Consider the following 110,591-nt stretch of genomic DNA (forward strand, 5'->3'; position numbering starts at 1 on the left):
CTAAGTTTACCTTTGTACAGTAGTTTCTATGCACTCACAAATCTTTCTCCATCTTCCATCCAGAGAAGGAAGAGGAATTAGGAAAGTTCAGTGACACATTTGAGACAGGCAAAAATAATTGGGGTGTGAAGCAGTGCCAGGGGAGAGGGTATGGCTGGGGGTGTGTTTCAAAGTCCAGGGAGATAGCATTCGGCCCCTTGGCCTGAGATTCCCCAGCTTGCTAGGCCCTATAATGTTATATAGATGTTACCAAGGAAAATACTCAGAAGATGCCAAGCCACTTTCTTAGGAAGGGATAAAAGGAAGTCTCAAGCAGATGTGGAAATATTTTCAGCCTCACAAGGTTGAGGCATGAGGTATTTCCTAAACAGACTGTTTTACCAACACCGAAAGGATGACATTATGCAACAGAGTGGAGGAAAACTTGAGGGGAACTTAAAGGCCTCAGCAGCAGCCTTTTGAGGCAGGGGTAGTCAGATGGTAGAGTAGAATCTACTAGTAGATCTCTGGTGATGATTGGCAGTTAGCTCATAAATGGTTTGTGCTTGCAAAGGAGCATCACTATCAACCAAAAGTCTTTTTCTCCTCTTAAACTAGCTAGCTCAAATCAAGAAAGCCTGGGAAGACTGAAGATTTGTCTTTTTTAAAAAGGGGGGGGGGTCCTAGATCTGGTAAGGAAAATAAATTTAAACTGAGTATGTGCTGAAGGCTGTTATGCTATTCTACATCTGCCTTCCTGAGCCACTATTTTGCATCTGGCTCTGTTTGAAAGTTCAAAATTGAATTCTGCCCACTTGTGTCTTAAGACATCAATAAGTTAGCTCCAATTTTGCTATGACTTTATTTTCCTGGTTAGATGGAGAAAAGCAGACAGGGGCCTTACATACACATTCAATAATTGCCATTTTTTTCCTTCTACTAACATTTTTATTCAACTTTTAGCTCTCTAGATAATACATTTATTATCCATCTACATTACGTATCAACGCAATCAAAAGTAAAGCAGCAACATTAACCAAAAAAAGGCTCGTACATGGAAGTTATTTCCCCTCCCTCCAAGTCTTTTCTCTACCTTCCCACCCTACATGGCTCCCTCCTAAATCATATTACAACATTGCTTTCCCTTCATGTAAAACACTGCCCTCCTACCCAAACTAGGTAAAGTTGGTTTAGTTATCCTGTCTAAAACAAACACACAAAATCAAGGGGGGGGGGTAGGACTTATGGGAAAGTGTGGTGTTTTTGAAAGAAACCGGTTCCTGTCACTTATGCTATCACTAAATCATTCCAAAATAGTTTTATATTTCACCATCTTGTTGCTAGTGCCCATAACTGCTAGATACAGGAACTGCCATCACAGACTTCTCACTTTTCTCAGGACGTGTGCTGCTTCTAATGTCCAAAATGAAGGTATAATGTCAAATATGGTATTCATGAATGGGAAAATACTTACTACAATGATAACTAAGTTGGCATACCGAAATATTTCAACCCAAGAAGCAGTAACAGGTAATGTTGCTCCTTTCACCTGCTGAAGAAAGCCTGCTTCAGGGATTTCTCTTTTCACTAGCCTTAGTAAGAGGCTTTGTTTCTTCTCCTAAGGCAGAGATCTTATGAGGTTGCTCTAATGAGTCCAAAAATGGTTTTTCATTCGTTTGGAAAAACAGAATGCCCTAAGATTCACATATCACAAGAGATCCAACATAGGAATGTTTAAGTGTTGAACGCCACCCTAGTGTCCTTATGCAGATAAGTTATCTGCACCATGTTACATACTAGTATGGCAGTAAAAAATGAGCCACATCCCACCCCTAGCATTCAAAAATGTTAGATGTGCGTGAAGAGAGAAAGACTGCTTTTTATTGTTGTGAGCCAATTAGTAAGAGAGTGATGATAAAAATAATATTTGTGTTAGTTCTACTTAGAAGACTTTCTATCCCTTGCTGCCAATACTGCCAACACAGTTATGGCCTTTCGGGCTTCACTATAGGCAATATATCACAAGAGCAACTTAAAAACTTTGTCCTTTTGAGACACATTTACAAAAAATGTGTACTGAATTACAGTGTTTAACAGAAAACTGAAAGGTTGGGAACTTAGAATGAAAAGCAGCTACCATCTATAAGGCAGTAATGTAAGCAGATCTCATTTTGTCAAAAAAGATAATAATGAAACAAAAAAAGTTTCAAGATTTCTCAAGTCTATATTTTCAAACATAAGATAACACTGTTCATCAATTTACAATTAAGACAGAAATTTGCCTGTTAAACGGAAATTTAAGATGCCTATCATTTTAACAGGTTACAAACTTTTACTTAAGAAATGTGTAGTAAAAACAAAATAGCATTAAGAAAACACAAATAACTCCAGAGACTTGTTGGCAAGACAGACGCATCACGTATTTTCAACATGATTTTATATAAGACCATATTTTTAAAAAACTACAGACATGTTTCACAACACCAAAACTAGAGCTATTTAAATAATAGAAGCAATGAAGTTGACTGTCTGTGCATCCTGACTTAAGTTTTTCATTCAGTTTCAGTGCAATTAAGTTGCATTGCAGAGCTACAACTACAACTGGGATTCAGAGTTTAGGAGCTTTGTTTATTCAAATCACCTGTCACCTACAACATTGTACGTTTAGCAATTTAATCTAGAGGGCATTTTGAAGTAAATCTAGACAGTCCAGAGGGTCCTTAAAATACTCAAGAGGAATGGAAAATGTTACCCAGTTCACCACCACGTTGTTATTGATCAGTCTTATTACAGTATTGAAGTTGCTAGTCACACTTACTGTAAGAATAACTGTCCACGTTAGAAGACTATTAATGTGTGACTGAGGGACCATACAGTTCCTGTTTAAACAGCACAAGAAGGGCCCTTATTAAAATCAAAAAGCGATGACTGAAATAAGCACTTCTATACTATTAAACACACAATAATTCATTGAATTGTTCCCAGAACACAATTATACTATAGAGTGAATTAGCAAGCAATGTTTCATTCGTTTTTCTTCTCCTTTTGCTTCAGGAGTTTGTTGACCTCCCTTTTTGCCATTCCAGCATATTTTGAAATTATTCCGTGCTTGTTTAACCCAGGAAACAACAAGAAGCAGCTCACTAGGGGAGTAAAGAAGAAGTTATCACCAACTATGTTCATTTGCAAATTCATCCCCCATACCGACTCATCTAATTTATGTTGCAATCGCTTCATTACAGGCACCCCAACTACAAATATCTCCCCCATTCTCTATTGTGGAAAAACACAGCAATATATTATTCTGCACCACTTACCAATAAGGTAGGTGAGGAAGAGGTTATGAACTTGCTGTCCTATCCAAGCAATCACAGCTAAGGAACAGAGCATTGTCATGAAGTACTAGAAGAGAAATAAGAATGGTAGTAGTCCTTAAAAGTAAGTTATGAAGGCATGATAGTTACCTCTCCAAGTACTTTCCCTGCTGCTATTAAAAGCAGCATTATTGATTTAGCATGGATTCTGAATGAGTGAACAAACAAACACACTTAGCAGTATATCTCATTCACTTCAGTAGAAATTTATTTCAAGCAAGTAGGTTTTAGGAGCTTAGCTTAGATTGTTATTGGCTTGCTGGATGCATTAGGACGATGTTATAAATTGCAGACAGGAATATATTCGCATACCACTACAATAACTGTCCTAGAGACTATGAAGCAAAAAACAACCACAAAGTGCCTGAAACAAAAGTGGGGGAGGGAGAGAGAGTCAAATACTCAAATCAAGATACCATAAAAAGCTCTGATCAGATGGTGTGTGCACTTACTAAAGCATTTTAGGTAAGAAAAAGGGATTTTCATTTAAAAAATAAATATACATGCCAGTCACCAAAAGCATTTGTTTTTGTATATGTAAGGCAGAATGGATTTATAAAGCAACATCCAATTTGCAATAAGGATGAAACATTTTCAGAGAAGCACATATATTACCATTTTAGGCTTTTCCTCCTTAAATGTGAAAAGACGTTTCCACCAACCAACAATTCCGCGCCGTGTTTTTACCAGGTTGCTACAAATTTCATGGAACCGCTGCTGTTGTTCAGTAGTCCTTTAAAGAAATTATTTTGAACAAAACTCTTGATATTATGGTCTCGCCTCCACTTTAGAAACTGCACATGAGCAACCATTATCATCTCGACCTCCCGCCACCCAGTTCAAAATTTGATGCCATTTTAATGTCCCGTTCATATATGTACAATATATATTTCTTAGATTCTCTACTATAACTATTCACTGTTAGGGTGATCAACAAATCCAAGAATGAGAAGATCATATATATTTTAATGGACTAAAACTTGCATTAATTTGCAGTTGACATGTGTTCTGAATGACCAGATATTATGAAGAATTTACCATTAACTGCAAATCTGTGTCCTATTCAGCAAATCACCATTTCCAGCAAAGAGGTTCTTCAGCTGTCTCAAAACTTTCAGTTAGATGGCAACATCTTTATATATATTTACACCCCAAGAATCCATGACAGCCAGTTGTTTAAAGGCTACAGCTCTGTTTTTAGTCTACTATCAATGTGCATGGTGCTGTAGAGAGTAACATAAGGGGGACGGGAACAGGAGGAAAAGATAGGTTCCTGCCTCAATGACCTTGCAGTCTAAACATAATTATACAAGCAAAGGTATCAAACAGAAAAAAGAGACAACTGAGCCTTTAATATACAGAGATATTGTTGTTCTAGGTCAGGCATAGGCAAACGGTCCTCCAGATGTTTTGGGACTACAACTCTCATCATCCCTAGCAAAAAGGACCAGTGGTCAGGGATGATGGGAACTGTAGTCCCAAAACATCTGGAGGGCCGAGTTTGCCTATGCCTGCTCTAGGTAGTAGAACAACACTAGGTATGTCAGAACACTAGGTAGAACGATTTTTGTTCAGGACTGATGCACATAGTTAACACTGAATATATGTTGGTTCAATTCTATGCTTGCTAAATGTTATATTTAAGGGACTGTCAAACAACATACCATTTACTGGAGCCAAAAATTCTAGGAGCAAGAGCAGGTACAAGGTAGTCAGCCAAACAAAGCAGCATAACAAAGCAAGAAACACCTGAAAGAACAGATGGGTCCAAGTAGTAGATCATCCTGTTGGGGCAAGAAAAATGTTGTTATCTAGCGGCAAAACATTTAACAATGTGATTAAAGGAGGTGTGGAGAAGAAGTAGCCTCCAAATTTTATTTTGAAGTACCCAACTCCCATCAGCCCCAGCCAACATAGCCAGTGGTTGAGAAATAATGCTTCAGTTTAGTTTCTGCAATGGCATAATCACCAATGGGAGAGTAGGTTGGAAGGAGAGAGAAAATGAAGTTTGGAAGGAATAAAAAGTTGTTACTCTTCCCTATCTTTTCCAATTAATAGGCCCTTCTATGAAATAAAATGACTAGGAATGCCCTCAAGTTTGAACATATATTTGGTTTTTTTATAGCAGCATTGTTTTTCCAGCTGCATAAAACTTCCCATGTACTTTTTACAGCAGAGCAGTACTGAGAACTTCAGAAAAGTAACTACTAGCTTAACTGTCTTTAGCATTATTATTTTTTGTAACATTCTCTCCAATAACTTACAGAAAGATGAAGGAAACTACAGCAATCATAGCAGGTGGAAACCATGGTTTTTCCCAACGAAGGATTTTGTCTGTCACCAGAATCACTTCACCCCATCCTTGCAACTGCTCTTCTAAGCTAGCTGTCTCTGCAGCCTGTGAATAAAAGCATTTTAACATATGTAATTGCCCCAGGCAGAAAAATGCTTCATTGGACATGTAGGCTATCTTATCTTTATCCTTACTTTGCTTTACAGAATATAACTCAAGTTTTTTATGTCTGCATCCTCTTAACTGGTTCTTTTAATTTGAAGCCATATGTCTATCATGCAACAAAATATCTGGTTACTCCCAACTAGGAGAACAGTGCCATATTCATAGGATATATTTCTACATACTGAAACTTCAATCCAGAGTTCCCATGAGCAGAACAGGATGCTCTGGCTAGAGCAAAAGGGTTGTGGATGCAATTTACACCAATTCTTCCTTCCTCCTTTAGCCAATGAAAAGCTGCTCTAGAGGTTTGGGGATTCATTAAGGTCAGAGGGGAAAGGGGAAATTGGCAGAAATTGTCTTTCCCACATTCCTCAAGCGGGAACCTCTTCTAGAACCACAATGACAACTCTAGATCTGGTAGTTAAGATTTTTCATAACAAAGAGCTATTCTACCTGCCATTTATTGTTATGGCACCATTTTGTAAAAACTGTGCTCCAGGACCTTATTTTGAGACTTGTTCTGATTCCAGCTTTGATATTAGGATAAAATTTATCTGGCTTATGGAGAACCCAAATCTTATGATCATGAACTTGGGCAGCATGAGAAAGTAACTAAATATGAACAAAATATTTGAAATTAAACTGTTTTTACATTATTTATTATCCTAACAGTGTTAAATGCTATGCAAGGTTCTGTGTGCAAAACTGGATTCACCAATATTTTAATTCACTCTGAATAACTGTTACTTTCGACATCCTACATAGCTGTGTTTTGTACTGATTGCTGTCTCAGCCCAGGACCATAAACTGAAGACTTGTGAATAGTACGTAGGTGAAACTTTCATAATGAACTATGAAGGGGGGAGGGGGAGAGACCTGCCACGGAGGTCTACACACTGTATAAAACTCCTGCTAGTCTAGCATGTTTAATGCTTCCTTATTTTGAATTCTAATTTCTGTTCTTCAGTTTCTGTCCATTTCCTAACACAGCCTTCTAGATCAGCAAAATATAGGGGGTTCTAGCCAATAAATTTTGTTTCTAAACATTTCTCTCTTCCCCTGACGCTTAGATCTGTCAATATTTCATCACACACACACATACCCTTAACTTGTGTCTTTGAAATGATTCAGTCACAAGACAAACTAAACTGTTGTTCTGCCTGGGTTAAAATCTCTCCTTGCCCATCAAGTTCACTCAGTTATATTGGCCCATTTATGCGCACACAGCCTCAGTGGCTGCACAGGGCCGTTATAAAACAGGGGGAAACTCATGTGCACTGTCTTCAACTCAAAAAGTAGGGTATACCAAGCATATGACATAGTGAGAACTGTAGCAGATAACACTGTGGATACAAGTGATCTGCATTTCAAACTCAAAGAAAAGGCACACACAGTATCTGCACTCCTCTGTTCATCAACCATAATGCTCAATGCTGTGCATCTGACTTTCAACCACCTATCCCTGAAGCGCTGCAGCTCCTTTGACAGCCTAAACAAAGCACCCTGCTTATTTCTGCTCTTATTAGCATAAGCAGGCTGGCCAGGTGTGTCTCTAATACTACAAAGGAAGATGACATAGCAGAGTCCTACTGGAGAAACAGGAAAATGAAACCTGATCTTTTTCAAGATGGCTTGCCTAGAATATTTTTTTATGTATTATTTGGTGGGAAGAAAAGCCTGCATCCCTACCCATTTGTAAGAAGGCTATTTTGCCTTTCAGCTCTGCAATTCTGATCCCATGTTCCTACAAAACACTACTACTGCCTCGGCCAGCTTCTAAAACCTTGTACATCAGCAAAATATAATGGGTTCTCTCCTGATTTTGGATCCTTCCACAGCTTTCAAAAGGCAAAATTTGAGGTGAAATATTTACCTTGGAATAAACCCAATTTACTCAGGCCTTCATTCTGAGTAAACATGACTAGACCGTGGGGTGTTATTTAAGTTCCAGAAGGACAGTTTCATACAGCCAACACACAAACAACCTTGGGGCACCTTTAAGGCTTATGGTGGCAGAAGCTTCACAGGCTAAAACCCCATTAATCAAACGCACAAAATGTTATTATCCATCCATATGTGTGTGTATATATAAACACACACACACATATCTATTTACACACAGGTGAGTGTTAATACAAATATACACATACTGATAGGTAACAACGTGTGTGTGAAAGAAGACATTCATACGCACACCATCAAACAACCACTTCGTGCATCCGACGAAGCAGCCTTCAGTCCACAAAAGCTTCTGCCATCAAAAATCTGCGGGTCTTAGAATCGCAGAATTGTGGCGTCGGAAGGGGTCCGAGGGTCATCCAGCCCAACCCCCTGCATTGCAGTAAGCTAAGTCTTGAAAAGCGCCATAAGATTATTTGGTGTGCCTGTTATACTTTCGAAGTTTCCTCACTTCGCCCCTTGAAGCCCCCTCTACTCTATGAAGCAGTTCGCAGCCTCCACCCCTCAAAGAAAGAGTTGCACAAATGGCACAAACCTCCCACTCCCCCCACTTTAAAATAACGCCGAATAGGAATGGCGGGGCTGGGAGAGGGGGTGAAGAGGCCGCTATGGCAGCCTCGCAAGACGTGCATGGAGACAGAAGAGCCAGCCCCTCCCTCTTCCTGCGTAAAAACAAGCGCCCCTCCGCAAATGCTCCTCGCAGGATACAGCCCAAGGAAGCACCCCCGCTTCCTTCCTTCTCACTTCTTGAGGGAAGTGAGGGCCTCAACTCGCCCCCCGCCCACCCAATGTGCTTCGCCTCAGCGCTCACCCACCAGCTGGTTGGTGCTCCTATTGTCGCCCTCCGCCATTTTGTGTGGCCCAGACAGCTGCTTTCTTCTCTCCCACCCCTCGCAAACCGTCACGGCTTAAGCCCCGCCTCCTCCGCCTAGCCTTCCAGGCCACGCCCCCTTCCGAAGCAACACCTCCTTTCTGCTTCCCCGTCGGCCTCGCGAGCAAGAACCCTTCGCCGCCTCTCCCACCTTATGAGCTCGGCGGCCCCGCCCATCCCGCCTCCCCGACGCTTTCCATTGGATAAAGACCATCTCACTCCCCTAACCAGCGCCCTCTCATTTGCCCCTCTGCCCGTTCGCCTTTGAATTTGGACCAATCAGCTCCCTCCTCCTGCTCGTCATGACTTCGGGCGCGTGAGGGGGAGAAACGTCGCGTTGTTCCCTTGACGTCCCGCAGCAGAAACCGTTTAACGGGTTTTTGGAGGGGGATTCCGGAGTGGGGTGGGGGTGGGGAAGGACTGCTTAGCGCCTTTCCAAGTAGAAGCAAACTGGCCCCTTATGGGGGGGGGGTTGTGGGAGTTGTTCCCACAGGTTTTCCCAGCTGGATAAATGAGTCTTTGCCATGAGTGTCTATTTTATGCATTACTTATTACATTTCTTATTTTTCCTCAAAGGAGCTCAAGGTGGCCTATGTGGGTTCTCCCTCTCCCTATTTACAACAACCCTGTGAGGTAGGCTAGGCGAAGAACCAGGGACTGGCCTGAGGTCACCCAGTGAGTTCCACAGCTGAGCAAGTCCGAGCAGAGCCAGGGCCTGAGGTGTTGGTGCTGAGCAGGCCCTCTGGAAGTACCTGTATGAGTCAAACTAAAGGAAGTACCTTTATGAATCAAAATATGAATCAAACGAGGCTTGCAGTTTGGAAGTGACAGGAGAGTGAGTGAGAAGGGATGTGGAAAGGGCTGGTAGTCTTTACCTCTCGAGGCAAGAGAGAAGGAAGTGCTGGAGAGAGATCCAGGTGACAGCTGGGAGGGAAGGGTCCCACAAATGGTGTGGCAACCATCCAGTGCTTGCAATTGTGGTGAGCCTCTAGAATGCCTTTCAAAGAATATTCTCTTTCTCTCACACACATATTTTATATACTACCATTTGTTTCTGTGTTGGTTATTAGTTTGATCCTAAACCTATGCTTTCCCCATTTCTGTAACCTACTATATGTTGGTAAACTGAATTGCTATACTTAAAAAAAGAAAAGGAAAAAAAGACCAGGAATAATATAGTACATTCAACTTGTTTGATTCAAAAGCCCTACATTTTCTGGATAAAAGGGGCAAGACTGAACAACAGCAGGAGACAGACTGCAAAGTCTGGGTGGATTTGTCTGGGAGTCCAACTAATGCAAAAACCTGCATCCTAACAAAGGTGATTTTAAACTCATTTCTCCCCCAACAGCTTCCAACACTCCTCTGAATAACTCACTGAAGTTTCAAATATAGTGAAGGCTGAAGATGAAAAGGGGCAGGTTCTGATGTTCCCATTTGGAGGGGGGGGGGAGCAGCAGAGAGGAGCAAATCTTGTGTGGTTAGGAATTCCTAAGTCCAATGAATCAATGTGAACTATCACAATAATGTCCAATTAGATTCTGCAGGATGTTGCAGTTCTTAATTCTCCGTGCATCCCCTTGAAGAGCTCATGCTCGAAATGCATCAAAGTATATATAAAAAATGTTTCATTACACACAGAACCAACCTACTAAAATATATTCCCTGCCTGATTCAGTCAAAGCAAACCATGGGAAGCCCCTGCTTTGGTATGCACTTCATTTTTTCCACTCTGTGCTGTCAGTGATTTGCTGCCGATAACATGGTGCCCTCCAGATGTTGCACAATGGTTGCTTAAATGTGCAACAATAACTTTTGCTTTAGACACATTTGTGTGGATTATATGCATGACAGGCAACTAGCTGCAGCTTTCAAATCTATTCCTTGTGCTGATTCCCCTCTGTGAAAGAGGTGGTAACCTTTCCCACAATTGCAGAGGTTACACATGCTTGGTACCATGATCACTGCACACTGCAAGTTAGAGATCTAGAACTTTGAATGTTACTGCAGTAAAGAAAAGAATGCCACACAGGGAATGAAGAATACAAATAGATTTTTGAGCTTTATTACATTATGCAGTAAAGACCCCCGTCTCCATACACATTTCTGGATAGTGTGGTATAATAATACATGAATCACAAGCGCAGCAGCCTGCCCTGACCCCTGGTTCCCAAAGAAAAGAAAAACATGTTACCATCTTATCCCAATCGTATTTGGATACAGACTGCTCGTTAAGGATGTTTCGTACAAGGAAAATAAAGGTACACTCACCAAATGCTTGGATTTTGCCTTAACTGAATTTTACTGAAAAGCAAACCTCTCACTCTTGCAATGCTAAGAGCGAAGTTCCAGAGTACTGAGTTTGAATGCATTTACTTACAAGCATTAGTAAATAGGCAGTGCACATGACATGTCTAGGGCAGGTAATTAAAAGGTGAGATAGCTAGCGCCTATGTGGAAGACTGATACCAGTATCAAGTCACTTCTGTATCAGATATTCTGAGGAAGTCAAAACAATTTTTCCACATTATAAAAATGCTGGAATAATTAGCTTCTTCTTGTGCTGGACCTTAATATATATTTGATAGCAACTCTTCAAAACAAAGGCCAAAGCTCAAACTCCGATAAATAGGCTGCATCAATTTAAAAAATTAACTGTTGGAAAGGTTTTTAAAATCCTTAAGAGACTAAAGAGGAAGTGATGGGAACTTTTGATTTGTCCTCATTTAACGGCTTTCAAAGCAAATTAAATAAGTTCACATAGCCCCACATGTTCAATTTGGAAGTTCAGATTCAAGTGGTGCCTATCAAAACATGACACCGATTAGTGATAACTGAGTTAAGAAGCAGCCTGTTCTTTCCTAAAGCAAAGTTAAAACAAGCTCCTAAGGTAATGATTTTAGTGAGCAGGCAAGTAAAACACTGAGGACATATGGAAACAGACTGATTTAAAGTGCCGTTTTAATAGCAACTTTTGTCACACCCATAGTTCAAAAGTGCAAGGTAGGTTTAGGAAAACTTGCTGAGAAATCCACAACTGAACACCACCTATTGGAAGTCATATGGAAATGTAACTTCACACAAATCTTTATACAATTTCGCTTGAACAAAAAAAGAGATAGTCCACTTTAGCTTTGTATTTATGTCTATCTTTAAATTCCCAGATTGAACTGAAACACTATACATTTACAAGTGTAAATCAAAATTTGAAATGAATCAAACAGCATAAAACTACCTCCACTAGAACTTGACTTTATTGATTTTCTGTCATCAACAATGTAAAAGAGTCTACTTAGATATTCTAATCATTTTTAAGGTAAAGATTACATTGGAGTACCTACGTTTACAAAAGAAACTACAGCAAAATCACAGTAGAATGTGTTTTGGAGGAAAAGGTTTGAACTACAAAAAGGAGTGTACACTGCAAGCAGAGGGAGGTGCACATGAAAACCAAATGCCTGTTAGATTCATTACTTTGAAATGCACAGTGAATTTGGGGAAACTGTACATGATAGAATCACAAAAAATCACTTTAAAAGAACCAAAACTCCAACCATTTGCGTTTGATCAGCCAACACAAAAGATTTGCTTAAATGTTCAGCGTTCCCTGTGCTTTTGGAAAATTTGGTTTGCAAAAAACGAAGAAATGATTAATTTGACTGAACAGTGAAATTACAAGGATTGAAATAAAAACATATTAGAAATACATCTAAAGAACAAGAATAAACCAGAAGTGGGAAAGAACTTAAAAAAAAGACACAAAGGCTCTCTCTTCTCAAAGAGGTTCTTCCAACACAGCTGACATGCAGCTCTTTGCATTTTCAGTCCATTTCTGAAGTTCATTCTCATGTAGCATTTATTTATTCATTTTTTGCACAAACTGGTCAACTCAACCAGCACTGTTGCCAAGCAACAAGAGCGACTCAAGAAACTCAATCTCTCAAATCTTCCTTTGCTGCGATTTCTTCACGGCCCCCTTTTTTCGGTTTCGGTTTCTCCTGGATTGTTCACAGGGTCAGGTGGAACTGGGTTCCAAATCACTCTGCGGTATGTAGCATCCCCAATTTCCTTTCTGCAGCTATGTTTCCCCCCGACACGATTGCAGTTCTTCTGTAGCAGAAAGACAGCCGTGTTGTTCAGGCGGTGAGCTTTCACCCTTGACCCTGGGGGTTCCAGGCCATTGTGTTTAGCGTATCCCTGAGTGCAGCTACTCTGCAGGACTCACTTCCCAGTGCACCGAGATTGCCTAGGTTTCCTCACATTAAGCCCCAGAAAGGCATCACCACCGACTGTGGTGCTGCTATGGATGCCTGAGGCCGAGTTGATTCTGCTGGATGTCTGACCTCGCTGAACCAGACTGACCTGCTATCTTCCTGTTCATACCCAGGCTGTCCAACCTTCATACAGCTGAGCCAAGTTATCTAGATTAGTTGCTTCCTTAATCACATAGTCAACCTAAGAAATTGCAATGTAAAATAAGTTAGGGCTTTGGATTTTGTACATTCAGAGAACTTCAAGACCACCTTTATTAGCATGTTCAGCAGCAAGTTTGTCCACCATTACTTATCAACAGTTTACGTTCGAGTTTTAGGAAGACCATGGTTTACTCCTTTAACATTTATAGTCCATGTACACAGCAGACACTACTAAAAACTGTAAGTGGCCAGGTTCAGACCTAGGACACAACCATGTGATGTTTACATGAATGAGCTGGCAAGAGCCTCAGGACCTAGGATAGCTCAGTGGGTAGAGCATATGACCCTTAATCTCAGGGTTGTGAGCTCAAGCCCCACCTTGGGCAAAATATTCCTGCATTGCAGGGGGGGTTGGACTAGATGACCCTTGGGGTCCCTTCCAACTGTACGATTCTATTATTGTGCATGTGCAAAGGAATAAGATTTAAGGCTGCCATTATTGTGCCTGAACTCGGCAAGTGGTAGTTTGTTAAAACTATAGGTTTTTGTTTAACAAGCCAGAATATCCAACCTGGATCCCAGCTTGATATCCTGCCTTGTTAGACTGATTTGAACAAAACACACATACCTCATTTGGATACAACCAGCTATGGTTAAAATATGTAACAACCAACCATTTTTACATGTCTAAAACAAGCCAGCAAGTTTCCATAGGTTATGAAAAATTCCCATTATTTGTGCAAGCCAAAAGACAGTTTAGCAATGAAATGTTTAATGTACTGCCAGCCATGACATGACTTGCATATGGTTGTCTTCAAATGGCATGGACTAAGCAGAAAGGAAGCAAGAGGGCACACTAGTCTGCCAAGTAATTTAAGGTATGTAGGAGTGAAGTTTCAAGGAAAAATGATGCTTATACGAATAAACTTTTCCCACTGAACATCCAGCAACATATTAGAGCACATTTAAAAATATTCTCATTCTCTCTCACACACACCCACACACTCCATAAACTTAAATGTTAAAATCATCTGAAGGGAAGGGAACAAGTTTTGCTCCTCAAATTACCTGTTCAGCAACGGACATTCTCCTGTTGGGATCCAAGTCCCGGCCCTCTAACTTGGCTTTGACACGTTTCCACACACTTACTGCATATGAATTCCGCTCTTGCACAGCTTCAAAAACAAAAACAAAAACACCAAGTCCATGCAAATCTTAATGTGTTGCTCATTACAAAGCCTATTTTTCTACATAAATTTAATATTGCTATTTACCTTTTCCTGTTTTGGGGTCCCTGATGGCTTTTTTAGGACTAGAAACAACACTCTTTCCAGTGCCTGTAATTACCCCCGGTGGAGTATCTGCTGATGGTGCAAGGGTTTTCTGAATTAACTTTCTTGTATTCTGCGACATGACCTCTGGCTGAGTTTTCTGCCCCGTATTGCTGCGGACCGCTGTCAACAAATGAAAATAAAATATTGAAAATGCTATAAAAAGGAACCAAGTAAATTTTATTCATAATCAAAAAGAAGAATGTTTTGTTTTACAACAAAACCAAACATGCCCACAAAACATATAATGCACTGGCAAAAGACACTGATTTCAGGCCTCCTGCCCACACAGTGATTGTGTGCACAGGCAAAGTTAAGCCAAAGATTGGCTTAATAAGATTTGCATGACCTATGTGTGGGTCCATGGAGCTCCTTTATGCACTAAACCTGCAACTTATGCACATTTAACTTGTGCATATTCACCCTTACATGCAGAGCAAAAAAATTAAAAGGGGACAGGGTTCCGGGGGAAATTATTTTGGCAATACTGCCCACCACTGAGCCCAATGGGTTTTGACTATATGTGATTTTGGCTTTAGGTGAGTTCCCTGGAACGTAGCTCCCACATGAGTTGCAAGCTTACTGTAGTAGTTTACCTGCTCCCTTTACATGAATGGCAGAACAAGTCAGAATTCAGCACCAAAAGCTATGATTTATGGCTTCAAAATGAAGTCAATATATGATGCCATGGTTTGATTTCATTTCAAACAACTGTAGACCACTTTTCCATTGTGTGGTCAAAATGTTGTTGCCAACACAAAAAATAAAACACAATTAAAATGATCTTAGATTCAACAACAACAACAGTATAGTACAAAACAAAACTGCAATCCACAGCAGGGTTAACCAAGTCCACCATAAGCTTGGATTAACAAGTTGTTGTAAGCAGGTGACAGAAGCTGAAAAACATGGTCATCTGTGCTTCTAGGATAGTGAAGGGGAACCATCGGCCTGCAAGCCAAATTAGGCCCACCAAGCCTCAGAGGCTGGCCCACCAGGCTATTTTGGCCTAACCACACCCATCCTTCCTGAGCCTGATGTCACATGACCATGCAAAACTGTGGCCAGGCTAAGGGAAGGGACAAAGCGCAACGGCCGAATAGATACAAAAAGGTTAAAGGTTCCATCCCTAGTATCTCCAGTTAGTGATAGGAAAGACCCCATATCCAGAAGTCCTGGAGAGCCATGGCCAGCCACTGATTGGGGGCAAAATGGAACTGCACAGGGCCCTGAATCTCAGCTACCTCGAGGATGAGCAGAAGTCACCCAATGCTACTCTCTGGACACTGCCTGCAGGTATGAGCAGAACCACTGTATCACCATGGCCCCAATCCACCAAACAATTCCAAGAGGATACAATAATTGATGGTATCAAAAGCCAGCGATTAAAAAGAACCAACAAGGTTGGACCTGCCCTGTCTCTCTTCCATCAACCAAAGCAGTCTAATGCTGAAGCCTGACTAAAATGGATCAAGATAATTCAAATAGGGTTTTTTTAAATAAAAAAAGCCTTTCAACAGGTAAAGCAAGCTGCATGAAGAATTCAGTTTTTACGTTTCCATTCCTTGCTGAAATGAGAGTATGTATGTCACTCATATGTACTGTAGTTCTTAACAACCTAAGCTGCAGTGGAACCTACATCGCCACATCTTTCTTGAGATTTGAACCCTAACAAGGTTGGGATACCAGGTGTCCCCCTTTATGCAAGATGTGTCATTTCAGAGATGCTCAGCAAACCAAAATGTTTATGGAGAGCCATCTCTTTCTTGACAAGTATCCATATGGTACCTGAATATGGATGGAAGTCCTGTAAACAGAGTTTTAGAATTTGCTACAGCATCTTTGCATTGGGTATCAATTTGTTTTTTATCTTTATTTTAATGCTAATTTATATACCTTACCAATAAAATTCACTTGTTGGTTAGATGCCTTAAGCTAGTAAAATTCTATAAGAGCCTTATATGGAAAACATATTAATAGTATAAATATTACTTCTGCTCATGGGTGGGTAGTTCCTAGTAGACTTGGAAGGTCTTCAACTAGCAAGTAGGAGGCAGTCATTAAGTCATTTCCCCAAGGATTCCCTATCTCAGAATAATGAATGCTAACGGAAATGAGTAGTACTCTTTGGTAAGCAGAGTTTAGTCAGGTTCTCTGGTAAGTCTGCATGAAGACAGGTGGTTTAACTCCTTGACATTTGTCTTTTTGAAGATAATGAAGAAATTTAGCAAGTAGACTGCTCTACTACATCTAGAAGGAGAACGATGACAACATCTACATTCAAGCTCAGTGACAGAGAAATTAGATTCAATGTATTCCATCTTTTACCTGCAGCAAATGTTGGTTGACATGTAGCAACAGATGTTGGACTTGAGCATTCATTTGGCGTATCCGTGATTAAGGGAGATGCAAAACTCACTAGATTATTGTAGACACTAGGAAAAATAAGGAAAATGATCAATATTAATCTTGACACATGACCTATCTGGAAATCAAAAAACAGAAAGCCTGTGTAAGAATGTTAGATAATTCAAAAGTATTTTGGCACAGTTTGAGAAAGTTTAGATGTTCAGACTCTGTAGATGATGCATTACAATATTACGGGATCCTGTCAGTTTTTGTGAGGCTAAAAAAAAAAATTAGTAGGTTTTCAAGAATAAGAAAATACATAAGCTGAGGAAGTTATGTGTTGAATAAAGTATGCTGATACAACTGTATCACACTATTATACTTTCCTCAGCCAGCAAACAAGCATACACAGAACCACATAACAAATAAACAAACTGACTGAAACGTAACTAAATCCCTCCCTCCTAACAATAGACCCTTTGATTCCAAGTGTCATAAGATGTCATTTCTGTGCTTCTAATAACTATAATCTATCCATTATATCAGGCATAGGCAAACTCGGCCCTCCAAATGTTTTGGGACTACAACTCCCACCATCCCTGACCACTGGTCCTGTTAGCTAGGGATGATTGGAATTGTAGAGCCAAAACATCTGGAGGGCTGAGTTTACCTATGCCTGCATTATATTCTTTCTTTTTAGCCAAATGTGCAAATTTACAAGAATTCAGAGAATGTCTGCTTACCTTTGACTCTGGGTTCTCAGTTCTTTCAGGGTGGGAGTAATTTCTTGCAGCATTTCAGTATGTTCTTGACTGCGAACCTGACCCATGGCCTGAACTAATGTAAACAGAACTGTCTGAATATTGTCTTGCCATAACTTATATTCACCCAAGAACTGTCTAACACTATTCTCATAGGGAACATCTTCACCATCTGCCAGCGCTGCTTCTTCATCCTGTAATAAAGTAACATTTATTATGACTTCACTATTGGAAACAGAAGCTTGGAAAAATGATAGTTTTTATCCACTATTTATCCGCCTCCCCATAGATAGATAAACTTTATTTGCAATAGCCAACGGCCGTAGCAAGCAATATATACAATTAAAAAACAACAACAATGGATAAAAAGGACCATCAAATGACCAAGCCCATCGTTCAAATAGTGGCCATTAATCTCATTGCACCCTCGATAAACCTAGCAACCTTTGCTGTTGTCTGATCATTCTGATCTGACAACAGGAAGAACAATGTGGCCTCAGATGGGTGGCCTGGGATGTTAAGTAGGAGTGGGGTGATGATCTCATAACTCAGGTCTTTATAAAGGGGGCAAGACAGGAGGACATGAGCCACTGTTTCCAGATTGCCATCTCCACAGGGGCAGAGTTGCTTCTCAATTAGAATCCTTTGGTATCTGCCCTCAAGTATGGCAGAGGGCATCACATCCAATCTGGCCAATGTGAAGGCACGTCTGTATTTTGGGATGGTTAATTTATACAAATATGGTGCCAGGGAGTCAAACTGGGGGGGGGGGAGGCATACCAAGGGCAGTGTAACTCCCCATAACTTCAGAAAGTATTCCATGAACATCAAAATGTTTTCTGTTCTATTCCCCCACCAATGAATAATTGGACATTACCTTTGCCATGGCTTTCAACAAGTGCTTGACATCCCCAAGTTGCCTGTTGTGTCCAGTGAGCACAGTTTTAATACTATCAACCAGATTCTGAATGGTTTCGCACACAGTTTCTATTTGTTGCTCTCTCTCTATTTGCACGGTCCTCTGGGTAGACGTGTCCTGCGTCAGTTGCTTATGAGCCAAAAGAAGCCATTCTGCACTACCAATAGGATGGTCGAGATTGGTGCCCTGTAACAAAACAAGTTTCCAAATGCCAGTCAAGCTACTGAAACTCATCTCCAAGCGAGGCCAGATCAGTTCCCCATTGAGCTATGAAACTTAGAGGCTTTGAGCAAATTACTGCTTGCCAATCTAAACTCTCTGTTCTTCTGAAGCTAAGAAAGATAATTTAGTGCATAGTACCCTGATCCTCTTTGCTTAATGAGGCAAATAAAATCAATACATGTATTAAAGTCAGATTGCAAGACACTTGCTGCCAACCCCCATCCCAATTATAATCTTAAATGAGCACAGGCATTTTGAGGTGTGTGTTGTTACTATAATTTGCAATGGCTCAGTTCAGACTTCAAAGCAAACAGTGACTAAAATAATGCCATGATTTATCATGAAAGCTGAATTGATACATTGGCTGGCAAGTCAGCACCAGAAACTATTTACAAATCAAGGTGTGCAACAAGTTTAGCATGGTATCTGTACTGACAAGCTATAGTAAAAGTATTTGCTTCACTCCCAGAGATCACTGTGCCTAGAGATGGGAGTGATGAGCAGACAGAAAACGAACACCACTGAGCAGTAAACAACCATTGTTTGCCTGTAAATCTGCAAGCTCAAGACCATGATCTGTATTCTACACACAACATGGTTTGGCATGTCAGAGTTGAGACAGATGATCCTGTTAACACACATTAGTCCAACCACTTTTTTAATACTCATGCACTCCCTCCTTGCTTTCCTCATACAGGCAATTTGATGGTGGTTTTTGCAACAAAACTATGTTTTGTGAGAAGTCAGAATTTTCCAGTTCTCATTTGGAAGGAAGCTATGGCTTTCATAAACCACAGTTTGCCTGAACTAGGAAATGAGAGGGAGAATCAGAACCCTCAAAGAGAAGGGGGAGAGTGACAGTGTACAGTTCTTACAACCTAACATGATTTGGTATTATATGTAAAAGAAGTCAATGCACTTTTTCCTGCCCACTGCACCCCACCCATTGTGTGTGTGTGCGTCTTACACTCACCACTCTGTGAAGTAAACGAAGCTCCAGTTCAGAAACTGAGCTGTTAAACTGTGAAGCAAAGGAACACATTTGCTGGCAACGTTTGGCAAGTTCAAACAAGGCAGTGTCTAGGTTTAAGGCTTCCGCTGTTCTGGTACGCAAGCTTTCAAAATGAATGATATTGCTACAGAGGAAAGTAACCTGAAAGACAAGGCACAGAGAGAAAAGGCTCATAACATTCACACACAGCTTAAGCTTCTAGATTTTATTTTCAAAAAATGCATTGAAAGGCCGCCAGAGAGGAAACTGACTACTTTATTTAAAACATATTCTAGTGCTTTTCTGCAGTCACACCCAATTAAATATATATATGTACCTGGAGAATTAAATTTTTTGTTGAATTATTCAAAATTTAGCCCACCAGGACCAACAAAATATTCTGAGGTCTGAAACTTGATTTCCACTTTGAAGTAGCAATTTAAAATCTAGGTTTTAAGCTGTCTTGTATAATTTTTATATTATTACAATGGGCCGAGAAATTATGGAACCAAAGATTAAATAAAGCCTAAACTGAAATGATCAAGAATCACTATGGAGTTATGATATATATTATACTATCAAGAGATGTAGCTACAAATTAAGGTCAAAGCCAAATAACTAAGATAATGATGTCAAATGTGATTAAAATGCAACTCCATTCAAAGTATCACAAAGAAATGTGACAATATGTACTGCTAGATAGTTATGACACACACAAATAACTAAATCCCAAACAGCCCTTTGTATTTTGGGACCTCGTTAGTATTCACTCCAAAATAGCTCCCCACATATGGCAAATGCTTTTCTCCTTAAGCCTGATCCCATCTGATAAAAGTTTTTTGCTCTCTTATACACAGTTTGTTAGTGAAAATCAACTCAAACTCATCACATCATGCTATTTGTAGTACCTGGCTGGCTCTCTGACTTTCCTTAAGGACAAGATTTCTTCTTTCAGATATTGTGGCATCAAAATCTTGAAGAACTGGTGCTAATGCTGGATTAGCGCCTCCTGCCCACTTCAAACGCTGCTCAATACTTGCTTCAAGTGCTGCCAGCTTTTCCTGAGATTGTTGATAGAATGAAAATCAAAAGCATTAAATCTTACAATTTCTGCTTATACCTGGGGCCTGAACAGATGCAATTACTTAACTACTATTATAACAAGGGCAAGGAATCCAACACATTCAGTTCTGGCAACCAGCAGGGCAAACTAGGACGGTATATATCCCAACCAACAAAATTATCTTTTCAAAATGTGCCTCTATGCAGTATCAGTATCCATGTATTGAAGAGAGAAGGCTTGTGACACACACATTTCCACATACCCAGCCACTAGCTGACTGGATGACACTGCAACCTGGGACAACAAAAATATACAAAATTCTGGAGACTCTCCAAAAGCGGTACATTAGATACTGATTTGATAAGAGTCAACCTAAGACACTCGTGCACTGCACCCCTGCCACAGGTCCCTAGATTCAGCTATCAAATCTAGGGTACACATTGCAGGATGATATTGGCTCAGATTCTTATGACCAGCTTCCAAAGTGATCAAACTGTGGAGGGCTATTAAAAATTACATCACCAGTCACTACAGATTTTTAGCTTAATATAAGTCTAAATAGTTCAATCTTGTAAAAACTGTTATTAAAGATTTGACTTTAATTCAAAACCCTGGACATGCCCCACAGTAAAGTAGGATCAAACACTGTTATAATTGGGGGAATTTGTATGACTTGAAAACAAGGCACTTCAAACATCCATTACCATTCTTGCAGTTTCAGTATATTTATTGTAACAATGGAGCTGGAAGACCAACATTCCCAAATACTGATGAAAGACCAGTTATTTTGCTTCCATATTTTTCCTCAACAGTCCTCCACTGCTTCCCCCATGGAGCAGTGAAGAAACTTACCTGAACTGCTGCAATTGAAGCTTCAATCTGGCCAAGAGTATGAAGTTTCTTTTTCATACTGGCTAAGATTGCGGACCGAGGTGGAGGAGAGACTGTCATGGCTTGTGGGCGATTGATGAGGAGATCTTCATGCTGCCACTTTTGAAAGGCAAGAGAAAAAGATGTTTCTATTCAACGTTATGATAATGCTATATAAATGGTAAGACTGAGAAGTTCAGTGAGATACGGCCCCAAGAGCCTAATCAAGATGCCTAAGTCAATAACCATGAACATTTACAGCGCAATAAGCAACGAACATAACCAACATAAAGAGTGTTTATGTTCACACTGCCTGTAAATGTCAAGTGACAGCTCTTTTGAAAAATTGCAGCTATCCTGCTTCTAAAATCCTTAAGTACACCAAAGGTTCTGATTGTCATTCCCCTTCGCTTTGCTTTTTTTTAAAAGGAAATTTGTCAGAATTCTGACTCTGCTTTGCAGAAAATCCAAATATTATGATGATGTCATTTAATAATTTTGCTCCACACCAGCATGACAATTCAGCTGTACCCAACAGCTACAATAGTAGCTATAAACTTCATGACTAACAAAGATAAGAGGGTTTCTGCCTGGAAAAAAGGAAATTCAAAGTGCCCTCAGAACCAGAGCATAGGATCTGCTTCAATGTATTGTCAAGAGGCCTGCAGGAAATCCACCCTGCAGGCTTTCAAGAAGAGAGGTTTCAAAGGGCAAATGGACAAAGTTGGTGAAATAAGGACTCTCAAATCCTCATGCAGCCATGAAGTTCACCTCACATGACGAAGAAGGCTGCTCCACAGATCAATAACGTGGAAAACAGTATGAAGCAACTTCTAAATGTACGATACTGTTTAAAATTTGAAGAGGTAACTTCTCTCCACAACTCGGGTATGGCGCCAAAGACAATTAGTTTATTATGCAACTTTCCACATCTGCAGCAAATATTCTGAAATGAAATACAAGTTTGAAGACTTACCTGGAACATAGCAATGTGTAGTTGCACTCTCTGAAGGCTAGTCTTACAAGAAGAAATACTGGTTTCAAGTCTCCGCACCAGATCGTGCTTCTTCCATGCAGTGTCGTATGAACTGGCCAGCACTGTTGCTCTGTTCATAACCAACTGTGAATATTTGCCAATTTGGATATTGTGTTCTACAGCTTTCTTACACAAGTCATCCACTGAGACTTTGCTTTCAGCCCCAAAATCCTTTGCTTCTACTTGAGCAATTATATCTACACCCAGAGCACTAATAAAACTGCACAATGTAAGTCCCAAGGCTTGATTGGGAAGGCCGATTAAAAGCTGCCGGACAAAGTCAGCTGTGAAGGCTTTGATTGGTTTGGCCATTTGGTCTTCACTAAAGCAAGAATTCCGATACAAGGTTTTCACGTTTACCATTGGCACTGGTCCATTCATAGAGCTTTGATCTTCAATTGAACTTACACCTTACAAAAAAAGGGGAAAAAAGAAACAGTCATTGAACAAATACCTACCAACCAGCAATCTAGATTGAATTTCTGCTCTAGAGAGCTGACAACATAAATTAACTGCAGCCAAGATTACAATGACACTCTTATGAAATGCAAATGGGCAAGGTCCAAGCTGACTGAGATAAATATAAACCCCATTTTAACAGGCTGGTACATGCTTTAAGGCACACTGATTTGGCTAACTCCACAACAGCATTCCTGAATTAATTAAAAATGTTCTTGGTTCTTTTCTAGGGGAAAATGAAAACATGGAAGCAAACATCTATTCCATTTTGCTGCCTCCCAAATAATGCCAAAATAATCCAACAGTCAATACATTCAGTAATATGTACTGGTTCAATAATAAAGCAAGTGTTGAAACATCACAGAGGAAACATGAAAACTCTAGGTTTGCTCTTCACAAAGAAAGCTTGAGCAAGCATGGAAATAAATTTCCTGTGCTTACTGGCTGTCTTCTGCACCTTTTAACTAGTTGTTTTTTGTTTTGTTTTGTGTAACAGCTTATTACTTATGGTACTGCTAGAAGTTGTTCATGGCACAGTATAACCCATGTATTTTGAGAATGCTGCTACTGTAGTCATTACATCACAGCTTTAAAACTTGCAGGTAATACAAGATGAGAATCTGCTGAGCCCAATGTTTTATTTCGTTTAACACACAGATACCGTTATTTGTAATTTCATTTTAAGATTCAAGGCAGACAACAGTGCTTAACTTTACCTACTGAGACGTAAACTAGGAATGTTGTATGCACTTACCTGAAAGAGTTTTAGAAAAAGTGCCACAGAGTCTGAAAAAATCCTTTATTGTCTGCAGTCGTTTTAAAAAGAAAATCTCTTCTAACACCTGCCGGTTGTTATCATCATCAAAAAAGTTAGTTTGGGTGCTGCGAGCTTCCCTGATGATGTCAATCTTACGCCAGGCAACAGGTATTTCCATCTTGTTTAACTGAAGGAAAATAAGAAAAATGTTAGGTCACCTGCCAAATACAAAGACCAAATGATGTGTGCATGCGCACATCACAGCAAACTGGAAGTGGCTGGAAAAGTGGGCAGGGTGGACTTAAGTGAGCTTTGCATGGCACGCAATGACTCAGGACGCAACCCCCGTGTGAACTGGGAGTTGCCTGGACCTTATTTCCAAAGTTAGCTTTAGTAAGCAATCTTTTTAGTAGTAACCTTACCTTTTCAACTAATAAGCCAAATGCTGTTTCCACTTGGGCAAACATTCCATCAAATGCTACCAACAGCATCTGGCCTGCTGACATTTTGGGTGTTTCGTCAACCGAGCCATTCCTTGGCTGAATCAGTTCACCATACTGGGCGTGAAGCATCCTAAAGAAAGAAGCAAACAGGGTAGTTAGGACCTGAATATCCAAATAGTTTTAAGGACAAACACTATAGCAGGACTATCATTTGGTTAAAGAAATGTCAAATAACTGACTAATCCTTCAACACATTTCAGATCACGCTAAGCTGTAGCTTTTTTTAAACCATGGCTAAATTGTGAATGTGGGTGTCTTGTGGGTGTCACACAGGGCAGAAACAAGCCACCATATGGCATGTTGTCTTATGACCCATGACTGTGGGCTGTTTCATGCTAACTCTTAAAGCAAGCATTTGCACCAGATACAACGAACCCAATGATTTACCTTGCAACATCAATACAATGAGTATGGGTTTCTTCTTCAAGCCCCATTGCTGCGTTTCTTAGGTAAGCTTGAAGAGACTCAACCAGCGTTTGCAAAGGAACATCAGTAACTTGTTCGATCAGGTTATCCAGCTCATTAAGCATGCTCTCCAAAGTATATTCTCCTTTCATTAAGCACCTAAGTGCTTCTGGGAAAATAATCTGACGGAAATTTGAATTCAGCTCCTGGCGGAACAACAACAAATGCATGAAAACAAGAAGATAACAGCAAAGTATCTAAGAGTTTTCGAAGTATAATGTGTTGCTGGTTAATAAGGAGAAAAAATGTAAGTGTTTAGAATGTGCTCTCAATTTAAACAATGCATGTATACTCAGAAGTCAATCCCCTATTCTTAGTGGGTCTTACTCCCAGATAAACCTATTTAGGATTGTAGATTTATTCCAATTTATTCCAACTTTACTCCAACTTACTACTGCTCACTACAAAGGGGTTTGTACATTAACATGAGCTGCTACAAACACACGTTGTAGATATATTTCACCTGAAGTGAGATGTAAACTCCATTAGCTAGGTGAATAGCTTCTGATGCTTCAACTGGATTAGGAATATCTAAATCCTGTGGGACCAGATGACACTGCTTCAGTAACTGCACAAGACAAGTAACGTTCCCACTCATGCTACACAGCTCCTCCAAGAACCAGGCTCCATCTCTTGAAGTCAGGTCCACCAGCTGTTCTCCAGCGCTGGATGCAGCACCTTCCATCATTAGATTACGTCTAAATGAAAAAGATAGTTTGTAAATAAATAAATAGAAGTTTTTGTTGCAATTTATGTATCTTAATCTTTTAAAACCCATTAAAAAGAATACTATTGCATTTCCTCCTGTATAACACGACCCCATGTATAAGACAACCCCTATTTTTGGGAGCCCAAAATTAAGAAATTTAATAATTTAGAAAGTTGTTGAGCTGTTTTTCAACAATCCCCCGCTGTGGCTGACGGAACTGGTGCCATAACTACCACTGGGGCTCCAGCCCTCGCTTACTTACCGTATTAACCCATGTATAAGACAACCCCCAATTTATCACTATTTTTTTCCAGAAAAAAAGATTGTCTTATACATGGAAAAATGTGGTATATTCTATTTCTAGAGAAAGCATTTTCATGAATTATGGTTAAGCAAATTTGATACATATGAAATTAAAGGAATTTAAATCCTTGGGAAATGTATTTTTGAAGGAGGGGTCAAAAAACAAAACAAAAAACCCACCACCTCTTGTCAAATTTTGCAAGCATCTCACCTGGTAAGAGTGCAGAGAGCTGAGATGATAACACTTGCTAAGCTCAATGAACCCTCTTCTCCATTTTCATGAAGAAAGACCTTAATGCAACGCTCAATTTCTTTTAGCTGTTCCTCACACACAGGAACAGTGACTGCTTCTTGCTTCAAACGCTCCACTTGTCGGATAAGCCTGCTGTTGATGTCTGCTGCATATCGCTGCAAAGTCATTTCTGTAGTAGTTATGAACTGGCAGGCAGATGGAGGCGGCTGAGGAGCATACTGAATTTCATACCTGACAAACAATAAAATTACAAATATTTATTTAAATATATATATATTCTTTCATGCATATTGTAATGTGATGCCTAGCATCATCTGTGCTCTACCCTTAAACACTACCATTTTCTGTTGAGATACATGAGGCAGAGAAATACTTAACGTTTTACATGTTGACACATACACAACACTTAACTGAGCTCAACTTTGTAGAAATTAGTATGGTGTATTCTGAGAATTTATTTTCCCGCAGAAATTTAACTACCAAAGACTTGAAATAATTTAACCCTCCCACTTTCTGTGGGTGCAAACAACTGACAACTTACTTCCGGTAAAGATCCTGACAGCGTTCTATTGTCATGTTAACAATCAGTTCTTCCATCCAGGTCTTCCACTGCTCAATGCGGTGTTTCTGAAACACTGTTTTGGGGTACTGAAGAGCTACAGTAGCATAGTTGTGTAGCTGTTCAAGACATCCACGCAGAACAGATCGCCTCTGCTGAAGGAAAGCACCAACCTCACCCTCTAGCTGCTCACACTGGCTGATCAAGTGTGCTTGTCCAGCATTCTGAAGGAAGGTAGTTGCAGGGACATAACTTGGGGGACCTTCAAAATGAACCATTAAAAAAGGAAAGATGTTAAAACCTAACTACAGGGGAGGAAAATGTTCAGGGGCAAAACATGTTCAGCAACAACCTTGCACATATTTTAGACCATAACTTCCATCAGTCCCGGTCAGCAAGGCCACAGATCAGAGGAGATAGGAGTGGTAGTCAACAACATCTGGTAGTCTACAATATCTGGAGGGCACCATGTTGACTACCCTTGTTGAAGCTAAAGGAATATGCACACAGTATGGTTGGGACTATGGGTTAAACCACAGAGCCTAGGGCTTGCCGATCAGAAGGTCGGCAGTTCGAATCCCCGTGACGGGGTGAGCTCCCATTGCTCGGTCCCTGCTCCTGCCAACCTAGCAGTTCGGAAGCATGTCAAATTGCAAGTAGATAAATAGGGACCACTCTGGCGGGAAGGTAAATGGCGTTTCCGTGCGCTGCTCTGGTTTGCCAGAAGCGGCTTAGCCATGCTGGCCACATGACCTGGAAGCTGTACGCCGGATCCCTCGGCCAATAAAGCAAGATGAGCGCCGCAACCCCAGAGTCGTCTGCGACTGGACCTAATGGTCAGGGGTCCCTTTACCTTTACCTATGGTTGGCCTAGAATAACCTGATATCCACTGCATACCAATGCAATGCATTCCAAAGGCAGCAGACATTCAGCAGCTGACTGCCCAGTACAGTATTGTAACAAAGAAGTATCCTGAACATATAAAAATGTTAACCCCTTGTAGTAAAAACAAAAACACCCCCAACACCATTTTACTTGCCCTAACCTGCCACCTTGCTCTCCCTCACAATATGGACAATGGGGTGGGGGTGGGGGGAGGACCACCTAATTTGTTCATTACCAAGATCCATTTGGGTACTGATTTCCTGAAGAAGACTTGCGAGCTGAGTTGCTTCCAGATTATTGAAAGCAGCTTGGTAATGAGATATCCACTGCTCAAATTCATTCAGTTTCACCTGGATTGCTTCTTGTACTGCTCTCTGCTGAGATTGCAGCTGAGTGTGTTCAGAATATCTGTGTTAAAAAGGAAGAAGCCACATTAAGTGATTTTTTTCCCAACTCCAGATTCTAGAGAAACATGCAGTTTTGAATTTCCATAAAGCATTTGACTATCTAAAGTAAAGTGAGATTTCTCGTACCTGTTCTGCAGTGTGTGACATGGGTGATCCGCGGCTTCTGCTCCTTCCAGGTAGGCACTCTCTTCTAGTAATTTCCCTTGCAATTTTTCAACATCGGTCAACTGCTCTTGCAAATTTAAATATTCCCCTAAACTGCCATCCAGCTTAGGAAGCACAGCCAGCATCTCATCCCTGTTCTTAAACCAGTTGACCTGTAGACAAGATTTATGTTACTTACTTATGAATAACACTTGCTACCACTTTTCACTACCAGTATCACAAGTGGAGTGAAACTGGTATTGTTATCACTAAATTAGACTGAGTATTAAACAAATAAAAAGGTGCACAAGTCACACATTTTAAAACTTCAGAGCAAAATTAATGTTTGAATGACAGGATGGCAAAAACTGGGTCTCCAGCATGGTCTCATGGTCACCACAGCATCTTCAAACAACCACCTAACCACCCATCAAGGCCTCCTGCTTCCATTTCATTTTAAAACTGATGTTTTATTGGGAAGGTTGCCTACTTTGATTTGCCTACTTTCTTGCCTGTTATGTTTTGATGGCATGTTTTGCCTGTTTTTGTTTGTTTTTGGGGTTCTGACTATTATCAGTCTTTCCTTCGGTGAAATGTGTATTTTGTATTATCAATCAATTTCTCAGATTACCAAAAGTTCCCCTGGACTAGGACTGCCACATGTCCGGATTTTCCCAGACATTGGGTTTTCAAAGGTGAGATTGACTTCTGGGGGGAATTTCCAGAAGGCAGCGCTTTGTCCTGGATCTTAGGCAAGTCAATCGAAAAATCACATTTTTGTAAGAATTTTTTTTTTTAAAGTACTCATGTTGTGAGTGTATTTCTAAAGTTACAGCATAAACAGATTCACTAAGATGGAAGCGTGCTTGAAATACTGTAATCTAAAACCTGTTTTGAGTTAATTCCTGCAAGCAATTTTGCACACTGTTCCTGAAATCTAAAGTAACAAGCAGATACATATAAAACGAATTTTTGAAAGGACTGAACATACCTTTATTTCAGCAACTCTGGAAGAGAAGAGGCTACGTGTGATGTCTCTTTCCATCTCTCTCTTGCTTTGCTTGTTTTCAGCTTGCTGCCCACCTCCACCATACACTGCTCCAGCAAACCCTGCCTCTCCCCCTGCAGTCCAGTCCACAAGTGGGTCATAAACAAAAGCTTCCAATAATGTCAGAAGGGTTTCTCGTCCTCGCCGCATGATGTGCAGAACCTGTTTAAAGCATATTACATGTATCTTTTAAAATGCGCACTTGCAGTTAGCTGCCAAGCCCAAATCCAGTGTTAGGGAGGTTCAACCCAACTTCTGAAAGCATTAGTGGCAAGACTCGGCAGGCCTTCCTGGGGAGGGCATTCCACACTTAAGTCCACTACTGAAAAGGCCCCCCATAAAGCAAAAGCTTTGTTCACAGAAATTCAAGACTTCCTTAAAGCCCAATATCCCATAGCCTACCTGTTCACAAGAAAGCCTGAAAACGCCTTCCACTCCTGTTACTCCAAATGCTGTTTCAATATTTTGTGTCATCCGGAATGGAACTTTCTCAGGCACTCGAAGGCTTTTCCCTTTCTCAAAGCAAACATTATAATCTATGTGAACAACTTCTCCAGTAGTCATGTCTATAAGAACGTTGTCCAGATGTCTGTCTCCGAGGCCGATAATGTAGCCAACCATGGACATAACTGCAGTGGATCTTGCATAAGACTGGGAAGGGGGGGGGAGGAAGTATCATCGTTATAAATCTCTTTTCCCCACCATTTAAAAAAGTGTACTCTAAATAAAAAACTACTAAAAGGTTTTTTTTGGGGGGGCATTATATAGCTTAACTATAAGCCACATATTCCTTTATCCACACAAAGGCTAATTATGCTCAAGGAGAAGCACCAGGCCAGGGAGAAGAATGAACACAGACACATTCCTATTTCTACTGTCCGACTAACAGATGTGATATAAGAAGCAAATGAGGGATAGGTACCTATTGCTCTCCAGGTGCTGTTGGACTACAACTCCCATAATTCCCTGTCCACTGGCCATGCTGGTTGGGGCTGATGTTAACAATTCCAACAGCATGTGAATGATCACAGGTGTCTTTCCTGAAGCTATGTATGTATGTATGTATGTATGTATGTATGTATACATGTGATCCTCAACAAGTTGTGCCTCTCCCTGACCCCAAAACAGACCGCTACCTAGTGGGAAAGCACATCTGCCAATTTTACTTTCGAAATTAAGTGGCATCCACAGCAATAATACAAGATGGTCTGTTCTTCCATTAAAATTATTCTGAAATAACTCTTCAGAAAAACCACTCGGGATTTTTACAAGAATCCACCAAATTTAGATGAAAAGCATGGTTGTTTGTGTACATAAGGCAAGGAGATATTAGACTAAACCTACTCAAACATTAAGATTCTATTAGGAAAGGTCTCTACATACCTGTGTGACTCTCCACCACTCATCAGGTGTAGTGCATGATGACCAAAGTTCTTTAGCAAGAAGATTGGGAGGTGTTACTTCCATTAACTCTTCCAAAACAGACTTCATTACATTTAGAGGCCAGTCTCGACGGGATACATCCAAGCTAAGCCCAACTGCCTTCAAAGCTGGTCCAATCTTACTGTAGTACAGTTCACTAGGTCTAGGTACTATTCCAGGATTCTGAGGAGTCTGGTATGAATCTTGGGCCTAAAAAAGTTTTTGCACAGTTCAACTACTATTCCATTATATCTTGGGACGGAATCAACATATCATATATTTAAACCCTGGTTGGGAGATTGTTTGAAACAGATGAATAAATCTTTGTGTTTGCATTTAATATATAGGGTGCTCATTGCTACTGACCCTTTCGCAGTTCCAAGCTAAATCAATTTAAGAAGAATTAGCTGGGGGAGGGTGTCTCATATTGCTTCCCAGTTTCCCACTCTGCTTTCCAAGATCTCCTGTTGCATTAAGTGCTGTTGCTCCAACTATTATTTCCCATGGCTGCTATATCTGTGCTGCACATGGACAGCAAGACAGAAGACGGGATTCTTATGGCATCTAGGCTCTGGTATGCACCATCCCTTTCCTGCTCCAAGAATATGCACTCTCCTATAGCCAGCATTGCTTAACTTAATGAAAGCAGTAATGCTCATGTTTTCCATATAGGCAGTACTGGAATCAGGAGCAAATCGTCCCAAGGACCAAAGTACATGTAGAATTTCTGCCTCTTTCAGATTTCTGCATCTGGGGCAGCAGGAGGACTGGGAGGTGCCTCTAACTCCAGACTCAGCAAATGCTTTCTTCAAAAGAGCACCTCAATATCTGCATAAGCTACATAAGATAAGAGACACTGCACAGAGCAGGTCTGAACTTGTGCATACAACAACACACGCACGTTTTAAAGACATGAGTTTCTATGATCTACTATCACACTAGAGCAGAGTTCATAGATGTCCTCAGTCCAAAACCCAGCCTTCCAAGTTACAGCTCTGCAGGCTGAGAAAAGGACACATACACACCGTTCAACACACAAACAACATTTCTCTCTCTCTCTCTCTCTCTCTCTCTCTCTCTCTCTCTCTCTCTCTCTTTCTCTCTCTCTCTCTCTCTCACACACACACACTTCATTATTATGATCAGGTGCTCTAATTAATCTCTGCACCTCAAACTAATTTTAAAATAACCCTTATATGACACCACATTTCAGCATATACTTAGAATTTTAATCAGAATTTTGATTCTGTCTCAGTAACCGTTAATATTTCCATGAATTATAATGTAAAATTACAGAGTTTACTTCACAGCTGGTGCCAGCATGTATAATGTAGTCATTACCTTTTGTGCTTGTAAAGCTGCTTCTCGCTGCTGCCACCTTTTATAAAGTCCAAATAAAGGAGTGGCTCCATCCACCCATTGAATTAGGCCTGATCGTGTTCCTAGTGGCGTAACAGAGTAATGCCTGGCATGGAAACGGGGTGTCTCTTGGCGATTTATGGTCGCAAACATTGTATTAACAATGGATAAGAACTGCATGATCCGTTCATCAAGATGCAGGTCTTCCAGTCCTGCAGTGAAAAATAGACGCAAACCAGACAGTATGTAACGTAACTGGAAAAGGGAATGCAATATATCCTCCATTAAAATTTTTCTGCTTAGGACAAGGAGAAGTTACAGAATGTTCTCACCTTTGAAAAGGTATGGGTAGTTTTTCCCATCTGAGCCCAGAAACAGGAGCTTCTTGGGCTTGGTTTTAGTAGGCAGAATTGTTATGGTGCTTCCTACACTATGAATTGTGACTGTGTCTCTGGCAGACACTTCTCCAGGGAGAGCTATTTCAGTGTTAGTCATGGCAGCCAGCCAGGGGCTTATTTCCTCGAGGCGCAGAATGTAACTGGCCCGCTTCTGGGCTCTCTGTTGAAGACTGAGCATTACCTATTTTTTAAAAGACACAAGGTTGAAGAAGGTGAGGTCCAGACCCTTGCATGGTTCCAGTCTATCAAAATACTGGGTTGTAGTCAGTGCTAATCCTACTCAGAGTAGACCTTCTGAAAATAATGGACATGACTACATTAGAGCCATAAATTTCAATGAGCCTCCTCCCAACAGAGCTTAACTGGATGCAACCCACTAATTCCAAAGGAATTCACAAAACTGAAGACATCTTAGAAGGTGCCTGTTTGGTTTTTATTAGCTACTGCAGAAAGGTGTTGGGGGCTGCATCCCAAAAGTAGCCACACAGCATTCCCTGCCCGCCCCCTCCTTGCTCCTCAGCTGATCCATGAAAAGCAGCTGAGATGTGTAAGGGATGAGTTATTTTAACCCTCAACATGGGAAGTGGGAAAGGCAGAGCCTCCCACCCAGACCTGCGATGTGATGAAAATTGTTCCCTCCCCACTTTTCATATGGCCAATCTGAGCAACATGAATGAGAAACTTAAACCTCTCCATATAGCCATGTACCACATTGGCAGAGGAAACTGTTGGTCTGACTGGGCCAATTTTTTCCAGTGGGGGAGAGAAAAAAACATATAGATTGAAGTGGCAATGGCAGTTTGCAAATTTGCCCATGGGCCAAAAAAGAAAGCAACCTCTAGTGTAGCATATTTAAGAACTAATTATATTTCTAGTCCATTTTTCTATTGCTTTTTCTCAATTCTCTAAAACCTAAACCTTGTCATTACCCACAAAACCATTAATATTCTAAATTACAACAGCAGCACCCTTTTTTTTTTATATTCTTCCACAGCAGAGAAAAATATTCCAAGTTATTGTATTCTTGGCAAGAGAGACGTACTATACCTCTTTAAAAGGAATCCAGCTGCTTCCAGGCTTTGCAGGATTAGATGGGTTCTTTAGTTTTTCTAGGGCATTTTCAATTGCATCTCCATAGTTGTCCTGAAACCACTTCTCATGCGGCGTTTCAGCAGGAGCCGCAGTGATGCTCCTCACGTGTTCCAAAGCAAATACAATGGGCTTCATTAGGGCAGTGTGCTTTTCACGCATGATGGCTATTTTTTCCTCTCTTGAAAAAAAAAAGAGATAAAGGTTTTGGCAAAAGTGTCACTTGCATTTCAAGTATGCTGAAATTTCTAGATATTGTTACCAAAAACAATGAAAGGAACTTTGTTATTTTAAAGCCAACCATGAAAAAGAATGTAAATAAATGCATTAAACACACACACCCTAGATTATCTAGAATCAGAATTTACACTACAAGATATTCTGTCTCCAGAGTTCTCCAAAACCTTGAACAGTAAGAAACAAAAGGAACTGAGTATAATTTGCTGAACATCCAAAAAACCCTTTCCACATCAGTACGGACACTTTCTACTACTCCCTTTGTGGCACTTTAGTATCTTAAGTAGAGGTGAATTAATATTATGGGGCTGTTTTCATTATGTGATTGTTCTTCAGGCTACAAAAATCACGACGTGATTAAAAAAATAGCCATTAAAAAAATAGCACCATTAATTATCAGGAGGAAAGGCTGCCCATTTGCAACACATATCCATATACACTTTGTTGGAAACATACTTGCGCAGAGTGTTGTTGTTCTGGACTCTCTTTACTTCATCTTCCAGCTGCTGAATCCGTCTAAGGACATACATGTGCTGTTGCAAAAGCACTCCAAGCCAAAGTTCATCCCAAAGAACAGTAACTCTGCGCAATTCTGCTACGAGCATCTGAACCTGGATTGATAACAAAAAAAATTGTGCATGTTTAATTGTGCAGTTGCACTTCTAAAAGTCTCAAAATGTAATTCCCAGAGTAAATATAATGGATTTCTTCCTGCGTAAGTACACAACACATAAAGCACTCGATTCGACTCCAAACACAAATATCCCTGAATTCTGGCTGAACTGCAATTATACCTGCAACACCATTGTTGGATTTGCAGCTGACAACTTCTCTACAATCTTGCTGTAGCAGTCTTGCATCATCGCCTGGTCTTCATTTAGGCCCATTTTTGGCTCATCCTTTATGCTCTCTTGAGAAGCAGGGGGACTTCCCTCATCACACTCACTACCCAACAACTCTTCACCCTGGATGTTACCCAGAAAGGTAGGTATTGCTGATGGGAATTTGCTCCCTAGGTTTTAAAGAGAAAATATTAGGTCAACAGGTTAGGTCAAAACACAAAGGCCAGCTGGATGCTGTAAAACTGTATCTTTGACCAGCATTATAACGATTTGCCTTTGACTACAACATCTATAAACTCTGTGTGCTCATGCAAAAGGAAACTCTCAAAATACTGTAAGAGTTTTTAAGTAATACCAGTCACACTCAGCTGCGTGACAAGACAGGAAAGCTATGCTGAATTGAGGTCTGGCAACTCTAGATTTTGTAAAACCAGTTAATCTATTGAAGTTAAATCCAGGTATTGGCAACAGTGGAAGTGCACATCTGTAAGATAGCTCAGCTACAGCTACTAGAAATTTTTAACTGTAAAGATGTTAAAGAAAGCTAAATTAAATGAGGGTTGGAGGATCTTCTGAAATGGTATGTGACATGAAGGATGGAATTGGGATGAGCAAATATAAATATGACTACCAAAACATACCTGAAGCTTGAGATTCGCTGCTAAGTGAAATAGTACCCACAATTGCAGGGTATAATATAAGGTGAGGAGAATCTTGCGCTACCCGACAAAGAAGATTACAAATGCTCTGACGAACATATACTTCAGGATGATTTAGACGTGAGAAGAGTTGAGGAATAATACCTTTATGAAGATAAAAGCACAGAAATAAGCTTACCACAGAACACATTTGCCTCTCTCTCTCTCTCTCTTTTTTTCATTTTTAAAGGGCAACATAATTTTACTCCATTTACAAGTAACTGGAATAAATGTTATTCTGCTACCAAACAGTGGAGACGGAGGCAGCCCCTAACTTGTGGGGTTCCTTCTCAAAAGAGCCTGAGATCTTCCATACCTCGCCATGGAGCTGTCGGAGTGGTTTCCAGCCCATGTTCCAGATACTGCCGGAGTTCTCCAGCATGTTTCACAAGCAGCCTCAGCAGCCTTAAGGTTGCCATTACAATCACATCATCAGTACTCTGTTCTGAAATGTTTCTTAGATGCAGTCTGGGATCATCTTCATCCAGAGGAACCTACACATGAAAACAAACAACCTCACTGAACATACAGCTCTCCCACAAGCCCCAAAAACTTTAAAAACAAAACATAAACAAAACAACCTTGCTTACATCACTAGTCAAAACATACGGCATACCTGACCAGCATTGAGTTTAAGGAAAGTAAAATAGGCACTGCATGAGAGTTTATAAAGACTGAAGATTCTGTCTACAACTTTTCTCCACACTTTGATTAGGCCCTCAGTTGAATTTTCATCAAGGTCTGAAAGCCAAGGACAGCTCGTCAACAACTGCCGCCAGATGACATCAACCATATCATCTTCTTCATTATCTTCATTCTCTGAAATCTGAAGAGTTATGTCTTCGTCCTAAATTAAAGTTAAACAAAAATAAACAATTTTACCCATCACATACACACTTACAAATAATGGTACTAGTCACTCCTCTTCATGTATACATAAATCATTTGTCAAGTTTTTGCTTTGAAGCGGTGTCTCACATTTAAATAACCAACCTGTTATAAAAGGTGGCTTGTTTTTTTCCAAAGCTCGAAAAACTAATATGCTATCTAGCCTATTTATGCTGGTCTTATTAGTAGCATTTGCCAATCATATTAAACATAATCAGTTCTAATCACTGAAAATACTGGCTGGGGCTCATGCAATTTGTAGTCTACAGCATCTGGAAAGCACCATGTTAGCTACCCCTGACAAATGAAATGCTTCTGAAAGTTAATTTATACTAACCTGAATCCCAGCTGGCCGGCACACTGCCTGTCCAAGGATGCCATAGATTTTCTCTCTGTCTTCTTCTGTAACGTTTTCTGGAAGTAGGCTGTGAACTTCAGATTTCTCTCTTGGCAGTAGACGAACACCTCCCTGACTGTATAACACCACATATTTTATCAACTTTGAAAGTAAGGAATAAGCATGGTGCTAACACATCTTTGCTACACTGTGCATTGACTTCTAATACTCTAGCATTTAAATTACTTGCTGCTTTAGGTTAAAACATCATCTCTGCACAAAGGCTTGCAACTGTAAATTGCAATTCAGTGCTGCAGAGTCATCAGCAACAACTGTAGTTACTTCCAAGCTATGACTGCATTCAGACACAATACCAAGTCAGAAAATATGGTCTGTTTAACTATCAGGCTCTTCTCAGTGCAAGAGAAGAAAAGGCAAGCAACTGCAAAGTTCTTTAGAGGAATGGAAGGGCAAAGTAAGTGATTTTATCTGGAATGGAAAGGGAGTATAGACCAAGGTGCAGAATCTTGGCCCGTGAGGCTGTTTTCCCCAAACCATCCCCACCTGTCCAACACCTGACATCATAAGCAACAGCAGGAAGAGGACTCTGCTCCTAATGCACAACTGGAAGCCTTTAAAGTGTGCTCCCTAATGTGCATTGGCAAGGGACAGTATGCTTCAGCTCTGTCGCCCATCATCTGGCAGGTGGAAAAGCCAAAGGCTGCTGGACAGGCTGAATTGGATTTCCTGATGCCTACAGAAAGCAAGCTTTGGCTGTGAGCTAATTGCTGCACAGGGCTTGCAAAGAACTTTGCACAGCGGTTTCCACCAAACAGCCAGCTTTAAAGAGAGCCTTTAGTTTATTATTTGTTATAAATCCGAGGAATTCAAATTCTAGCATCCAATGGCTCATCAGAAGAACAAAATGACCCACTGTGCTCTCGGTCACTGCCATACTGTAAGCCGCATATCTATACCTCCTGGGTTTTCAGTAATGGGAATATCTTACTCAGCCAGCAAGGTTCATACATTAGCAAGCCATCTCGTTTGACAGGAGAGCACAATGTTAACCAGGCAAGTTTCATAGTGGTAGGAAAATCACTTAATGTGAAACATGTTCAGAGTCCATTTTGGTTTTAAAAAGTAAGATTTACCTGGCATTATCAACTACCTTTCGTCCCCATCTATAAGCCCAGCTAGCAAGTGCTGCCCATGATTTGGCTACTTCAGGTGCTTGTGCCGAAGACAAGCGATAGAGCTGTCCCAAGATGAAGTCAGGTTCTCCAACACCAATGTTTACTGCAATGAAAGAACAAAGCATGAAGTGGATGCGTCAAAAAGGTACAATGGTATCATGATCCTCTGGGCACATGATTAAACTTCAGGCTTGCAAGATTTGCTTTGCTTTTTACTAGAATACTGAGGTCTACCAAGCAGAAACAATGAAAAGTAGTGGCCAAGTCACATATAGCCTAATGCAAAATGGTACCTCAGGAGCACAGCCAACTACCCAAAGAGCCAATCTCCTGCATATTTATGTTCAAAACTACATCAAAGTTATGAAAAATACAGCTCTAACAGTCCAATGGGGAGGGGGGGTGTTGTTGCTTGCCAGAAACCATTGCCAATCTGCTGCAAACCATCTAACAATCTACCAGCGGATCCTATGTTTTGCTCACTCCAATTCCAGAGAAATTTCCAGTTTTTGACAGTCTACACTTGGGAGGTTAGCTTTAGCTGGACCAAATAGTCCAACACTTCAAATACTTAATTTGAATTAGCATGATGAATAAAGAATGCCTAGATCTCAGCCCTGTAAAGCACTTGTGCAATGATTTTTGACATATAGATCTTGATGGCTCGATTGATTAACTGCCCTCCCCCTTCGAATGGAAGAAACTGAATTGCTGCCCAGTAGAGTGGGCAGATAATAACTTGGTTGTATCCAGGTGGGGTTTCCATGAAAGCTTTTCATCCTAGTAATCCTAGGTATTTAAACCTATGTGGTACTTGCTCAAGGGTATGACCATCTAATGGGCCAATCTGTAAGGGCTGCATGGTTGTGGCAGAAACCACAACTGACAGGATCACCCCATTCTCTCCACACCCCACCCCACCCGAATGGGACAGGTAACTCTTGCCAGAGGACTTTCAAAACTAGGCAAAGGGCTGCAAAAAACTAGGCAGAGGCCACATTTCTGCCAAGGGCCACAGGCTGTTCACATCTGGCCTATAATTAATGTTGCCTCTTACTGAACAGCATGGAACCACCATATCAAACATGTATGCAGACAAAGCAGAAAACTAACAGAGGAACTTTTATACCTGTGGATTCACTTTCAATCCTAGGATAGTCCTCTTCAATGGTGTTAGCAGATGGCAGGTCAATCAAACTATAGATGTTTTTAGATAATGTGGAGAGGCCAGCAAGATTTTGTTGCTGCCGTGCTCTGTAGACTTGCTTCAGCTGCCCTGAAATCTCTTTCCATTCGGCTTGGATCCATTTGGCTAGTGTAAGAATAGACTTGGCTACAGCATATTCAGCTTTGGCAGATTTGCAAAAGCAGATGGCACATGAGCTCAGCATTTCCATTGCATGGGTTGACTGGCCTGAAAAAAATAGTAAAATTAATATCATTTTAGTTGCATAATCAGTTTTTATTTTGCATGCTTCAGAGAACACCGCTGATTTTTTACTGCCAACTAAGTTATATGTGGAGAATTAATTAATGGCAAGAGCCAAGAACCCACACATTACTAGACCCATCACCCCAAAGCGGTCTGGATCTGCATTTCTCAAAAAAGAAAAGAAGATGGTCTTCCCCATCCTGGCCATCCATAGCAAGTCACTTTCGAAAACTGAAGAGTTTGCGAAATAGTTCGAAGAATGGCACGTGGGCTTACAATGTCAAAAAAACCACTTGTTACACAAGGTTGGAGCCTTCTTTTACTCAGAGTAGATCCACTGAAATTAATAGACCTAAATTAGCCATGTCTATTAATTTCAGTCTCAGTGGGACTAACACTAGATACATAGACCCTTTGATAAACCTACATAACTTTTTATTCTGATCTAATACCCCCATAGTAAACCTTAGCATGTACCCAGACATTTAAAAAGGCAGATTTAGTTTTTTTATCTAAACATTTAAATTAAAGTTTGACTGAATTTCACAGTGATTTGCAATACAAACATGTAAATGAGACTTACCTGCTGTGTATAACAATTTAGTTTTTTCAATTTCAAGTTCAGGACCCCATTTCTCATCCATCTGAATTGGTGTTGAGAGTTTTTTAAAGTGCTGGACTAAATCTTGAGCCATTGTGGTTTTTCCAAGCTGAACTTCACTGCATTGAGCAAGCAACCGTGTTGCTAAAGCAACATTCCCACGTTTTCTAGCAAATCTTGCAGCAGTCAGTCCCAGTTCCATTAAATGACTTCTGACTGGAATACTTTGCTCTGAAAGTACATATAAAGCCAGAAATGTCCTCTGAATCAAATAAACTGTTTAAACTTATATACTGATTACTGTATGGGCTTTGTACGTAATTGATATTTATTGTGAATGAAATGTCGTCAATCTTATATGTTGTGATGGGATGATGAGCTGCTTGTGCGTAAAATCCTAATCCCTCAGAGTTTGGCTAAGTCCCCAAACCTCTGTCTGTGATGGAGCTCCTTAAACATGACTCCATCAATCGCTCGTTGAATCGGACAGTGGGCGTTTACGGAACTTCTTCCAGCATAAAAGCTCCTTAACGGAAACGCGTCTTCTGGACTCTCGGCGTGACAGTTTCCGCCGAGGAGTGGGTGTCCCTACAGGAGGTCCTGAAATCTCCCCGCTGCTCCCGCTAGAAGTGTCTCTGAGCCCTCCCTCCGACTCACTTTCCCTTGGAACTCCACTTCTCCCCCTGCTGGTCCCCTCCTCCGCTGAATGGTCTCTCTCACCCTCCATGAGCCCTTTCACCTCCTTAGTCTCAGATGGCAGTTCCCTGACATATGTATATTTTGTATGAGTTTTGAAGCTGCTTTCGTAAATTCTGCTACACAGCTGTACATTAAGATGGTGCACTGGTGTGGAATGATGATGATGATGATGATGATGGTAAGCCAAAAGTGTCCAGAAAAGTCTTTTTAAAGTTCCTTATCTTTAAATAGTATTGCTATAGACTTTTTTTTTTTACATTTTACATAAATGTGAAAAGATCTGAAATCTTTTGCTAATATAATCCCAAAAGTAGTTCTGATGAAACCTATTATTCTGAATAAGTTGATAGTTCACTGTAGTCAGAGGAACATGCACATACTGAAATTGGCAGGTAAGTCAAAACAGGTAATATCATAGGCAATGAGCAATAACACAAATTGGAGGCAAATTAACCCTACAGAACACAGATGCTTCTACTTTAATGTCTATACCTTTAAGTTTCTCCAGCAACTGATTCTGGTACATGGTATATCTTAAGGCATGCATCCATGGCCTAACATCATGTTGCTTGCATGAACGCAATGCTTCACTGAAGAGAGGAATGAGACAATCCTGTAAAAAGCATAAAAGTTGAGTGCTTGATAGGGCTTTTAGTTGCCTAAAATGCTCTGGTTTTCCCTTAACCTTCTAATAAAAACATTCCTACACAGATTCTTTGAACTAAATTTTTGTGTTGCATCAAATGTTAGTCCGACTCAGGAGTAGATCCGCTGAAATTAATATACATGAATAACTTAGGCTTGTTAATTTCAGTGGGTCTCCTCTTGAATATAATTTAGATGGATACAATCCAGATGCCACAGTTCATGTGCCTTATCAGTTAATGTGGAATGTACACAAGATAAGCACAGTGACCATTCACAACAGCACTAATAGGCAGTAACACAACGCTAACAGCAGGCTTTGTGTAATTTACACCAGCATAGGGGCAGAAAGTTACTATTCCCTCTGAAAGTATTACTGCTGACAGTTTTGGTCCTGTTCCACATCAGCTGATGTGGAGCCACTAGCTGATGGAATTTCTCCCCTCAATGTGCCAATATATACAGTATAGCAGGGCAATCCACACATGAATGTGTGTGTCGATGCACATAAACCTGTGAATTTACCAAACGCTTGGGTTATGCAAAAGAAAAATACCTCTGAAGAAAGCTTATTTGACACTGTATTTTCCAAAGCAGATGAACAGTACAGCTGCAGGGTACTCAGTACTGGCAAAGACTGAGACACTGTCAGCGTAGCAAGTCTTAAAGGCCCAATGGCAATTCGTGAAGTCTGTTTCAAGTATTTCACAAGGTTCCTGAAATAAAGATTGCATGAGATAAGAATTATTAAAGCAGTTATACTTCACAAAATAAATGTATGTACAAATCATTATGCAATGCCCTGTATTTTAAATTATGAAAGTGAGAACAAGGTGTGAAGTTCTATCTTGAGCATTAACATTCCAGTCAGATATAAATAAGCCCCATTTTCTTAACACAGTAGGCAGTGCTAATTATGCTCTCCCCTCAGAGGTACATCCTGCACTGTTATCGTACATCTTCCATCAGCACTTTGTTGTGCAAGCTTTTGGAGGGGGTAGGGTGAGATGTTTTACTTAATCCTAAGGTCCAGCTCCGAGGGCCTTCTGGCGCTTCCCTCACTGCAAGAAGTGAAATTACAGGGAACCAGGCAGAAGGCCTTTTCGGCAGTCGCACCCACACTTGGAATGCCCTCCCAGCAGATGTCAAAGATGTCAAACAATATAATTTTTCATAGAGGTCTGAAGGAACCCATGTTTTGGGAAGATTTTAAAGTATGATGTTTCTCTCCCCCCCCCCTTCTATTTGCATTTTTCTTGGAAACTGCCCGGAGTGACTGGGGCAACCCAATCAAATGGGTGGGGGATAAGAAATTTATTATTATTACTATTATTATTGTTGTTGTTACTACTATTATTATTATTATTACTACTACTACTACTATTACGATTACTCCAACCACCCAATTTTGATATATTGCTGCTGCACCTTTTGTAATACCGCACTTGATTTTAGTTTCTGTCTTTTTATGTATCTTTTAATATAACTCAGTCTGGGACTGCAGTTGCCTGGGGAGGAGAGCCTATAGAAAACTCCTGTGCTCTATTCTAATTTTTGGAAGTGCTGCATTAGCATTTTGAAAGACTCACTCAGTAACAGGTTGCCATTTTTGTTCCTGTTCAATATGGTTAATAGCTGTTGCCAAACATATCGAGCTTCTCAATAACTGAACCTCAATTGCTTTCTGAAGTTCTCTTGGATCAGGAGATAGCATGTTGGGAAGAAGCTTCTTCATATCTGCAAAGGTTGACAATACATATAGATTTATCAGTCGTTGCTGGCAGATATTGTCTTTCTTTCTGTTTCTCCCCTCCCATCAACAAAACATAGAAGTAACATCACCCATGTACAAGCATGGAAATTAAAATAGAGTTCCAAGGCTTAAAGAACTTGAGAATCTTCATGTATCTATTAGTGTTCAACTTATACCTATTTTTTCTTTGGCTCCTCCAATAAGCAGGTTGATGTCTTCCCCTGGAAGCAATTCTAGTTGTTCTGTACATTTTTCCAGCTCCCCAGATCCAAAACTGCTTAGAGACCTGCAATGAAGTTTTAATACATTTTCATATTTTATGTTATAGCCATTCTAAATCAGAACACGGAAAGCCAGATAAATTTAATATCCTATTTGTCAAAAAAGCTTTAACCAAAGCAACAAAATATAAACACTTAATTTGCAGAGTGAAGAATTTCAGTCACTTTCCATAAATATTTTGATCTGAATTCTGCTTCTAGACTGGCAGAGCCATGGAAAACGAAGTCTACCTTCAGTTTGAATGTCAGATCAAAGAACAGAGGCATTAACAGCATCTTCCTCCCTAGACTAGGCAAGCTGCATGTGGGTCAGTCAGTCAGTCTGTGTTTCTCTCTTGGGCTGCCTGCACTGGCTCCTGCTTTGAAACTGTCCAAATATCTGGTCTTCTAATTAAATAAAGCTGTGATCTGTTTTTACCTGAACTGTGAAAATCTTGCACTTCTCGCTTCCCATTTTTCCTGTTCTACACCATTTACCAGGCTGACATGTATTATTGTGACAATTTGCTATTGTAGAAGTCAGTGGTACTTACTTGATATAGTTGAAGTCTGCTTTTAAACTGACTGAGGCACTGCTTGTGTTTTTTTTCAGGTCATGGACCGCATTCTGCCATTCTTGCACAGCAGACCAATCAGCAATGGAGATGTAGCATTCGCAAGCTTTGTTACCCAGGTAATTTATGACTTCAGGTGAAGAGTCACTTGGTTTAGACAGTACTGTTTTCCTCGAATCCCCTATGAAATTAAAGATTTAGGATTGTTTCACACCTCACTCAGTCGGCAGTGGGGTACATTTGAAGGCGGAGGAAGGACAGACTCAGGCCAACAGGTGACTATCTCATATTCAAATCAATACAATCTACCTCCAGTAATACTTACCATTTACAGAGTGTTTGGGGCTGGCATTATTGCCACTGTTGGAATTGGCCAACTTCAGAACAGATTTATCAAATCCTGTGACACAGCAATCCACTCCTGTCATGGAACAAATATGTTCCTGGTACTCAACAGCAGCTTTTTCATACCTTAAAAAGATTTAGTGTCAGCTGTTAGGTATCATTTCTGTTTATACAGATACTGCATCCCTCACTAAAATGCTTTTGCTGTTGTTTCAATGAAAAAGCATACAGGTGGATGGCAGAATTAAGTATTCCCTCCCTGTTCTCATTTTCCCTTTACTTCTGGGTGTCTTCTTCAGAGCAAAGGGAGACAGATTTATGAAACTAGGATAATGCTCACAGATAATTCTGTCTCTCCGTCAGTGCCACTAAGATTGGGACAGAAGACTCATATGCCCCCCTCCTGACAATGAAAACAAGGAAGGAAGTGTGGCAACAGCAGCAGCACCTTCCTACTTTCCAAGCTGGGATTCTCTGGCAGAAAAGGCAAAGAGACAGAAGGGTATCTGAGAGGTGTGTAAGGATGATCTCATCTTTGTATGACCAGCCTCTCCCTCTCCTCTTGCTCTGATCTGTTGCCAGGCTTGGAAAAGCAGAAGCAATGCAAGAAGATATCTTGTTTATATCTCTTAAGCCTCTTGACTTTTCCTGCAGGTGCAATCCAGAGGAGGTTCTTGGCAGATGATCTTATTACACACGCAAGTTGATGTGGTAGAGTATGTTCCTTCATGTACGCAGGTCCCAAGCCATACAGGCTTTTCAGAAGTAAAACACCAGCACTTTGAATTGTGTTCATAAACATACTGGAGTTACTGAAGCACCAGATTCTTAATTAATATACACAGTGCTTTTTTTCTAAAAAAAATGTTTAGGGGTATTCTCATTTTGACTCAAGAAAATCAGCATTTTATAGTTCAAATTGGGGAAAATAAATGCAGTGGTACCTCCGGTTACGAACTTAATTCGTTCCAGAGGTCCATTCGTAACCGGAAACCGTTCTTAACATGAGGCGCGCTTTCGCTAATGGCGCCTCCCGCTGCTGCCGCACAGCCGGAGCGCGACTTCTGCTCACATCCTGGGGCAAAGTTCGCAACTGGGAGCATCTATTTCCGGGTTAGCGGAGCTCGTAACCCGAAGCATTCGTAAGGAGGACGGTACGTAACACGAGGTTCCACTGTACAGTAAATGGACAAAAGTAACAAAAGTACAAAGATTCACAAAATGTTTAGGGAAAACATTCCCCCAGAAAAAAAGCACTGAATATACAATAAGACATAATGTGGTCCCCACCCACACATCCAAGCCATGTACACAGAGAGCAAATATTTCTGTATGAAGTGAGGGATGGGAAATGATCTTACTGACCAGAGCTTTCTAGCAGGTTCTGTAAATGTTCTGTACAAGCACAGAACCCAACTGCAGGACTGGGGGGGGGGGGCAGTTAATACCATTTCACTTAAATATAAAATACAGACATATACTCTTAGGTAGGTTGTATGTATGGACTAACTTACCGTCCTTCTGCTTGCTGGGCTACGGAATTAATCCAAGCAAGACTCCTCCCAACTACAGCAGATGACCAGACAGCTATTCCTTGGATTGCTTCAGGGCAATGAAGCTCACAGAGCGCTTCCACCACCATCATGATTGTTACTTCCAATTCATTCCCCTAATAGTGGGAGGGAGAAAACAAGAGACTTCAATTTATAGGCTAGAGTGAAACAAGATTACACCGACCCACAAAGTCCTTTTAAACTCATTTACATGTCTGTGTATACTCTTTCAATAATCTCTGAAGGGCAATCGTAACATTTCCCATTGCAGTAACTCATTACAAGCATCGCTTAAAATGGAGTCAATCAGCTGTAATTCAGGAATGACAAATTATTTTTCTCTGGAGCCAATACATGTACAACAACTTGGATTTATTAGAATGTGTGGGTTTCCTTTGATGGATCATTCTTTATTATTGCAAGAAATCTATTTGCTATGAATTAAAGCCACCCTTGTTCAAATGTAAAGGTAAAGGTATCCTGACCATTAGGTCCAGTCGTGGATGACTCTGGGGTTGCGGCGCTCATCTTGCTCTATAGGCCGAGGGAGCCGGCGTTTGTCCACCGACAGCTTCCAGGTCATTTGGCCAGCATGACTAAGCCGCTTCTGGCGAACCAGAGCAGCGCATGGAAACGCCATTTACCTTCCCGCCAGAGTGGTACCTATTTATCTACTTGCACTTTGACATGCTTTCGAACTGCTAGATCAGCAGGAACTGGGACCGAGCAATGGGAGCTCACCCTGTTGCAGGGATTCGAACCGCCAACCTTCTGAACGGCAGGCCCTAGGCTCTGTGGTTTAGACCACAGCACCACCCACATCCTCACCCTTGTTTACTCAGACACAATAATATTATGGGAGAAATTATATGTAAATGCAGTACCTGAGAGATATTATTGGCCTTCATTTCTGTCAGTAAATCAAAGCCATGCCTTACAGTCACGGCTGGCTGTCCAGCCAACAATCCAACCCTCATGATGGAAAGTCTAATTCGAGTTAACCAATCTTGGCAAGTCTGGCGATTGGTATAGAAGAATGTCCTGATAACCTTCATAAGCAGAAAGAGAGAAAAAAAAACAACTTGTTTTTACAGTATTTCTTCCGCACACTGAAAAATTATTTGCATCAAGTCTTATCAATTTTTCTAGTCACATAGTGAAATTAGCAGACCTTAATAATCATTCAATTTATTTCAATGGGTCTATTCTGAGCAGAAATTAGTTTGATACCACCCAGAAATATTAGAAAAATTAAATGTTTATATCTATTTGATACAGCTGCAACAGCCAACATCCTAGTAATTCAAGGATTTAAAGACAGTTGCAAAAGGTAGAGTAAGAAGCAATTGACAAGCTAGGTATTAAATGCAAGAGGATGTGTTTTGTTCCTCGGAAAAGCAGGGAAGAAACTGGAGAAGAATCGGTGAAAGGCACATCTAGCATACAAAGATCAAGTCACAGAATCCTTGTCTGTACACTAGACAGTACTAGAAGATAACCAAGCCTGGATGCCTCCTTCCCACCAAAGTACAGTTTCAAGTAAACACATCAACTCCAATTTGTTTAAGAACTGTACAGCTGCTATGAAGCACTGCTGCTACATAGGATGTTCTTTAATGAGAAATGTTTGGGAAAGCTACATCTGGGCTTGGGATGCTCGGCTCTGAGCACAGAAAGGGGAACTATCTGTAAGACAGGTATCTGCCACCTATGCCTTCATCTGCTCAGGTGAAGCGATGAGCAGTTCTGGTCAAAGTGACATATGCTACTTTGTATATAAATAATGTATGTACATTTGCATGGGTGCATACAAGTCATCTCCTTGTTGCAGCATCCGTTACACATCTTGTAAAGGCTAGGAGACCTTGTAGGCTGCTTTGCTGTAAGTCTACATCTTGCTTAATAAAGCATTAGAACTGATCACTCTGGTTTTGACATCCTTCTTTGGTATCCCTGCACCCAACCACTCCCATGAGCCTTCTTTTGGGCCTGTGGTTCAGAACACAGTACTTGTGCATTACAGGTTACAATTCAAACAGGAACCCAAAGAGAACACGTAGGCTCCAGAGAAGGCTGGCTCATTCACATAGTGCTAAACCACAGTTTACTGTTACATCCAAACAAGGTCTATGGATATGTTCCACAACAATCTGAAGACCCAGTGCAAGGTACTGCAATTATGTTATTGAACACAAACCTTGGGTGGAGATGTGAGCGCATTAGCACATCCTTCATAGGCATTGTACATCAGTTTCTCCAAATTCTCCAAGTACTGCAGAAGCAGAACCACTCTCAGCTGGTTACTACTATGACCTTCATCATTGTCTGCTGTAGTCCACTGGCTGACATCTTGTTCAGGGTTTAAGGTGTGGGCTGCAAGACTTCTAATGATGCCTGGAAACATCCATTCAGAACATTTCAAGGTACAGGATAGGAGAATGACGTTTTCAAACCAAAACTATGATTTCCAAAAAGGAGCTCTGATCACTTACCATGAATGGACCTTCCAGGTTGGCATATGGATACATTCATGAGATGGGTTGTGCCCTATAATTTGCTTAAGGCAAGGACATGTGATTGATTGAACTGTTGGAGGTCTCCCTCTGGGTCCTCCTCCAGTTCCGTCTGTGGCCAAACTAAAAGGAGAAAGTTCAGACTACAGAGAACAAGAAAACATAATCCCCACAATCCCTTTCCCTACAAGGGGATGGAAATCAGGTTGGGGACCGAGAAGGGCATGTATCTGAGTGAGGAAGATGAAATAGACTAGAGTGAAGAGGTGGGAAATGAGTCAATACGAAACAGCCACTGGAAACACCCCTAACCTCCCAAAGTGCTGCTGTGGATGTATCACTATGCCAACCTAGAAGACCCATTCACAGTAAGCAAGCAATGTTCCCTTCTCAGGTTGGCATGAGATACATTTAGACAATGGTACAATCTACCCAAAAAATCATAACCAACAGTGGGGAACAGATTTTATAAAAGGTGGTCATTCCAGCTAGGCAGGATGTTCCGTAGGACACATCTGGACAAAACGAGGGCAAGACTAAATCTTGAGCCCTAATAATAATATAATAATAATTTTATTATTTATACCCCACCCATTTGGCTGGGTTTCCCTAGCCACTCTGGGCGGCTTACAGTATATCTAAAAACTTAATCAAAACATCAAGTTAAAAATCTCTCAATACAGGGCTGCCTCCAGATGTCTTCTAAAAGTTGTGTAATTCTTTGTCTCCTTGACATCTGAAGAGGAGGGTGCCACTACTGAGAAGGCCCTCTGCCTGGTTCCCTGTAACTTCACTTTTTGCAGTGAGGGAACCACCAGAATACCTTCTGAGGAGGACTTGAGTGTCCGGGCTAAGCGATGGGGGTGGAGACGCTCCTTCAGGTATACTGGGCCAAGGCCGTTTATGGCTTTAAAGGTCAGCACCAACACTTTGCATTGGTACAAATGAAGGGTCAGTCCAATGCTGTGCTCCTGGAAAATGTGTATTTGAAGACAAGAATGCACTGAGATAGGGTGAATAGGACACGGACTGCAGAACGGTGTGGAGATGCCATGCTAGAAAGTGATACACCACTCAAAGGTCTCATTAGTGACCCCCCTCCACCCTAGAAGTGCTGTACATGTGGATGCAAACGGGGGTTTGCCATTAGATCATTGTTAAGACATAGGAGAGGGTACTAGTTTGGTATATAAGGGCATCTGGTAAGAGGCCTTGGTCGAGACCAACTTGATGGAAGTATACAAGTCCTTTAATGCCAGGACACAGGGCAACAATGCTTTTTTCTCCTTGCTCATCTGCAAAAGGCTCTTCAAGCAGCCTCATAGATTCAGAGGATAGCCTATGAAATGCAAGGATGGTGAGGTAATGAGGTGAGCTGATGAGGTAGCTCCACTCAATGTCCACATGGCTAGGTCGACCCAGGCAGTATTGGTCCCCAGGAGATAATATTCAGTCTGAGCAGCAGGAACCACAAGTCTAGGTGGAGGAGGTCCAGAAACCAAAGTGATAGGGCTGGGGAAGTGCAATAAGGAGGACTTGGGCCACTCAGGAACTCTAGACAGGAGAGGGATTGAAATAAAATTGAACAGACCACCCTGATGCCAAGGAGCTGTAATGGAATCTATGGCCTCTGCTTTGCAAATCTGAAACTGGGTACAGGAGGAGAGAGAAGCTCCACATTGACCAGCGTGGTGAAGAGGTCTAGGAGGGTGAGTCCCTGGTCGACTGAAGTAGCTTAAAGGTGGAGCTGCTGAGGACCCACTTTCACAGTTGGAACCAAGCTCTGCTCTGGGAGCCTGCTGTGCAGTTGAGCCCATCCTTAATTTGCTGGAATGTCAGCAAGAGAAAATACTTCTCAGCTCAGAAAAGGAGTGCTCAGGCTCTCTGTTAGAAGGACCTGGTTCTGTCCATTCTAATGGACTTTCATCATGGCATTGTCTGTGAAGACTAGGAGATGTTTCAGAAGAATCAGTGAGGATCATCAGGCACTGGTGGCCTTCTGAGTTTTTTTTAGGTTTGGAAGACTTATTTTCAGTTGGAGTATGGCCCAGCAGTGAAGGAATAAGCAAGGAAAAGCACAGGTAAGCATTAGGGGAAATACAGTGGTGCCCCGCAAGACGAACGCCTCGCAAGACGAAAAACTCGCTAGACGAAAAACTCGCCAGACGAAAGAGTTTTCCGTTTTTGAGTTGCTTCGCAAGACGAATTTCCCTATGGGCTTGCTTCGCAAGACGAAAATGTCTTGCAAGTTTGTTTCCTTTGTCTTAAAACCGTTAATACCCAGGGTGCATTGCTTGAAGAGGTGCAGTTGCGACTTGACTTCGAGGAGCAACACATAGCACGCGGTGTGGTAGCCTTTTTGAGCTTTTTAAAGACTTTGCTGAATTTTTGAAGCTTTTCCAAAACTTCTTTTGCAGCCATTTGGCAAGTTAAACTTTTGAAACTTTTTTGGGGGTTTTTGGATTTTGGGTTGCGGTGTTTAGAATTCAAGGACTTGGTGTTGGGGAGAGGTTTGCAAGAATGTGGGAGCTTGTGTGGTTTTTTTCTGCATTTTTATGATTTTTTGTGACCATTGGGGCACTCTGCTGTTTTTTTTTTAAAAAATTCTGGGTTTGAATTTCTGTGTGCTGGGTGGCTGGGGGAACAGTTGAGGAGGGGTTTGCAAGAATCTGGGAGCTTGTGTGGTTTTTTTTTTTGAATTTTTATGATATTCTGTGACCATTGGGCAATGCTGTTTTTTTTAAAAAAAAAATTGGGGGTTTTGAATTTCTGTGTGCTGGGTGGCTGGGGGAACAGTTGAGAAGGGGTTTGCAAGAATCTGGAAGCTTGTGTGGTTTTTTTTTTTTTTTTTGAATTTTTATGATTTTCAGTGACCACTGGGCCATGTTGTTGTTTTTTTAAAAAAATTGGGCTGGGTGTGTGCTGGGTGGCTGGGGGAACAGTTGGGGAGGGGTTTGCAACAGTTGGGGAGGGGTTTGCAACAGTTGGGGAGGGGTTTGCAACAGTTGGGGAGGGGTTTGCAACAGTTGGGGAGGGGCTGGGGGAACAGTTGGGGAGGGGCTGGGGGAACAGTTGGGGAGGGGCTGGGGGAACAGTTGGGGAGGGATTTGCAATTTCTGTGTGGTGGGTGGGTGGCTGGGGGAACAGTTGAGGTTTTTGAAGACTTTGGTGATTTTTAAAGCTTTTCCAAAACTTCTTTTGCAGCCATTTGAGGATTTTGAAGACTTTGGTGATTTTTGCAGCCATTTCGTAAGTTAAACTTTTAAAACTTTTTTGGGGGGGGTTGGATTTTGGGTTGGGTGTTTGGAATTCAAGGACTTGGTTCTGGGTTTGAATTGCTGATTTTTTTTTTCTTTTTCTGAGTTTACGAAGGTAAGAGCTGTGCTGCCATGGGACCCAAGAAGACTGCTGCTGCGGAGGCCAGCGAGAGGAAGAAGGAGAAGGTGACGCTGGAAATGAAGAAGGAAATCATCTGGAAGCACGACGGTGGAATGCGTGTGACAGACCTCGCCAGGGAGTACGGCAGGAACCCATCGACCATCAGCACCATCCTGAAGATGAGGGAGAAGATCCTTGCGACTGATGCAGCCAAGGGAGTCACCAGGATCGTGAAGAACCGCCCAGCTGTTCTGGAGGAGGTCAAGAAGTTGCTGCTCATCTGGTTAGAAGAGAAGCAGCGTGCAGGGGACACAGTGACTGAGGCCGTCATTTGTGAGAAGGCCAAGGCCTTGCACACAGACCTCGTCCGGGAACAGCCAGGAACCTCAGGCAAGCCAGAAGCCTTCAAGGCAAGCAGAGGCTGGTTTGACCGGTTCAAGGCAAGATCTGGAATCCACAGCGTGGTCAGGCATGGAGAGGCTGCCAGTTCTAATGTTCCTGCGGCTGAAGACTTTGCAGCAGAGTTCCTGGAAGTTGTGAAGACGGAGGGCTACGTTCCACAGCAGGTCTTCAACTGCGACGAGACCGGGCTGTTTTGGAAGAGGATGCCCAAAAGGACTTTCATCACACAGGAGGAGGCCAAATTGCCTGGCCACAAGCCCATGAAGGACCGTCTGACCCTGCTCTTCTGTGCCAACGCAAGCGGCAACCTGAAGATCAAGCCCCTGCTGGTGTACCACTCGGAGAACCCACGGGCCTTCAAGAAACACAAGGTCGACAAGGAGCAGCTGAGTGTCATGTGGCGGTCCAACAGTAAGGCTTGGGTCACACGTGTGCTGTTTGTGGACTGGGTCAATCTTGCTTTTGGCTCTGCTGTCAAACAGTACCTGCTGGACAACGACCTGCCGCTGAAGGCTTTGCTCCAGGACAATGCTCCTGCTCATCCTAAAGGCCTTGAGGTGGACTTGTTGGAGGAGTTCAGCTTCATCAGAATCATGTTCCTGCCGCCTAACACCATGCCACTGCTCCAACCGATGGATCAGCAGGTCATCGCCAATTTCAAAAAACTCTACACCAAGGAGCTTTTCAGGCGATGCTTCGAGGTGACTGATTGCACCACCATCACCCTGCGGGAATTCTGGAAGGACCACTTCAACATCGTCACCTGCTTGAAGATGATCACCACGGCCTGGAATGGGATCAGCCAGAGAAATTTGAATTGCGCTTGGCGCAGCCTGTGGCCGGACTGTGTGGCACCAAGTGACTCTGATGCACCAGAGTCAACAGTGGTGCAGGGCATTGTTGCCTTGGGGATGACCATGGGCCTGGAGGTCACAGAGGAGGACGTCAGTGAGCTGGTGGAGGAGCATGACCACGAGCTGACCACCCAGGAGCTGGTCGAACTGCAGGCAGAGGTTGCACAGGAGCAGGCCTTGCTGGAAGAGGAGGAAGCAACTGAGGAACGGCTGTCCTCCAAAGAACTGAGGGACATTTGCCAGAAGTGGAAGGAGGTGCAGGCTTTTGCACAGCGGCACCACCCTAACAAGCACGTGGCACATGACCATGCGAACACTTTTGATACGACGGTCATGTCACCTTTCAGGGAGCTGCTGAAAAGGCGGATGAAGCAGCAGACCATGGACAGGTTCCTCAGCAAGAAGCAAAGAGTGGAAGAGGAACCTTCTTCGAGTGGTCCCCCACTGTACGAAATGTATGTACAGTACACTTTGTTGATTTTTAAATGTTTTTCTGTCATGTTTAGAAACTTAATTTATTGTTCCTTAAATTTTTGAAATGCTCTTTACAGTATGTGTGACTTTAAAGAGCACTTAATAAACTCTTGTTGTTCCAAATTTGGCTTTGTTTCGACTTTTTTTGACCATAGGAACGCATTAATTGATTTTCAATGCATTCCTATGGGAAACCGTGCTTCGCAAGACGAAAAATTCGCTAGACGAAAAAACTCGCGGAACGAATTAATTTCGTCTTGCGAGGCACCACTGTATATATTCTTTTTCTAAGAAAACAGGAGGCACAACTAAGATAAACAGAATCTTAATGGAACAAAGAGGTTTGAAAAAATATAGAAAGGAAAAGAAAGGAACAGAGAAAGTTGAGAAAGTAAGACCTTGTCTGCTTTAGACAAAAGCAGAACCAGAGGGAGAGGTGTCCTCCCAACGGCTCAATCACATGTTCTTGCTTTTTTCCATTCAACAACATTTATGAACTGTACTGCTTACTGAAAACCTCTAAGCCATTTCCAAAGAACACTTGGGAGAATCACAGGACACAACTCATCCCATGCCAACCTGAGAATAATTCTTCAAGAAAGCATCACAAATAACCTACATCAAACATTTTCATTAACACCATAATAGATGCAAACATGTTGTGACATTCAATCTCAATTCAATGAACATTCAAATTAATGAAAGTCACCTACAGAACCAAAATGACAATATGCAGCTAAACACAAATCAACACTTTTTCTCCAAATACATTTTAACTTTTTAATAGAAGAAATGTTATATCATGATTTTAAAACTTAAAAAAAATCTTGCAAAAAATATACAAGCTCTTTAAGATTACCTTCAATTGTCTGGAATGTATCTTGAGCTCTGCCTAGTGGAGTCCTTAACTTTGAAAGGACAGTAAATTGTGCTGCTTCCCAGATAGCCCACTGCCAAAGAACAGCCTCAGTTTTCAATAAATTGCGGGGAATATTTGATTGGTCACGTTTATCCAGTCTCTGGCAACTGTAAAATAACCTTTCAAGCCAGCTTTCTTTCCTGAAACAAAATCAGGTATTAAGACAAACATGTAACTCTTAATATTTGTATTTATGTATATCCGCTTGGACCCAAGGGAGAGGGAGTATGCAAGACAGATGGTAGAGCAGTGATAGTCACGTAAACATTAATCTATTGTCTCAATGAAGCTGCTTTTCCTGAATGCTTATTGTCATATGAAAAAATAAATGGGTGACATCCAAGGAGCAGGTGCCCACTAATGCAACTGGACTTTTCCTCCCTCTCTTCCTCCTCCTCCAAATCTGCTCTGGGGGGGGCCTCCAACTGCTTTGGGGGGAAGTGCTTGGGTGGAGAGGGAAGCTGTGCAAGGGGAAGCCCCATTGCATGAGCAAACAGACACTGTTAGATGTCTCCTGCTATCAAGACTTTGCTTAAAAGGTGAATGCATACATCCAACATTAAAAGCTGTCTTCTCCACCATACCAAAGGACCAGTCATTTAGGTGTCTTCAACATGGATTTAGTTCTAAAGAAAATTAAAAGCAGCTAAGCAAACGAATTGTGAATGCAAATCTATTGAAGCAATAGATGTTGTGCAATAAACTGGTTGGTGAATTACTTAACGTAGAGACAAATTTACAAATCTCTTGGCAGTTGGGTTGCTGGAAGCAAAACACAGATCTTTTTTTTTCAACAGAAAAAAATACAAATATCTTTAAAAATACTAATCCTTTAAAATACAAACACGGACTTACCCTGTTCTGTGAGAACTCCCATACAAGATGAAACTAATGATATCAGAAAAGTCTTGTGGGTGAAATGTATTGCTTGGAGCTTTGCTCATATGACTTCTTATAGCCAGAGAGATTTCTTGTATTTCTGTGTGTTGGTTGTTACTGCAAATACAGAAACTCATTACTTTTTGTTGTTGTTTTTTAAAAAATCAATTGCAAAACAGTTTACATAAAACAGCATAGACAAAAAAAAGAACAGTATGCAATATATATGCAATAGATATAACAGGAAGTACGTATAGGCAAAGAATATGTAGAAAGCACAATAAGGTGAATCGGAAGCCAAAAGTGTGTGTGAAGTTAGAAGATTTGTTGTTAGCGTGTGTGTAGTTGCTATTGACGTACAGAAACTCATTACTTTTTGTGACGCTTTCACCCTTGGTGCACTTGTCCCTACTTTCTCCGTTCACAAGTAGCTACAAGTAGAGACTACAATATAGATCTAACTAAAACTAGATTAACGCACCCAGTACCCTCGTTCCAAAAATTCAATGCATACACACTTACCTTAGTACTACATCTAAAGGAATAGACTTCAACAGTTTTCCAAAAGCTTGCCTTATACGAGCCCCGCTGTGGACTAGCTGAACACGGCATACATCAACACATCTGCATCAGATAAATAAACACAATAAGGACTGCATACAAATTTGAACATTATTATTTGTCCTGGAAACAAAATTAACAACGTACCTCTGCAACAGATCATCTGGTAGAGACGGTGACAAAGCATGGAGGCTGCTGCATGCCTGAAGACAAATATTTACATCTTCCAGAAGAGCTATGTATTGGGTAAAAAGGAGACAGTATTAATTTTTTTTAATCATGTAACTTAGGCTATCACTATATTTAATTCACACGATCTAACAACAATTCTATTTGTTTTTCTAAAAATCAAGATCAAATATTATACGTCACTCCCTGTCCTTAATTTCACACACCAATGCTAATAGAATTTCCAGTATAGGCCCATTACACCAGGAGCTATAAAAGCCACTGAAAATAAAAGTAATGATGTGCATCGTTAACATAATTTCGTTCCAGAGTGTGAGTCATGTAGTGTCATCCATGCTGACATTTTCCCATGCTGACATTTTCTTCTTTGAATTTATGTCCATGCCATGTCACAAACAGCTTCTGCAACAAAGTGAAGTTTGTTGTGCAGTTCGGAGGAGAGTGTACAGTAAAAAAAAAAAAGCATCATGACCCCTTAGGCTCATGACATGAGTTCCGTAGTTCATTGGATTTTTTGTTCCCCTTTTCTTCATGTAGAAATTTAATTGCTCTACGTACAGCACAATAATCCAACACACTGTAGGATTACTTATCCTTTTAGAGCCATGTGAAGCATCAAGTTCTCACTACCATGCCCAGTCAATTCTACAGCTTGGGTCACTTCATGCAAGGGCATTTAACCAACCAAGACGCCTGTGTGGTACCCTAAAAACTTAACAAAAGCACCGAAGCATAATAAAATGTATTAGTCTTTAAGGTGGCACACAGATATCTTTACTGGTTTTGCTGAAACAGACTAAAATGCCTACACCTCCGGAATTTGCCATTTAGCAAATGAATTTTAGGCTAGACTGGAAAAATGGTTGACTATGCGTTTAGCCAAAGCATGAACAACAGAATTGGAAGGAACTGACTTTATACATTTCTTATGCTAAGCGGAATAATAAACCACTTACTGTTTGCCAGAAGTCCCTTGCAGAACTTATGAAAAGATGGGAGAGAGAACAGTGGTGCATATGTCTCTGATTTTTTCATTAGGACAGCCACTTCCAAAGCCCATGTCATTAGTAGTTTCCTAGAAATACATTACACAACAGTTACTCAAGATAATTACAAATTAACATTTCTAATCCTATTGGACTTGATCTAGGCTTGTCATGAAACGAGTTCTGCTCCCACTGGAGGGGGAGGAGATTTTCACATTTTCTTCCCTCCCCCCCCCCCGGTGCCCCCCTATGTTCAATTGCAATGTCCTCCCCCTAGCAGCATGTGAGGTGGCAGAGCTACAAAGGGAAAGAGGAACCTCTCCCTACCCACTTCCGCTGGATCTCAGTCCATTCCATAAATTGAAGGGGTCTGTATGTTTATGGAAGGACAAGTCTAGATCCAACTCTAAGATGACACACAGAACACAAGGTTTGAGTGACCTGGTACATAAATATCAGACGTATCCACTTCACTAGTAATGCAAGAAACTTTTATCTTATTTTATCACTGGAGAACTGAGTAGAATGCATGTTACTTACAAAGTAAGGCTGCAGTTTTTAACACATTTGTATACTGCTGAATCATATAAACCTCTAAAAGCGGTTTACATAGAATATGAACACATACTAGGGAATGAGCTCCACTGAAAACATCTGGACTTGCTTCTGAGTAAACAGGCATATAGTAAAACTGCCCATGTGGAATGTACTAGACAAAACTGGCTGTTTTAGAGTTGCTTTGGAGTAGTTAGGCATACTGTGTAACTTTTTTTTTTTTAACTGCTTTCTGGCAAGGCATAACTAATTCCACAAACTGTTATGAGAAACATAAATGCATCACGTTCCCTCATTTTTATGTATAAATATACTGCTGATGTTTAATTAGTACCAATCATTCTGTCAGAGACACATCTTCTTTGGACAGGGAGAAAGCACTAGTTACCTGGTATCATGCGTAAGGTTATCCTTCTTAAGTAAAAGTCCCAGGAGATTTAGTATTATGGAGAAATGTTTCTTCGTAGCTGTAGTTACAGTGCTAATAACAGCCCCATCAAACAAGGAAGGAGAGGAAGAGCTGAGGCTGCTAGATATGAAATGGTCATGCCTGGAGATCAATACAAAGTTCAATGTTTACTAACTGGTGACCACACACGGGGTTAACATCACATGTTGCTGCAGCTTCATAATGTTAAAAAAAAAAAACCAACCCACGCTGCTTCACTGCCTCCTGGAATCGCTTTTCATTCAGGCTTGCCAATCTAGGGTTCTCTTGCAACTAGAAAAAGTATTTCGTCCCAGTAACCCAATCCTCTCACTTCTCTTTCTGTCTTAAAGAGACTCACTAGGAACAGTCCATACTGCCCATTTTACTCTGTAGCTTTCTGATTTTTTTTTTAGCTTTTAAAGAAATTACCTCAGCCAAGAGCAGAGGTTTCACTATCACCCATGAAAACAAAAAAAGTACAATACAACAGATATCTTCTAACACAGCCACCATTATCTGACTGTGGTTTGTGAGGGGACGCCCATGAAAAAGAATGGAGATTGTACAATAGCACCTATCGTGTTGCATACAGTACACTGATAAGGTATTAACAATACCTTCCATTGTTCAACTAAAACAACCAAGTGCATTTGGTCCCTGAACTGATATATCGCTGCTATTTTATCATTTACATTATGGAATGAATGCCTTCTCACCTGGTGCAATGTGAATAGAGGGTGTAGAGCACTGCATACTGGACTGCAGGAAAATGAACTGCTATGTCACCATGCGCAACCATCAAATTCTTGCTCAGCAATGCAAACACCGTTGGAGATAGAGCCCACATCTGCCAAAGCAAGCAATAGTAAAGAACAAAGTATTTATGAAAATTACATTGCTGTCAGTCCTATATTCATTTAGTTTTTGTTTTTTTAAAAAAGCATGATTATGTCTTCTCACAACTGCTACCTAATCACAAAACTACAAGTAAACTAACATTTGAGCAATAACAAGAAGTTTCCTTGTAAAGTGTGATGCAAGGACAAAAGGGGATGGGATAGGAGATAGTGGACATTTTCCACAACTGAAATCATCATAAAGTGATCTTAAATGGTTTTATTCAGAAAAGAGCAAAGTGACTTCAGCTAGTGTTTGAACTCTCTCTTCATATGTGGCAGCACTGAGAGGAAAAACAGACAATTGTGTGTTCCTCCTCACTGTGTACTGACATACGACCCTGTGTTGCAGCTAATAAAGCAAAGATAATGTCTATTTTAATTAATTACAGTGAGTATGGGGAACCTCTGGCCCTCCTGATGATGCTGAAATAAAATTCCCATAATCCCTGACCAGTGGCCATGATTACTGGGGCTGATGGAAGTTGTAGTTCAGCAGCATCTGAATGGGCTAAGGTTTCTTACAGCAGAGTTAACTCCTTGTAACCCAGGAAGGACTTCCCCACCCAAGTAAAAATGTGTGGTTGTCCTTCAATGGAGCACAGTGAATGACACGACAATATATATGATGCTATACCAGATTTTAAATTTGAAACAGCCACTAAGATGTAAGCCCTTAGAAATATAATTGCCATTCATATTTACACTGTAGAACATACTCACTCCAATCAATGAGTTTTTTGCATTTCCTATTGTAGTCAGAGCACTAAGGTCGAATATAACAACGAATTTTGCATTCGCTACATCAAAAACATGGTTCTTGAAAGCATCGTGTTGGATTTCAGAACAAGCCTCTGGAAGCTGCAGACTGCAAAGAAGACTGTTCAAGGCACATGCCATTTCCCCAAGAATCAACCTGTAGGCTGTTTCCAAAACCGGAATGTTCTTTAAGCTTAGTACTGCTTGATACACTGCATGTGCTGCTGCAACCACCTTGAGAAACAAGAGAAAATCAGCATGTCACGAAAGTCTGGAGCTGCATATTACACATTTTCTATAGCTTGTCCACTCTTCACAATCATTAACACAGTTGAAGTTAAGTACCTACGGTACTGGTATAAAATAAATCTGGCATTTTAGTCTGTTCTTAAACTTTATTTTACTTGCCTCTAATTTTATGATAGTTGATTGTTTTTACTGTACTGTTCTTTGCGGCATGTTTTAATTTTTATCCATGCCCACTGTATGCTGCTCTTGGCATCAGCATGGATGAAGGGTGGTTTAGCAGTGTTTTTTAAAAAATAAAAATAGTAATAAACAAAAGATGTTTCTTTAGAACAACCACAATTACTATAATCACATCTGAAAGTCTTTGTTATTGGAAGTGAATGCCCACTGAAGTTACAACACGCACTGCCGAAAGGCATAAAGATTTAGAACATCGAGGCCCCCTGAAGCAAGTGGAATTAAGTTCATCAATTTCAGTGTGTCTACTCTGTATATGGCTAAAGTTGGCTATCACCCTTACGTAAAACCCTTGATAAGCAGTCATGGATGGAAATATTTATTTATTCAACTCATAAAATTTATACCCAGCCTGATTGTAAAAAATAAATCCTCAAAGTGGTTTACAAAAAATAAAATAAAACAGTGAAATCAAGGGGGAAATCACAACTATACAGTACTTTAAAAAGATACAAAAGTTGAAGTACATTATTTATTTATTTCATAACATTTGTTCGTGGTTTATATGGGACTGATTCATAGCCTCATTAATGAGAAGGCTCACCAACAGCCTGTGGACCACGACAAGAGTGTCAATTATGGGTTGTATCCAATTTTACGCAAAAAGGCAGCCAGTCTTTTCGATAACCTCTTCCATGCTGCAACCCATCACCACCCTCACCCCAAAAAGCCTCTCCAGAGAGTCAGGGGAGATCTATCAAATGATGCAAGCTGTGTGTTATCGAGATGCAGAGGGAGGGGACGAGTAGTGTCGTTCATATCTAGCACAGAAACAACCAAATAAAATCAAGACCAAACAAAAATGTTTTCCATCCTCTTAAAAATAAAAAGTTGTTTTACCCAAAGCCTGCTCCAAGCATATTGTGGCCTTTGTACAAAACTCCTGTAAGAGCCTTGTCAAGTACAACAGCTCAATGTGCCAAGCATGCTCTAGAGTTGCATGTCTGCCTTCGTTTCCCATTCTCTTAGCACTTGGTTTCTTAAGTCCACTCCTGTTTCTAGGCACAACAGCCTCCAGAGATGGAGCAACGGCCACATTTATGCTTGTCAATTCGAGCAGCACTGCAAACCAATTGGGCATGATGCATGAATTCAGCTACTAACCATGCAGAACAGCTTACTCACACTGAGTCAGCTGTAAAATTAAAGGGCATGTACATATGTGCTTTCTTTTAATTTAGAAATTAACATCAAAATGCAAAATCTAAAAGTGCATCTAAACAATTGTGGCACGAAGGTAACTATTTATCGCTTACCTCTTTTTCCTTATGGTAGCGGAGTACAAGCAATTTTGATTCCGGTATAAACAATTTCTCTATAAATGATGATGGAAGCTTTGTATTTATTTGTTCAACAATCTAGACAGAGAAGAAGACTTTTCATTATACTTTTACTTTTTGGCAGGCGGAAATTGTAAGCTTTTAAAAATACAGACATAGGAAGTGATCCCATAATTTACACAGTACTTAAATCCTTAAAATGCTATTAAACCCTTCCTATCCCTCCAAACATCTCTATCAGGTAAATCACCTTTCTCCTCATTTAAAGATGGAGAGGTGGGACTGGAAAAGCAGTGATTTGCTCAAGGCCATAAAATTATTATAGAAACCAAGATCAAGGTAGAGAATGGTCTCCCTGTCCACTCACTCATAACCTTAAATTGTCAAATAAATGAACAAAAACCTATGATTAAAGTGAGATATTATGAGAACTGTATGTACCAGCATCAGTAAGTTCAACACCGAGATGATATAATCAGTACCACAAGTCTGACAATTTTCCAGCTGATCCAATCCATAAGTGATGACCATGTCACAGTGTATAGTCATACTGGGATCCAGACTACCAAGCAGGACACCGACACACTCGTTGGCAGCTGTCAATACAGCCTCAGAAAAGAAGACTTGGTTTGCTGCGGTCACACACCTCATTACTCTGTACAAAACCTGAAAACAGAGGGAAAAGAGATACAATTAACTGAAAGATGAGTGCTGTCATGTTCCTGAGGCTAAACCGCACAACCATCTGGAGTCATTCCAGCCACACGCTTTCACTAGAAAATACTAGTAACTGCTACTGCACATCAAAATGGAAAATGATTTTAAAGTCTGGTGGCATAAGTACAGACAGCACACAGGGGGCACAATGCAAAAGTTAAGCACAACTGCACCTTCCAGAGGTTTAAACAGAAAAGATCTAAGCACATCCTCATCCCACTGAAATAAACAGGGGTTGAAGATGGTTAATTTTGGCTGGAATATGTCCCAAAGAGGTATTCGGCGTAGGTCCTTTTCTGCTGATTGAAACTAAGTATGGAACAGTGAGCTTTAATCCAGTGACATCTGATGCTCTGGAATTACACATCGGTGGTACAGGCATGTTCCCAACAGAAAGGTTGGAGAGGGAGCACCCAGTATGTCAACTGATGGGTGACAACAATTAAGGAGAAGAGGCAACAAGCTATCAGATTCTTGTTCAATTTGGGCCTCACTGCCACAAAGGGTTTTTAGGTATGCAACATGAAAGACAGGAAGCCTTACATCAGTTACGTATGCTTCAGTAATTGGTGGCCCTCTAATGGGACTGAATCGTTCTCCAATACTCCTCACCACCGTACTGAAAACTCGAAGTAGTGCTGCCAGTTTGGGCAGTGAAACACTAGGAGGAGGAATATCTTCATCTACCAATTCTCCAGAAGCCACGTGGCCAAGGTCCTACATAAAGAAATGTAGTTAGCATATACCCAATGCAAATTCACAACTACAAGCTTTGTGTATTCTAACCCCACAGTGCAAGATACTGTATCTCTATGCTAACATAGGCATATTCCAGAAGGTACAGTTAGTGCAGAATTTGGCAGCTATGATGCTTAGCTGTTAAATCTTAAGACCTTCAAAAATGGCCTTGCTTCTACTATCTTTGCTTGGCTGTCTGATGATTTTTTGGAAGTAGGCCTTCACTATGGTAGCACCAACCCTCTAGAACACCATCTCGTGCAATATAGGAGACACCAAAAATGAGCTTTGAGTGAAAACTGAAGATTCCTATGTTCAAAAAGGTTTCCCCCGACCCTTACAATGCTTTTAAAGTGTGCTGATCTATTCTGCCTATTGTTTATATGCAAGGGAAGACACAATATCCAACAATACCCAATCTGCTCCTTTTTAAACACTTATCAAGACCAACATTTTATTACCTCAGCATATGCTTCCATATCCTCTAGAAACTGACCAAGAAGTGTGGTAGAAAATGCAAGGTCAGCTACCCAAAATGGTTCGAGGCTCTGTAACCACCCTGTACAAAGTGCCAAACCAATAAAAACAAAGTTATGATCAAAAGTACACTTGATTTACTCAGAAACAAAGTCACCTAAAAGTGAAGTGTACACACAACAAACAACCAGCTCTAATAAATCCTACACACTGGTAATTTTATAACATCAGTTACATTTATCAAGAAAATCAAAACAGAGCAAGATGACTCATTTAGAAGAATGCATAAGCCAGGCATAGTCAACAGAGAACATTTGTGGCCAAATTCTACCTAATGAAAGCCACACCCACACCATAAACTTATAAAGCATATTGCTTTCCCCGAAAGAATCCTGTGAACTAGAGTTTGTTGAAAATGCTAGTAACTGTAGCTCTGTGATGGATAAACTTGAGGTTCCTGGGATTCCTTGGGCGAAGCCACATGCTTTAAAGCCATGGTGTGGATGTGACTCAATACTGGGAAATTAAATAAAATACCTTGCATTTCATAATTAGTTAAAAACAACTTTACAGAATTGAGTAAGGTTGCCAGGTAACTATATTCTGAAAGAAAGGACATTTTGTAGCAGGTTGTCAGGGACAGGCAGGAGTCTGAGGGGTGGGCAGAGGAGGCTGGGTGCAGGCAGGAAGATGATCCAGGGGAAGGGAGCCAGCAATTTGGGGGCAGGGAGAGCCAGGGGAAGGAAGAAGAAAGTACGGGCAGTCAGAGACAAGAGGAGAGGAAAGAGTTGCAGGAAGGTGCATAGGTGGAAGTGACAGTCCCAGAGACAGCTGGGCTGTTAGAATCTCCTCTGTCCCCTCCACAGAAGTAGCTGAAGCTGCTGCACCTTAGAAGCTGGTGTAATCAAGTGCTTTGCCAATAAAAAACTAAACTTTCAAACACTTGTCTTCATTGGGGCTGGGTATGCTTGGGGCATGGGGCATCTGTAATAAGGGACACAACCTACAACACTGAAGAAATTCAGGGCTGTTGGATTAATGAAGGAAGGCTTTAGCAGAACCTAGCATTCCATTCAAAAAGAAAGAGCCTACTGAGGGAGCTGCACAATTACTGACACATAGCAACTTTATGGTCTTATGGGGTGGGGGTGTATATTACTAAAAAATAGGAAAAGATTGGCCACTACTTCAGAGAGGTCTCCACAAAATGAAATGAACAACAACAAAAAAAGCAAAATAGTTGCAACATGAATATGCCCTATATGTGAAATGTGGGTGGGAGAGAGGGCAGGAAGCTTTCTCATATGCAATTGTTGGAGGGGGGAAACACTTGCAATATGAAATGCTCCTGTTCACGGTTCCAGCCACCTATGCCATTTTCCAGGATACTCCATTCCATTACTTCTGCAAACTTTGAATTCCTCTGAGCCTACCTGTATCTCCCTCTTGTATGTGAATGCCACCATTTGGCAATGATCCAAGCTTGTTCATTGTTAACGTATTTGCAAGAACACCTTATTAACTCTGCCCTTGCCCCAAGTTCAGTTATTGGTCCTAGCATAGGTATAAATTAAACCAAATTACAATTTTGATAGAAAGCCAGCTTTAGACCTCTGGGAAAACCAGATCATCTTCCCATGGTATGATACCACTAATTTAATTTATTTTATTTTCCAACAAGTTGATTCTGATAAAAATGTTCAACTTTAGGAAAGCCAGACATTCCTTTTAACACTGGGGCTGCCAATGTGGTGCCCCTGAGGAGCTCTCCTAGCGCACACAAAACCATGCTCACCACACAACCGCTGCACCCTTCATCAAGAAGTGGGGAGAGTAGTTACCTTTCCTGCTTTGAAAAGCATACAGAGCTGAAGGAGGAAGTTGAAGGAGTGATGCCTTCAATAGCAACTAAAAATGAAAAGAGGAGTGCTATTCTCCCCTACTTCCTCTTTCAGTTTTATGAGTTTTTCAAGGTTCTGATCATGCCCTGAGCAGTTGTACAGGAAGCAGAGTGAAAGAGAGGGCGGAAGAAGAGTGGCTCCAGCAGAGCAGAAGAAGAGTGGCTCCAGTAAAGCAGATTCTCTTGAAGTTACACAATTTTTTCACAGGTTCCCCACCACAGATCACTTCCATTAACTAAACTTTTTTAAAAAAAAAAACAGTTCTGGTGCTTTCCACCACTGCCATGGAACAAAAACATGTATCCTCATTATTATTAATTTTTTTACCAATAAATCCCTTCAAAACCTGCATTAAATCATTGGTCACATTGTGGCTTTGTTGTCACCCTAAGTAAAAATCATGAAGATCCATGAGGATCTTTGCCTCAGATCAATGTTTGTTGTGCAGGCAAGAACCGGATTTATGATTTTTACTGTAAGGTCTGTCACAGTTAAGCTTTAATTTGATGGTGATTTTGTGGGGACACAAAGGGGTCCATTTTAATTCTACTCTGATATTTACCCATACCTCTTATAAAAGCAAAGAGAGTGGGTGGGTGGGTGGGTGGGGTGGGGAGGAAGGGAAGGAGACTGACCGGGGCGTAGAGAAGGGCACGGAGAGAAGAAATCAAAGACATTGATACCAACAGCACTTTCTCAAAATTCCCACAAGCCCAGAGATTCATGTTTTAACCGAATCCCTGTGACTAATACTATTTCCTCATTCCACTATAAGCAAAGTGAAGTATACACTAGTAGTAACACTTCACCTTCCAGAAGGAAGCCAAGAACATCTATTAAGATCATCACATGAAATTTTATTTTTTAAGACTTACCAGACACTTGCTGTGTCAGAGAAGGTTTCTGAGTGTGATCAATATGCCACCCAACTAATATGTCAACAGTGTCCTTGGAAAGCAATACAGAAAAATTAATCCACCTGTAGCACATGTGTCAATACCGATCTAAAACCAAGAAAGAGAAGCAAAGGTGCTCACCCTAAAGTTAGTGCTGAAAATGTGAGGGTAACATCGGGACACAAGGAGGATGCACTTGACACATTTACACAGCAATTCTGGTGTATCCACGTTCTCAAGGATAGACTGCAGGCTAGTCATGACGAGCTTTAAGGAAAAAAAAGTGTGCACCCAAAAAAACCCATATTGAACAAAAACTATTCAGGCTATATATTTTTAAAAAAACAACCACACTGTTTACAGAAGTGTATCAATAACTACTATTTAAATAAATAGTCTATCTTGTCAACAGCATGTAGAAATGCCTGCTGATGAAGTAGTAGAACTGCTTCCGAGTAGCACTGCTTTGGTTCTCAATCTATGTTGGACACATGCTTTACAGGGGTGGAGAGAGGGGTCTGGATGGACTGGCAAGAGGGATACTGGTTCTAATGAACCTCAGGCCTACTGAGAGAAAACCAAGCGTTGCTCCTACTAATAGATTTTTCCACTCATTTTATATAACCCACTTGCCCCTTCATCTTAAAGGTAAAGGTAAAGGTACCCCTGCCCGTACGGACCAGTCTTGACAGACTCTAGGGTTGTGCGCTCATCTCACTCTAGAGGCCAGGAGCCAGCGCTGTCCGCAGACACTTCCGGGTCACGTGGCCAGCGTGACGAAGCTGCTCTGGTGAACCGGCACCAGAGCAGCACACGGAAACGCTGTTTACCTTCCCGCTATAAAGCAGTACCTATTTATCTACTTGCACTTAAGGGTGCTTTCGAACTGCTAGGTGGGCAGGAGCTGGGACCGAACGACGGGAGCTCACTCCGCCGCGGGGATTCGAACCGCCGACCATGCGATCGGCAAGTCCTAGGCGCTGAGGTTTTACCCACATCGCCACCCACGTCCCTTCCCTTCATCTTACCCCAATTCTAAATTTCAGCCTCCACCACTGAATAATTCCTGCCCATCATGTCAGTTTTTCTACCATCATTTCCAGACACTAATCAACTCTAGTAATTTTAATTCATGGTTAAACAGAAATGTGGACATCACACGCCTTTAAGGAGATGCTCTGAGATCAGAAAGTAGTCTCAATTGGTTTGGAGCATTCCACAATTGGTTTAAAATTCTGTTGACGGGCAGCTTCTACCAGTGAAAAGTAATGATACTGAGCTAGGAGACCAATCAGTTATAGCAGACTACTACAGCACATTTATTTATTTAACAAGATTCATAAGCTGATTTATCATCAAAACCTGGAAGCAATTTAAATATATATATATAATAAAATCAACAGTTTTAAAAATATACATTATAAAATGCACATTAAAATATGCATCAAATCTACATCTCAACACTTATGGATTTCAGGTACACAAAGTTCTGAAATTGTTTATTATGCCCAATATCTAAAATGAAGTTTTACTGTGCTAATATGCTAGCCTGCTTAAATTTCAGTGTCTTCATTTCAGAAAATGATTCAGTATCTGAAAAGCTAAAATGCTCCAATTTAACTTTTATCCTTACTTGCATTACAGATGAAAATGCTTTCTTCTCTCCCACAGTCTCCAGTGCTTTGTAAGTTGCACACAAATAAAGAAGTTTAACTTCATCTTTAGTGGATGAGCTAAATTTACTAAAAATCCATTTAAAGATCTTCTCCGCTTCATAGCTCAGAGAAGCACAAAGAAGTCCAAGACAGCAAGCTCCCTCCTGTCTGAGTTCTTGAAGCAATTTGCTACTGCATTTATGAAAAAAGAAAAAGTGGTGGTAAGGATTTTCAGTCATGAAAAGTAGACATTTAGCAAATGATGACAATAAAGACTTGAATAAATGGCTATGATCTGGTCAGCACTTTCCATTAATGTGGAAACACATGGTTTGCTGTCACTTCCTTCCACTTCCCTTCTCTTTCCATCCAACTCACAGGTGGTAACCTAAAGATTAAGCATGTTGAAGGCATTTGCAAAAGGGGTGAAATGTCTCCTCTTCCCTTCTGTCCTGTGCTTTCCCCTCCATCTACAAGCACAAAGACTCTCTCACACAGAAATCAAAACGTCATTCATACAGATGAACATTCACATAACCCAAATATTTCTGTTCACACGAATCTACTTATTCATGGATACCTGCCAGCATATTGGTAGCATATTGCCTGGGGTTGTGGGGTACCAACATACAAGCAGGAACGTGAGAACGTGCAGGAGCCTGGAAAGCTCTTTTCTATGGACTCTATACACTGAAGTGCTGTGTTTGGTTCAATGTGAGACAGAAGGAGGAAGGTAGGAAGGACTCTTCCCTTTACCTTCTGTCTCTCCCCTATCTCAGCAGCTCAGAATTTCTTGCCACAGTTGCATTCTAAATCAGCCCAGGAACAACTATGGCTAGTAGCAGCAGTTACTGAGATTCTGAATGCCCCATAAGATTTCACTGGTCTCCATCAGACTCAGCTCTGTGACTCACACTTCTTAGCTCACTCTGAACCCAACCCACAATAACTGGGGGTCAAGAATGGATAGCATCCTCCTCAAAGCAGTCACTGAGGTTTGACCGTAGAGGAAACATGCAATGAAGTACACTTCCTAGAATTCAGGCCAATCTCCAAAGCAAATCAGAGGTGCCATACATCTGCCTCGATACTGGGGCAATACCAAATCCAAATCAATTCCTCTTAATTGCTTCAGGAGTGCTAAGCTTGCATCAATCCTGAACGAATTGATGACATCTGTCTTGGCCTAGCAACAGGTTCACAACATGGTATGCTCCCACTGATGTCAAACTAAGAATTCAGTTATTGATTTCCAAAAGTAATCATGAGACATTTGGGCTAGGCTGGTCAGAAGCAAGCAGGGTGCCGCTTGTTTCCCTTTTATATGAACCATGCTTTGTCCCTCCTGCAGCAGCTTCCAGGTTGAAGGTGTTACCTGGCTTGCTGGCCACAAATACACTAACTTCAGGAATGCATCAGCCCAACTTACCTTTCATTAAGTACATCATGTATGGCAGTCAAGATATTATCCAGTTGTTTAACAAGCACCTGCAATAGCCAACATATACACCTTTTAAAATAATTGCTATTGTAGTTTAAATTCAGATTGTTCTGTCATTTGAAAGATAAACACCACTGCTTGCCATCCTATTTTTTGTCCCCCCAAAAAGTGCTACTGTATATCATTCCTGGTTGTTCATAGCACTGATGTGCCTGCTTTACTGGAAGTTGAGTGCAATAGTGCTTAATCTATGAAGCATACATTAGATACACTAAAAAAATCCTTCATGATATTCATGAAGACTTTGATGAAAAATGTGCAGCGCAAGCTGTCATTGTTTCACTTATAGGTCGCTTTTAACACCTTCTGTTAATATTAGCAACTGGATGCAACCATGTTCCATTATTCTTAAGTTTCTATCCGAAGTTATGCACAATACCTCTTTAGATACACAAATATAAAACCAAGCTACTGGAAAATAGTCCAAGCAAATTGCATTAACCACAAGATTCGTGGTATATAGGTAAAATATGTTTTGATCAAATATAGCTGCCAAATACAATTATACTACGAATTGTGGTGAAACTTTGTTAATCAAATCAACAGCAGTCAAGTGATGGCCCACAATCCAAGTTACTGTGCCACCCCATCCCTTCTGAAATAGATGTTACCCAGGAAGGATGCCCAGTATTTTCTTGCCTTGTCCATGCCACTTTTAGGCTCTCCTCCCTATTCAAGTCACAGAGGATTCTCATTCCACATGGGGTACCCAATAGATCAGAAGCAGCAGCTCATACAGCACTGCCTGCACCAGATATGTGGGGTGGTTTTTAACTGTCAAGGCTTGCACATGGTCACTAAGAAATAAAAGTTAATTTCTTTTTATATTGGTATGCACTTTATTTCTTATTTCTTGAGACCATCTTGGCATAAGGCAATGAATAAAGAGATTATCACCATAGCCATTCTGCCTCTGACCCAACAAGCTAGTCCTTGGGCATCTTGGTTTCAGCAGAAGCCAGCCCTCCAGGCTAAAGTATTAACACATCATTGAAATACATCAACAACTTCAAGCCAAACAATTTTGAGATCTTTTAAACTAATATTTGATTAGATTTGTAGAGTAGCCTGAGGAGGCTCAGATTAGAACTAATTATTCATAAAGAGTGACTATGTGAACACAGGGAAACTAATTTCCCTCTGGAAAAAACTGGCTGACTGAAAAAACTGTGGAGTATTTGAAAACTGCTCTGCCCCTCCACCCTCCCCATTCCAAGGAAAGACAGCCCCCACCTCCCACTGCCTGCCAGCTGATGTATATTATTCTCAGTGTAACTTCTTACTACAAGGAAAAGGGACCCTCAAGACCAGTCCCTTTCCTTCATTTATCTGCAGCACAGCTGATCTTTCCTTCCTTCCTTCCAACTGCCATGGAAAGTCAGTCACACCAGGATGAAGTCACCTGGCCAGAAATTCTTTCTTCCCTCTGGCAAGCAAGCAAGCAAGCAAGCTGCTACTCCTTCCTATCTGTGGGACAAGAATGAACACGGAAGGTTCTAGTTATCAAAGGAGGGAAGGAAGGTGAAAGGCCAGTTAACTGCTCTCCAAAAAAATCAAAGTTGTGGGGACAGTCAGCTGGCTCCCTCCTTCAGATCTGATATAGTTAGTGAGGAAAGCTTATATGCAGGGTTGAGAGTATCGGAGCCAAAGTTATCCTGCAACCAATGACAGCGCTGACAAACCTTCATTCTTTGCCCCTACAACCCAGAAACCTGCCCCCAGAGAGATCATATGAGAAACAAAGTATTAATATGTTGCTAACAGAAGATACTTAACCAGTTTGTTCTCTGGTTGCTGAATGAATTCTTTCATTTGCTTTACAGTAGCCAGTCTTCGGTCTCTGTCATCTTCCCGAGTAATCCTCCGAAGAAGATTTGACAGTCGAGACTCATCAGAGTAAGACAATGATCGCTCTAAAATTGAGATATTACACATGGGCATGCTTCTATCCAAGTATAAAGTATAAAATAAACAATTACCAAGGAGCAACATATACGCAATAGGCTTACTTCATCTTTACCTCACAACTTGCAGTAACTTTAGTACAAGATTTCTAGCCCTGAAGCAAATCCAAACCTGCAGCAATTGACCAAGGATCATTCTTACCATTGAAAAAGCCTCTTCTTGCAGTACTTTCAGAGACAAAGTATACCCAATTTATATAAACTAAAGTGTAATCATGACAAAATGCTGGAGATTTTGAGTTTGCAAAAATTTAATAGGGCTCTACTTTACTTTGAGCAGTGACCCTAGTGCTACTGTAGCAACAGGATATTTTTTTTGCCAGAAAAACAGAATTTCCCTTTTTCTTCAGGACAACACAACACTTACCCTGTGTTTTCCTCATGTCTTTTGTGACTAAAGCACGATTCCCATGCTGAACACTGGTAAAATCAGAATTGGTCACATTGTTAACTCTCAGCTCTTGCCCCAACGACTTCCGACCATAAGTATTTTCCCCAGATCCTCCATTGACACTGTAGCCACCTAGAAGAAAAGGTTCCAGAGCCATGTTAGTTTCTCTTGACAGCCATGCACTGTGGGTTTCTGAAAAACTTCCAAGGTTAAGAGCTACCTGTCCTTCTCATCTGAATGACACATTTAGCGGGGATGGTTATTTATTTAAGTTTATGAATCACTCTGTTACCTATTCATTTAAGTTATGAAATATCATAGTGCGACGCAATGGTTAAATAAGGGCTTGTCAACCTTTTGGGGCCATGGGCACATTTGAAACCCAAGAAACTGATGGAAGACCACACCCCATGAATACACATGCTCTCCCATTGTAAAACTACCATACCTCGTGTGACTGTGTGATGCAATAGCAACACAGGGGGACACCAAACTTTTGGGAGTGTATGGCTTTGAGAGGCAGTGTGGTATAGTGGTTAGAGTACTGCACTAGGACCTGGGAGGCAAGGGTTCAAATCCCCACTCAGTCATGAAGCTCACTGGGTGACCTCAGGCTGGTCACTGCCTCTCAGACTAACCTACCTCACAGGGTTGTGATGGAGATTAAATGAGGATGGGAATAACTATGTGTGCCACCTTGATGTCCTTGGAGAAAAAGGTGGGATATAAATGCACTAAAAGAATAAAATAAATAATTCTGACAACCTTAGAAACTGTCATGGGGGACGATGCACCCCATAGACATGCATGCACTCACCCCACTATTTTCCTCATATGGCAACGTAATATGCGCCCTACCCCATGGTGAACACCACATATATGCTGCCTTACACTGAAACCTCCTTCACAAATATCCCATCCCACACTCAACTGTCTCCACAGGAGGTCTGACAACGGTGAGTTTCTTTCAGTATTTCATCTCACAACCACCATTTAACTAGGTCATGTAGAGAGACAGCAACTGTGGCATGCCATCTGTTTAACCTGACAAATAACTCAATAAATGAAAATGCTCACGCAATCCCTGCCCCATCCTGAGACCTCCACACCCACCCTGCACTGAAAATCTAAACACTGAAACCGTACACTTAAAAGCCACCCCCACATACTGCTCCACACAACACCCACACACCCCTCGCCCCCTCAGAATCACCCTAGACTGAAACACATACACACTGCCTGACACTGAACCTCTTCCCACACAGTGAACACCCTCAGAATGTTCACTAGGAAGACAGATTAAATATTGGAATCATACTAACAGCAACCCAGTGATGTAGGTCACGTCGAGAAATACTGTATTTTTCTGTCTATAAGACGCTCCCATGTATAAGACACCCCCGTTTTTGGGGACTCAGATTTACAAAAATGGAGGGAGACGGCCCAGAGTATAAGATGCCCCCTAATATTTGACATTATTTGGGGGGGGGACCTACTCTTATACATGGAAAAATATGGTAGTAATTGTGGCAATGTATCCTGTGACTCACATGTCAAACCATTAGACCACACTGCCAGCATCACAGTGCTCCTGTCCAAAGTGGAGAGGCAGTGTGGTGCAATAGTTGGTTTATCTTAAGATCTAAGAGTTAAGAGACATTAGAGATCTGGGAATGCTTTTTTGTGGATATTCACACCAAAGCATACATTTTTAGTTTGGTGATTATTTCTTAATTAGCTGTAAAGAGGCCCAGTCTGCTTATCACATAAGTTAAGTGCAACTTTCATGTTGTATCAGGGTAAGAGCAAAGAGAGAACTGAAGCAAGAATGAGGCAATTTTTTGGCCTAAGGGTAAGATGTAAGCAAGCATAGTTTGTAACATTGCACAACATCATCACTGATCACGGGGCACATCTGTGAAGGCATTAGAGACCTTACTTTCCAGTTTCTCAGCTTTTGTGGTGCTTGAGCCAATGGGTGTTTTTTAAACCATCATTTAAGAGAATAAGTCTAGCATAAACATGGGGTTGCATATCATGAGAGAGGTGGTCGGGGGAGGCAGCGATGCTCTCCACAGGGGACACTTGGAGAGGAGTACCCATATATCTGTTCAATAGGGAAACAAGCCTTCATGATAACATACAGGACTCCCTCAATTCTGTGACACTGATCTCAAAAAGCCAGTCCCATAACTGCTACTCACACCACTACCAGGGTTTGGGGACCACTTATATAGCTGATGGCAATAAAAGAGAAGGTAGTATTAGTACCCACCCTATTTCTGTAATTTTAGGTTGTTTTAAACCATTTTTAACATTGTGTAATATTGTGTTTTAATGCAAATATTGTGTTTTAATTGTTGTAACCTGCCCCATGTGCCTGCCTGAGTATCTGTGTGTGAGAGTCTGCTGCATTTCTGTAAGTCAACTCCACTCCCCAGCTGTGTGACTATGTGTGCTTGATGCATGTGTAACCTGTGTATGGTGAATGTGCGTACATGCAAGATTGCACTCGGCATGCTCACTGCTAGCAAGCAGCTCCAGAGTAGCAGCTGACCCTCAATGAAACCATGGGGTTGAAAAAGTCAGCCACCCCTCATCTAGACCACAAACTAGTTTATTTCCACTGGCAGTATTCCTTTTTACCTATGAAGACAAATCATGTACCTTTTTCTTCATTCTGTATGTCAGTGGGGACTCTGATATCATCATGTCTATGTCGAGACACCACCGCTGAATTTGAGGATTGTAATCCATAAGAAGAAGAACTACTCCGGTCTCTGGATGAAGAGTATTTTAAATTCTCTTGGTCAGCTGATACACTGTCAGATCTGCAAAAAGAGAAATGTTTTAAGTGAGTGCTCTACTCTGATTTGGCCCTTACCCATATTTCTAGAATTTCTGATCTCTAAATAGGAAAGGGTGGAAGGGTGGAGAAGTATTCACTAGCTTGTGGAACATATGAATTCTCCCTGTGGCTTAACCATCTGATAAGTGGAGTCCCAGCTGATAAAACATCTCTGGCCCAGTGAAAAATTCATCAAGGTAACAAGCAAGTTAAGCACCTGCATGAAGAGAAGGTCAGTACCACCTATTTCTGTATTTAATTTATTGCGGCATCAGCTAAAAGCGCATCAAGGACACAGCAAAAGCACTAGGTGTTAAGAACTAAATTTCAGTGGAGTAAAATCTGTAAAAGCTTAAAGAGCTGCTACGAACGATAAACCTGCAGAAACTTAAATTTATACGCTTCCCTAACAGGAAAGCGCACAACTAACAGCTTCTCAATGCTATTCCAAGTCAAATTAGCAACAGTCCTCAAGTTTTCACTATGTAAAAAGAGAGAGAAAATTATGAATTATTATTAGAGAAGGGAGACTCAAATATTATGCAGCTACGTGAGATGCATTCCCATATGGGAAACACCTTTTAAAAACCAAATATTGACCTAGCATGATGAACATATCTATTCCATCACACGTTAGGCCAGTGAAATACATGCATCAGTGATGTAACATGAAAGTTTACACAGTTCTACCCTGCATGGAAGGACTTTCAACATCAGACGTGGCTAATATAAAAAGCTCCCCAGTGTCAGTGTTTGACATCACAGGTTCCTCAGCTCCCCATACCCCCCTCTGCCCACTAACAAAAAGTATTTTGATTAAGTGCCACCATGATTTAGTAGTCTTAAGCTCTCATCTAGTAGAGAAGCTCTCTCAGAATCCTATCTCCATGATCAACCTTAAAAACAAAACATATACAAATGATTATCAAATCTGACACTTTAGTAAACCTTCACCTGGTAAAGTGTTCAATACCCAACACTGGGTTATGCATCAGATTCAGATGAATTACAAGACCAAAGCAGGCCACTTCAGACAGATTCATGGCTTATCTGAGCCCAAAACTAGATCTTTCAAAGTACTCTGAACTGAGGACCACCAAATTGATTCTGAGTACTTCAGAGATTCAGAGGTGCTAAAAAAAAAGAAGAAAAAGCTGCAGACAGCATATCTGAAGAAACAGAAACATGTTCCCCACAGCCTGCTTGCCAAGAAAACAGAAAGTGAGGAGAAAGTGAAGAGAGGTCTCTTATAAGACTGATATGTCTAGCTTCTACTCTGAGATAATGGTTTTACCAGGGCTCTTCACTTTGGCAAAGGTATCTTCTTGATTGTTTTGTGCTCTGTTAGTTCTGCTTGCTTGGAAAATGCTAGGCATTCAAGTCATTCTATGTCTGTTACATGCTCACACATCCACTTCTATCTAATCTGTTTGCACTTGGTTTCTGCGTCTTTTGGTACCAACTGAGCAGAACACATGCCTGAAGCTGTTTTTCTAGTTCTTAATCCCTACCCCATGCAACCATCCTCCTGAAATTTGGCAGTTTGCCTTCATAGTGATACCTCTAAGATCTATGTGCCATTTTCAGAGTAAAACTGTTGCTCATAAACCACAGGGAGGGAGGAGGATATTTTACCCCCCCCCCAAAAAAAGCAACCTTAAAACCACTAGACCTCTTTGTCTGCAATTTGGCAGGTTTCTTATCTAGGAAGAACCTCTTTGATGTATGTTATTTCCATAGAAACTGCCCTATAATAGGGGAAATTAGGTGAATCCCTTTTTAATCACTCTAAAATTGCAAGGTTGCCCTTGAAATTTGATAGGATTCGTCCTCTCAGAAGGGGCTACAACGCCTGCAAATTTCATCCAACTCTGATTCAACTTCAGACTGCAAGCCAAATTGGATAGTCTCCAAACTGCTTCGAACAAAATCAGGCTGTTTCCCAAATGCCAAATGAGGATCCAAACCAAATTCTGTGGTTGCTAGAGACCACTAGAACTGAAGCTTCTGAATTTTACAAGTATCTGTTAGCATTCTTTTGTTGGAGGAAAAATCCCAAAGCAGCACAGTTCACCTCTCCTCACGAATGCATTTCACAATAATAAAGAACTCATGCCATGATAAATTTGTTAGTCTTTAAATGCCACAATACTCTTCCTTGTTTGTAATAAAACTGCTCAGCTTAACTCCTTTGATCTCTTGTAATATATAATGCAACACATAATAGGATACAAAACAAACCAAGTCAATTTCACATTAGTAATGTCCCACAGTGCCCTTAGTTAGAGGTAGACAAAACACACATCTACCATATATAAATATTCAACCAACCAGACACTCTGAAAAGTCGCAGAATAGGGCTTCCAGTAGGAGTGAAGCATTTCCAAAACAGGAGTGCAGGGAGGATTGCCTTGTACAAGGTGAAGTCCTATCTGCTCACACAAGGCACCTTAGCTACAACCCAACACATGTGAGTAAGACTTTCGCTTGTGCATCTTAATACCCAACACATTCAATCTCCAAGAGACAACAAAAATGACAGCCATGGATGGTGTGATAGCACTCAATTCCCTGGATTTATTTCTTACAACATGCAGCAAAATGAACAAATGATACAAGTCATCTTATTCAAATTCTCCCTGACCAACCTCATTGGCTGCCATGTACAGGAGAATGGAAAAGTGAAGGCATCAAGGCACACATTGGGGGATGTTCAATTCTGCCCATTCATGAGCGGAAGTGACTTCCTCTAGAGCAATGGAACTTCCCCTTCCTCTCCATACCCCCCATCCCTCCAAATCTGCTCAGAGCAGATTTGGAGGGGCTGCAGGGGAAAGAACTCCCATTTCTTCCTCTTGCATAACATCTGATATCATCCATTCCTTTTTCCCCACACAAAGCGAGTTGAAAAGAGCAGCTTTCAATAACTGCCATGCATTTTCAGTAATGTCTTATTTCTAACTGTAGTTAATAATTCACACTTTGCCATCTAATGAACTGAACCACTATAATGCAATTTCCCCCTCTAGCTACATGTAAGATTTGCTGTCAAGGAGATAAAGAACTACATAACTTTTAGAAGACATCTGGACGCAGTTCTGCATTGGGAAGCTTTTAATGTTTGATATATTTACTATGTTTTATATATGCTGTAAGCCGACCAGAATGGTTGGGGAAACCCAGCCAGATTGGCGAGGTATAAATAATAAAATTATTATTATTATTCCTCTCATTAAACTGTCAGTATAGCACACTGATACTTCCATTCTTTCTTCATTTTACACATGATATTGAGCTATTATAGACCAGAGATATCCTACTTCCCTTCACGTGTTGTGAAGTGCAATTTCCATCATCCATGCTCACTAGCCATGTTGGGACTGGTGGGAGTTGCAGTCCACAACACCTAGAGCTCACCACATCAGCTACAACATCATAACTATACTGTATCCTTGGCTCTGCAAACATAGTAAGAACAAGAAGCCAATGCTACCCACTTTAACAGCAATTTTGTGGAGAACTGAAAGTAATATTTGACACAACCTCAACACTACTAGAAGAGTGATTATTTTTTCTTGATGCACAAACTCACCTAGGTTTTTAACCCATCCATAAGACAGACCCAGGAGAACCTCCTTATTTTAAAAAGAAAAGAGAGAGGAGAACATCTCAAGATGAGCATAATCTCAAACTGGTGATAGATGGAGAATTTGTTCAGAAGTCTAAAATTTGTGGAACAAATGTATTCTTCAGTGGCAGTCATTACATGTTCTCTTGAAAACAGAAGCTTTGAGAGGGCATCTTCTGAAGAACATGCAACCATTGTGCTTTAAATGGTGTGTTTGTTAAAAAATGGCAGGTTTAACACATGACTTTTTGCCTTCAAAAATTATAAAACTCCTTTCTAAGTGCTGCTATGCTGCAGAGCAAGTTGTGACAGTTCCTAAATGAAGTATATGTTTACCCTAACCCCTGCTACTCCTCACACCATCATATGACCCTCAAAGATACTAAAAAGGGAAAGTCACAGCTTGAGTGGAGGTTGGCTTTGTCTCTCAGTTTACTATAAACATATCCAAGGAAATAGGATTTTTAAAGTAGAAACTTAATTTTACTATTCTACAAAAATACAGTACGCACACACAGAAAAATAAAACTATAAAAATGTTTATCCAGCACAGCTACTATATGGACAAGAATTATCTATGGAAGAAGGAAAAGTGCTTCCATAGCAAATATTGTACCGACAACCATGACTGCAAAAGAAGAGGGAAACCATATGCAGAGCCAAGAGGCATGCAGCTGAATTTTCTAGATGGAAAAGGCTTTCCTGAAGTCCTGAAGCTGCTAAAAAGAGGAAGGCAGCAACAGAGGACATCAAAAGATATGTAATAAGGCATAACAGAGTGAAGAAGTAGTAGTGAGTTATGTATGAGGATCAATTACCATTTTCTTTCTTTTTTAACTGGTACTGCTCCTGTGCCTTTGACAGCAGCTTGACAATTAGGAAACTAGCAGAAGAAGCTTTTCCCATTGCTTTTCTCCACTCTAAGAAAAACTTCACCTGTATAACCTGTGCCAGGCTGCAATTAAAGGAAGAGGGCCAGCAAAAAGGTAGCAAACTTAAAATGTTCCTGGAAATGCCTGGAATTTAAGCTAGAGCCTTTAGTGGGAATGCAATTTCGATGGTTAATAGTTATGGTGAGTTATCAATAGTTTATTGAAAAGTTCACCACACAAATGGCCCTCTTCACAACATTACCCAAAGTCCCTTCTATCAATGTAGTAACATGGAGATTAACCATATCAAGTGAAGCATTCTCTAGTATTTCTCACTTGAGCAGAACTTAGGAGGCTGCCTAAGACAATGTTTTACCCACTCAAAGTGTATGGTATGAAGAGATTAGAGACTGATAATTTCTTTGAAGATTGTAGATGTCTACAACAAGTCAAGTGATATCCAGTACGTATTTCTGCACCTAAAAGGTGCTGCCCTTTTCAAGAAAGGAACACAAAGGGCCTACATTGTTCATGAATTGCTGCTTGTCTTCTCTGGTGACCTAATTTGGAGATATTAGGAAGCTGTCCTTCTGACTTGGTCCCTCCCTTGTGGTCAACTTTTCACCTCTACCATCAAAGGATTCTTGGGAAGACACCCTGCTGCAAAACTAAGGTATTTATCCTTTTAGGATTCAATCCTATGTGTGCTTACTAGGCATAAGCTCCAGTAAGAAGAGTGGGTCATATATAGATAGATAGGTTGTTCGCAAGTAATAAAACATATTTTAAAATACAATAAATTAATATTACAAGAATTTTATATAAGAAATGATACCTTTTGTTTTGTTAAAACAGGAAACTACCTTTAAGTCTGATAAGAAAGTACAGCACATATTTTCAATGTTTCCCAAAATTTCCATTTTTTTCCTGGGGAAAGTTTCCTCCCCACAGCCTCAAAATTTTTAAATTTTTATATTTTTATTTCATGTCACTGGTTTTCAACATTGTAATATATCATCAGCTAAACATAGCGATATACCAATATATCACGATGTCTGAAATAAGGATGGAGCTATGTAGAGGTGTTGGCTGGCTTCCTGGTTTTTCCCACATTGTGATTTTTCCGGAGCTTGCGCCTGTGATTTGCTGCCCCCTGCAGGAGGTTGGGGAGAGCTGAGCCGACAGAATTAACAAGGGCTGCATTGGCTGGCTCCACGGTTTTCCCCACATTGTGATTTTTGCATAGCACAGACACATGTATATTGCCAGGTCAAAAATTATGAGACCAGTATCATGATATGGACTTCAAACCAGTTTTGGATGATTTACTGACATATCACCCAGCCTAGTAGTCACTAACATCTACTATCAAACACCTTGCCATTGTTTCAGACAGCAGCAACTCCTGGAGCCCTACCTAGGGATGTCTGGAATTGAATCTACATCCACAGAATAAGCCTCCACAAAAAAAGCTATGACAATTCACCTTAAGTCCTTATCCTGAATGACAGAGGCATTCTGTCTTCATTTACAATACATTCAAACTGGAGTGCTGTGTATCTTAGCTGTATCATTTACGTATCTGAAAGGATGAAGTTGATTCTCGGACCGATTATTTTAAGTGATTTTTCTCAAATGCGATTATGACATTGAGGCAATTTTATTTATACAGTGCCTTCAGTTTAGCCTCTCATCATTAATTTATAACTTCTCTCTTTCCATTATTCAAAAAGATTAGCAACATTCTGTTTAACACTATTGTTGCCTTACAAACAAACCCCTCTATGTTGCGGTTTAGCAGTGTTGGCTTTAGGAGCAATCTCATGTCCTGCACTCTCTATTGTTGACTCTCTGGTCCTAGTCCAACACTCTAACCACTACACCACTAAATAAATGCTACTGGGAAAATTAGAGACCAAGAGATAAGTATCCAGTTTTTTTGAAGAAGAAAAAAACTACTAACATGTTTCTTTTTAACAGTAACCCCACATGTCACATAGCAAATCATTTTTTAAACTGAGGGGACTTTCATGAGCAGACTGTGGTATGAAATGGGGACCTGCTCTTCTTAGTGCTCAAAAAACCACACTGGCCATGCCCAAGTACAGTGGTAGCTCGGGTTACATACGCTTCAGGTTACATACGCTTCAGGTTACACACTCCAATAACCCAGAAATAATGCTTCAGGTTAAGAACTTTGCTTCAGGATAAGAACAGAAATCTGGCTCCGGCAGCGCAGCAGCAGCAGAAGGCCCCATTAGCTAAAGTGGTGCTTCAGGTTAAGAACAGTTTCAGGTTAAGAACGGACCTCCGGAACAAATTAAGTACTTAACCTGAGGTACCACTGTAGTTTCTTGGATACTAATTTGCAGTACAAAACTCATTTGCCTTTTATGGAGATGTCAAATGATTTATCTCAATATTATTGACAAGCAAAACTGAACTATTATTTTTACATACCTGAAAATATGGAACAGAACCAATGTTTATTTTTTGTAAACTGCTTAGAGGTCTTAAAACAAACAAGCAGCATATAAATGTTGTGGAATAAATAAAATAAATAAATATTACCATCATTTAGGTACATGACATTATCACCTCACATCCATTTCTTTAACATCGATACAAATATAACCCTATAAACATCTATTCCGAAGTCCTAGAGTTTAACAGAACTCAAATAAGTGTGTATAGCACCACAGCCTACATGCACCAATGTGCCGCAAGTGAAAAGATACGTCCTGAGTACCTAAGTATAGTGAACATATTAGACCAAATTATGACAAATTTTAAAATTAAAAACAGAAAATCCGAACCATTAAGGATTTAATTTTATCACCCATTTAAAATACTAGATTCAATGTAAAATCTAACAGCATCATAAGCAATCTAAAAAACCCAAATTTAAGAGTTAATAGTTACAAACCCTTTCAAGTACTGTAAATGCATTTTGAACTAGACACTAAATCCTTGACACAAGTCACCAGGCCTTCCTTATGTCTAGACAGTATCAACAAGTTACCATCTAGACAACAAAGTTGCAACTCCAAAGTCCTGTGAAATTAACCCAGTGGATGAAGGCATCCAATGAACAATTAATTCAAATTCCATCAATCATAGAAAGGAGAACAGCAGAAGCAGAGGATGGGAACGTGCATGGAAACAGTACCTGGCGCAAGGGCTGGGAAGGCTGTGGCCCTCCAGATGTTGCTGGATCCTAACTCCCATCAGCTCCAGCCAGCATGGCCAGAGATGATTTTAGTTGAGAGTCCAGCAACATCTGGAAGGCCATAGGTTACCTATCCCAACCCAAAGTCCTCTACTTTGGGTATAAATGCTGTATTTCATGCTTTTGCTCTACTGCAGCATTTGTTATGGCATCAGCTTTTGCAGAGCCCATTAATATTTATTATTCCTCAACTGGCAAGGAGGGGTGTGTGCCTCTCTATAAATTATCCCACCCACTCGTAGAATCACATCTGGATGGGATGGTACATAAAAGCCACTGAGTTCAACCTCCTAGGCAGGACCTCTTAGTACAAAAACTCCCCCCAATATACAAGTTTCCCACCCACCCCATGCCAAATCCTCTTTCCCACCCCAGAAAAAAAAGGTCTATGAATTAGGAAAACCCCACCACGCACGGGGCCTATTACCTCCAACCAGCGCACTGGGTTTGTCACACACATGCAGAGAGAGAGTGAAAGCAAACTTCCCCGCACACACACGTACCCGGAACCAGTATCTCCACGGAGGCCCTGCCAACAAGGGTGGAGGTGGAGAGACACAGACATAAGAAAGGAACAGAGGAAGAAATGGGGTGGGATTCCACACACACATTTGCCCACCCGCTTTAAACCTCCCTAGGCCTCAAAACCAACCCGAAGAAGCGGCGGCAGTAGTAGTAGAAGCCCCGCGACCTCCCTCCCGCGTAGGCCGCGAGGGAGAGGCATTGCAAGGGCTTCCCCCGTCTCCTGCCACCTCCTCCTCCCCGCTCCGACGATCCCCAACACGGGCCGAAGCGGCCAGCCTCTCCCTCTCCGCGCTAGGCCGCGCCAGGCGAGCCCTGCCGTGAAGGCGGGTGGGCGCATGAGAGGGCAACTTTCCTTCAACCCCCACCCCGGGCGGCCGGCTCCCTTCCTGCCTCAGGGCCTCCTCCCTGGCCCGACCCCTGCCAAGGCTGAGGGGAGCGAGGGAGGCACCCGCACGCTGCCCTCAGACCCTAGGCCGCGCCGCCGCCGCCGCCATAGAAGACACCCGCTCGCCCACCTGGGTTGCCAGTCATTCCAGCTCCGCTGGTGATAGTGCTGCCTGGTGCCGGAGGAAGAAGCGCCGCTCAGCCGAGACCCCGGGGCTCTGCGGCTCATTACCTTGCCCGAGACGGCATGGCCGGCCGGGGAAGCGGCGGCGGCAGGGGAAGGAGGGGGAGGAGGCAATAACAACAATAATAGCAGCAGCAGCAGCAAGAAGAGCGGCGGTAATGGAGGCGAGCGGCTACTGCGGCTCGGCGGGGTGGCTACTCCTCCTGAGGCGGCGGGCGCTCCTCCTGCTGTCTCACACGGGAGGCGGGGAGGCGGAGGAGGAGGAGGCGACGACAGCGACGGCGGCCCCGCCTGCTAGTAGTGCTGCTGCTGCTGCCGCCTGATTCCAGCAGGCTGAGGCGAGGGCCCGCGCGCGGCATGCCGGGAACGCAGGCCGAGACGAGCCGAGGTGATCGCCTGCCGCGGAGCATCATGGGACGGCCGCTGCTCTGGCTGAGTCGTGAGAGGAGAAGGGGCGGGTTGGGTTCTTCCCGTTCGTACCTCTCTGCTCAGGGCATGGCAGCCACAGCTCTCTCTAGCTGTCAGAATAATAATAATAATAATAATAATAATAATAATAATAATAATAATAATAATAATAATAATAATAATAATAATAATAATGGACATATTTAACAAATGTCAGAGAGGAATATACAGACAATAAACCGAAAAATAGTATTTAAGCAATGCCAAGAGCAAAAATAATTAGGATACAGTCACCGTCAGTGCAAACATCTTAAACGTGTGTCAGTACTGCAACCCCTCCAAAATGTCCATATGGGCATCTGCAAGCAGAACTGGCGTCATCAGGGACAGCCCCTTTTAAAATGTGGTTGGGGTGTTATTGGGTGGTGGTTTTTATTTTGATTATATATTTTGTGGTTTTATATTTTGATTTTGTTCTATGAACCACCCTGAGATCTACAGGCATAGGGCAGTGTATATATTCAATAAATTGGAGGAGGAGAAAAGGGTGCTGGGTCAGGAAATACGTTCAAATTCAGCACAAAGCAGGGCTGTGGGGTCTTCCACCCATTGGGCAATTCCATAGTAAAGTTCGCTGCCCTGAGCTCCTTTGGGAGGAAAGGCAGGATATGAATCTAATAAACAACAATAAGGACTGTTAAGTATAAATTGAAAAGTGAATATGTGAAAGTGGGTTCTGTGTTGCAGGTTAGGAGTCAGAAGTGGAACAGTTGAAGACCACCGCTCTAATATTCAGCTTCCTTACATATCCATGGGTTCTAGTGTTATCAAACAGGGAGAAAAAAGTTCTCTTTCCACTTTCTCTGTGCCGTGCATAATTTCATACATTTCTACAATGTGACCTGCTACTCTCCTTGTCTCTAAACTAAAAAAGGCCAAATTGCTGCAACCTTTCTTCATAGGGAAGTTGCTCTGCCCCCTTGATCGTTTTGGTTGCCACTTTCTGAACCTTGTTGATTTCATATGACTAGAACTATCAACTTGGAATGGGAGGGAAGTAAAAGCTAGATACATGAATGTAGCTCCTAATGAATCTTCAGGATTCTTCCATGAGATTTCCCCAAACCCAGCATCTAGACACACATCTTGCCCTTGGACTGCATTGTAAATATCACACTGACATCTCAATAATCTCAGTAGCTTCTCAGAGGTCAGCCAGTCTTATTTTCTGTATTGTTAGGCTAAGAGAAGAGTGTTTTGCATAAAATCATGGATAAGACTGCTCCTTTTCTCACCTTTAAGTCCTATTGAATTCAGTGGGTCTTACATTTTAGACGCATATAAGATTGATCGACACTTGGGTTTATGGCTAAGGTGAGATCTGAACTGAGAACTCTCCAAATGACTATAAAGCATTGGGATTCTAAGTGGTACATTGTTATGCCTCCTTGTGGACCATTCCTTTGCTAGGCAAATTCTTGGTTAATAAGACAGGATGGTCTATTTTGTCAATGGGAGCTCAGATATGGTTGCCAGACAGCATGGTATCTTTCTGTGCTTTTGAATGAGATAGCTATCAGGGCCTGGTGAAGTTAAAACCTCTTAGATCACTCAATTAATGAATAGTCATCATATTTTTATAACTAAAATTTTAAATAATAGTTCTTATTTAAAACACGCCTACAACCTGCAGATAGTAAGCCCCACCTTCCAAGAGACAGTTCTTCCTGTGTGAGAATCTTCTAAAATGATGCCTGCTACAATGCACAAAATCTAAAAAAAACCAAGCAAACAAAGGAAGCAGGCTTTTTCTTTAGAATTTTTGGGTGCTTTCCCATTTGCAAAATTATGCAGCTTGAATCTGTCACTTAGACACATGAACTAGGATTTATTTAACTGGGTGGCAACCTTGCTAGCTTTGCACTCAGTGCTCCTGAGAGCAGTGTCTCTTCCCCGGAGCTCCCTTTCTTGCAATCAAAAGTCCCTGGACCAGGGGTGTGCAAGGCATAATCCTGCACCAGATGAGGTGTCATATGAACTGGATCTGGTGCATGTAGGGTTTACAGTATATCCTGCCATGGTCATGTAGCAACTAGCCTCTGCCATATTCCAGAATGCTCCTGTGTCAGCTTGGGAATGGGCATAGCCAGGGAAGGGGGCAGCCCATAATTCTTGAATCAGGCCCACCTGTTGTTTCCTATTGAGAAAGCCCTCCTTCCACCAGCCCTTCTGTTGGTATAGGATCCAATTGGTTGTAATGGTGTGGCTGTCATCCGCAGGGGGTTGGATGTGCTGCCAGGCACCCCCCCATTGGCATGGCCCTTCTCTGCCTCCATCAAACCCCATTTGGGGGGTGACCTTCCCAGCAGATTGACAGTGGACATAATCTCCCATCAGTTGGGCTGTCCATGGGGAGAGGAGGGGGTTCCAAGAGCAGCAGGGAATTTCCACCCACATGGACTCTCTCTATCACTGGGGTGGGAATTCCACCATAGTGAAACTCCCTCTGACCTGGAGAGAATCCAGGGCTTGGATTGCACAGTAAATGCTAAATATAAGAAAATACGCATTCTGGTGGTGATATGTCTCCTTGGCAACCGTGTTCATAATTTGGAACCAAGATGTCTGCACTGAAAATATGAAACAATATCCTTGACCACTTCCCGAGAGAGAAAGCAAGAGAGTCGTTTGAGTATAGTAATGAAAACAATAATACTTCCTTTACAAGGAAAAGGTCTATAAACTAAACTATGATAACACAGGTCTATATTAATACATTTGCCGTTGCTCTATTTTTGGAGACATGTGGAAAAGGTCACAACCACGGGCTTACCTCTCTTTATTTCATGAGAAATCTTGTTAAGGTCAAACTTTATTATGTTTATTATTTCAAATATTTCTAAGCCACCTTTCAGGACAATAGCCTTGGCAAGGCTGCTTACCTTATAAGTAGCATAGGAAACTGGAACATTGGTCCAGTGTATTGTCTACACTGGCTGGCAGCAGCTCTCCAGGGTTTCATTCCTACCTGGAGATGCCATGAACTGAACCTGGGACCTTCTATACTTGCAAACCAATGAAGAAACATAGGCAGGGTACATTCCTGATTCTGCACAAAACGGGTCCCAATTCAATGGAGCAACAGAGTAGCAGCCAGTGCTGTGCAAGCGGAGTCAGAACAAGGCTGAAACTGCACGTGCATTTTCAACAGAGCCTGGCCCAAGGCATTTTGGAACCTGAGGCAGACCACAGAATGGTGCTTCCCTCCCTGCCAGGGAACAAGGAGAGAGGGAATATCTACATTAGGAACAAGCGGGGGGAAAGATCAACATTGGGATCTGCCCCAGTGGATCCTGTCATCTGAGGTGGTTGCCTCACCTTGCCTCATGAGAGGGCTGGCACTGATTTTCAAACATGGGCCACATTCACTCCATACATTAACACAGTCATGGCTCCCCCCAAAGAATCCTGGGAGTTATAGTTTGTTTTGGGTGCTGAGAGTTGTCAGGATACCCCTACTCCCCTCAAAGAGCTGCAATTTCTAGAGTTCCCTGTCGAGAGGAGTTGATTGTTAAACCATTCTGAGCACTGTATCTATGAGGAATCTCCTAACAACTCTCAGCACCCGTAACAACCTAAAGCTCCCAGAATTCTTTGGGGGAAACAATGAAGGTTTAAAATGGTATCATAGTGCTTTAAATGTATTGTATGGGTGTAGTCACTTTGATAATCACAAAGGATCTTTCTTTCTTTCTTTCTTTCTTTCTTTCTTTCTTTCTTTCTTTCTGAGTTCTGACCTTTAAAGCCCTAAATGGCTTCAGCCCAGTACAGTGGTACCTCAGGTTACAGATGCTTCAGGTTACAGATGCTTCAGGTTACAGACTCTGCTAACCCAGAAATAGTACCTTGGGTTAAGAACTTTGCTTCAGGATGAGAACAGAAATAATGCAGTGGGAGGCCCCAGTAGCTAAAGTGGTACCTCAAGTTAAGAACAGTTTCAGGTTAAGAATGGACCTCCAGAATGAATTTGCAGAGCAAATGATTCAGCAGAGGAAACACAGCCCAGAATAACTAAGGAGATAGTACAAGAATACTTGGCTAGTTTAGATGTATTCAAATCTCCAGGGCCAGATGAACTGCATCCAAGAGTATTAAAAGAACTGGCAGATGTGATCTCAGAACCACTGGCAGTCATCTTTGAGAATTCCTGGAGAACAGGCGAAGTCCCTGCAGACTGGAGGAGGGCAAATGTTGTCCCTATTTTCAAAAAGGGGGAAAGAGAGGACCCAAATAATTACCGCCCAGTCAGTCTGACATCAATACCAGGGAAGATTCTGGAGCAGATCATTAAGCAAACAGTCTGTGAGCACCTAGAAAGGAATGCTGTGATCACCAATAGTCAGCATGGATTTCTGAAAAATAAGTCATGTCAGACTAACCTGATCTCGTTTTTTGACAGAATTACAAGCCTGGTAGATGAAGGGAACGCAGTGGATGTAGCCTACCTTGATTTCAGCAAGGCATTTGACAAGGTGCCCCATGATATTCTTGTAAAGAAGCTGGTAAAATGCGGTCTTGACTATGCTACCACTCAGTGGATTTGTAACTGGATGACTGACCGAACCCAAAGGGTGCTCATCAATGGTTCCTCTTCATCCTGGAGAAGAGTGACTAGTGGGGTGCCACAGGGTTCTGTCTTGGGCACGGTCTTATTCAACATCTTTATCAACGACTTGGATGATGGACTCAAGGGCATCCTGATCAAATTTGCAGATGACACCAAACTGGGAGGGGTGGCTAACACCCCAGAGGACAGGATCACACTTCAAAACGACCTTGACAGATTAGAGAACTGCGCCAAAACAAACAATATGAATTTTAACAGGGAGAAATGTAAAGTATTGCACTTGGGCAAAAAAAATGAGAGGCACAAATACAAGATGGGTGACACCTGGCTTAAGAGCAGTACATGTGAAAAGGATCTAGGAGTCTTGGTTGACCACAAACTTGACATGAGCCAACAGCGTGACGCGGCAGCTAAAAAAGCCAATGTAATTCTGGGCTGCATCAATAGGAGTATAGCATCTAGATCAAGGGAAGTAATAGTGCCACTGTATTCTGCTCTGGTCAGACCTCACCTGGAGTACTGTGTCCAGTTCTGGGCGCCACAGTTCAAGAAGGACACTGACAAACTGGAACGTGTCCAGAGGAGGGCAACCAAAATGGTCAAAGGCCTGGAAACGATGCCTTATGAGGAACGGCTAAGGGAGCTGGGCATGTTTAGCCTGGAGAAGAGGAGGTTAAGGGGTTATATGATAGCCATGTTCAAATATATAAAAGGATGTCACATAGAGGAGGGAGAAAGGTTGTTTTCTGCTGCTCCAGAGAAGCGGACACGGAGCAATGGATCCAAACTACAAGAAAGAAGATTCCACCTAAACATTAGGAAGAACTTCCTGACAGTAAGAGCTGTTCGACAGTGGAATTTGCTGCCAAGGAGTGTGGTGGAGTCTCCTTCTTTGGAGGTCTTTAAGCAGAGGCTTGACAACCATATGTCAGGAGTGCTCTGATGGTGTTTCCTGCTTGGCAGGGGGTTGGACTCGATGGCCCTTGTGGTCTCTTCCAACTCTATGATTCTATTCTATGAAGTTCTTAACCCGAGATACCACTGTATACCTGAAGGAGTGTCTCCACCCCCATCGTTCAGCCCAGACACTAAGGTCCTCCTCTGAGGGCCTCCTGCTGGTTCCCTCACTGCAAGAAGCCAAGTTACAGGGAACCAGGCAGAGGGACTTCTTGGTAGTGGCGCCCTCCCTGTGGAACACCCTCCCTTCAAATGTCAAGGAGATAAAGAATTACACAACTTTTAGAAGACTTCTGAAGATAGCCCTGTATCGGGAAGTTTTTAAAACTTGATGTTTTTATATATGTTGTAGGCCGCCCAGATGGGCGGAGTATAAATAATGATATTTCTTTGGAGCATGTGATTCCGATATTGCGTCATTTTCATTGGTTCCTAATTTGTTTCCAAGCCCTGATGAATGTGCATCTTGTCTATCACCCACAGCAGGGGTGGGGAACCTTTTTCTGGAGTGTGGAGCCACACTCCATTCTGGACAACCTTCCTGGGACCACATGCCAGTTGTGGGTGGGGCAAAGCAGCAGGTGTAGATATTACCTTTGTGCAATAGGATAGTTTCCACTCACACTCACACACCCCTCTCTATCCACCCACCAGACAAGCAAGAGACCTTATCAGAGTCTCAGAGGAACACATTCCTCTCCAGCAAAAACATTTTGGGTACATAGCAGGGCCAAGGAGGAGTCAATGTATGGCCTGAGGAGAATTCTGTTGAGATTGGAAATCCTGGAAGCCAAGACCCGGGATTTAACGTGGCAAAACATGCAACAAAGAAAAGCATGGAAATAATAATAATAATAGTAATAGTAATAGTAATAATAATTTTATTTATACCCCGCCCTCCCCATCCAGAGTCAGGCTCAGGGCAGCTAACACCAATAAAATTACAATAAAACATAATAAAACAAACAAATAAAGAAAAACAGTTTATTAAAATACAGGTTAAAATGCAATTTAAAATGCAGCCTCATTTTAATAGTAGCCCATAAATCAAAACCATAAGGGGAGGGAAACATAAGGGTCAGACTGAGTCCAAACCAAAGCCAGGCAGAACAGCTCTGTCTTGCAGGCCCTGCAGAAAGATGTCAAGTCCTGCAGGGCCCTAGTCTCTTGTGATAGAGTGTTCCACCAAGTCGGAGCCAGTACTGAAAAGGCCCTGGGCCTAGTTGAGACCAATCTAACCACCTTGCGGCTTGGGACCTCCAAAGTGTTGTTATTTGTGGACCTTAAGGTGACCGTCGCATGGATCACTGTGGCCAGATCAGGGCGAGAAAGGTAACGGACCAACTGCTTGATACAGTGGAGATGGGAAAACACCACATTTGCTGTGGCTGCAACCTGCACCTCCATGGAAAGGGAGGCATTGACGGTTACACCCAAGCTCTTGACGGAAGGCGCTGGCACTAATTGAGCCACCGCGAGAGATGGGAGTTGGCCCCCCAACCCCGTGTCATCCCGACCCAGCCAGAGGACCAATGTCTTTGAAGGATTTAACTTCCACCAGCTCCCACACAGCCATCCAGCTACAGCTTCCAAGCATCTGGTCAGTGTGTCCGGGGCCGAGTCAGGGCAGCCGTCCAACAACAGATAAAGCTGGGTGTCATCAGCATATTGTTGACAACCCAGCCCAAAACTCTGGACAATCTGGGCAAGGCGGCGCATAAAGATATTGAAAAGATATTGAAAAGATAAAGGCTATAAGGGGGCGCATATGTCTGGACAGGATATCTTGCACTGTTTATTTAATTCAAAAGCATCTTCAGGAAGTTCAGCTTCTCACCCCTGAAAGGGCAAAGATCATGGAAGGGAAAGACAACTTGCCCAATTAACAGATCATATATATATATGATCTGTTATATATCACTCTCTACTGCTGCTTTTAATTACTTTTAAAAAACCAACCACACACCTCCAGGAGATTCTATCACAGATCCACTGTGTCATGTCTAGTTTGACCTTTTCAAGAAGAAGAAGGTGCCAGCTCTGGAGAAAACAACTAGAATGCACTGAGACGAGTTCAGATTTCCTGGTTTGAAGATAGCATTTGGAGTTCATAATAACAAGCGTGGGAAAAGGCAGTACACTTTGGGCAGGGGTTTTGATTTAACAAAACCAGCCACCTGTACAACTTTCAGCAAACCTTTTTACCTTTGACATTAAATAAATGCAATTAATGAGGCTTACTGCAACCACGCTTCAGCATGAAGCGGTCAGATATAGACCACAGCTCCTTTTCTTTTCCCAATTAATTCTGTTTAAGGGGGGGAAATGTTAGAATTCTGTCAGAAGGCCAAACATTTCTTAAGACCTAGTTCTCACTGAGCTGGTGAAACTGTGTGTGGGCCACACCACTTCAGACACAAACAGGAGGCTCACAAGATAGAATTCCCTCCACGCCAAATCAGTTCATCCAAACAGAAAACCACCAAGCCCCACTTCTATCTATTTATTACAATTGGTAGAGTACCATGGCAAGAGGGATTTATTGTTAAAGCAGCCCAGGAATTGTAGCTCTGGGAGGGTAATGGGGGGGGGTCTCCTAACAGCTCCCAGCATCCTTAAGAAACTACAGTTCCCAATAAAGGTAAAAAGGTAAAGGATCCCTGGACGGTTAAGTCCAATCAAAGGCAACTATGGGGTTGCAGCTCTCATCTCGCTTTCAGGCCAAGGGAGCCGGCGTTTGTCCAGAGGCAGCTTTCCGGGTCATGTGGCCAGCATGACTAAACTGCCTCTGGTGCAATGGAACATTGTGACAGAAACCAGAGCGCATGGAGATGCCATTTACCTTCCAGTTGCAGTGGTACCTATTTATTTACTTGCACTGGTGTGCTTTCGAACTGCTAGGTTGGTGGGAACTGGGACAGAGCAACAGGAGCTCACCCTATCGCGGGGATTCGAACTGCCAACCTTCCAATCAGCAAGCCCAAGAGGCTCAGTGGTTTAGACCACAGCGCCACTCGTGTCCCTCTAGCTCCCAATATTTTGGGGGGAAAGCCTTGAACTGTTTAAGGTGGAATCATAGTGCTTTAAATGTATGTTGCGCAAGAGGCCTTATAGTAATGAGCCTACGAAGTCAACTCAAGCCTATCCTACACTAATTTTCACTCAATTGTTGGCATCCTTTTGTCTCGGGGGCCGATGGAGGACTGTGCCTTTGGGCGTGAAGTCAAACCACTGGAGATAATACCTGTTTCCTTGGTTTTTCTAAGAAATGTTCAATGAAGTGCTTAATTCATTGCGTAATGAATCTAGTTGTTCTTATTACATAAGGGATGCTGCAACTCTCTCTATTTAGCAACATTTACTCTTCGTTTTAGGCAGTTATGAGAGGAAGAGCTTTTTCAAAAACATTTTTTCCCTTGTGGCTTGGCTTTACTTCTGCAAGTCATCCATCAGAGGACTCTTTGGCATGCTTTCATTTTGCATGTCCTTCTCATTCTTCTTCCCTGTGGGAAATAGCTAGTATGGGAATTAAAATTTGTTTTTGGTTTTTTTAAAGCATACCCTGCCTTTCTACCAATAGTCCCCAAGGCAGCTTAAAGAACAATAAAAACAATGCAAGGAAAGAAAATACAAAATAAAAAGTGATGGGAGTTGTGTTGGTCCATTGGGGGGGGGATGAGTACAGTGATACCTCAGGTTACAGACGCTTCAGGTTACAGACTCCGCTAACCCAGAAATAGTACCTCGAGTTAAGAACTTTGCTTCAGGATGAGAACAGAAATTGTGCAGCAGTGGCACGGTGGCAGAGGGAGGCCCCATTAGCTAAAGTGGTGCTTCAGGTTAAGAACAGTTTCAGGTTAAGAACGGACCTCCAGAACGAATTAAGTTCTTAACCTGAGGTACCACTGTAGTTGCAAGTTTTATTCGGAGCAACTAAAACATTACAAAGAAGAAATAAAGTGTTCGAACACCAGGAACCCTGCTTTTCTAGATCATGTGAAAGATCACATATAAAACACTGAAATTATCAGGTAAGGAAACATCAGTAAAAGTGAACGAAGTGCTGTCTGAAGTTGACCTAACTCAGTTTCATTAATCTCTACTCTGAGTAGGACTTAGAATCATAGAGCTGTAGACTTGGAAGGGACCACAAGGTTCATCTAGTCCAACATCCTGCAATGCAGGAATCACAGCTAAAGAATCCCTGACAGATGGTCATCCAAACTCTGCTTCAAAACCTCATTTAAAGGAGAGTCCACTACCTTCAAGGTAGTCAGTCCAACTGTTGAACAGCTCTCACCATCAGAAAGTTCTTCCTAATATTTAGTCAGAATCTCCTGTATTGTATTTTGAATCAATTTGTTTGGGTCCTACCCAGAAAACAAGCTTGCTCCGTCTTCCATTTGACAGGCCTTCAGGTATTTGAAATTGGTCATCTTATCACCTCAGTTGGACACAATCTCTGGGAAAGATGATAGACAGATAGACAGACAGACAGACAGATAGATAGATAGATAGAGTGGTACCTCGGGTTACATACGCTTCAGGTTACGACTCCGCTAACACAGAAATAGTGCTTCAGGTGCTTAAGAACTTTGCTTCAGGATGAGAACAGAAATCGTGCTCCGGCGGTGCAGCAGCAGTGGGAGGCCCCATTAGCTAAAGTGGTGCTTCAGGTTAAGAACAGTTTCAGGTTAAGTACGGACCTCTGGAACGAATTAAGTACTTAACCAGAGGTACCACTGTAGATAGATAGATAGATGATAGATAGATAGATGATAGATGATAGATGATAGATGATAGATGATAGATGATAGATGATAGATGATAGATGATAGATGATATAGATAGATAATAGATAGATAGGAAAACATATTCCTTTGTGTGATGAAAAAGCACTCATCCTTTTGTAGCTCCTCTATCAAGAATAAAGGATGTGGGTGGCACTGTGGTCTAAACCACTGAGTTTCTTGGGCTTGCCAATCAGAAGGTCGGCGGTTCGAATCCCCGCAACTGGGTGAGCTCCTGTTGCTCGGTCCGTGCTCCTGCCAACCTAGCAATTTGAAAGCACGTCAAAGTGCAAGTAGATAAATGGGTAACGCTCCAGCGGGAAGGTAAATGGCGTTTCCATGCGCTGCTCTGGTTTCGCCAGTGATGCTGGCCACATGACCCAGAAGCTGTACGCCGACTCCCTCGGCCAGTAAAGCAAGATGAGCACCGCAACCCCAGAGTCGGCCACGACTGGACCTAATGGTCAGGGGTCCCTTTACCTTTTACAGTGGTACCTCGGGTTAAGTACTTAATTCGTTCCGGAGGTCCGTACTTAACCTGAAACTGTTCTTAACCTGAAGCACCACTTTAGCTAATGGGGCCTCCTGCTGCTGCCGCGCCGCCGGAGCACGATTTCTGTTCTCAACCTGAAGCAAAGTTCTTAACCTGAAGCACTATTTCTGGGTTAGCGGAGTATGTAACCTGAAGCATATGTAACCTGAAGCGTATGTAACCTGAGGTACCACTGTACTATCAAGAATAAATGTAACAAAAATAGTTTTTATGTAGTTCCTGCACGCACCAGCAGATGGCTAGCTTTCCCTACAGATAGATCAAATGTAAACTTTGAACACTTCTTAGTCTCATACAACCTACACCAAGCAGTTCTGATATTTGCCAGGTGAAGATAACCTCTTTGGCATGTACAAGGTGCATGTGGTGGTAGTGGTGTCCTTTTGCATGTTGCCATCAGCTGTGCCTCAAAAGCCAAGGGGGCAGAGCAGGAGAAGTCAGGAAGGGCAGAGCAGTCCATCTTCAAGGACGAACAGATTCACATAAGACAGGAGTGGGGCACCATTTTCTGTCTAGGGGCCAGATTCCTCCATGAACAGCCTTCGCGAGGCACACCTCTCAGTGGTGGGCAAGGCCAGAGGCAAAAGAGATCAAAGCAAAATACCTGTATGTGATTCTTATTTTTATACATGTTGTCAGAGGGTTTTTTTTATGGAAAGCATCCATTGTTTATACAAGCAAGTCTGATTAAGACCTCTAGAACCTGCACACTCATTGTCATTTGAGTTTCTGTACCTCCAAGGCAGGTAAGGTAAGTTACAGACACTCAGGGAAACGAATCTTAGCTCATTCATTGTATGAAATGCAGCTGATTAATGAATTAATCAATTAACAGGACCACCCATTGCCTACTGAATAGCACCGGGTTCAGATTAAAAGGTTTAATTGAAACAGATATTGAACATTTAAAAAGCCCAATGACAATTGCAGGGCCCGGAAGAGTTATTATAGAACGGCAGTCAATAGAGCACACCTGCAGCACAAGGCTTCACTGTAGAACATTATAGAACCTTCATGGATGAATTAGAACATACCCTTTTGGATACATTAATTGAGATTGTGTGGCAGACTCATTAGGCTATGTATGTATGAAATATACACATATGAAATTAGAAATAAGTATGTTTTACATAATCTAAAATTATAGTAACTTCTACAAATATACAATACTGTATGTGTAAACTGATTTTTACAATTAAATTTTCTCAGTTAAAGAAGCTTTCAACAAAAGGGTTATTTCTCTGACCTAAAAAATAACCTTTAACATTTGATTTTACAGTGGTACCTTGGGTTAAGTACTTAATTCGTTCCGGAGGTCCATAATTAACCTGAAACTGTTCTTAACCTGAAGCACCACTTTAGCTAATGGGGCCTCCTGCTGCTGCCGCGCCGCCGGAGCACGATTTCTGTTCTCATCCTGAAGCAAAGTTCTTAACCCGAGGTACTATTTCTGGGTTAGCGGAGTCTGTAACCTGAAACGTATGTAACCTGAAATGTATGTAACCCGAGGTACCACTGTATTTTATTTGTTTTTTATCTTATATTTTGGAAATGTACATCCAGGTTTGCCTTTAATTTGGGGGGGGGGCAAGAGAGTGGGGCCCAAAGCTATAGCTTGTTTAGCTTATACATAAATCCAACACTGCTGACAGCCCAGATGCATCTCCAGCCTTGATTATTAGTGGTTTGATATAACCTCCAAGCTACCCAAAGGGATTCAGCTTCCTTTTATCTTCCTTTCACATAATCCCAGCATTTAAATAAATAAATGAAAAAAACTTCTGAAATCAATTTTTATATGTTTCAAAATAAAATAAAATAAAATAAAATAAAAAACAAGTACACATGTACATAAGCAAGTTCTTGTGAAAATATTTGTGTCTTCTTAGGCACGACCTCTCGCTCCATGAAAGCACACAGAGATGGAGCGAATGGCTGCAATGAAATCTAGTTTGTAAAGCAAACACAAGAGATAGATAATATTGTTTATGACTCAAGAGGATAAGATTGGCAGCTGTGTGCAGTAATCTGCCCACTACCTACAGTCTGAAAATAGCACATCCATTACTCAAGATCTATACAGTCTAAGGCTCGGCCCGCAGTGCCAAGGCTCCTGTCTGAAGCAAGAGAATAAGAGCTTTCCCGAGAGCCTTGTCATGTTAAGATAACCTTATCTGTGGCGCATTGAGATGGAGACATCTCTCTCCTTCCCCCACCCCTTAGGGACTGCATTGAATAGAAATCCAGAGCACTGCAACTGAGGTGGAAATGGCACAATCAGATGCTGCTGAACCTAATGGCGAACAGGCCTCCAGCTTCCACCGGCAACTCGTCTCTGGTTAGTCTTGCCCCTATGAAGCAGTTGCTGAGACTGAAGGTCTCCCCACAGCTGCTGAAGTATCCTCCTCTCCAGGGGTGTTTCTCAAGCAACTGGAGACTATGTCAGCATGTTGCCAATCTCTCCTCTGCTCTTTTCATGCCTCTTCTGGTTCTGGGAGACAACAGGGAGGGGAGCTTATCACAGCAGGAGGGGGAGACACCTGTGACTCTTCACTAGCTCAATTCATCTCTGCCTCTTAGCCTCTCTCCTCCCACTTTTCAGCTTCTGGCTCTATTCTGGACTTATCTCTGCCACTGAGTCTCCCAGCTCACTAAGCCCTGATACTTCTACATCTTCCGAACCCCCTCTTCCCAGTCTTCTCCCTCTGACCAATCCTCATTGTCCTAGCACTACTCCTCAGGCTCTGAGCCTTCTTCCCTTGGGGGTTCCCCAGCTGGCTCCTCCAACCATTTCTCTACATCCAACCAGTCCATGACAGTTGGCTGGCTGGCTGGCTGGCTGGCTGGCTGAGGACAGGCTGAGATTGGTTTTCCCATGCCCCATCTGCTCTAGTGGGCCAACCTCCACTATCCATTGGAACATAGGGCTGCTTCCAACTTCCAACTGAAGTACACACCCACTTATTATCTTTCCACCCAAGGTACCATAAACCCATATTTACAGCAAGCGCAAACAGACATATAATCACATCACCTAAGCATATAGCCTATGATAGCTACCAGAAGTCATCCAGGCAGTGCAATTTGTGCAAATGGAACCATTAACACAACAGAGCATATAGATTGCACAAATAGAATAAACAGCACAGGAATTATATAAATGGTACAGATGGAATATGCAGAGCTGAAGGGCACAAAGAGCGCATTTGGCAGAAATGACACGGGATGAATAAGGGATAGGAAACCTGTGGCCCACCGGTTGCTGTTGGACTACAACACCCATTAGCCCCAGCCAGCAAGGATGATGGGAGTTGTAGTTAAGCAACGTCTGAAAGGTCACAGGTCCCCCATGGCTGGCCTAAATAATTCTGTCTTTACATTCTGAGGAAGGTGCCCAGAAGTTTTTTTTTAAGGCAGCAGATATGAATAAGGACATATTGGGGAATTTTTTTCACAAGAGCGAAAGCCCTCTTGTTTCTCTCTAGCAGGACCTCAGGAAGGGTGGAATATTATACAGTACCAAAATATTAGCAACATAATTACATCATTAGACAAGTGAGGGACAGCGTTTTCACCAAATGCTTGGATAAATAGCCATGCTTTTACCTGGCGTTGAAATGGCCCTATTTAGTTATTTATTATTTTATTAGATGCTTTATCCACCCTTTGCCACAAAGTCATCAAAACGTAACTTTCGTGGGAATCTGAGACAAGTAAAAGCCAGCCTTGGAGTGTGGATACAGATTGCTGTTTGACTCAAACACAACAAAATTTGCTCCATCTCTCATGCCAGTGATATCTGTGGTCCATCAGAAATTTACTTAGAGTTAGTTCCACCTTCTTGAAGACTCTGGACAGTTGGCAGCTATCTATTCAGGGTTCACTGCAAGGATGCAACATCCCAGTTGCTCTAGATGCCACTGTGGAGCAACATCAGACAACAGGGGTTCATCGCAGTGCAATTTGGAGGAGCATGGCAACCATATCCTTTGATTGCAAGAAAACAGTGAAACTTGTTCCAGTTCAGAAATCAGGTTATTATTAGGACAACAAAATCATTAGCTGTTCTAATATTCCCCCTTCCTCCCCTTCCCCCCCTTTTTTTAACATCTTGGATGCTTGGAAACCAGAAATCTGCTTTGGTGGCCTCCTGAGTCTCTTAACAACATTTCCTTCATACCAGATGGGACTTCTATCATGGTGAAACTTTGATGGAAGACATTCCACTGTGTCGGGCTTCAAAAGGAATAAATGAACCCAAAGGAAAGTAATTTAGAGCTCACTAGATTCAGAATTACCTCCAGCTGTTCTCCTCCCTTGTGAGATAAGGAATCTCCAGCCAGCTCTGCATTGCTTGATGGTGCTTCTCCTCCAACTGTTTGTTTACCACGAGACCCTCCAGAATGACTTCAGTTCACTGGGGGTGGGGCAGCAGGTGGAAGCAATTCATAAATCATTTTATCTGAGATCATGCCGTCATTATCTGGCAGGTCAACTTGTCTTGGTTACGATCTGGTTATCTCGAAAGGAAATCAGATCCACAGTTCTATGGCAGAATGTGTGCTTTGCATGTATGTAGAAGGTCCCAGCTTCAATGTCTGGTGTTTTATTATGTTTTTGTATGTGTTGGAAGCCGCCCAGAGTGGCTGGGGAAACCCAGCCAGGCGGCCAGGGTATAATTAATAATAAAAATTATAATTCATTGACTTCTTAAAGTAAGTCTGCTGAAGACTCCTCTCTGAATCCCTGCAGGGCCACAGCCAGTTAGGATAGGCCAGAGTTTCCCAAATCTGGGTCTCCAGCTGTATTTGGACTACCATTCCCATCATCCCTGACCACTGGTCCTGCTAGCTAGGGATGATGGGAGTTGTAGTCCAAATACAGCTGGAGACCCAGATTTGGGAAACCCTCATATAGACAATACTGAGCTTGATAGATCAATATTTCAACTCTGTTGGACAACTCTCAGTAGCACATACTGTAAGAACACAAGCAGAGCCTGCTGGATCAGGCCAGTCTCCAGCATCCTGCACCCACAGTGGCCAACCAAATCCTCATAGGAAGCCTGGAAGCAGAACCTGAGGGCAACAGCATCCCTCCCCCCACACCTGAGATTCCCAGCAACAGGTATTCAGAGGGAGGCTGACAGTGAATGTAGAATACAGCCATCATGATGGCAAGTAGCCTCTGATAGCTTTACCCTCTGTGCATTTGTCTACTCTTCTCTTAAAGCCACCAGAGTTGTTGGCCACCACTGCATTTCTGCAGAAAGTAACTGCATTTTCAAGTACAGCTAGTTATTATTGAAATGGTTTAGTATCAGGACATTAGTTAATACCTGATCATCTGATGAGAATTGTTTAAATTGGCCTGCTGCTTTCTTAGCGCAACTGCCTTTAAAAACTGACTTTCCTCATAGCCGCTTGTTGCTTTACTTTATTTCTGTTCTAACTTTTTTTGGGCAACTGTAGTCTAGTTTTCCTTAGCCTGACACCCTCCAGACATTAAGCTACATATCTCATCATGGCTGACAGTTGGCAACGTTAGCTGGGGCCAATGTGTGTTGCAGTAATGTAACAGTATCTGGAGGGCACTAGGTTGGGCAAGGCTGGCCCAGGTATTTGAGGATAAAAAACAAAACAAACTCGTTCAGTGAATGATTCACATTTATGGAATCCTCACCTCACATTGTTAAAAGTTACAATTACATTTTTGCAAAAGTTTCATTGTTTCGCAGTTACCAAGAGTTGTAGCCAACTAAGTCCTGCTCAGTGTTAGACCTATTGAAATTAATGAGCCTAAATTAGTCATGCCCATTAATTTCAATGGGTCTACCTCAAGTACAGCTAGTTAATGTGAAACCTGGGTAGTGCTGGATCTGTGCTTTTCAGGTATAGGATGTCATGTTTTTCTCTTGAATTCTGCAACGTAGGGACGTAAAAAGAGACTGCTGGATGAGGCCATCTCATCCAGCATCCTGTTCTCACACTGGCCAACAGGATGCCCCTGAGAAACCCTGGAGCAGGATTTGAGCATCTCTCCCTCCCTGTGGTCTCTAGCAACTGATTTTCGGGAGCCTTAGTACCTCCAGCCGTAGAGACAGAGCATAGCCATCGTGCCTAGTATCCCATGATAGACTTATCTTCTATGAATTCATCAAAGTCAACAAATTCCAGAGGGGCCGTTTTGTCAATCTGTTACAACAAAACACCAAAAAGAGTTTTGGGGCTCTTTAAAGACTAATGGGTTCATTGTGTCCTTTGTTTTTGTGGGCTAGAGGCCGCTCCATTAGAGACATCAGGTTGGGGAACCACCAGCCCTTGGGCCAATCTTGGCCCACTGGGGAGTCCAATTTGACGTGCCCAAACCACGCCCACCTATCAATCAGCTGGTGCCATTCTTGAGTTGGAGGGCAGGGTTAAATCCTGCATTGGCTGCACATGCAGTAGGGAAAAGATAAGCAAACCAACGCTGCAGGATTTAACCCTCTGTTCATTTCATGAAGGAGGGTTATATCTTGCTCAGTTTGGCTGTACATGCCTGTTCCACCTCCCCTTTTTTGCATGCACGAGCTGCAAATTCCTGCATTGCAGGGGTTGGACTAGATCATAGAATCATAGAATCATAGAGTTGGAAGAGACCACAAGGGCCATCAAGTCCACCCCCTGCCAAGCAGGAAACACCATCAGAGCACTCCTGACATATGGTTGTCAAGCCTCTGCTTAAAGACTTCCAAAGAAGGAGACTCCACCACACTCCTTGGCAGCAAATTCCACTGTCGAACAGCTCTTACTGTCAGGAAGTTCTTCCTAATGTTTAGGTGGAATCTTCTTTCTTGTAGTTTGGATCCATTGCTCCGTGTCCGCTTCTCTGGAACAGCAGAAAACAACCTTTCTCCCTCCTCTATGTGACATCCCTTTATATATTTGAACATGGCTATCATATCACCCCTTAACCTCCTCTTCTCCAGGCTAAACATGCCCAGCTCCCTTAGCCGTTCCTCATAAGGCATCGTTTCCAGGCCTTTGACCATTTTGGTTGCCCTCCTCTGGACACGTTCCAGTTTGTCAGTGTCCTTCTTGAACTGTGGCGCCCAGAACTGGACACAGTACTCCAGGTGAGGTCTGACCAGAGCAGAATACAGTGGCACTATTACTTCCCTTGATCTAGATGCTATACTCCTATTGATGCAGCCCAGAATTGCATTGGCTTTTTTAGCTGCCGCGTCACACTGTTGGCTCATGTCAAGTTTGTGGTCAACCAAGACTCCTAGATCCTTTTCACATGTACTGCTCTCAAGCCAGGTGTCACCCATCTTGTATTTGTGCCTCTCAGGTTGATGATCAGATGATCCTCAGGTTTCCTTCCAGCTCTATGAGTCTATGATTGGATCAAATCTATGCTTCCAGGTGTCATAAGAAAGCTGCAGAGATAGTGCAGGATAGTACACACCCCAGAAATGATCTCTTTCAGCTTCTGCCTTCTGGAAGAAGGTACAGGGCTATAAAGACTAGGACTAGCCACCTAGCCACAGTTTTTATCCAAATGCAATTTTGGTTTAAACGCAGTTTAAGGTAGTCTCTGTGGGAGTATATTGTATTTAATTATGGAGTATCAGAGTTTTTAGGGGGTTAACCAGGCTGGGATAGCTGGGATAGCAAGCTTGTTGGTTTTTGAATGTCTGATGTAGATTTTTTCAATTTCGTTGTTCTTTATGGGACAATGACAATAAAGATGATCGTATCAATTCTAATATGAAGGTTCTATCTCTTCTCCCCATCAGAAGGGGAGACATAAGGCTCTCAGGTGAGAGAGCACTATTGCACTGCTTGGGGGCTTCCCTGAGGCATCTGATTGGCCACTGTGAGAACAGGATGCTAGCTAGATAGGCCCCTGGTCTGGTCCAGCAGCACTGTGCTTAGCGTGCCAGATTTCGCGAAAGCTTTATTGATCATGGCGAGGTTCTTGTTTTAATAGGGCGCTAAGTAGTAGGCTTCCACTCGAGTGGTTAGTCAAGCTAATATTTGCTAATGAGGCCCAATGCACCTAAAGCATCCCACAGTATAGATCCAGCAATTAAGTTTTGTTATGAGTGCTTGGTTTTAACAGCACGCCTCCTTTGAAATCAAGTGGTTTGAACTTTAATAGAGAGAACGCTCCACTTCTCTCTCCCCAGCCCCACAACAAGTACGGTAGCCACGAAGCAAATGAGAAGCACATGGCCTTTTACCACGCCACTCAGTCGTAACCAAGAAAATCCCTGAAAACAGAGCTGCGTTAAAAATGCTTTTGCTTTTCCCTACTTGGCAAACTGAGGCAGGCACCCACCATCGATTTTGTGTTGCGTTGATTTCCAGATGAAGGAGAGCTGAGAGACGATGGGGCATCGTGCACCAACTGCTCTCTACTTAAGATGCTACAAACTGCATGCTTGGATAGCACCGTTGGTTAGAGAATGGTGTTGATAACGCCAAGGTTGCAGGTTCGACCACCCATAAGGGACAGCTGCATGTTCTTGCATTGCAGGGGGCTGGGCGAGATGATCCATAGGGTCCCTTCCAACTCTATGATTTCATGCAAATATGTCATTCAAAACAGCACCAGTGGGACACCACTGGGAGAACTGCCAGTTGCCCAGGCAACAAGACCCCCACTCCTATTCTGCATCCCTGTTGCTGAAAATCAAAAGTGGGGAGAGGGCTGTTGTGCTCACAGGTCCTTCTTGCAAACAACCCTTAGGCATCCTATAGGCTACTGTGAGAAGAGGATGCTGAATTTTATGACCCTTTGGCCTGATCCAGCAGCCAGTCTTCAAGAGATAAACCTCATCACCTACATGTATAGAGCACAGATCCAACCCTAGCCAGTTTTCAGTCCTTGAAAACACCATTATTTTCTGGTTCACACTGTGAGTGAGTCACAGAATGAAAAGACATTGACCGAAGGGGTCACTGAGTGGCAAATCCGTGCCAACCCAATGTATATAATTTTCATACAGCCGAGTTTTAAAATAAGTGGCCCACAAGCTATAGATTGCAAAAGGGTCACAGAAACGTCCTCTGGGGGAAAGGTGTCTCGCGGCATCCTAAAGGCCAGCAGATTTATGGTACCCTATGGACTACAGCAGGAGTGGGGAGGCTCTTCCAGGCAGCTTTCCAGGGGCCATATGCCAGTGTTGCACAGGGCCGGAGGCAGAAGTGGGAGGAGCAATGAATACCTTTGTAACAGTGGCTGGCTCCTGCACATACCTGTCCCTTTCTTCTTAATGAGGGTGGATTTCTGTATTGGGGGGTGGGGGTTATGTTGTAAATAAAATTTCCAAAAAAATTAAATTAAAAATAGAAACAACAACTTGATGACAGGTGGGCATGCTTGCTAGTAGTCACAGAATGCTGCCTGTCAGTTGAAAAACAAAAGCCGGGAACTATTGGGAAATGATTTATAATAAACTGGGGAAAATGTTCAAAATTACTTCCCCCCCCCAAAAAAAACCGAGTCATTTTTGTTGGGGATAATCTAGACTTAAATGCCCAGGTGTCACAAAAGGTTATTTATGTATGCAACAACTGTGGCCCATGTTTTGTTAGCCCAAAAATGGAAAGTTAGCGAAGTCCCAACTAAAGACTAAATTGACAGAATATGCACAACTTGCAGTTTTAACATATAGAATAAGAGAGCAAGAAGAACATACGTTTAAAGAAGAATGGAAAACATTTATTGAATATGTGGAAAATAACTGTATACAGCTGAAAACGCTGGCAGCATTAAGATAAATCCAACAGAGTAAATAATTTTTGATGGATGTAAAAGTGGAAAACTGATTTGAATGGTTATAGTAAAAAAATGCTGGGATGTATGATATGTAAAATGAACCAGGGAAAGAGAAGAAGGGAAGTCATTGGATATTTTAAAGTTTGTAAAATGTTTATTTGAAATTGTAAAATGGAAAATCTAATAAAAATTATTATATATAAAAAAAGAAAAACCGAAAACTTGCAGCAGGCAAGACAGGAAGGAAACAAAACGGCATGTTGGACAGCAGCATGACTGGGTGGCTGGAGCCCTGAATACAAGTACTGTATGCCTATTAAGAGGTGAGAATACACTCTGGCATTTTGTCGCAGGTTCCCCTTGTAGCCTTCTAATTGCAGCTGCCACATGTTAAACAAGCAGCAGAAGGAAACCTGTACCGTAAAACCAATAGTGCAACTCGGGTTTTTAATGCAGCACAAACAAGGTTCTTAAAGAGGTACAATTTGGCAATCAAAGTGACAGTGCGAAATGAGGTCACATTCACCGCAAGGCCTGGCCCTGTCAGACACACTCAGACCGGTTCCAATCAGGTCAATTAAATGGGAACCCAATAGTTTCCTCTTTTTACAGGAGTCAACGCAAATTACCAGTTCATTCGTAGAAGAGCTTAAAATTGGGGTGTGTGTGTGAATAAATACTGCATCCATTTAAGTCCATATCCCTTGCCACAAAATATAGTTTCTAGTAAAATAGTTGGGGGGGGGAGGACACCATGTCTGTGCTATAAAAGTGTAAAAGCACCAAAGAGGATATTGTGTAGACTTTTCCAGTTTAGAAAGGACAGAAACCTCCAGACTGATTTGCGAAAATAAAGGCTGTATGGTATAGCAGTTAGATTGTTGGTACAGGACTCAGGAGTAGGGAAGGATAGGACTCTCTGCTTCATTCAGTTATCCTCTCTCTGTCTAACCTAACCTAAGAAAGCAAGAAGAATTTGAGATCGTTCACATTTTAACGAGAAACTTCCTAATTCGCACTTATTGAACCAATTCATGAAACACAGTCCTCCTTTGGAACTCACACTTCTCTGAATTTCACAATACACTTCTCCATACAAATATTTTCGTATGATTCTCACAAAACATTTTGCAAAGTAAATTGCCTACATCATGCAATTGCAACAATTACTAGGCAATCACCATGACTGTCTGCGATGCTTGTAATTACTCCATGCATTGGATACGGCCTCCATTAAAAAAAATCAATCATCATCAACGTTGGAGGGGTTTGGCAGAGAAATTCATCCCTTCCCCAAGTTTCTCAAACAGCAGCCAAGAAGATGCAAACATTAAGCGATCAGGCAGCAAGTCGTACCTTCAGCAAAAGCAGATGGCTGTGAGAAAGAACCTTTATTATTACTATTAAGAGGTCTGGATCAGGCACAGTTTGCCTCCGCCTCATTTAGTAAATTATACAGAAAGGCAATGCCAAGTCATCTGGAAACTCAAGCTCTGTCATTTTCTGCCTCCACTACTACTGCTGTTTGTTGCCATGGTAGGGATACAGGTCAGCTTCTAAGTATGAGCAATACCAGCCAAAACAAGCCCTTCGTGAACACTGGCCTACAGAACACTGCCCAAAAGTACCTCATGCTCCACCAAATGGCTGTCACAAAATGGCGGCTGAGCTGATCTCAAAATGAGGAGGCAGCGATGTCCACTGGCTTGGATGCCTTTAAAAGCAGATTGGACAAATTCATGGAGAATAAGGCTATCAATTGCTACTAGTTTTGTGGTTTTTTTTTTTGCTAATTTTGCCACTGCAACCCAAAGCAACTTCCAACAATAAATAAATAACATACAGTGGTACCTCGGGTTACAGACGCTTCAGGTTACAGACTCCGCTAACCCAGAAATAGTACTTCGGGTTAAAAACTTTGCTTCAAGATGAGAACAGAAATCGCACAGTGGCGACGCGGCGGCAGTGAGAGGCCTCATTAGCTAAAGTGGTACCTCAGGTTAAGAACAGTTTCAGGTTAAGAATGGACCTTCAGAACAAATTAAGTTCTTAACCCGAGGTACCACTGTACATGAAAACCTTCATAAAAGCATGGAAAAATCTTAAACACATTTTTTTTATAAAAAAACAATGCTTCTGAATGCCAGTCACTGGAAACCACGGGGGTGAGGGGTGCTGCTCTCGTGCTTGGAGCCAGTTTGCAGGCTGCCAACAGGCTTTTGGTTGGCTCCTGTGAGAACAGGATGCTGGAGTAGATGGACCTTTGGCCTGCTTCCGGGTTGGCGCCTCCGGCAATGGCGGAGCTCCTCCGATCGGGAGGAACTTGCTCCGTGAAAAGCAGGGTCTGACTGCCACGGCGAAGGCGGAGGCCCATTGAAATCACAGGCGGGAGAAGCCTGTGAACTTGGGATTCGGCTGGCACCCTCTGCGCCTCCCCTACTCGCGGGGAAACCCTATTTTGGGGATCCGGAGCGACGTGGGGTGAGTGGCGCAGTGCTTTGAATCGACCGCTTCTTTCACGGAATGAAGCCGCATTGCTGCTGCCGGAGAGCGCTGACTTTTTCCTGTGGACAATTGGATTTTAAACAACTACCCGTGAGTAGAACAGAAAATTGGATCTTGAAATACTTTAATTTGGCACCGAAGTGGGAAGGTTCTAAACAGGAAGTCCGCCTTCCGCTTTTGTAAATAGATTGAAGCAAAGACGCTACAAGCTAAAGTCTCTGAAAGTTTTTGACAAAGGATTAAATTTCCATCGGTCAAAAATACAAAACCCCCCTTGGAAGCAGGAGAAGAGGGGGGAAGTTTTGGACCTAGTGAGCCTGCAGGAGAGAGTGAAAATCAAATTACCACTGCTCTGAACCTGGAAAAGGGCTGCCAGATGACGTTTGGGGAATGTTCATTGACAGAACGGATTTGACAGCTAGCTAAAATAAGAAAGATACTGTTTCCATTGTCCTCTTTTGCGTTTAAAAAAGGAGGGAAAAGTAACTGAAAATCGAAACTATTTTTATTTGCTCGAGTTGTGCTTGAAAGAATTGATACAAGTGGATACTGTTCCCCTCTAGAGGGAGCATGTGAAACTGTTATAGGAGTGTAACAGGGAGATCTCCAGCTGCAAGATAAGGATTCTGAGAACCAGAGATTGACCTTGGACCATTCAAAATGTTGATAGGAGAAACTATTGTGACTGTATTATATAAGATAAACTACTCGCTGGAACAGCTTCATAAAAAGACAGATGACACGATTTTTAAAATTGATAACTTGGACCAGAAAGTGACTAATTTGAGTCAAAAAGCGAGTACCAACACAGTAACAATTCAGGACTTGGCACAGGAATATACCTTGGCAGGACAAATGGTGGAGGAAAAGGAGAAAGCTGTTGTTGTGAAACCTAAAGTAGTACAAGCGGGATCCTTAGTTTTTCAGAAGCAAATTGAGGATTATAAATTGAGGTCTTCCATGATTGAATCTAGCAAAGGTCAGATTTTGAGGATTGGATCCCGGCTTGGACTGAAGAAGGAAAGTTGGAAAGATCCCTCTATCCAGGGATTGACTGACTTCTGGGACATGGGCCTGGGTTTGGAGGAGACTGAAGTTTTGGGAGCCTCTAGATTTGGAGGAACCCTGAAATACATCTTGAAACTCTTTATGGACTTTAGTTTTAACCATGGAAATTTGGTTGAACTGTTCAGAAGGAATAAAAGTACTGCTAGGTTGGAGTTTTCCCGAGATTTGCTCCTGAGCATTAAGGAATATGAAGAAGATCTGCAGAAGGGGCTTGGAAAATATTTAAGAGCCTCGGACATAAGATCTCCAGGTTGATGGACTATATGGAACTGACGGAAAGGACTGGCAGAATCTCAAACCAGGGAAAGGAGATGGTGGAAGACTGGAAAATTTAAAGTGTATATTTAGAAATATTGTAAAAGTAATGACTGCTAGAAAAATGGTGGAATGATATTTTATGGATTTAGCAGAAATGCTATAAGAAGTTAAGTACATATAAGTAATTTAGCCTTAATGGGAAATAAGGTTAAAAAATATGTTATTTATAATATGATAGAAAATAGAGAAAGATGGAAAGGATTTGCTGAAACAAGTACTAGAAGTGGGATACAAAAAGGGAGGTGTGAGGAAGTCGAGGAAACAAGGGAATGAAGGATAGAGTATGGAAAAGGAGGGATGTTTTTAAATTGTTTTTGCTTTGCTTTATTTATGTGTTTAGTTTAATGGGTTCAGGTTGGGTTTTGTATTGTTTATATATTGTATTGTATTGTATTTGCTTTTCTTCTCTTTTGTTTGTTTGTTTTTCCTTTTTGTCTTTCTTTTTCTTTTTTCTCCTTTTTTGTAACTTTTAAAAGTAATAACTATTTAAAAAAAAAAAAAAAGATGGACCTTTGGCCTGAACCAGCAGGCTCTTCTCATTGGTAGCAAGGAAAAAGAAACAGGTATAAAAAAGGAGAATTCACTGGATGCCAAGATCTAGGTACTCTTTGGTGGGAGAACCCCAGCAGAGATTTAAAACCACAAATTGCACAGCAAGGTAAAGTGTGGAAATATAAACTGTTTGACCTTTAAAATATGCCCTTCTAAGTTCCTTCTGAAGTTCCCCTCTTCCCTAGCATAGAAAAAGACCACACATTTGGTAAGTTGAAAATGGTTTACTTACAAACTCTCCAAAGGTAAGATTCATGTGCTTTTTCCATACAGCATTCAGAAAAAGTTGCACAGGCAGTAAAGCTTGGCTTAGTTACAGTGGTGAATGTTCCTGATTTATTGGCAAAAGGAACACAAGAATGGCTTGTTAGCGCCACACGGTCTGAGTGTGGAGAAACCAGCTCAGACCTCTTTATATGCTGAGTTTCTCAGGTAGACTCAGGTACAATTGGTTTGATTACCTTCCTCCCAAGGTGACAGGGAGTGACCTGGCTTTCTCTATGGTATTAACTCTTTCGTGCATTTATTAGATTTAATCATGTTGGTTATATGAAGTTGGTTATCCCACATTTATATTCTTACGATCTTACATGGGGGGTTACGTCAGTCATAACTCCCCTCTGCACTGGCATGTCCTGCCTGTGCAAATACATATCCACTTGTGAGTCTTACTAGCTAAATCAGGACCTTCAGCCCTGGGACTCCACCTCTCTATCTGGTAGCACATACTATGTCAGGAGTAGGGCAGGAGGAAATGACTTGACCGCAACAGCCTAGCAGGCCAAAGGAGGAGATCTGGCAGGCCAAATTTGCACATGGGCCAGAGGTTCCCCACTCCTGTGCTAAAGGAACAGGATACCTGCTCTCCATCCCAAAAGAAGCAATTTTACCTCCAAGGATATCCAAGGTAAACTCAGTGACAACCACTCAAGGAAAGCCAGACACTGATCAAAAATCTTCAACAGAGGCTATGGGGAGCTGCTCTGTTTCCTTAGATCCCTGGCTATTGCCCATAAAGCGCTTGTCCCAAAATTAATCTTACTGCTATTGCAGCTTGGCTCTACTAAAGAAACATCTCCCAAAGCTGCAGGGGGGGGAAGAAACAAAACAAACTCAAGATCCGGGTAGGTCTCCTTCCAGTTTGGCTCCAGCGTTAGATGTGACACTTTAAGGCAGGAGTTTTTGCGTGTGTGTGAGTCAGATGCCAAGATATTGCAATCAAGGGTCGCTGCTTAGTTACAAAACAAGCCCGCAGGTGCCGAAACCGGATGCATTCCCTCTTCTCTGCACTAGTTGTGAAGTGACCTCAGCAAATGAGCTTGGCCTGAATTTCTTATTTCAGCTTTTCTGGAGTTGGAGAGAGAGATCAGCCTGCAAGACGAGTGCGGCTGATATGATTGAATGCTGCTTTTCTAGTGCTTGTGCTAGTGCTACTGGACAGCTTTTAAGAGCATTAGACAGCTGCTTGTCATGAGAGCTGTGTAGTCAGTTCACTATCAGAGGAACCACAAGTCAGGAGAGGGCTGTCTGCTCAAGGCCTGCTGGGGGCCTCTCAAAGGCCTCTAATGAGCTCTGAAGAACAGGATGCTGGACTAGGTAATCCAGCTAGAAACTCCTTAAAGCACCGGATTTAGGGTGGTGTGGTCCATTCCCCAGCATAGGGTGACAAGCCAAGGGGCCATAAAATATTATTATTATTAATGTAAGCCACTGAGAACATCCGTTCAAAAAGCAATTGTCCTAAAAGGAATTGTGATGAAAATAAGAAATATGGGAGGGGGCCACCAAATGTTGTCCTCATTCAAGGTGCCATATTACCAAAGTCTGCCCCTGCTCCTTATGTTCTTTAAGCTGGTAAGAGGAAAGTCCTCATTCACATGTAAGGCCCCGTGGACCGCCCTGAGATGTTACGATGAAGGGAGGTATATAAATGTAATAAATAATAAGGCATACTACAGTTACAGACCAAAGAGGGGCTGTACTTTTGATTGTGCCAACCACATCAGAACCACATTTCCCCCCCCCCAACAACCAGACATGGAGCTCAGCTGTCAATATCGGAAGAGCAATGTGTGAGCACCTCTGGGCATGAATAAGCACCATGTGATCAGGACACCGAGATGCACAAAGGGAATATGTGCATATAGTAGC

At 41.8% G+C, this 110,591-nt stretch overlaps 2 protein-coding genes across 2 annotated transcripts; both read right to left on the reverse strand.

The window, feature by feature from the left end:
- Positions 1–2,183: 2,183 nt before the first annotated feature.
- On the reverse strand, positions 2,184–8,702 carry ARL6IP1 (ADP ribosylation factor like GTPase 6 interacting protein 1). The gene is made up of 6 exons (XM_053364766.1): positions 8,586–8,702; positions 5,618–5,751; positions 5,018–5,137; positions 3,969–4,086; positions 3,297–3,381; positions 2,184–3,122 (listed from the first exon to the last, which is right to left on the reverse strand). Exons 1-6 carry the CDS (start codon positions 8,619–8,621, stop codon positions 3,004–3,006), a joined length of 612 nt encoding a protein of 203 aa, XP_053220741.1. The 5' UTR covers positions 8,622–8,702; the 3' UTR covers positions 2,184–3,003.
- Positions 8,703–10,677: 1,975 nt separating this feature from the next.
- SMG1 (SMG1 nonsense mediated mRNA decay associated PI3K related kinase) lies at positions 10,678–83,237 on the reverse strand. Its single transcript, XM_053366100.1, has 62 exons — positions 82,839–83,237; positions 73,889–74,052; positions 71,198–71,353; positions 70,643–70,779; positions 68,795–68,853; positions 67,344–67,557; positions 65,852–65,977; positions 65,690–65,762; positions 62,898–62,995; positions 62,242–62,415; positions 61,423–61,647; positions 60,958–61,059; positions 59,180–59,449; positions 58,277–58,407; positions 57,519–57,680; positions 56,546–56,664; positions 55,548–55,635; positions 55,362–55,463; positions 54,816–54,956; positions 53,901–54,100; positions 47,618–47,814; positions 46,305–46,469; positions 45,382–45,536; positions 43,848–43,993; positions 43,502–43,703; positions 42,864–42,973; positions 42,524–42,671; positions 41,491–41,650; positions 40,782–40,902; positions 39,573–39,821; positions 38,687–38,971; positions 37,516–37,660; positions 36,362–36,497; positions 35,753–35,983; positions 35,453–35,630; positions 35,080–35,241; positions 34,391–34,608; positions 34,053–34,207; positions 33,318–33,540; positions 32,205–32,451; positions 31,855–32,084; positions 30,475–30,723; positions 29,494–29,742; positions 29,035–29,253; positions 28,026–28,216; positions 27,728–27,900; positions 26,589–26,868; positions 26,006–26,278; positions 25,246–25,480; positions 24,705–24,928; positions 24,237–24,387; positions 23,812–24,001; positions 22,539–23,008; positions 21,545–21,682; positions 20,538–20,690; positions 19,612–19,791; positions 18,375–18,602; positions 17,480–17,691; positions 16,716–16,822; positions 14,331–14,510; positions 14,125–14,231; positions 10,678–13,096 (listed from the first exon to the last, which is right to left on the reverse strand). The coding sequence occupies exons 1-62, from the start codon at positions 82,934–82,936 to the stop codon at positions 13,019–13,021; spliced, it is 10,989 nt and encodes a 3,662-aa protein (XP_053222075.1). The 5' UTR covers positions 82,937–83,237; the 3' UTR covers positions 10,678–13,018.
- Between the last annotated feature and the right edge of the window lie 27,354 nt (positions 83,238–110,591).

This window comes from Podarcis raffonei, chromosome 14 (genome assembly GCF_027172205.1).
Source record: "Podarcis raffonei isolate rPodRaf1 chromosome 14, rPodRaf1.pri, whole genome shotgun sequence".
Taxonomy (NCBI): Eukaryota; Metazoa; Chordata; class Lepidosauria; order Squamata; family Lacertidae; genus Podarcis; species Podarcis raffonei.

Excerpts from the sequence above, each read along its gene's own strand:
- ARL6IP1 (XM_053364766.1), bottom strand. The coding sequence starts at position 8,621 with ATGGCGGAGGGCGACAATAGGAGCACCAACCAGCTG. Across the intron at positions 5,752-8,585 it reads ATAGGAGCACCAACCAGCTG|GCTGCAGAGACAGCTAGCTT; the intron begins GTGGGTGAGCGC and ends TTTTATTCACAG. Across the intron at positions 5,138-5,617 it reads GTAGTTTCCTTCATCTTTCT|GATGATCTACTACTTGGACC; the intron begins GTAAGTTATTGG and ends TTGCCCCAACAG.
- SMG1 (XM_053366100.1), bottom strand. The coding sequence starts at position 82,936 with ATGAGCCGCAGAGCCCCGGGGTCTCGGCTGAGCGGCGCTTCTTCCTCC. Across the intron at positions 55,464-55,547 it reads CCAGATGATCTGTTGCAGAG|ATGTGTTGATGTATGCCGTG; the intron begins GTACGTTGTTAA and ends TATCTGATGCAG. Across the intron at positions 36,498-37,515 it reads AAGGTAGTTGATAATGCCAG|TCAGGGAGGTGTTCGTCTAC; the intron begins GTAAATCTTACT and ends GGTGTTATACAG.